The 135,946-nt window shown below is 40.2% G+C and overlaps 6 protein-coding genes and 2 long non-coding RNA genes across 12 annotated transcripts; 3 read left to right on the forward strand and 5 right to left on the reverse strand.

The window, feature by feature from the left end:
- Nucleotides 1-2,013: 2,013 nt before the first annotated feature.
- Nucleotides 2,014-17,336, reverse strand: rhot1b (ras homolog family member T1). Of its 2 annotated transcripts, none has more exons than XM_084931005.1 (20): nt 16,960-17,336; nt 15,896-15,954; nt 15,650-15,731; nt 15,504-15,547; nt 15,364-15,417; nt 15,151-15,203; nt 13,836-13,944; nt 11,394-11,495; nt 11,157-11,255; nt 10,943-11,051; nt 10,730-10,850; nt 10,448-10,532; nt 9,830-9,975; nt 9,180-9,280; nt 8,899-9,029; nt 8,459-8,542; nt 6,702-6,824; nt 6,390-6,592; nt 4,676-4,798; nt 2,014-3,211 (listed from the first exon to the last, which is right to left on the reverse strand). In XM_084931005.1, exons 1-20 carry the CDS (start codon nt 17,018-17,020, stop codon nt 3,094-3,096), a joined length of 2,007 nt encoding a protein of 668 aa, XP_084787131.1. In that variant the 5' UTR covers nt 17,021-17,336; the 3' UTR covers nt 2,014-3,093. The 2 variants fall into 2 exon arrangements, with proteins under 2 accessions (XP_084787131.1, XP_084787130.1); XM_084931004.1 differs by having other exon boundaries at nt 16,935-17,335.
- A 2,183-nt stretch (nt 17,337-19,519) lies between these two features.
- On the reverse strand, nt 19,520-24,801 carry LOC146385330 (arf-GAP with dual PH domain-containing protein 2-like). Of its 2 annotated transcripts, XM_084931007.1 has the most exons (11): nt 23,735-24,796; nt 23,042-23,172; nt 22,673-22,764; nt 22,390-22,478; nt 22,159-22,271; nt 21,895-22,041; nt 21,692-21,775; nt 20,714-20,776; nt 20,534-20,611; nt 20,084-20,312; nt 19,520-19,989 (listed from the first exon to the last, which is right to left on the reverse strand). In XM_084931007.1, exons 1-11 carry the CDS (start codon nt 23,820-23,822, stop codon nt 19,961-19,963), a joined length of 1,143 nt encoding a protein of 380 aa, XP_084787133.1. In that variant the 5' UTR covers nt 23,823-24,796; the 3' UTR covers nt 19,520-19,960. The 2 variants fall into 2 exon arrangements, with proteins under 2 accessions (XP_084787133.1, XP_084787132.1); XM_084931006.1 differs by having other exon boundaries at nt 21,895-22,271; nt 23,735-24,801.
- A 1,851-nt stretch (nt 24,802-26,652) lies between these two features.
- On the forward strand, nt 26,653-29,593 carry tefm (transcription elongation factor, mitochondrial). Its single transcript, XM_084931012.1, has 5 exons — nt 26,653-26,818; nt 27,041-27,531; nt 28,433-28,582; nt 28,716-28,894; nt 29,015-29,593. The coding sequence occupies exons 1-5, from the start codon at nt 26,776-26,778 to the stop codon at nt 29,274-29,276; spliced, it is 1,125 nt and encodes a 374-aa protein (XP_084787138.1). The 5' UTR covers nt 26,653-26,775; the 3' UTR covers nt 29,277-29,593.
- On the reverse strand, nt 29,422-36,149 carry atad5b (ATPase family AAA domain containing 5b). Its single transcript, XM_084931008.1, has 15 exons — nt 35,406-36,149; nt 35,066-35,311; nt 34,876-34,972; nt 34,691-34,773; nt 34,436-34,584; nt 33,345-33,516; nt 32,950-33,215; nt 32,763-32,856; nt 32,623-32,687; nt 32,277-32,451; nt 32,077-32,195; nt 31,202-31,989; nt 30,628-30,786; nt 29,769-29,894; nt 29,422-29,536 (listed from the first exon to the last, which is right to left on the reverse strand). Exons 1-14 carry the CDS (start codon nt 36,049-36,051, stop codon nt 29,816-29,818), a joined length of 3,138 nt encoding a protein of 1,045 aa, XP_084787134.1. The 5' UTR covers nt 36,052-36,149; the 3' UTR covers nt 29,422-29,536; nt 29,769-29,815.
- An 864-nt stretch (nt 36,150-37,013) lies between these two features.
- Nucleotides 37,014-48,047, reverse strand: suz12b (SUZ12 polycomb repressive complex 2 subunit b). Of its 2 annotated transcripts, none has more exons than XM_084931011.1 (17): nt 47,740-48,047; nt 47,354-47,498; nt 46,539-46,585; nt 46,372-46,436; nt 46,166-46,234; nt 45,911-45,960; nt 45,319-45,404; nt 45,002-45,233; nt 44,653-44,758; nt 44,447-44,552; nt 44,150-44,327; nt 42,259-42,344; nt 41,698-41,841; nt 41,188-41,345; nt 40,357-40,555; nt 39,655-39,734; nt 37,014-38,870 (listed from the first exon to the last, which is right to left on the reverse strand). In XM_084931011.1, the coding sequence occupies exons 1-17, from the start codon at nt 47,752-47,754 to the stop codon at nt 38,564-38,566; spliced, it is 2,073 nt and encodes a 690-aa protein (XP_084787137.1). In that variant the 5' UTR covers nt 47,755-48,047; the 3' UTR covers nt 37,014-38,563. The 2 variants fall into 2 exon arrangements, with proteins under 2 accessions (XP_084787137.1, XP_084787136.1); XM_084931010.1 differs by having other exon boundaries at nt 42,259-42,347; nt 47,740-48,046.
- A 3,334-nt stretch (nt 48,048-51,381) lies between these two features.
- utp6 (UTP6 small subunit processome component) lies at nt 51,382-65,230 on the forward strand. The gene is made up of 19 exons (XM_084931013.1): nt 51,382-51,636; nt 54,586-54,670; nt 54,763-54,804; nt 54,914-55,006; nt 55,296-55,343; nt 55,437-55,500; nt 55,666-55,784; nt 55,910-55,987; nt 56,082-56,163; nt 57,247-57,328; nt 57,442-57,620; nt 58,964-59,043; nt 59,155-59,232; nt 60,028-60,207; nt 62,069-62,149; nt 62,528-62,637; nt 62,802-62,868; nt 63,029-63,101; nt 64,651-65,230. The coding sequence occupies exons 1-19, from the start codon at nt 51,545-51,547 to the stop codon at nt 64,803-64,805; spliced, it is 1,788 nt and encodes a 595-aa protein (XP_084787139.1). The 5' UTR covers nt 51,382-51,544; the 3' UTR covers nt 64,806-65,230.
- Nucleotides 65,163-68,843, reverse strand: LOC146385335 (uncharacterized). The gene is made up of 2 exons (XR_014800471.1): nt 68,468-68,843; nt 65,163-66,955 (listed from the first exon to the last, which is right to left on the reverse strand). It is a non-coding gene; the product is annotated as an uncharacterized LOC146385335 (long non-coding RNA).
- Nucleotides 68,844-74,417: 5,574 nt separating this feature from the next.
- Nucleotides 74,418-111,905, forward strand: LOC146385336 (uncharacterized). 2 transcript variants are annotated; one of them, XR_014800473.1, is made up of 3 exons: nt 74,418-75,519; nt 94,379-94,409; nt 95,215-111,905. It is a non-coding gene; the product is annotated as an uncharacterized LOC146385336 (long non-coding RNA). The 2 variants fall into 2 exon arrangements; XR_014800472.1 differs by having other exon boundaries at nt 94,379-111,905.
- The last annotated feature ends 24,041 nt before the right edge of the window (nt 111,906-135,946 follow it).

A 135,946-nucleotide genomic window follows, 5' to 3' on the forward strand; every position in this document is an offset into this window, starting at 1 on the left:
TGGCCCTTTCCCTAAAACATGCAGAATATTACTTTATTTTTCTGCTTAAAAAAACTGAATTACCTGCTAATTACCTGGTAATTAAAATTATCCATCCATCCATCCATGCTTGTAGGACTTTAAATTACTTACAGTATAAATTTTTCTTCTTTCAAACTTTGTAGAAAAACAAAAAATTAGAGAAAAAAATATTGAAATTTTCTAAGCCACAGCCTGATCAGGTTTTCAGTAGGAGACATCACAGCTAGAGTGTAAGAAGTAAGGCTGTTATTCTAAGCAAAGACAGGTTTTCTCACGATTCAAGTTTCTCAGAGATTAATAACTGGCGCTCTCTGCAGAGCCGCAGCAGACAAAAAGACAGCACATCGAGCTTTGTTCACAGAGACATAGAAAAGTACCTTCCACAATGAAGATGAGACACCAACCAGAAAAAAGCAGTCAAAGGAAGGCTGCCTCAAAGTAGTCTCTAAAGACAAGTAGTGATTTCTAAGTTTCCCTTTAAATGGAGTTTAAAGTTTTCAGTGGGCTGTGATATGCCAACATTTCACAGCGGATGACTGGGGGAATAACTAATGAAGCATACAGCATGAGATATTGCTGCGTATTGTGAAATTAATCCTGTGGGGTTCAGTCATCTGCAATGGATCAAATTCACCAAGAAGCTCTACTTCATTATTTAGAAACTTCCAGCATCCTCTGGTTTCTGTCCTTATGCAGTTTATGATGCAAAACACATCTCAAAGGATTTATACATTTTCCAGAGGTCTGGAAGATAACTTCAGAAGTTCAGCGTCTCCTATTTAATAAATCTAGGATAAATTATGGTTCAGTTTGAGCCTCTTCAGGGGTGTAGAGAGATGCTACTTTAACACAGTACTGGGTCCCGCTTTAAAACATTCTGGGAGAAAAGCCCTCCACCACATTTCTCATGAAGTTATTCCAAATAGTTACAAAAAATACGCAAATTTTTTTACCAAAGCCAAAAAAAAGCCTGCAGAGATTTTTCATTATTATAATTCTGTTAAATTATAAATGAGTCAGAATGATGAGCACTAATTCTAACTTGTATTTTACTGCACAGAATGAGTTGTTCTCAATTTAGGGAGAGGACCACTTGCTGAAGAGCAAAACTGGATTTAATAAGCCAAGACATTATGTCGATAACCACAACACCGTAGTGGAACAATAATGTATAATATAATTTTATTCAGAAGTGTGTAATATTCCTTAGGCTTGGAATTTTGTGTATATATATATATATATATATATATTATATATATATTATATATATAATATATATATATATAATATATAATATATATATAATATATATATATAATATATAATATATATATATAATATATATATATAATATATAATATATAATTATATAATATATAATTATATATATTATATAATTATATATATATATAATATATAATTATATAATTATATATATATATATATATAATTATATATATTATATAATTATATATATTATATAATTATATATTATATAATTATATATTATATATATATATATATATATATATATATATATATATATATATATATATATATATATATATATATATATATATATATATATATATATATATATATATATATATATATATATAAAAATATAAAAATATAAAAATATAAAAACATGGACAGGCTTGAGTCAGAATCAGACTGTATGGCTCACAATCTGGTTTTAGCCAAGCCACTGATGGAGACTCTTTTTTAAGCAACGCTGCCCTCTTGTGGTAAGGTAAACCTTATTTCCAAATTGTTGCATACCGAATATAATCTGGAGAAAGACAGGACCAGAAGAGGACAAGAGGAAAGTTAATAGTGTAGTAAACATCCTGAATATAAAAGCATGAATAAAGTTACTGTTTTTCAATAATTTAATTAGTTGTGAATAAATAACGGAGTCTTCTGGAGATAACTTTCAAAAAAAGAAAATCTTTGACCTGAAACACAATAAAATAACTCCAGTACACCACATTGTTCAGATATATTTATTCAATGTAAACTCTTGGAAAGGCAGGGATGAATGAATACAGAAACCAAGCAGTGAAGCAAGTAGCTGCATTTGGTTGAAAATGAGCATCTAGAGAAAATTATTACACCTTTTGTAACCAGGAGAGATCGGCGAGTCCTCGATTTTGGGGACTTTACAAGCAATGAGGAGAAGCTGTGAAGATGTTGGGCTACAATAATTCTTAAAACACTGAACTGTCATCAAAAAGTTTGAAGCATGCAAACTTTATGACAAGCACTTGCATACATACAGATAAAATGTAAAGTGACCAACATAGGAAGACATGAGAGAGCGCAGCAGACCTTTCGTTTCACACATTCACTTCCACTGATATAATCTTGATCCGCTCAGGTAGCAACAAAAAAAAATAAAGCAAACATTTAAAAAATAAAATTAAAAAAAAAAAAATAATGTGCATCCAGGCATTTGGCCATTAAAGGAAATCCTAATTTCTGCCAGGTGATAATGATGAAAGATTGTGCTGTTAATAGCTCTGCAGTCAGTGCTGAAATGTAACTCAAAAGTGGCCTTTTAGACACAAATAAATGAAACGTACACACAGTCTACGCTATATACAGTATTTACATCTTCTTCTAAAGAATTACTTGCATATGGTACACATCACAAGCCTTATCGTACTGAAAGTGACACTAAATTGTTCATCATATCAGCAAGCAACCAAAAAAAATAGCTTTTTACGTAACTCAGTATGACTAACCAGCAGCTCAACCTTGTTTCTTTTCATATAAATATATTATCTTTATTTGCACAGGACAGATTGAGCAAATTAGCATTTGGTAGAAAATTAAATATTTCTTTGTATCGTCCCCAAAGAGAAACAGAAATGAAAACGCAAAAAAACCTAAATGTTTGCTTATTTGCACATAACTCTCTTATTTTTAAACGGGGCTTATTAAACAACAGAATTATGAGTGATTTTCCATAAAGTTAATTCAATGAAAACAAGAAAATCAAAACTTTCGACTGGTCAAATTAGCTTTTATGTACCCCGGGTAGTGAGGGCTGGACTGAATGCTGAAGGATCACCGCGTTTTGAGCAGCACTCTGTACATGGCGAATCCCAGCACTGCAAACACCGTGGCTCCAACGCTCGCTCTCAGCCAGAAGGTCGAGCTCTTCAGGTCCGCTTGGCTAACGTGTCTGTTAAATAGAGGGACGCAGAGTGTAGAGACATATGTAGAGTTAAAAAAAACAAAAAAAACAAAACAGATTTTCTGTATCATATAACCCTGTTTTCACTTGGCTTTAAAAGTCATTTTTGTGCGACTGGGTTAAAACAGCTAAGATGTAGTTACATTTGTCGCCATCATGTGTATTCATGGTGTCCGATTTAACTCACATCGTGTTACTGACTATATGACCGGTACGCCTGTGGTGGATGAGCATGGGAAAAACCACTGAGTTAAACTGATTTAAGTAGGAAACTACACTACAAAAGACATGCGGCTAAGTTTCTCCCAGACAACCCGGGCAGGTTGTTTGAGTGACTCGTGTGTTGTTGTTGGTTTATTACATCTGGATTTAACGCCGTCAACTTGTGACTAATCACCCAAGATGATGCATTTTAAAACTAAGTGTGAACAGGATCACAGATAATTCATTACTAGGACAGAAGTGACTCACAAACATCTCATCCTCTTTAACATCGAAACAAAAATTAAACTATTTCTCTTCCCCAATTAGCTCTCAACTTTCCAATAAAAGTGACAAACAGATCAAATAAGCAGTGACATTAGTTGTAAAGAAGGATCGCATAGAAATGAACATTAAGAAAATATTGATGAGCAGATGACAGAACAAGCAGAGAGCTGTGACATATTGAGATGCTGAAGCAAAAGCCAGTCAAACAGATGAGGGACTTAGAGGTTTATAGTTACGGATGCATGAGACAGCGAGACCAGAAATGAGTTGTGACAACTCTGTTAGATGAGACGGCTGAGGCACAGTGACATATGCAAAGCTGATACCAACAGAATGACAATGAGATTGAAGTCAAACACTGGGAAAAAAATGATGATGATGAAGTTTTTATAAAAAAGAAAGCAATATCAAGATTGAGATGAAAAAAAAAAAAAAAGCATGAGCAAAATGATGACAACTAAAAAGGACTGTAGAGGGAAAGGGAGTAAACTTAATGGCCTCTGAAAAAACAGTTCATTACAGAATAGAAATATAAATGCAGTATAGGAAATAAAGTATGAAAGGCCGGAACTTCAACAAAACCAGATTAGACAGAAGCAAGCATCATATATGCCGTGAGAAGCATTTAAACAGATCTACAGCAACACTCAAGGCTCATGTTGCTCCAAAGGAAAGTTACTAATATTGAGCAAATCGAATATTTTCTGTACATTTGTATAGGAATGAGGATATGAGGTTTTTGCATGGATGAGTTAAGGTTCACCATCCTCGAATTTGGCGATTAAGAATTAACGGGAAAGAACTGGTCCCTTTGGTGCAACCAGCCGGGTCTGCTGCTGTGTTACAAATGATGATGCCACAGAAAAAAAAAAAAAAAAGCAGCTTAAGAATGAAAACGTGAAAAACATAAAAATGATAAACGCCAACACGTCAACAAAGATAAGAGAGAAGTTTGTAAGAGACCTTCGGAGTACGACAGCGTAGAGTTTGGCCCTGACCGTCTGCAGCAGCTCAGAGTTGAGGAAGTTCTGACACAAGCAGAATGTGCACCGGTTACAAGTGCACATGCAGCGCAGCCGGGCGTGGCTGAGGAGAGACACAGGGTACGTACACGCACACACGCCAACAAACATACAGACAAACAGGACACATACGACAAACAAAAACAAAGTTAAAAGCTGAAAGCGGCCGCCACCATTAAAAGGCTCCAGTGTAGTTCAGATCACAAGAGAAGCAGCTTGATAAAAGGCTAAATGTTTCTCCTTTTGAGAGAAAAAGAAAATGTTACCTAATATGCTGATCTTTTAAATATTATTTCTACAAAAACAAAGAAAAGAAAATTCAAGGAAATTAAAGAATTTTTAAGAAACCTGAGAAAACAGAAACACTGATAAAAGCAAAAAAACAAATCTCAAATCTACCTGAAACCGTCACTAGAAAAGGCATTCGCTATGGAGGCACCTCCAGCTTAAACACTTGAATCTCAGACAATAAAGTTGACCTCCTCAAGATTAAAGTCTCTGTGCAATCATATAATAGCACAACGTGCAGCGAGGTGATTTACGTTGACAGTAAAGTGAAGCCTGACTGTTGGCATGAGTGTGATGCTCAGGGAGAGATCACTATTACAGCTCAGCAGGAGGCCCGTGTATCCACAGTGGAAAACACAGTGGCATCAGACTAAAAGCAACATGTCCAGAGGCCAGTGAAGTGCATTAATGCGTGTCGAGTGAGGCGCATGATGACAAATACTGACACTTGCAGACAGCAGGAGCCTCCCCAGAGGGGACCTGGGAAAATTACACAGAGTACAGCTATGTATTTAAACTGTCAACTGTGCTCAGACTAATCTTAACCATGTGAGGGGAAAAAAAAAAGTATTCTATGATTCATCAGATTTATTTCTACAGTTGGGTCTTAAAGGGCAGAAAATCCTCAAGGACTACAGGAAACACAATTAAAACTTTGCAAGTTGCCTCCTTTTACAGCAGCAAACGAGAACTGTGACTCAGCTACTTCATCACCTCAGACCACAACATCCTCTAAAACTTATGTTTGGAGCCAGAGCGAAGGATTTAGAGGACTATATTGTCGGTCCGCATTTCCAGACCCGAGGGAGATATAAAGAATGCTCTAAATTGTGTTAAAAACCTCATCCAGCACCAACAGCTTTAATAAAAATTACCAAACATAAATAATATAGGATTTATGCAATCATTTGCAGGAAACAAGAAAAAAAAGATTACAGCTGCAGTTAACAAATGCATATAAATCTTCCTCTTCTGGATGATGATTTATACTCATCATATCCTTATATAATAGTTAAAGGGTTAACAGTATATAAATAGAAAAAATAAAAACAGGATATCATGAACAAAAACATATTTTCCACAAATCTTCTCATTCTAATTTGTCGGCTAAGCTCATCTCAGAGCTGCGAAACTAAAGCTGCACTTCAATTAAAACTCAGACAATGCCCTCCAATAACAGACAAGACAGCTAAGTGGGATTAACTTCAGTTAGCACTAATAAATAATTGGATTTCTCTGAATTAAATACAATTCACTATGTTCTTAGTTACCTTTTTACCCTTTCGGGAATCTAATGTGAAAATGTGACTCGTAACAAAGTATTACATTTACAGTCAGGTTGATGTTTCAAATTTCTGCATACTTACGGATACATAGCCATGGTGGTAAGTTTGGTGTAGATGTCTCTGTTCGGTGCTGAGGCTGCGTTACAAGTGAAAGACTGAGGCGGGGGCATCTTGTGCCTCCGACAGAACTCCAGAGGACTGCAGCCATACATCTGCTTGACCTCTGGCAGGTCTGACTTTGCTGCAATCATCATACATGGCGTCTTGCTGTCCATGAAGTATTGCTGAAGGAGAAAGACTCGTTAATGAATGATTATGGTTGTGGTGGTCTTTTGTTTTAAGTGGACAAACATCTGTGTTTTGGTACAGTGTGAACACTAAAAACTGTTTTACCTTGAAAACCTTGGCGCAGTACTCAAAGGAGTAAGGGTTGCTGACGTCATAGACTAGGCAGACGATGTCACAGGCCAGATCAGCGTCAGACAGGTAGTCGAAGTCAGGAAACACTTCGTGAAGCTGGAGAGGTAAGGTGGTTAAAATTAAGTGGTTAAAGTGGAAATACTCTCTTTTCTAAATCTCTTAATTAAAATCCACTAAGCTAGAGGAACACAGCTGAGTTTGAACCTTAGTTCCTTTAATTTGACTTCAAGGTGGCACATCCCTAGTGGTCACAGTTGCTTAAACAGCTTGTAGAATGTGTGTGGACTTTATGTTAGATGCTGAGTTTGTGCTAATTTGACTCAGTTTAATGTGATCTCATTCGGCAGTGCTGCTGGCATTTTTCAATTGCTTCCTAAAAATTTGTGTGTCTAGGAGGTGCGTTGGAGTTCATCTAGTGTTTGGAAACAGCGACTCTTGGAATGAATTTCATTTTAGGGTAAAAGTCGCAGGGACACAAATCCGTAAACAGTGAGAAGTGTACAAGAAAATGTGTTTTCAGTGCATTGGTGAGGGACACACAAAGTGCTGGTTTCCCTTAGACCAGCAACTTTGTGTGTCCCTGTCTTACCCTGCTAGCCAAGTTCATGAGTGCAACCAAGTCCGTGTTAAAAAAAAACCAAACGAATAAAATGAGCATTCATTGTGCTCCAGATCTGATGACCAGATCACCAGAGGGCCCCATAGACCTTTGTTGTTTCTGTTTGACACAGACATTGATGTCTTGTCTCAGTGCAGGTTTGATGTCCATGATGAAATTGCAGACACACAAGAGGAATTTGTACAGGGAGCGACCTAAAAATAGCAGCTGTGCTGTAAGCAGAACCAGTGCAACCCAGAAGTGCACAAGCACATGACATTACAGAGGGAAAATGGTCAAAGTCAGATAGATAGATACTTACTTTTAGTTAACTACTGTACAGTAAGTATCTAACCAGTTTAAAAACCAACCCACAGTGATGAGAAGCACACAACCATCCAAGGACAACAGAGTGAATCACACTCATTAATTATTTGTTCTCCAGCTGTCTATAAGTGCCAAGACAAACAGGGTTGTTGTGCTTCACTATGGATGCCAGGACAGAGGGAGTGGAATCCACCCTGGAGGGTGAACCTTTTAAAGGTCCTTTAACCAGTGTCAAAACAAACAGTGCAGTCAATGTGCAAATCAATACCATTTCAACTATTGAGGTTCATCTGCTAAATGTTGCCATCTAAAAGAAGCCAGTATGCTATGGTATTCGATATTTTGCCTACAACTTTACAACAACTGTTCCTCTGTATCCCTACAGCACATGCACTGTGCTTGCACTTTGTCAAAATAGGCACAGCAGTGCTAATGCCTTTGTTAAGCAAGTACAAATGCTGGCTTGACAAAAGCATTAGGCGAGCATGATAAGAAGCTTACATAGAGCGAGCTAAGAACAGCCAACCTCAAGCTGGGCTGGCCTTCATGGATCACAGTTGACAACTTCACAGCGGTACATGCACAGTACAAAATGTATTTGTACCGTTACTGAAGGTCAGCACATACATAATGTGTAATAAAAGTATAGGAGCTACATTAAAGTGCCCAATCTGAGAAATAATTAGAGTAACTTTATGTTTAAAAAAAATCTGCCTGGAAGACAGTGTCCACACTGCAAGGATAGAAGATATATGTGCCTTCGTGTGTTTTCATTAATGATTAAAGCAGTGTGTTTGATACTCACAAGAAGGTATTTCTCCTGGCCGTAAACATAGGTTGTATTGATGGCATAGTAGGATCTGTGCTCCTCTTTAATGGTCTTCTGGCGCTGAGAAGACAGAAGAGGATCTGGCGTTAATTAAAACATGATATGAACGACATTTTCAATACATGCAGCAATGCAAAAAAATATATATTGACATAAGCCCTTTTTTTTGATACTTGCTGTGTCTCAGAGTAAACACGTCAGTCAGGTTAAAGAAAAACATGTTTATGGCAAAGCCTGAAATCCAGTTCAGGCAGCCCAATCTAAGCCTCTCACATAATACACACCACTTAAACATGCAAAACACCTTTCTGAATACCTCTTCAATATGTTACTGCATGCCTATGTGCACTGCTCATTCTATAGCTATTGCAATGCTGGTGTAGTGGATGGCTGAGCTGGTGCTTAGTTCTGCTTACCATGAGGTTTCTACCCAGAAAGGCTTGTAGGAAGCCACTCTTGCCACTGCCAATGTCTCCAAAAACATTACAGCGGAAGACGCTGCGCTGGGTCTGCTTCTTCTGCAGGTCAATCTTCTTATCCCTGGTCACTGCAGGAAGGAAACCACATACAAACACAAGTACCAGAGGATCAGTTCAGACAGCTGCTGTGCACAGTCCAACAGAGTCAACTACACCATTTAACGGTTCTTAAAACAAGGATTATTGTGATTAAATTAGGATTACATGGTAGAGTTTACCTGTAATTCCTGCAGCTTGGGACTCCTGCTCAGCAATTATTGAGTAACCAAGATACCCCAAATACTCCAAACATCTTTGGACATCCAGATAAGTTGTTAACCTGAACAAAAGGCAGCTGAAGTTAAGACACATGAACTCATATATAGTAATGTAACTAATATTGTAACTAACTGTAAAGTAACTAACTTTATATTTAAACGACAATATTAAAATCATCAGTTTATTATTTTAATAGTTCTTCGTTGTGTCCCTGAATTGTCCTGACCCATCAGGGCAAGGACACAGGACTTTCCTGTATCAGAATTTGGCTGTAGGGTTGTAAGTGCTGTGGGGTGGGACCTCCATTAATTGGGCTTTCCCGGACAGATCCTGCAGATAGCTTACTCAATTCGGATGCCACATGAAAACTTTGGACTCTTTGTTATGCTCTCTCCTGTCAGTGCTTTTTAGAGTGTGGTGAAAAGCACTGGAAGTGGGAGACCACTGCCACCGGGGAGGAACATTACTTTAGGGATATGTTTGGTTTACACTGTGTCCTTGTAAATGCTGTACAAGTGTCAGTGGTTTTACTGTTGTGGCTGATCAGTCAATCGGAGCAATCAACAAGCAGAAACATATAAACATGGACACCAGTTTAATGCCTACTTACGTCCACTGTGAGAGATACCCCTGGTAGGTGATCCAGCCTTGGTCATTAGTGCAAACTGTGTTATTGACATCTGGCCCCCAGGGCATGTAGGGAAAAACATCAAACAAGTCCTTCAGCTCCTCTGGTGACAAGGCACAGTCACGGTCCTAACAGACACAAGGATCAGTTACTGTGTACAGCTACACCTAAATAACGAACAGGGTGCTCGTGGCAGGAATAATTTCCTGTGGGATTTTGTGGGTGAATGTACACTGAACAAACTGCTCTCGTTTGATAGATTTCAGAAAAAGAATTGACTGAGCTGGCTGCCTGTCATTTCTACCTGAGAAAACAAACATGACAGACTGAAGGCACACATTCACAGCGGGACACTAATCACTATAAGAGAAAGCAGATCTTGACACAAGCTGTCACTTTCACTCTTTGACTCTTCTAACCTCATGGCTAATTCTCCCTGCCAATCCCTCCTCAGCTGCAAGGAGTTACATCACACCTCAGCAGGTGGTCACACTTGACTGTGGGAAAGTGCCTTCCTAAATGTCAATCAGCAACTTCTTGTTTGTGTCTCATCAGGGTGAAGGCCAACATAAATACAGAACCAGATATACAGGACTGTACCTTATCGTGTTTGTCAAAGACGCTCTGGAGGAAGAGGTAGGCATTATGGTTGAGCTCAGTAGTGCAGTCTGGGGGAATTTTCAACCTAGAGAGGGAGAAATAACATTTATTCATATTTAACACATAAAATAAATGCAAGCATATTTAAAAAATGTATCAAACAAGCAAATAAGGAAGGAAATGATTCAACAGAGTGCCACAAACCAACAGCCGAATGGAAATATAATGAGGTGCAAGAGCAGGAGCAGATTTTAGTTGCTTAGATGTCAAAGTAAAACTCACGGAGGGAAGAGATAGTCCTGGTTTAACTCCAGGTCATCATCATATCCGAATCGCCTGAGTACTGTCCAGGTTGTTTCATGGCGTCCTCGCTGAATGAACAGCGTGTGGAGAAACAAAAATCCTGGAGAGGAAAAATAAATAAATCTCAGGAATCCCACTGTGAGGCGAGCTTGTATATACATAAGCATCAGAAATACGTCCCATCACTCCTACCTTTAAGAGTGAGGCCGTTGTCACACACGCCATCAATTAAATTCTTCCTCACCACATTTTTTACATCCTCTAACGCCTGAGGCTCCAACGGGGTGTTGAAGCACGTCCGCTATGGGCAGACAGGCAAATGTTGTTATCTGAATTAGCTCACCGTCTCCCACCGAAAGGAGGGAACAATAAAGACCGCCTGCATATTCTATTTTAACCAGTTTACCTGAAAAAAGTTGAGCTCGTTGTCGTTGAGATTACCATCGTTATCTAGGTCTGACACTTTGAAGATTCGAGTGAGAGCTTTTACACAAAGTGGCTTCATCTGAAAAATCATGGACACACATCAAACGTTCTTTAAACAAAAGCAGGTTCTGCTAAGAGTTCAAATCCAGCCCGTAATGCGAAACAAACTCAGAACACTAAACAGCTCAAGAGTCATGTAGTGTACATTTATCCTTACATCTTTTTTCTCTGGACAGTAGAGGGGACCAGTGGGGTGGAGAACTGCCTTTTGAGCATAGTAGAAAAGCTCTGAGATGTTCTTCAGGTTCTTTGCTGAACACTATAAACAAGGAAGAAGAAAATGTGCACACACACACAGACACTCTGTTCAGTGCTGTAATGCAGTTCTGGTATCGAAGTGGTTCATTTGAAAGCCCCATTAATACGCAGTGTGAGGCTTCTTGATCTCATAAGTATTATATGTGGCACTGTGAGCAAACAGTCCAGTCAGCAAAGGGTCATCCTATGGGCTCAAAATGTGGTCATAAATATTTTGTACTTGTAAATCGGTTTTGTACTTGTAAAAAAAATTTGTGTGTGTGTAAAAAAGATTTGTGCGTGCGTAAAAAAGATTTGTGCGTGCGTAAAAAAGATTTGTGCGTGCGTAAAAAAGATTTGTGCGTGCGTAAAAAAGATTTGTGTGTGGACTTAGCCAAAAAAAAACCCTGCAAGTTACAAGTACGAATTTTGACCCTATTTTTCTTCCTTTCATCTGATTGGTCAATGTCTTGTCAATCACAAATGTAACAATCCAATCAGAGAACAGATGGGTTTGGCTGTCGGAGGGGCGCTTTTTTTTGAACTGCAGGTCTTTGAAGGGAATAAATGCCCTTTTACATGCCAACCCAGCGTTTTCCTTCATCACCACGAAGGAAAACAGTCTGTGGTCGTCCGAGTTTGGTGATTTTTGTGTCACAGGACTACGTGTTTAATACAGGGACTTCCACAGCCTTTTCAACAGCGCTGCAGACCGCAGGGGGGGCAGTGTTTTGGAAATGACAGTCTTCATTACAAAGCTTTCTTCGTTATGAATTAGCATACATGTTTTTATTGAACATTTGAAGAACTAGCAAAAAAAAACCCAGAAACTCTTGCAGAGGACATAAAGTCAGAGATAAAAACGACAAGGAGCAGGTGCATCTAGTACAGGTAGAGCTGCTGCAAAAACCCACAGAGCCCAGCAGCCAGCAACAAATTCTGGATCCTTTGCTTTTAGTTAGCAATTAGCATTAGCAGCACATCCTGCGTCCGATGTGAAAGGACTTTTATGCTGCGCACTGTGACTCACAGCAATGGTCCCGGGTCAGCCCTGACTTTGTGTTAAACTAATCCTAAAGTAATAATGGTATTTCTAACCACTGATATACCACAACTTTATCCTTTCAACAGCTGCTGAAAGTAAGGGGACCTAACTGCTATCGGATATTTATATAGAGATTACCCTTCAAGGACCTGCAGTTCAAAAAAGTGCCCCTACGACAGCCAAACCCATCTGTTCTCTGATTGGATTGTTTAATTTGTGATTGACATGACATTGACCAATCAGCTTAAAGGAAGAAAAATAGGGTCAAAATTCGTACTTGTAACTTGCAGGTTTTTTTTTGGCTAAGTCCACACACAAATCTTTTTTACACACGCACAAATCTTTTTTACACATACAAATCTTTTTTACAAGTACAAAACCGATTTACAAGTACAAAATATTTATGACCACATTTTGAGCCCATATCATCCCTGTTTACCTACCTGTGTGTGTGTGTGTGTGTGTGTGTATTTTGGTGACTAAGTAGTTGCCAGACAGGGTATTAACACACGTGATCTGTCTGAGCGGCGCACCCGGTCCAATTAACAGTCTGAAAAAAACCCCACAGGTGTCAGGAGGTAGTGCTGAACTAACTTCAACAGAAAGCAAACTTGGTAGAAACTGATGAGGGTTTTTTGGTTTTTCATATCGAGGAGTTGAATTCGTGCTGAATTCAAAGTTCTAAACAGGTTATGGCTTAAACTCGTGACCCTTTACAGTTGTTTGACTTCCTAGATTTAAATACTTATGCAGAAATACCACTATTTTCAGGAAGAATTAAAAAAGGGAACCAAAAGGCATCACTCACACAAATGCAACAGGCCAAATTAGGTCAGTGTTTACAAGCAAGACAACAATAGTCAATATACTGTAAGTGGCAAAGATTATCTTTAGGCTGTTAACCTCCCTAGTTTATACTTAAATATCAAGTTAGCCAATCACACTGCAGCAACTCTGTTTCTATATTAACATCCGCAAGACTTTAATTGTTTAATGACATGTCTGTTAAGATCCCTTAAAAGCAACAATGGCTAAAAAAGTGTGGATGTCATTATTAAGAGAAAAAAATGCCGTTCTTCTTTGTTCCTGTAAAGATGGAAGTTTCTGCACAAAGGTCATTGTAATTAATTGTTATTAACTCTGTGATTCTTCCTCTTTATGTTCAGCACAAAATAGAAGAATGTACTGATGTCCACTGTCTGAAGCAAACTATTTAAATACTTGAATCTAAGCAGATGATTGTTCTTGCAATCTGCCATTCTGTGTTTTATTGTTGAGAAATGGTGGCAGCAATAAGCAGAGTGGTGACTGTCTTACCTCAACGCAAGTCTCTATCTCACTGTACTGGTTCATAATGGGAAGTATGGTCTCCATGCTGCTGTGCTCCACCAAATCAGATTTGTTCCCCACCAGGATCAGGGGAACCCTGAAAATGTCAACACCACAAAGCAAAGTGATTAACAGACAATAACTGCTTGATATACACCAACTAGCCACTTTATTAGGTATACCTGTTCAAATTATTTTTAACACAAATGTCTAATCAGCCAATCACACGACAGGAACACCATGCATTTGGACATGTTCATGCAGACATGTTCATGCTGACATGTTCATGCTAACATGTTCATGCTAACTTGCTGAACTGAGCACCAGAATGGAGAAGAAACGTGATTTGAGTGACTCTGACAGACGGGCTGGCCTAAGCATTTTGGAAAATGTGAATCTAGTTTGTGGCATTTTCCCCACACAACCATCTCTAGGGTTTACAGAGAAAACTGGCAGATCTTTGGATGAAAAGGCCTTGTTGATGCAAGAGGTCAGAGTAGAATTACCAGTGTTTCAAACATCAGCAGAAAGGCAACAGTATAAAGCACTTAAACAACAGCAACTGCTGACCAAAGACGCTGGTGGTGATGTAAAGGTGTGAGGGTAATTTTGCTGGCAAACTTTTAGGCCCCTTAGTACCAACTGAGCATCGATTAAACACTTCAGCCACCTGGGTATTTTTCCATGTCCATCCCTTTATGACCACATCTTCTGTTGGCTGCTTCTAGTCACAAAGTTCAAATTGTCTCAAACTGATTTCTTGAACACTTGACACTGAGTTCACTGCACTCAAATAAGCTTCACAGTCACTAGATCTCAGTCTAATAGAGCACCCTTGGAATGTGGTGAAAGGGAGGAGTCACATGATGGATTTGCAGCAACTGTGTGACGCCATAATGACAAGTTGCGAATCGCTGAGGAATGTCTACACCAGGGAGAGCTATGGTAGTTCTGACTGGCTCCAACCCAGTACTAGCAATGTGTACCTAATAAAGTGACCAGTGAGTATACATATCAGTTCTTTTTTTGGTGAACCTGCTTGTGTGAAACGTGACACTTCTACTGCTGCTTTTTGCTTAGAGTGAAGACACTGTAAGGGGAAAAAAACCCATTAATCATCCCGGGAGTGTAGGTCATTACATTAACCACTACTTGAAAATTACCAGGTCTGGCTTCCTGCTACAGGACCTAATATTTTGCAGCTGCCTGTCCTGTCACACACAACTGCACAAACTGAGAATCTGATCCCACTCTCTTCTTATATTTGGTGGAAAACAAAAGCCCAGAATATTTCTGTACGTACCTGCTGTCCTTGTCTGTGTTCTCTGTAATGAGGGGGATCCAGTGGCTCGTCACCTATGAAAACACAAGTAGATACGATAAAAGATTTCCTCAGTTCACAGAGACATGATACCCAATTCTTTAGTATCATGCTGTCACACCAGAGTCTTACATATTATACAGTTCAGCTGATATACAAACTAAATATGGAAATTCTGGCAGCAGAGGAGCTCACCTTCTCTATAGACTTCTTGTTGTTGACAGCGTAGACAATGCAAATCACATTTGCCTACAGGACAGATAAACACATAAGTATTAAGCTTTTACATGAACCCGAAAACTTTTCACTGAGCAAAGCAAAATCCACAGACTCACCTTGGAAATCTCCTGAAATAACTGCTCATCTGTCTGCTCTGCCTCTGTGGAGGGAAGATGAGCTTGCTTAAGTAAAACAAGGATGCTCCAATTCTTTATTTATAAAACACACACGCACACACACAAAGTAATGTTCCTTCAAATACCAGAGTAATCCACAATGTGTGTGGGAACTCTCTCCGGTGTAACATCAGCCGGTATGGTAATTTCTTCAGCTCGATAGGGAACCTGGGACACAGAGATGTTTAGAGCTGGCTACAGGGCGTAAATAGCACAGTCAAATCAATGCAAAATAAGGTGAATAGTGGGCACGTTTAATCCCAGATGGGTACAGTAACATTAAGTTATTAAGTGATTGCAAAGTTTCTGGCAAAACAGGAATGCATTCATACCACATCTGGGAACTCCTCGCTGACCAGTGACATGATGAGAGAGGTCTTCCCCACCTTGGCTGCAGATGGAGAGAAGGAGACAGTTAAGTGACATATTTAGTGTGTTTAGCAAACCCTCATTACTCATAAGCATCATATATTATTATTACTGAGACACGTTTCTGTAGATGTTTAAGAAAATACAGGTTAGATGCGTGAACCATCAATTTTAGCCTTCATTTCTGAGGACACCAGATGTCCCACTTTATGGGAGCAACTTTGGAAGCCTGTCATTTCTTGTGCAAAGAGAAATTTACCAATCACTGGATGCACCTCTTCTGAAACTCAAAGATGACCACCAGTCAGATATCAGATAAAATAACAATAAACAGTTCTTGCAATAAAAAATGGAATACGCAGGAGTACAAAGAGTATATACCAAACTGTTAAGTACTGTATTTAGCCTGAAACTGAGAAAACGTGTGGAGACAAAGTACTTTTTTCTGCACAGACATAACCCCAACGTGTAAAACAAAGCCCATCACATTCCAATAATTGAGATGCTTGAAAGGCTGTGATGTTACCTGACAGAACCCAACTTTCAAGGAGGTTTTAACACAGAAGAGATGATAGATGGATAGATGGATAGATAGATAGACAGATAGATGCAAAGTGCAGTGAATTCACATGTATACTGTAGTGTACATGTGAAATTAGGCCAATCAGATTGCAATACCATCAAGAGTGTGCACCATCAAAGTGGTCAACTGAGGTTAGGTGAATAATAGAAAAGAAATTATCCGCCTAACTGCTCTAAAAAGCTACAGTGGGGGATAGCATGGCCAAGATAAGCTCCAATAACACATACAGACCTCTAAAGCACAAAGCAGTTGCAGAACGAGTGGCCTGAAACAAATACAGAGCTCATCGTGATGAAGACACTGCTCAGCATCACATGTCCAGCTGTCTGGCAGCAGCAGTGCAATTCAAAGTGTGCACTAAAAGGCTGACTCTGCAGTCAACACACTGCAAACACAGCTTTATCTAAAGCCTTACTTACGCTCTCCCACTAATAATATCCTCACGTCTTTGCGCATCTTCCCCGGCGTCGTCAACCACGTCGGCAGACCGGTCTGTGTGCAACATTTATGCTCCTGTCTGTCTGGATGAAGGATACAGCCAGCCACTTCTCCGCGGCCTGGCTCGCTTGCTAACAGCTACGTTCGCATTTCAGCCCCCGTCAGCTCAGCTTCAACGCAAACTCCACACGGTTAGAGAGAGCCCTACAAACCGTCAGATGCCCAGGGTGCCGAAAACGCTGTTCTTCTTTCTTACTGTACTCTACCGTGCATACTGTCACACAGCCAGCAGAGAGCTCACACGAACAGCCAGATAACCACACAAACTTGACTGTTACAACACCATCGGCTGCTAGCTGTCGGCCACGCCCCTCCTCGGGTCAGCTGAGTGCGTAAAGCCGAGATGAGCTCGCGCAACACTTAAAAAAAAAAAAGTCATGTAAAAAATAAAAATAAAACTATCCCCCATGCACTTGACCAAGAAGTGCGGCATTAATCTGCGGGTTTGAATTAAGACAGGTGTGAGCTCTGCGATATTTTTTTAGTACTGGGAAACTGGAGTGGAGTGAGAGAGCTTACTTTTTCCTCTAGCTTTGAATTTCTGTCAAAAGGCGCTATCTGGAGGAAAGGAAAAAGCAGCACGTGCAAGTCTGAGATATTAAAAGAGTGGCGGTTATGGTTTGTTTTTCTTTTTTAAGTCAAGCGGCCATACCTACGTAATACATAGACAGAATAAGATTTATGGTAAGAAGATTGAGTTATTTCTTTTCTTACACACAGACTATGAAATAGACTTCTACCTTATACTGCAGGGGGTGATTTAGTTTTCCTTTCAGGACATCGGGTGTTTATTGAGATGCTTTCGGCTATTTTGCACTTGTGTGCATTAAGGTGGATTCCACACTCCATAAGACTCCATTTCACTACTGATTTCCAGTCCAGGCTGCATAATTTGGCAAACCGCGGCCTTTTTCCCCTGTTTCTCTTCCTTAAGAATGGCTTGTTTACAGCCACCCTTCCACTGAAACCATTTCTGATGAAGCTTCAATAAAAGGTAGATTGATCAACTGAAGGCCAGGTGTATCTCTCACATCCTGTGTCAGTTCATTGCTTGATATTTCTCCTATTTCTTAAGAACATGACTTTCAGATACAGTTCATCTGCTATAGATAGCTTTTTTTTTTAGACCTGGAACTTCTTCTTTTGTTCTCCACATGTCCAGTTTTCTAAGAACACACTGAACACTATTCTGAAATATGTCATGCTTCTGCCCACTAGCTCTTTGGTAATCACCTTGTTGGTGCAAAAATACTATTTTATGTCATCTTGATGCATTCTCAATCATCCAGGTAAGTAAATCTCCAAAAGTTGATTCTGTTCATCTGGACGTAGTGTTTTCAGTGGGAGAAACGTTTCGTCGCTCATCCAAGTGACTTCTTCAGTCTCAGCTGACTGCAGGTTCCCCCACTTTTACATGAAAAGGGAAAGACCATCTCTGAATCGAGGAGGGGGTCTAAGGGTACATCTTTCGCCATCTTACAATGCTGTGATTGCAGCCATTCCCCAACTCTCTGTGAATGGTTCTCATGGCCATTGATCAGTGTTCTTTGATCAGTGGTTGTTGATCAATGGTCATGAGAATTTGCATAATCATAATCAAGAAACTGACCTCGCACCCCATTGTTCCTTCAGTGGGCTGGTTTCAGTCATAATGCAAATGTACTGTTTATAAGATTGAGGAAACCTGCAGTCAGCTGAGGCTGAAGAAGTCACTTGGATGAGTGACGAAACGTTTCTCCCACAAAACGCTACATCCAGATGAACAGAATCAACTTTTGGAGACTATTTTATGTCTTCTGTAACTTTGGCATTTTTCACAAACCCAACTAGAGAAATGGGAACAAATGGTGTGTTTTTCTTAAACGCTGCTAGTAATGAAGTGCCTAAAGATACAATTTAAAATGGTTTCTTTGCTAATTTGTCAGGTACAAGCAGCTGACTGAACATGAGTGAAAAAGCAGCCAGTGTCCAAAGAAAAACTTCAAAAAGTCTGGAGAACAATATTACTCAAGACCACAAAAAAGAAAGTCTGGGTCCTTGGGATGGGTCAGGACTTTCACACAGCACTATATATCTACTTTTGGTAGCCTATTAAAGTTTCTCTGTACTGCAAAACTGTCAAAACAGAAGATTTTCTGGTACACTTTCTTAAGCCTTTAGCATATCCTTGTGTATTGTGTATGGAAGAATCAAACTTTTAGATTGAAATGTTCACTTAAAATAATAATACTATTAAAACAGCTTTTAATAAGAGATGGAGCATAAAGTAAGTGTTTCTTTAAGGCTAGCAGCTAAATTACTGTAAACTAATTGATAAACAGTGATATGTGGTCCTGGTGGTTGTTGTGGTATTCCTATCAGCCCTGATGGAACCCGCTACTTAAAATCAAAACATCTCAACAGAGGCACATATGCCTCATAAAATGCCCAGCTGCACATATGTTACTGATGAGGAAGAAAGCGAGCATGTTCCCCAACAACTGGTTAACAAAAAAAAAGAAAGCAGTTATTTATCAAGTTTATTTAAATTATGAGTTTGAGAAATTCACAGACAGCTACAAAAACAAAAAAGTATCTAAGTACATCAAAGTTAACAAAAATATTTACAAAATAGCCATTTCAGTCTTTATTTTAATAAATACAATGTCTGTTTTCAGTGACTTTATAATGTATTACAAAAGAACGCTGACATTAATTTCAACAAAAGTGCATCAAAATCAGGAGACATTGCTTTTAATGTGCGCGGATCTTACAGAGAAACAAAGTCTCTACGGTGACAGTAGCTTCTCCACATTGTAGACAGTAAGCGCCTTAGTTGGTCTGTGGTCCTGTCTCTAATTATGTTTCTAGCCACACTGACAGGTTCGGGCGCGTCTTTGTGAGAAAAGCTTCAGGTCTGTTCTGTCCCCAAACGGTATTTTAATTTCCTTGCAAAAAAGGAAACGATTCATTTTCCTCTCCTCAGGTTGGCCTCATCTGAATATCGCAAAGAGAAAGAATTAGGAATGCTTGACAACCAAAGGAGCAAAGTTGATGCATTTTAACAACACATGGGACAACAAATTCCTACTAGAGTAGTCTTCTGGTGTCATGGGTTGAGAGATGACCTTTCTGAAAGCCATTATCCACTCGCTCTGTTCCTGATCCTGCTCACACATAAAAACAAACTGCCTCTCCGGAGTCTCCAGTGAGATCCCGCAGTGCCACCGGCTTCCCCTCGCGTTGCGGCTGCTGGTTTCTGAAACAGAGTAGCCGTGGCTCTCTGTGCCGATGAAGACAGCACCCAGCTCTGTAGCATCCTAACAGTATAAATAAACAAGGTACAACTAAATAGGATCATTATGATTATTCATTGTATTTTATGAGCATTAGAATAACTTCTTAATATCTCCAATTAAAAGAAAAAAATGACAAATTTTTATGTTTTTTATTTTCTGGAGTCATTTATTTATGTAGGTGTTTCATTTTCACAAAGATATGAGCAACACAAAGATCTCTGTTCTTCATCTCTGTTCATTACCAGTGGAGATTTAAAGTATAGAAGCTTTCTGTTCATTGAGCACAGCGTGAACCAGCGCTTCTTGAATGGCTCCCGTTGCTGAAAACACATATAAACACACCAATCCAATTAGCCAGGCAGTTAAACTAAAAATAAGTAGACCCAGTAAATCCAGTTAAAAAATTCGGATAGTTCACAGACCGTCGGACCAGTTTTCTCCATGTATCCCTCCTTCAGGCAATGTGCTGTTAGCTGATGTTTTAACTGTGCAAAGAAACACAAACAAATACTGTGAGCTGAACAACAGCAGCAGCTCACAACCAGAATGATTCAACCGTGCTGACGTTGTGCGGGTTTGCACATTAAATGTAATGTGTTTAAATGGGGAGAGAACAAACCGAAATTAATATTGAATTTAACTGCCGCGAGTAGCATCATGTTTCATCTGATATATTTGTTCATGGAATAACAAGGCCTCGCCTAGCCATGTAACTGCTCTTCAGTCAATTGCCCAATTACTTTAGAGCATTTGAAAAGACTGTGTATAAAAATGGCTGTGATTCCTAAACAGTTCATACTAATTTTTTTGTTACACCAATTAAAATAAAGCTAGGGGTCTGCACTTCTATCATATCCTGACTGTTTGGTTGAAAATCCATGGTTGTGGTGTACAGAGGCAAAAACAAATTCATTGTCCAAATATTTATGGACCTAAGTGTATAAATCCTGCCTGTGCTAGTTTTAAAGTGATATTAAGTACAATAAAGACAAAGGAGCTTTCTCAAATGCCAAGAGAAAAAAAATTATATAAACACGAGGTACTAAAAACAGAAGACTTGTGGTTCAGCAGCAACTTTCTTGGGTGTGAAAGGTCATTTTAAAACAATCACTGAGCAAAAGCTGCGGCATTAGTAACAAAGACTTGCAGATATGAGCGGAAACTTTAAAAAGAACATTAAACAAGGCTTCGGTCGAGGCCTTGAAACCTCTGCACACTTTCTTGAACAGAAAGCCATTAAATTGGAAAGTTCTATGTAGTTAATTACAGAAAACGTTTGATGTATGAGGTATGACTTTGAGGTTGTATAATGTTACTTAGCGGCTTTTTGAGGATAGACATCACTAGCCTGAAGTAAGAGGGGTTTACATAGCTGATGACCTAATGAAAGTTTGTCTCACGTCTTTTTCTTGAAGAGTGGGGTTTTTCTTCAGGAGGTATGCCAAACGTGTTGCCCGAATAGCATTGAAAAAAGACACAATCACCTATAAGAGATCATAGACATAGGTTTTGCCAGGAAGAGTAATTGTCTCAAATAAGGTATAACTCTATGAATGTGGGATGGAAAAGAGCATGCAGTGTACATCTGGGAAGATGCCCTCACCTGCCCGTCCTCGTGGTACACAAAAAGGTTCTTTGAGCGTTCATCATCCACATAGGAGATCTGCAAACCGTTAGCATGACCGATCTTCTCTGGTTGGAAGACTGCATTCAGATCCTTCATGTTGATGACAGCTTTGGGAACCTTGGACTTGGTTTTAATGAGATGATTGAGGAAGATTAGAAAAAGAGATATTTGGCCAGAGTCAACTGAAGAATGCTTATACAGCTGTAAACTAAACGGTCTTATGACTGAAGAACTGCTCACATCCTCTTTGATGAAGTATCTGAGGGTGAAGTCTTTCTGTGAGAGCAGGAAGGTGCTTTTAAGGAACTGCTTACTGTCTTTGCCTTTCTTCCATAGTGTTGCCTCAAACAGTTCTGGAGTATCAAACGGTTCAAAGAGGTGCAGCAAATAAACTGCAGGTTAGACTTGTCAATGTTTCGTTGACGGGGAAGGTTTCTTTTTTTTAATTAAAAATATTGCTAGGATAATTACCTGCACTGTACACTTTTTGAAAGTAGATGTTTTCTCCTGTGAATTCCCGTCTTTCGTACTTGGCACGGATCCACTGATCCTTAAGAACGCTGAAAACAAACAAGCCCGTGAAAATGTGTAGACCTGTCACTGAGCCTTTACACTTCTCTGCTGTTCCTCTTTCTACCTGAGAAACGTGACTACTCCACTCCCATTCACTAAACAGACCGTTTGTTGTCTTTGCTTCCCACTTCGGTTGAGTTAATGAAATGAATGGGTGCCAAATGCAGTGAAAGTCACTTACACGCAATCTTTCTGCTGTGGTTGGTAGAAAAAGACCGGGACACACTTCTCATAAATAGCTTTGGCAGCAGAATTTCCCTTCTCTTGCATGAACTGAAACCGCATAATGTGAGAGTTAAAAATAAAGGTTAGAGCAAGATAATATTGTTTACATGATGAACAGACTCAAATTAGAAGGATTTATTTTAAAATGAAGAACGAAATGAAAATCTGGAGGCAACGGTGTAGTAACAGGGGGAACTGGGGGTAGTGAAAAATCAAAGAAATCTAAAGGTATCCAATACCCTCTATATAATAAAAGGAAAATGTCTAAATTTAAGAGAACATGAATAAATAATTAATCATATGAATTCATGCTAATAATCAATACCTCTACAAGTGAATCTTCCCAATGATCCAGCCGTATGGATTTCACTTTGCTGACTGCAGGCAGATTACGATGCATCCCCGAGCAGTTCAGGCACACAAAGACGCCGAGAGTGTAAGAAGCCCAGTCAGGGTCTGCGAGCAAAAAGTGATCACAGTGTTTATTTTATAAGAAGGAACTAAGTACAGTGCAAAAAAAAAAAAAGTAGTTCTATGAACTGCCTAATGACCATAATGTACAAAGATTATAAAGCAAAAATCAGTGTTTCTTTTCTGCACAATTATAAAGTCGATAAACAGGCAAAAGAATAAGCGTATAAAGCACTGTTTGCACTACCTCTGTCTTCATTTCACATAGGTACACACTGTATTAACTGTCCTCATACAGTGAAGGTGAAAAGTGGTGGAAAAAAGGAGGAACAATAAGGTCATACCACCCTATACAGCAGTTTTCTCTTCCCCTTCTGAGAGCTTATTACAGTTTTACTTGGTTATAAAATAATATTTTGGACACAATATTGTTAACTAAATAAAGCACATGACTCAGTCAGATGGGCCGTCTATTACCACTTGTTACGTAGTGAAATAAGGTAAATAAAATGTTCTCTGGAGAGAAAGTTAAAAAAAAGTATAAATAAATAAAAATCTATCAGTGCTAATCTATAAATTAAACCTGAGTCTGTTGAGGTGTACTCACCAGGAGCTCCACAGTCAGCACACAAGTTGTTACCCGGCTGTTGCACCAAATCAAGGAGAATTTTGTTATTTCTTTCAGAAGTGGCCATCGATGAAGGACGTCTGCTTCTCTTGGGCTGACAGTCAAATCCCAACAAAACATCTACTAGGTAGTAACTCCATATTGACTCTACACACTTCACAGTACAGAGCTATTCTGCCCTGTAGCAGGTACAAACATCTCCGTGGCCAGTGGGCCAGTATTTCCTCTTAACAATGCAGCATCATGAAGTTTATTGTTCTGCACACAAACACATATATCCAGAAATAACAGAGAAAGGAAGTGAAACATACGTCACTCAGTTACTGGGTGATTGACTTACAGTATTAGGCTGCTAGGCTTGTCGCTGTTCGAAAGCTGTGAGAGCAACAGTTTTGTTTTTAAAGTTAAGGTCAGCAGCAGTAGCAAGAAAAAGGAGGGAACTTTCCAGAATAGCTCCAAGCTCATGTGCCAGTTTTACAAACTGTTGCAAACTTATAGCCAGACTTTTGTCCTACATCTAAATTTAACTGCTGCTGTTGTCACGAGTGGCATTCATTTGCTTTAAGTCCTGGGCTAGAATTAAGACCGGATAGGCAGATGTCAGTGAGACAGACAAAACCCACCTTTAAAAATGTACTTTTACACATTGGATAAAAATACCTCCTGTGGGGAGTTGCCACTATATTAATAAAATGTCTATAAGATGTATCTGGTGTGCCAAAATAAATCGTCAACTGCGTTCATACAGCAGATAAAGAAAAGGGGGAGATGCAAATTGCACTATTAATTTAAAAATTACAAAACCCACAGTGAAACAGAGGAATAAAGTGGGAAAAGTCTGTGTGTCAACTAGCCTGCTTACATTTTATGACCTTGACTCAGTACTCTTCAAACTCGACCTTCATCTTGGCCCCAGCTGCACAACTGTAAAATTTTGTGACTATATTTTGAATTGTTGAAGTGACAAATGCTTTTTGTTGCAGTTTCCGCTGCAGTACGTATCTTCAGCACTGCGTGTTGACAAGCTAACAAATGCACATAGGGACAAATGCATAAGGTAACAACTGCTCAAACAACAACAGCTACCTGAATCCACTATGAACATGAAAGTTAGAAGAACGGTGTCTCTCTTAGGAAAATTCAGTCCAAGATATGTGGTCCAAAACTCCCCTGTTGGGACCTTAAAAAGAACTATTTCCTTTAATTGTTTCCTCCACAGAGGTTGGCTGGAAAACTTAAATACAAAACAAAGAAAGCTTTATTAAACACACTTGGGAAAAATGTGTTTGTTTGGTTTATAACTCTATAGCTCCTGCATAGTTCTGCTTAAACCAGTTAAATTAAACTATAGCAAAGTAGTAACGCTGAATAGAGTTTATTTTAAGCTAACCGGAACAAAAAAAAAAACTGTTCACATAGATGCAGAACAGATGAACATTCTTACTTAGTGACTGTCTGACGACTTTTGTGTCCATTCAGATTTAGAAGCGAACGTCTACTTTCTATACTGTTTATATGCAGAGAAATGGATTAAATGGTGGAAACTGAAGAAGGAAAAATGTTGCACAGATTTCAGGGAAGAGTTGAGATGGGCTCCGGGTGGTAAGAAAAAGTTAGCAGATGACTGGGAAAATACAGCAGTAATGGAAAACGGTAAATGGACTGGTTATTATAGAGCACATTTCTACTCTACTCTTTATACAACATGCCTCATCCACCCATTCATACAAGCACTTTTTTCTATGCTGAAGTGCTTTCTAATATTCACACAAATTCACACTTTGATGGATGCATCGGAAAGCAACTTGGTGTTAGTGTCTTGCCCAAGGATATAGGGCATTCAGACTGGAGTAGGCAGGGATCAAACCACCAACCTTCAGATTTGTAGATGAATTTGGGATTGTGGAAAGAGTTGTTGAAGCTAGGTTATTGAGAGAGGTGCTGATCAGAGGGCAGCAGTATGGCTTTATGCTGAGAAAGTTTGCTTGAGAGTAATGACGGAGAAGTATGGAGGTCTGGTCTGGTACTGGATGAGGAAGTCACAAGTGGCAGAGTATGAGGGAGTATTTGCGGGTGGTGCAGGACCTATGAGAACAGTGAGGCAGTGGTGAGGTGTTTCAGCAGGAGTGACAGATGGGTAAAAGATGGGGGTGGGATTACATCAGAGATCAGCTCTGAGTCCCTTCTTGTTTGCATTGATGATGGACAGGTTGGCAGATGAGGTGAGGCAGGAGTCTCTGTGCACTACCATGTTTGGAGACAATATTGTGATCTGTAGTGAGAGCAAGAAGCAGGTGGAAGGGAGCCTGGAGAGGTGGAAGTATGCACAGGAGAGAAGAGGAATGAAAATCAGTAGCAGCAATACAGAATACATACTTGTGAATGACACGGACAGAAGTGTAACAATGAAGCTGCAAAGAGAAAAGGTATTGAAGGAAAATTAGTTTAAGTACCTGAGGTAAACCATCTAAAGCACTGGACACAAGAGGAGTAAAGAAAAGAGTGGAGGCAGGGTGGAGTGGGTGGAGATGCGTGTCAGTGGCGATTTGCAACAGAAGGATACCAGCAAGAGTGAAAGGGGAGGTTTACAAGATGGTAGCAAGACCTGCTATAATGTGTGGTTTGGAAACCTTCACCCCTAAATGCAGCAGTCGAAAAAAGATAGTTTATCATTATGTATTAAACATTAAAAAAAATAAAATGAACCCAGCTCGGGAGTGGACGAATAAGCATTCTGTTATTTATCAGTTATTATTATTATTTATGATATTATTATTTACTTATTTTGTTTAATTATCTATTTCTTTATTTTTGCCTTTATCTCTACGGCGTCCGATACATCAAGTATATGCCAGGGAGGGATTAAGCAGCATTCCGGAACCATTTAAAGTGTTGTTGTTGTGCTACACCGACCAGTTAAAACCGTTGGACACCAAACAATCAGAGGGCGAAGTTGTTCCACCTGCATTATGCCGGCGAGCAAAACCGTCAAATATTCATTTTAACTTCAAGTAACGATAATGTGGGTCGCCAGGCGAGTTTTGTCGTCGCTGGTCAAAAGAAGTAAGAATTTTTAATGCACATATGTCGTTAGCTAGTATCGCTAGTTGTAAAATGTCGTTTCATTGCAAGCCTTTAGAAGTTGCATCTTCTTTTATGGTCTTAAATGTTCATTAACAGGTATACCTTAAGTAACTTTGGCTGAGCTCCACACTCATATTGTAAAGGTTAACACCTTAAATGTTAGACTAAGATTGAACACATGTTGTCCCGTTGTGTTTCCAGGTCAGTATGCGGGACAGTCCGGTTTGTTTTGCCGCCCTCAGTACGGCTCCTTCCCTGAGCTGGAGCTGCGGTACCTTCAGTGCACATGCTGCTGGAGAAGCCGGGTTCCCGTGGCGAGCTTTGAGACCCTTAACGCTAATCTGTCCTCCAGTAATGAATCCTGCAAGGACGACGCGAGCAGAACGCTGGACACCTGCTACACCCCAGAGCAGCGAGACGCTATCCTCCAGCTCCTCAACACCGCCACGCCAGGAGAGCTGGCCGGGATAAAGCTGCTGCGAGGTCGCAAGTCCCTCAACATTGTGGAGTACAGGACTAAAAACGGACCCTTTAAAACTCTGGAAAGTGTGGTGAATGTTCCACTACTAAAGCACAAAAGTGCTGTCATTGTCTTCAACTCCATTCTCAACCCGACGGTTAAGAAGGAGAGGAAAGTGAGGATACAGCTGGCCAAGTTCATCAGGCCAGAGGTCGACAAGTCTTGGTTAGAGGTGAGCTTTTCGTGTTAACAGGTGATTTCCGGTGTGTGGTTTGTTTGTTTGTTTGTTTGTTTTTTTGGAGGGGTGGGGGTCATATGATTGTTGGGGATTTGTTTTCTTTGTATTATTTTAGGTGTTTTACCTTACAAAATAAATCACCCTGAGGCATCTTATTGTGATTTGGTGGTATATAAATAAAATTGAATTCAATCATTATTTGACAAATAACAGAAATCACTTCTTGATAGATGATCAACATTTGACACATCTGTGTTTGAAATATCTACATTGGTCTGTATGATCACGGGCAATTCTAGGATTTTTTTTTTTTCTTAATTGTTTGCACTTAATCTCGTTTTATTTGTTGATAAGCCATCGTCTGTCAACAGTGCCCATATTTTGGATGACACAGATGTTCTGTTATGTAATTACATGATCTATGAGAATTATCAACCACATAAGTGGGTTCTTCCTGACTCAAAGTAGGCTTTTTGCACATGATATGCACATAGGTTGGTACACGTGTACTGTTCAAGACTAACAATCTGCTACCCTGCTTAGAAGTCTTTCTCCCTGCTTTTTTTTTTTTTTTTTTTTTTTTTTTTTGTAACCACGTGATAAATGTTTTCATGCTTCAGTAAATTAAACCCCACGTAAACAAATGTAATCACAGCCCCATTGATTTTCCTTTGGCAGAAGTTTAAATCTTTGGGGCCAAGTTTATGCTTGGAAAAGCCTACACATGATAGTAAAAATCAAATATCACAGGATGTTGGATAGCTGGTGATGGACTTTGCTGTGATAGGGTTTACTGTCTACTTCATAACCTTGAGCTGTTAAAAGAAAATATTAACTATGAAAAGAAAGAGCAGGATAATGCTCTCTAATCATGATTCTGTATTTGCCAATGCAGGATGCCAGTTCCATAGTGTCACTCATATGTGGGACTAATAAAATTGCCTGGGCACACGTGGACCGTGGAATGACTGTACTGGACTGGCAACAGGTGGACTGTCTGAATTTCCTGAGGGGAACTTACATGGCTTCTGCTTATTTGCATGATGTAAGTACTTATGTAGAGCATATTATTTCTAGTCAAAGTCTAGCTAAATGAGAACGTTAATGTAGACTAACAGTCATTGTGTTTTGGAACTTTGTTTCTGTAACATAATTCATTAATTCTGTGATGCCAACAGGTGTCTTCAGTTGTGGCCCTCCTGCCATCAGCAGATTTCTACATAATAGAGAAATCTTCCATTTCAGTCCAAAACACAGCTCTGTTCCCCATCATGGCACACATGAGGGCTGTGGAGGCCATGCTTTTTGCTCTGCTGGAGCCCAAAAATTCCCTGCCAGAATCCAACATTCCTCCCAGGTGAAGTAAAAAGATATCAAAAGTATTTGGTTTGAACTTGTGCTGGTCACATCTGTAATCCTGCACAAGCGAGCGTGCATGCAGAAACATGACCCAGAAATTCTCTCCTTTCCTTCACAGGGTTCTCAACATGATGAGGACTGCTGTAGGGCGCCACTTTGGACTGATGGTGGGTGAGTCTCGAACAAGCGGGGCGCAGACAGTTCGACAGCTCATGACAGAGTCGGTGACGCAGAAGCTTCCCAGAATAAACTTTCCCCAGGATCTGCTGGTGAAGTACAGGAATTCCTTCCAGATGGGCAGCAGAAGAGGAGGGGAGGAACTCTGTGATGCTCTCCTTCAGGCTATAGCCTTTTATGAGCTGCTCAGCGACTGCTCCTGAGAGCCACTAGCTGGACTCGTCACCACACAACCAACAAACCTCAGAAATGGCATTCTGAGTTCTTTTGAACTTTTTTTTCCTTTGAACTTTTTGGAGATTAATGATAAGTTTGACGAATTAAATATTTTTATTGTGACTTAAAACACTCAAATGCTGTTTTCTGGGTACTGTTTGAGTATAAGGGCTGCTCCTGTGTTTATTTCTGCTACTAACCCTGACAGGGGCAGTGACGGCTGTTGTCCTAGCATTTTGTGCAAAACCTGTATGTGGATAAAACACAAAGGATGAAAAGTATAAAAATTTGTGTCAAAAACCCATGTGAGTACCTGAGTAATCAGTACTTTAAATTCTTTTAAAATGCTCAGTATAATTTACAAAAAAAAGGTAAACTTTTTATTTACTTAATGGTTGCACATATAAATAAAAAACATGATTCCTCAAATAAACCACGTTAATTTCATTTCACAGTATCTGACTAAAATAAATACTGACAGGAGTAAGCTGAGGTAGAGATGTCAGGTTCAATAGTCTTTTAGGAGTCACGTGAAACCTTCTGCCAGGAGCTGCATAGTTGACTTTGAGAGGTCCAGGTGAATGTTGTTGAGGTAGTTCATACACCTGTTGTGGGAGAAATTAGTATGTAAAGTATTAGATAAATGCACAAAATGTTAGATATATTTTAAAGGGATTATTCACTCTTAAACTAAATGTACATTCCTCCACTCCCTTCTGGGGTGTAGTGTTATTTATCAATCTAGATTTCTTATTATGTCAGGCTTATGATTTATGACAGAATCATAGCAGCAAGGGAACAAGTTGTTTTACAAAATGACTTCCTGTGCGGTTTCTCTACAGGTACCTCGGCTTCCTCCCATGGTCCAGACACGGGCTAGTTAGGTTAACTGGAGATACTAAATTGGCCATGTGAAAGTGAGAATGAAAGGTTGTCTGTCTCTGTGTGTTAGCACTAGTGTGAAGAAGCTGTGTTATTTAACTCTTGTCCCCTTGAAAGCCTACTATGAGTAAATCTTTAAGCGGTTTTCTGAAACGAGTGGTTTCTGCCATATTTTAGACCTGCTTATAAAACTAAATGACTGGGTGTGCATCAGAAGTTAGCGAGGGTGGTCTCTGCAGATATACTCCTGGACAAACTAAGAAACTGTTCTAAATGTTGTCAAACCACATCTTCACTGATCTACACTGAGGTGTTCAGGGAGGTTATCTGCCATTCTCTCTCACATGAACTTATTGTGATATTACAACCTCACTAGTAACATAAAATCCATCTCCATTTCCTGTCATTTGTGATTGTCCCCTACTTTCGGACTCTTAAACCTTGTGTCTGACTCACCTCAGTGGCTCTTGTTTCTGTTGCTGTGCTTTATGTAAGCGGCAGATGGAGCGGAGGACCGGCATGTAGTCGACACACACAGCCCGTCTGTTCCCCAGCAAAACAAAGGGTTTACTGCTGAGAACCGTCCTGTTCAGTCTGAATCTTCTTTGGGACAAACTGGAGGCACGGGAACAAAGAAATTGGTGTTCTGCTTTATAATGTGCACAATATTAGAAATGTTTAGTGAAGCACACACATGCATTCATGAGCCCCCCTCATCCTGGAGTGACATCGCAGGTAGAATGAAGTTCTATGTACTTTTCCACTAAAGATGCTTTGAGTTATTTAACTGAAATTGTTATCCTTTCATTGGTCAGTGTCTCGCTTTTTAAATGGATTTGGACAAGAATTTATCAAATGAATGTCATGTAATGGCGCTTTCCCTTATACTTACATTATAAAGCATTTAAAAGAAGTCAACATCCTTGAAACTTAAGCAATGATAACTAAGTGTATGACTGGACAACTGAAATGGAAAGATGGTAAACAACTTGAAATGGCATTCAGAAGACGAAGTGGAGAGCAGACTCACCTTGGCTCACAGAGAGGCTGAAAACTAAAGCTGAGACTGTGTCTTTTAGAAGAGGTCACTGCAAGTCTCTCCATCAGCCTCCCCCACCTTTTGTCCTCCAGCACCTGTCTGATTTTTTGCACTTCAGTCCATGCTTCAGACGCTCTGCACAAGCACCTGTGACACCCCAAACCTTCAGCAGCAGCCTGAATGTCCAACAGCCTCTCCTGACTGTAGCTGCTGTCCTCTCCCTCCCTCATCTCATCCAACAAACCAGCCTTTAGCTCCGCTCCTGTCCACACAAATGACTCAGGTGCGCAGGAGTCGGAAACACGCGTCCCTGTGGGCGGCAGGGTGGCATCGAGGTAGGACATGATGTCAAAGAAGTCAGTCAGGGCGTCTAAACACTCACTCTCCTCTTTAGCTGCAATTTGTTGAGCCGTACTGCCTGAGTGCAGAGCTTTTGAAGGAGTCCCACTGAATGAGAATGTTTTTTCAAGGCCCAAACTGTCAGATGATGTGTTGTTATACTTCCTTCTGCTAAGCTTTGACGTATGGCTTACAGATTTGCTGTTGGTCAGTGAAGCCCTTTGATAAATGCTTCTATTGTGCTGCTCGATGTGAAGCCCAACATCAGATTGCTCGCACTGTAGCCTGGAATAAGCAACTGTTTCCAAGCATCGAACCGTAGTATGCTGAGCTGCTACAGACAGCAGAAGCTCCAGGTTCAAATAGAGAAGCGGCACGCCTCGTCTCCAGCTCTCAGCGAGAAGCATCAAGAGCTCGTCCATGTGCTTTTTAGACGAGGACTGAGAATCAAAACACGATCGATCGGAAACGTTAATTTCATTTGGAGAAATGATCATGAAGATTTATGCAGAGAAACAAATACTTGCCTTTAGAAGGTTCAGCAAATGTTCTGGAGTTCCACCGCAAAGACCCAGCATGTTAGCAGAGCAGCCTATTTTGTACGGAGGAAATGAGTCTAAATGTTCTCCTTCAGCAGCATCTGAGTCTAAAACAGGAAGATTTACAGAGAATAACATAAAAAAAAAATTGTTTAATGTTATTTATGCTTTATGTTGGAGAAACTTACACTGCACACAGATGGGTTTCTTAGACCTTCCACCACTCTGCACCCAGATCTGCAGCTGCAGCAGACAGCGTCTGACATCACCACAGGTGAGTCTGAGGAGGCTGCTGACGTCACCCAAATCCAGCTGCACTCCCTCAGCCAGACACACCAGCTGCAGGTAACTGCACATATTCACCTTCGAAAAGATGCAGTTAATGACAGACTGAGTTATTTTTCTATTAACAAAGTTCTAATAACATTTTTCTTCTTCTATAGCACAAACATGCAAGAAGAGTGCGGCGCTACTGTCAAACACATGCAGTTGTCATTGAAGCTGTGTGAGGCGGTCGAGGTAACTTTGACTTACTGCTGATGGAGTTTTGAAAATTATTTCATCCAAGCTGCCGTCGAATCGATCCTTGAATAAGGGATCTGAGGAAGACACTAGTTTAGAATCAACAGCTCATCTTTAAAAGTGAAATTCAAACTCTGCGTGTGCGTCTTTACCGTTCGTAGTCAAAATGACTGGTCTTTTAGTGGTACTCATAAAAGCCTTAATGGCTGCAAGGAAACCGACGTCATCGTCAAATATAACGTCAACCTGCAAGAGCAAGCGATAACGGTGAATCTGAAGCAACCACGGTTAACGTGTGGCTTTATATGCCAAACAGTGTCGTGCTCAGTAATGGTTTACCTCTTCAAAGAGAATAAGTGAAGTGGCTGTCTTTTTCTCTGCTACATCAGAGCCTGACGATGAGTTGACCAGTTTCTTGTTCTCTGGCCTTTCAGATGGTGACAGGAAACCAGACTGTAAGTGATCTACTTTGGCCTTCATCCTAAAATAGCGAGTCAGAGTGACTGTGGCTGATTTTGCTTTTGCACTGCGACGAGAGCCTCTCAAATTCTGTGATGTTCTTCTTTTTGAGGTGGAAGTGACATTTTTAGGAAGCATCCTTTTTCCTGTTAACAGAAAATATAATTACCTGTACGGTAAAATTGTGCCTCTGTTGTTTTGTCAGTAAAAGAACTGAGGGCTCTGATTACTCGTGTTACAATGAAAACAAATGATCATCACCATTGATGTTCTACCTAGTAAAATCTCAGATTTAGAAGTGCAGGTGTTGGTGTTGAAGGTGTTGAAGTAAGCCGGTTTCAGCTGGTCTTTCCCCGACGTCTCCACTAGGTGTGACTGGGTAACCTCCTTTAGCTGGGACAGAACATTGCGCCCATTGCGCTGTGAGGAACAGTTCACCTCAAACACCTTGGTTGAGAAGAAACCAAAGCATTAAGACTAGTGGTGGAGAAAAAAAAAAAATCATACAGCACATCATTGTGATATTTTGCTTGTGCCGATACAGAGATGCCACATAGATATTTTATTAACTAAATTTAAATACTTGGGGAATACTATGAACAAGGTGGTATAGGAGGCAAGCCTTCTGCAAACAGTCACATTCTGAGTTGGACTGACTGCAGTCACTCTCAGAGAGATTGTCACAGGTTTGCAATTTATGGCAGGTTTTAGTGAGAGTGTGAGAAATTTATCTTACTGGATAAAACAGAGAATGACACAGTTTAACTCTGAGGACATAATTTGACAAAAAATTGTCACTGTGAGTGAAGTGTTGTGATAATATCATATCGTGGGGTGTCTGGTTATTACCACCTCCAGTGGAGACCTGATCAAAGTCAAAAAATGTCACATTTTACCAGTTTTAAAATTGGAGACTCAGAGCATATCAGGTGTTGATTTTTTTTATAGATACCTTCTGGGATGAGCCACAAAAATTTCAACCAGTAGAAAAGTAATATATTGTGAGAAGGATTCAATTTTAAATTTGAACTTCTGTACATTTCATATTACAGCTGTCTGTTGCCATTTTAAATGAGCTGTTTAACCACAGTTTAGTTTCATAGGGGTCAATTGTTTTTATGTAAAGTTAGTGAAATCAAACTCATGTTAAGGATCATTGTTATTAATATTACAATGAACTAAACAGGTTATCTACGGGGATTCCTTGCTTTACTTAAATGGGAAAAAGTTTTTATTGGACATGTTTGGGAGTGGTGAACTGGCATTAAGATTCATCCTAACGTGAATCCATGTTTGGTGGAACTGATTTCTGACAAGCCTTTGACAGCATCGCTTCAAAAACACCGGACCTTTTTGCAAATCCCACCTTGAAGCCCAGCTCCTGAGCACAGGCGTACACCGAAGCAGTCTTGCCCACACCCGACGGTCCTGTAATCAGCAGGGTGTTACCCAGTGGGTCCTCTCTGCCATCGTCTGATCCAGCTTCACCCTGGAAGTCTCCACAATCCCATGACTCTGCTCAAAAGGACACTTGTTACTTTTCCAAAAGTCACACGCATGGAATAAAAAAGAATAACATGTCTGACTGAGCAAAGCTTCACAGTGAAGAACCAGTTCATACCATTACTGTTTTCCTGTTGCTTCTTTTCCTCCATTTGTCTCTCCTTGTCACGGGCAGCTCTTAGTTTCCATTTCCTTAACCAACTGAACTCCAAGAAGAAAACATCCATAAAAAGTTTACACTCCTGATGCGGACTTCAAAAGACTAATTAATCAATTAGACTTGTGTAAATATCTTAAATTCACCTGTACAATTTATTCACAGATGCAGGATTACCAATGACCTCACTCGAATGCTGGGGACTGTACTTATCTGTCCACAGTGTATCCTCAAAAAATAAATCTAGACAGAAGAAAGAAGACAAAAAAGTACATTTCCTGCAATTTAAAGGGAATAAAGCACATGTCAAACTGTTCTGAATTAGACAAGCATTACTTCTTTGAAGAGGATCACAGCTTTTCATTAAGTTCGGCTCATCAAGACTTGGTTGGCTCGCCCTCTGTTGCTTCAGTCTGCGAGTGCGACTCAGCTTGCTGCACCTGGGCTGTTTCTCTGCAGGGTGAACACTACTGCTTCCCAGGACATCCTGATGTGACGAGTGACCCACACCTGCAGCACTCTCTGCAGACCTCAGACGCTTCGGTACCCTCTGCAAGAGTTCATCTACCCGTTTTCTCTTTTCTTTTAAGAGGTAATGCGGATATGAGGAGAAAAGAAAGGGGAAGAATTATATCCTCACAGAGGAGCAAATGTACAGACAGTTGTTCAGTCTAACCTGTGAGTGCATGCTCCTGCAGCCCTTCTCCTGCCTTCTTCCTCAAAGTGTTGAGCACAGCTTGGACTGGAAATGCTGGATTAGAAGTTTGGATTTCTTCCAGGCAGCTGTGCAGAACTGAGGGTGACAGCTGTCCCTGACACCTGTCCTTTATTGTCACGTGAGAAACTGCAGGTGGACGTTTTACTGGTTGCACGTTATCACCTTGAAGAGGGAGCACGGATTGCTGCGTGCTATCCAGAGGCTGGTCCAGCTCCCCGTCGCTGCTCCGCTTTCTTTGCTGTATCGCCCGTAAGAAAATCGGAGCAATTTTAGCTCCTTTTGCGCACAAAGCATCTCTTGTCTCCGGTACTGGTTGGGGCTGTGTTCCCAAAAGCCCTGTAGCTGAACTTGAGCCATTTTTATCTTTTGCATCCAGCGAGATTTCCTCTTTAGAGCAGCTCGACTCTGATAAAACTATAACCCCGGCAGTTTGCGTCACGTCTTTGCACCGGAAGTTTGAGTCTCTGACTGTTTTGACCTTTCTGAGTTTATTTCGCATCGTAAAACACGGCAAACTAATTTTTAAAAAAGGCTTTAGTTTGCAGGTTGCAGGCTGGCTATTGCCATTTTGAATTTGGCGCTTGGTTTTTACGTATGACGTCATTTGTGCGACGTTCGCGTAACACAGAAATGTCGTTTTTTTATTTCTTTCAAACGAAGCTAGCTAGTTAGGGCTGTATGTAAGAAGAAAATGGTATGAGGAATATAGGACATGGAAATACACGAGTACAGTCAGTGCTACATTCATCCGCAGAGCTGAAGTGGCGCTTTAAAAGTGCGCAGTGTTTCTCTGCAGTCAGAGATCGTGTGTGTACACAGATATCCCACACTGATACAGATTTGCCGCACTAGTTACTAAAGTTCCCAAAACCACACAAACCTTTCTCTAAAGTCATCAGACCAGCTACAGTTACAGATGTTTTTACTCAAATAGAATAAAGTGCAGTGTTAGATTTTACAGCTTTTGTCGCCTGTAGTGCATTTTTGTAGCATAGACATGTATTTATATGAAACCATCCAGTCTCAGTCTTGTGTATCTACTTCTATAGACTCACTTGCCACTTTGTTAAGTACACCTGTTCAGCTGTTTATTAAAATATCTAATGAGGCAATCACATGACAGCAACTCAGTAATTATAGACTTATAGAGGTGATTAAAAGGACCTGGTGAGTTTCAAACTGAGCACCAGAATGGTGAAAAAAGCAATTTACTTGAACGTGGCATGGTTGTTAGTGGCAAACTGTTGGTCTTCTGGGACTAACAATCATGCCACCCCTATACAATCATCTCTAGGTCCCCAAAAGTTGATTCTGTTCATCTAGACGTAGCGTTTTCAGTGGGAGAAATGTACAGAAAGTTGCAGTTTTGTCATTAATTGGCTGTAATGCACAAACTAAAGTGATCTTGACTACAATTTGATTGAAGGCCTATTAGATGTGTTCACTGTGCACAGGTTTCACTAAAATCCGTACAATATTCGAGCAGCAGTAGTGATTCTTGTGAATTCTGGAAGGGTAGTCAGTCAGTCCTGCAGCCAGTACATCTAAAAATAGTACAGGAATGGATAAGGACAAATGTGTTTTATTTCTTTAAATATAAAAATCCCCTTATCCAGAGTGTATATGCCACAATTTTCCACAGGGTGTTTTGACAACAACGTTTTTGTTTTCCACATGGACACAGAAAGCCTCCACGGATAACGGAGGGCAGAGGGAGAAATATACTGTTAATCTGGTTGTCCACAAGGGAATTCTGATGAAACTGAATGGTGATGTTCACCAATTTATGTGCACACTACTAAACACAACTACTGCTTCTTTTTTTTCCTCAAAAGAAGTGTTATGAAAAAAAAAAAAAAAAATTATACATACTTTAAATTTGTTTTTGTTTTTTTACAGAACTAAGAGAATGATGAAAACATTCCCCTTTGGCATCAACTGAAACTAAAAGAACAACTTAGTTGGACCTGAAAAATCCTCCAAACAACACCATATTGCTTTGAAAGGACAACTGCAACCTGTTCTTTACTAGATGCGAAATGGGGCACAGCTAAACATTTGATGTGATTACACTATACACATTTCTGTCAGCTACTCGTAACCCACGTTTAAAAATAGAAAATTCAAATAATGTTGTCTCCAATGTTCTCAGAGCTTGAAGTAGGGGGAAGGAAAAAAAACAAAACAAAAAAACTGCAGGTGCCTACAACAGAAAACAGCCGACATTCATTTCTCTGATGCTTTGCACGGCACACGGTGTGATGTGCTGCTGGTTGTCCACAAACAAAATACTCAGAAAACTTGACTTCCTTGGCTTTCCTTGCACCATCATCAATGTCAAACATATGATGAAATGTAATTTCGGTTTTGTTTTTTTAGCCTGGACTGAAATCTTACTTTATTCTGTAGTCCAGGATCCATGCTTACAGTACAACACTGACAACCTTGTCAGGAAACCCCACAATCCTTTAACTGTATCGCCCTTCATTTGAAATGTCATCCATAGCAGCGAATCCAGCCCTCCACAGATGATCATGAAAAAGCTGCATTCAAGTGCTGACGCAGCATGATCACATTTTTTTCCCCCCTTTCCAAATGACAATTTCAAGGTAAGCCTTCTAAATACAAACACCAAGTGCTAAAATAACCATCTAAAAAGGATACATTTTTAATCAAGGTTATTGTGTACGTGTACAAATAAACAGTGACAATGTTACCAGTACAGTTTTAACTGTAGCCGTCTATCATACCGAAGGCAGTCGTGCCACAGTAAAAGACACTCCATTTGTTTACTCTCAGTGACACAAGGATAATTCAATGGCTCCTACAAAATGCATATTAAGTAGGTTCAACTTGCATCATTCAGTCCACAAATTCCTGGTTTGTGTAGAAGTGGGCAATTCACTTTTATATTGTTCATATTTGGTTCAGTTCAAGTTCCGAAAACTTGTTTACCTTGTATACTGATCTGTGTCCAGTCAGTTCATCTGCTGCTCAGTTCTCCCACCTATCTAAGCACCAAAATGTCGGTCAAGTCCATTTAAGGGAGCAGGGGAGGGGGGAAAGAAAAATACAGAAAAATACAACAATCATAGTTCCCTCCAGCCAGCTTTACATCAGTCTGTTAGAGCGCTTTTTGTCCTCTTGCCCTGCTGTCCCCCACTTGGGGTGATGGCATTTCCATTACAGGCTCCTGCTGGATTCTGATCCTGCTGGTCCACCTCAACTTCCGGCAGCTCTTCTTGTATCTGCCGCAGTCGGGCCATTGCACGATCGATGGTGGATGTGCTTACCAGGTTGAAGTCGTGCATGCTGACTAGGTGCAAGAGGAAGTTGCGGCAGAGGTTGCGGCGGATGATGTGAGCGCCGCGGTCCTCCACGAAAAGCATGATGGCCTGATTCATCTGGTTGTCTGCAATGAAGCTGAAGGGGGGAATAATCAAATTATAGGAATCTAGCATTTCTACAGTCAGAGGCTGTAAAAACACCATCAAGCTACTTTGAAGTCACTCATTAATTTGCGGACTACCATTAGAAGCTTTGAGCTCAGCAGCTCCAGCACTGATGTTTTGGAACCAGATTTTATGAGTGCGTGTGGTAGCTACGTGTCAACCAAAGGCTGCCCTGCCCTAGAGGATACCCTGCATTACTGATTTTACTCTGGGACCACTTTACAACATAATGTACAAAGAACCTTATGCGCCTTAAAAACAAAAAACAGACTGGAAACTGACAATCAAATTCAAGGCTTTTTGACACACTCATAATGGAGACATGTTTCTCACAGACATCTATGATCTGACTCTCTTTTACAACTAAATGTGTCGCCACCTGCTGGCTACTGAAAGAATGCAGGTTTTAGAGGCTCCACACTGTGATCAAAATATGTAAAAACTACAATATAACTGCTGGATGGTTTATTAAATTGAGCATATTCTTGAAGATTTTTTTTTTATGATTTGTTTGGAATCGTCGGTGATGACATCCTGTTTAATCCCATTTATTATTTGCAAACAGTTTCCCAGAGCAAAAAGTTAAGAAATAAAATAAAGTAAATAAATAAAGTCCAATATGTTTTCCACTCACCCAGTTGAGAGAAAAAACAAAACAAAAACAAAAAAAACCCTGACACAGTTGAATATAAACTAGCTACACCGTTATAAGCATCCTGCAAAATCTCTGCTTCAAACTGATATATTCAGCATACCCATGCTTCATGACGTGCAGGTTCCACAGCTTCATCACCTCCTTCTCTCCTTCATTAACGTCCGTGAACTCATCCAGTTGCTATAGTAATTAAAGAAAATAAATAAATAAATAAATAAATGATACTCAATTAAGATACACTCCAATATGAACAACTTGCCATATAAGCCAAATGTAACAGTAAAACAGTGTGTAATGTGTGTCGAGTTTTACATCATTACAATTGTGAATAAGCAGTAATGAAAACTCATCAGGGGCTAATCTCACAGGTTTTCTGTCACTCCTGTCAGAAGTGTAACTAACAGACTTTGTTCTACAGGGTTCGGTGAGATCAATAATGAAGTGACACATGTTGTGTATCAGTTGAAGAACAAGCTGAAGAGGTGTTCAGTGTTGGCAGCAGTTTTTCTGCCCTGAGCACCTCCAAGTTATTTATGGGTGACCGGCCCGACCCAAATGATTTCTCACTCTGTTGCTATGGTAACTCTGAAATCTTTGTTTTTCCATTTCTCAGGTTTTGTTTTTTTGTTTTGTTTTTTAATGTTTCCCTCTCATCCCAATTGTGGGGTCTGGGAAATTCAAGGACACAATCGCAACTTTTCCTTGGATTTATTTCATTGGTGAATCATTTCTCCTTTACTGAAGTTGATGACAATCAGCCTTTTACTGGGTAAAAATGACTTTATGAGCACTGGTTTCTCACCGTGGCAGTTTTCTCCCTGAGCCACTCTGGATCCCTTTCATCCTCGCTGTCTACATCCATTTCCTGAGGCCGCAGGGGCATGCAGCTATCACTGTGGAAATAAAGGCGGTTATGTCCACTGACGTAGGTCCTCTGCTGCTCCAACTCTCCGTCCTCAGACTCCAGGAACTCTGAAAGACTTGGCTTGGTCCTCTTGGGCCTAGCAAGAGAAGAAGAAAATTAATTTTGTATTTAACACTGTGTAGGCTGACGTTTCAGAAATATATAATTTTACTGTCTTACATATGAAATAATATTTTCAAAGCATCCCCAGTTTGAGGTGGAATTAAGGTAACCTTGCATCCTCACCAAAATAAATATTTGCTCAATTGTTAAAACTAGGATATAAATTTATAGTTTTTTTTATACACTTGTCCAAATTTTTTGCCATAATTTGCATATGAATTTTTAATTGTTTAAGTTTTGTGACTTTTAAAGTAAAGGTTCATGATAAATATGAAGATACTCCCCTCAAAGGAATCAAGTAAAAACTCTTCACGCTATTGTCCGTGTATGCTTTCATCAGACAATTACATCTCGGCTTTCCAGACCATTATCAACCAAACTCATTTCTACCTGATACATTAGTATAAGAACATATCAGAGCTAATCCGTTTAGAGTTGCCTTCCTGCCAAGCTCCTCAGACTTTTGCTCCAAGTCTGTTTAAACCATGGTTAGTGTGCATGATCAGGTCATTAACGTTAATTCAGCTCATTACCCCTTCATTAACAGACAAATGAAGGGGAAAATGAGTCAGTTCTGTTAACTCTGAATGAAGGTCGTGTGTCTACCTGGAAACCAGTACGTGAGTCACAGCGGTCCTCTTGACTGGGCCGTTGCGGCTAAAAGCAAAGCCTGGCTGGCTGTGAATGTCCTGAGGGTTGCCAACGTATGAGCCGTCATAGCACTCGTTGATGGAAACGTCTATCCTTGCTCCTTTAGGGTGAGGCTGCAGATTAAGAAACAAATAAAAGAACTATATCAACCATTCAACTGTTAAAATAATCATTCAATGGTTAATATTTAATATGGAGCAAATGATGTGATTAAATAACAGATTAAATATTTGAGGAAAAATCAGGAATAATGACAATTAGAATAATCCCATTCTCCTTGCACTCTTTAACTGACAAGACTGAAAATACATAACACAAGTGTATAGTTTATACAAGTGTTTTAAGATACAGCTTGCAGATTACAACCCCCCCCACAGCATCTTTGAACTTTAAGACTGTGTGAGATCCCATGGTGTCTTGTGAAGACTCATGACTTGCCCAGCCACACACACACTTATCTCTTACCACATAGTTGAAGATAAAGCGGGAGTGGGAGAGTTTGAGGTGTTTGAGCAGGCTGTAGAGTTTGCTGCAGTTCAGGGTACACCAGGGACAGTGAAGATCATCTCTCGCCTCCGTCTGCTGCCGCGTATTATTGTTGTACAGAAACTGAGGAAGAACAAACCATCGATTTACTACAAGATAAACCAGAGATGGTGAACCTACAGTAGATGTAAAGCAGGGTCATAAAAATCAGAGTTACTGTCACTTATGACACGCTAAGGGCAAGCACCCAACAACTAAAAATTGTCGTTACATTAAGTTTTAAAAAGGTGAATGATTACTAGTGGTGCAATGGATCACGGTTGATCCGTAATCCGAACCGTGAGATTTTTGATCCGTTGCACCACTAATGATTACAAAAAAAAAAAAAAAAAAAAGGGGGTCAAAACATGACAGTAATTCTAAAACGGCTCCAAAAAAAACATACCACAAAGACACTGCACATTTTTATCAACCTAAACAAATGGTTCTTATAATAAGTGTGCCAGGCTCAAATGTATTCCTTACTGTTGTGTGGTGTACCTGATAAAATATACGTAGCTTCTGTCGCGGCTCACATGGGACCTGCTCTTTCTTCGTCTGAATGTCTGTGCTGACTGACTCTTTCACTGCTGGCAGGAACAGATGGAGAAGTTAATTCTTGGAGAGTCACCAAATGACAAATTATGTGGACTTTTTTGTAAACACACTGAAGGGCTTCTTCGAGAAGGAGAAATTGCATTTCCCCCCTCCCCGCCCAGTAACAAAAGATACACAATCTAAGTGCAAATATATCTGTTGATAAAGCCCATTTCAGACATGGAATACGTAACATTGTTGTAGCTTCACCTACATGTTTATGTAATGACCTGATGACATTAAAAACACACGGTCACTGAAGAATTTCACCTTTGTTACAACACAGAGCACAAAAAGAGTTTCCTTCCCACCACAAGAGTAGAAGCACACCTAATGAGCAAATAAAGGAGGATGAGTGCTTACATTTCTGAAATGGAGAGCATAAGTGACAGGATTTAAAACTTGATGTGCAGATGAAAGGTTAAGCCACAGAGAAACAATCACAAGTGCTTAAGGTGAAAGAGATGAGAGAGGTACTAACCCACCCCCTCACTAGGCAGGCCAAGTGTTCCTTTAACTACATCGTTAGTTATATTTAGTTGCATATAAGAACCCATATTGAATACTGACATTCATTCGCAAAACAAAGACTTTAGACACTCCTACTCTGTGCGCAGAAGTCCGAGAGATCTTCCAAGAAAGGTGTTGCCATGTTCCAGAAAAAAATAATAATAATAATAAAAAATTATTGCTCAATAGTCAGCGATTTCATACCTGTTGATCTCTAATCTGGAACATAACCTGTCCTGGAGCGGGTTATATACGCAGCATAAGTTACCATGGCGAGCTACTCCTGTAAGAAGTAATCCACCTTTGTAGTACTGAAAACCCAAGGTTAACCCTCAAGTTGCTGAGATAAGCCAAAATCCAGCTTCACAGCAGAGACCTCTGGTCCCCTGTTCCAAAACCAACCTAAACGCAAACAGATCATTTATGACATGGTTACACTATTTTAGCATTAAATAAATTGAGCCATTAGGGGCTCTGACTAATGCTAGGGGACACTTTGGCTGAGGAGCACCACTGCAAAATGGTAACATTAGTAAGTAAAGTATATCAGTTAGCACTGGAGTCAATGTAAATAATGTTACATCCAAACAGATGGCTAGCACTCACCATATCAAAACAACCCGAGCTTTTAGAGATAATTAATAGGACCAACTCATAACTGTGTGTGCACACATGTCAGTCCACACACAGTTACTAATGATCAGACGTCAGGCAGTGACTCATAACTGCTTTTTGCTCATTTGGAAGCATTATGCCAAATACTGATACATATAAAATACTCCCCCAAAAAATAAATAAATAATTAAGTAGCGACATTGTGCCTTTTACAGAAGGATTCACGGGATTGTTCCAACATGATGGTGACGTGCAGAGGTGCCTGCACATTTATGGGATGAAAAGCATGTCTGAAAGGGACTCAACAGCTATTTACACAGCGCCTTTTGCCAGATTCAGTTACAAATAGATCATCCCACACCAATATCATAGTGGGCGAATAATCCAAAAGCATGACCCACTCGGGTTTGTCAGAGAATCTGTTCAGGAAATCTCTTTATTTGGTGTTTTGTCTGAACCCTTTTGCAGTGCTTTTAATTAATCAGAAGATCTGGCCTTCTCTTGTCATCTGTGGACATTTTCTGGTCCTCCTCTTGAATGTAATATAAGATAAAAATGTAATCCAGGGATTTTGAAAAACCGATAGCATCACACTGATAGAATTTTTCCACGTCATTGCATTGCTCTAAATTTCTAAGTTCAAGCTACCGTGAATTGTTTTTGTACTTACTCATGAGGGCAGTTCGGTGGTTGCTGGTTCTGGTCTCCATAGGGCTGGAGCTATCCGAGTTGCGCGTAGAGAGGGGTTTAGCCACAGGAGCAGTGGACTTTCCACTGCCATCACCTGTCCAACGCAGCGTGAACTGCAATGTGGGTCCCTGAGAAAATGTCTCAAATGGTGGCAGTCTCTGTGGGACAGTCATGGTCAGTGAAGCAGTGAGGTGGACAAGAAGGAAATTAGCATTCAAGTTCAATATGACAAACACAATTACACCTTCCTTTCAGAGACCTAATCCAGCCAGCCTACCTTCCCATCAAGAATGGTTTCCCATGTGGCTCGCTTCTTGCTCACAGGGCTGTCGTCCATCCCTTGCATTGACACCTCATACTCCCCATCCAGCAGCTGCAGTCTCCTGTGGACAAAGTAGTGCGTGTTTTGAGGAGTACAGGCAAAATCGACTGCAAGAGGGACATATTTAGAACTTAAAAAGGAAAGAAAGTACAAATCCTTACCTATTCTTATCAAAGACGGTCATCTGTGCAACATAGGTCTCTGTGGTCTCTCCTTCATCCCTATGGGATGAACTTCGCTTCTTTCTAGTAGGAGTATCTGTTACATCTTCATGTTTAAAAATAAATAAATAAACAAATAAATAAACAAATAACAACTGAGACCAAGAATGTAATATCTAGCCAGCAACTATTTCAGTTACAGCTGGTATCATTTTCAGATGAGATGCTCACAGAAAGAATATTCAATCCCTTATGCTACTCTCCCAACAAACTGCACTGTTAAATTATTCATCTAAATGGTGCACAGTCAAAAACAGAGCATAAAAAGGTTTTACTGTGGGATTCCTACCAATGTTTTCATTGGCCTCTCCATTCACTAGACCACTGGCATCCCTTCTCCCTGTGCGCGATACCCTGAACAGAAGCGAGTAGGACTTCACCATGTGGCTGTTGCTGGGCTCAAATTCATTGCTGGGAACCAGTAAGGAAGGGTAGGAGCCGGGCTTGGTTTGGTTACTGTCGGGATTCAAAGGCACCTGCTTTTTACCTGTAGGCACTTGCTTTATCGGGCAGCTGACATCCTGAAATACAAAAACAACCACGAGTGAGCAACGGCAGATGCATTGACATGTTGCCAAAAGTGACAGACCCAGTGTTTTACTTTACCTTGCGTTTTTTATGGCAGACTTTGACAAGTAGCACCTCTAAGGACACAGAATTTTGTTCATTTTCTGAATTCTGAGATGGCTTTTCTAGAGGGAAACAAGAAGAGTTTGTGTCAATCACAAACAACTGTATATTCTCCTTCTTTCTTATATACATAAGAAGCATCTCTTAACATCTAAGGAGCTTGGAAAGAAAAGCGTCTGGACTTCTTTAAGTTGCTTGAAGACATTTCACCTCTCATCCGAGAAGCTTCTTCAGTTCTAGGGTCAAATGGTTGACCTTGGACTGAGAACCTTCACAGACATATCTCTTAACATCGATTAATGTTATCCTACATGCAACTGTAAGACTGCATAGCAGTATGTTGGTACAAAAAAAAAAAAAAAAAAAAAAGGTTCTTCTGCCTTGCTTCTGAGTGACTACTTTTGTCATTTCTATCAATGTGGTTGTTTAACATGTGTCAAAGCAAAACCAAATTTCAAACAGCTGAATATTGTGGAAATTTCTGACACACCTAAGCATTTCCGAGTCATTTCTTTCATAGGGAAATACACAAAACACAGGTACTTGGTGAAGATTAACATGTGCTTACCATCCTTATGGAAGAACCCAGTGAATGTTAACTGTAGATGTGAGGACAAGCTAAAAAAAAAAAAAAAATGCACAGGTGAAACTAGGTCATATCAAGTGCTACAACTGTTATTATGAATAGTAAAAAAAATAAAATTAAAAAAAAAACCCTGCAAGGTACATATAACTGTATCAACAACGCCACAGGGTCAGAAAAATTAGCTTTGTTCAATACAAAATACAGAAAACAGATGCAACACTTGTAAAGCTGTGTTACCTTGGAGAATCCTGCTCCCCCTTCATCTTCACCACTGTCTGCAACATATCATCCACTTTGAATGTTTTCCTGGAAAGAAGTCAGAGAACGTTTGTTCACAAACATCGTCAGGAACAAATCATCTTTAACTAACTATGACAGTGCATCGTTATGACAAAAAAAAAAAAAAAAAAAAAAAAGGATTCATGTTTCTCCAGAATCCATACCTTCTGGCATTTGTTCGACCATTTCTGTGAGACATGAAGGTGAGTGTCCTGTGCAAAAATATGGGCTAAGAAAAAGAAAAAAAAAAGGGTGGGTGGATATCAGTCATTTTCCATCAGCAGTTTAAAGCAGTTAAATTAAGATATAAATGTGTAGAGTATTCACTTACTGCAATCAAATTCCTTGTGCGTAGAAATCTGTATATCTGAGTTGGTTCTAGAAATACAACAAGTCTTGTTTTAGACAGTATCACACCCCTCTCATATCATCATCATCTAAAGAAAGCTACTTTTGGCTGCTCCCTCATTTTATTCACAAGCGGCCACCACAGCAGGGAGCTCCACGTGTTTGATTTGGTAGAGTGGTACGCCAGATCCCCTTCTTGTATGTCTACCAAGGGAATTGGGGATCTTCTGCTTGTTAAGCAAAGTGTAAACCAATACACTAGGGAAACACTGACAGCAAGTTTGTAGAAAGAGAACAATATTAAAAGCCTGAATAGGATCTTGGGGGGTGGGGTGGGGTCATTAAGGCCAGGTGATCTGCAATACCACATGTGGCCCCTTTGTCAATCAGCTCATTATTTTTGACTTGATCTGAAAAACCCATCCATATTACTGTAGTGCATTTCTCATATGCCAACACTTCTTCTGGTATGTGGTGACTAATTTGGCATGACACCCCCCCCCCCCCCCCCCCAAAAAAAAGAAAGAAAAAAGTATTGGGAGTGTGTTTTAGCCTGATTTCAGTCTGATAGTTGTTACCTTACTACAGCAGTCATTACGTTAAGTTAAAAACAATATTTAGGACTCCATTTGGAATTAAACCAAATGCCAGCCAGTCAAAAAGGCAACTAAAAAACCCCACAATAAATCACAGTAAAAATGATCAGAGTAGCGGAACAATCACGGAAAGCACAGGAAAGTCTCTCGTGAACCCAAACCGTAAACTTGTATTATAATGTAACAAGTAGTGAAGTCTCACTTTCAAAGGCCTGTAGGAACAGCTCATGGTCGGCCTGAATCTGCTCCATCTTCGGCTTTTTTACAGAGTTCATCATTGCTGATGAGGCAGGGTAGACGGCGCCGTTAGCTTTGCAACTGGCCCCGCTCATAATATGACCTGAGTTCTGCGGAGTGAGACAACACCACACGTTAGAAGAAAAAAGATTAAGGCATAGGTGCGGGAAACACAACAAGTTAGCTTAGCAAAACACTAGCATTAGCACGCGAGCTAACGGCTAGAAGCACAGCGCTAACACGCTAGCCTGCCTTTTACCGCACTATTTATTCGGTTAATCAAACCGCCGTTAACAAAGCTTCCAAAATTTGTAACGTGGCAAATATGGGGTATATAAAAAAGTAACGTACCCTGGCTGATGGCATTAATTTGCTGGCCTCGCTGCCTCTAGCACAAGCCTGGCAGACTCAACAGCAGAAACCTGTGAAGAGGAGGCGACAAGACGCTGGCTAGTTAGCTAGCAGTGCTAGCATAGTTTACTTCAAAACAAACCTCCGGACACTCGAAGCTGTTCTGCATTCATCCGTCCGAAATACTACCAGTAGTTCTGGGTATATTGGACCCGATTATTGATATTCTATCTGTAACTTGTTCTCAATGCGGTATCCCTTCAATTTGTACTGAACAACAGAGCACTGGTCAGTTGTCAGCCAATAGGACATGAGCGGTGCCAATGCAGAACTTTGATTGGCTACTCAGCTTCAGTGACGTCAGACAACGCGCTCTCGCTTTCTACGATTTTGCGGGAAATCGAGTCCATCTGCATTCATCATATCCAGACGAGCACACAGCAGCCAGAGCTCTGTCATTCACAAAATGTACTCAAGAATTCACAATATAAACCCTACGAACCCAAATATATTCAGTCTGACTATTTATTCAATGAAAAATCAATAGCAAATCAAAGATCGGAATTAATATTTATATTTTCTGTTTTATTGCATTGACCGCATTGTTGTTGAGAGGTACTTCACATTTGTACGAATATTTTCAGTAGAACATAACGATACAGGTGCTGTAGGTTAAATTGTGCTGTAAAAGTAGAAAAGTGTGGCTAAAATCTATGTTAGTAATAAAATGTGGACGCTAAGAACATTAAACAAATAACCTAAAAACCTAACATTTACTTTTTAGTTTTTAATAATGTCGACATTATTCAAACAGATTGTACTCTGCCAGCAGGTTACAATAACTGTAATATTTACATACGTGGTATAAATGCTACGATTACTGTAATTTTTAAAAGACCATATTCTAATCCATGGAAGACTTTAGAAAAAATATTACTTTATATCACGGGCGTTTCTAGGTTTTTTTTTTTTGTTTTTTTTTTTTTATTAATGGGGTGGCACAGGGAGGAATAAGAACACAAAGGAGACTAATGTGTGAACCCTTGTGTCCTATTATAGATTTATTACATGAAAAGTGCTGCTGTACTCCTTCTTTTTCCTCTCTTTCTTTCTTTCAGATACTCCCTTTTGGGGCCACCACAGTAGATCATCTGTCTAAATCTCACCTTTTCCATCTCACCTGTCACGCCAAACTTCTGCAAGTCTTCCTTCACTACATCCACAAACCTCTTCTGAGGTCTTTCTCTTTTGCTCCTGCCTGGCAGCTCAATATTCAACATCCTCTGTCCAGTTTATCCACTACCTCTTCTCTGCACATGTCCAAACTACGTCATCTTTGTCGCTCTAATTTTGTATCCAAAGCGTTCAACCAGGGGCGGATCTAGAGAAATTTTCTTGGGGTGGCATGAGGGTAGCATGGAAATCAAATAGGGTGGCAAAATCAAAGCCTTTTTTGAAAAACACACATGCAAGTGTTACATATGGGTAAAATGATTCAAATGCAGTAAGTATACACGTTTCATACAAATATAGTCTATCACTTAATTATTTTCTGTAGCCCACATAATTAAAAATTTCAGTGACATAAAACATGTGAATTTACATTTTTATGTACTTTTGATTTACATTTGTATTTCACCTTCAAATTGTTTTAAATTATTTTTTCCCTTGCGTTGCTTGGTATCATTCTTTTTAGCTCAAACTTGTGTATCTGAATTTACAGTTATTTTTTCATTGACATATTAACACAACTGATCTGAAATCAAACACAGATTGGGGGGGGGGGGGTAACTGTAAAAACCACAGACACGTTTAGCAAATTATTTTCATAACTTCAAATACAAATATAAATTGTAAATTTTGAAAACTTATGCACAAATTTTGTAAATTATAAAGTTATATACAACTATTTATCTAAAAATGTAGCCAATGCATCTGGCGTTTTTTGTTTGTTTGTACAACCATTTAAAAATACTACTATAACTAAAATGAGAGAGAGAACAATCAGTTGTCACAGTAAGATGCCCGATAAAATTATTTGTGCCAGTAAAAAAATTGTTTGTCTGACACAAGACAGAGGAGAACACCACAGGGATAAACTCTGCAGGCCTGACAACAGGAGATGTATCACTCCTCTGGTTTTCCACCTGGAGATGGTGTTTACATTGAAATCTACCTTTGTGGCCTTCATTTGTACCCACTGACACACAAAACAAAACAATGACTACACAAGACACTAACTACACAATACAACATAACACACAAACTATAAACTCCATGCTAAACGTCATAAATCTCTCGCATCTCAAAACTCTCTCTCTCTCTCTCTCACTGGCTTTTTTCCCCTTTTGCACTGTAATTAGAAAATGCTTTTTTGTTTTACCGTTTATGCCACGCTAAACGTGACGATAGTATTTAAAAATATATATATATTCAGTTTAACCTGAGTTTTTCTTTTAATATATTCGTTTCTAATCGTGTCCATCCTGATCACTCCCAATGAAATTCTGAACATCTTCAGCTCTTCCACCTGTCTTTTCATAAAATGGGGCTCCACAAGATTTTTAATATATATTTTTTTTGTTGGATAAACCTTTTGCAACAAAAAGAAAGTATGTAGACTTTTCATTAAGTAAAATGTATAAATTATCCTACCCAAGTAGTGTAGAGTAGTAAGTAGTGCATTCTTTAACTATATTTAAAGTACCTAAAGTAAGCAGTTTTTAGAATTATATACAATACTATGTACATATGTACTATGTACATTGGATCATAATTACTGATGCATTGATGTGCGTACATATATACACATCAATGGTCCAGCTATTGATTATTTTATTATATATATTGGAGGGTAGCTTGATATATTGCATTATTATGATGCAATTAATGTGAGGGGGCTTGTGCCAGCTCATTTCCCCCCTCGTTCATATAGTACTACATTGTGGAGAGAACTTGAAAATTATATATTGTGCAAAACAACATACGAAGTCAAAATTGAAGGGGAGGACATTATCAGTTATTTTGAAACCAAAGAAAAAAAAAATTATGTACCATTGTCAATCTTTATATCTTACTAGGGAAATCCCACATACATAAATGTAAATTTTTAAACTCAACCCCATTATTTAATTTGTTTTTTACTTGAAATTGAATATTACTTAAACTCTCTTAAATTAACTTCAAATAAAAGAGGTTCATCATTGATTGAAATTCATTCAGAAATTTTCAACAAATGAGCTGTCACAGATATAATTTTCAAGTACAAAGCTATTATGAAGTCTGTCACATCCCTCTTTTTTCCCTTTATTTATTTATTTACCCTTCTTATTTTAATTGTAATACTTATTGTTACTCTTATTTGCCCTGTATGTCTACTGTACAAACTGAGCTGGAATGACTGACTGTTCACGTTACAATTTCAAATAAAGTTCTGAACAAAAAGCTTTCCCCACTCTATATGTTCCCCTGGTGTATATCAAAATTAATCTGAGGTGAGAAAACATACACCAAACCGTTTTCGAATATAAAAGGACAGGTAAACTTTCGTTTCATCTTTAATACGTTGTGAAACAGCGAGTTTGGGAGTTTAAAACTCTGAGTTAACAAAGGTTTCCTCCAGCTCAGATTTCCTGTCGGACCTATTTGCAGACGGAACCGGAAGCTCCGCTAGTCACAACTTCCACACATGTGTAATTGGGGATAGAGTTGGCCTCTCGTGGTGTTCTGTGTACAGTTGTTATACCATTATTAAGTGTTACCAAACAGCAGCTGAACACGAGCGTTTAACGGCTGCTTCGACGAGATGGCGGAGATCGTTCAGCAGCGGATCGAGGACAGAATCCCTGAGCTGGAGCAGCTGGAGAGAGTGGGACTGTTCACCAAGAAAGAAGTCAAGTAAGGCAGCACCGAGCCTTTACACGCTGTGTCTTCCAGGAAAATAGCAAAAGAGGTGATGGGTGAGCCCATCACGTACTCTCGGACGCACTCTCAGAGAGGGCCTCGAACCTGTGAAATATTTAGTTCTTTACATTACAGGGCCGAGAAACTGCGAGAGATGAAGCTGAGAAAGTCTATTGATCATCTTCTTGTTCTCCAAAAAACCCCCAACAAAAAACGGTTTTTACTACTGATTAAATTTTGGATGATTTAGAAAAAAAATATTCCCCAAAATAAAGAGCAAATATAGTTAAGTGCTTTTATTAATCTGGGCAGCTGAACTTAACTTTTTGACATCTATAGTTAGCAGAAATACATGGAAGATATTTGTGTCCTGAAGATTTAAGGAGGAAATATTGAAGATCCCTTGTGCAGATAGTTGCACATTTACATCCTTAATTAAAATCAGTGTTAGGGTTGTGAATCTCAAAGTAACTGGTGATGATACATCACCATATTTGTGTAACATCAGAATAGAAATCAGCACTTGTCAGTAGAATTCATTCTGTCTTAAACACCCCAACAACTCATCACTTTCCAACACTTGACCTCTTCTTCAGAAGTCTCTTTGACACAGCTCTATTTTCTTTACTGGGTGTATTTATTACAGAAGCTGTAGTAGTCGGGCAAGAAGTTCGATACAGGAATGGCATAGAGAATGAAAGATCTGGTGCATACTACGTGTTGTGCTTCTGTAGTACTCCCAGGGTGATTTGAAGCCAGGCAAAGGAAAGAAAATTAACTCAGGAAGTCCAGCGTCACAGAATATGCTACCTTGATACCACTTTTCTACTCTAGTTAGGCATCAAAGCACTTTCTAGTATAACTTTCATTCACAAAATCACGCATGTTCGTTTGAGTGCTTTTTTTCTGCCATGCATGTATGGCACACTGTCTTGCCCAAGGATACATGCAGACTGAAGGAGCCAGGACTCCAACCACGGATCTTCTGACTGCTGGACAACCAGCTCTACCTCCTGAGCCACAGCTGTTGTGGCGGTTAAACTTTTATCTACTAGGAGTTATTCCCTTTACTAATAATGAGGCTAATGTTTAAATAATCTCTTTAAGCATAAAACTAAATGGTAAATGGTCTGTATTTGTATAGCGCTTTACTTGGTCCTAAGGGCCCCAAAGCGCTTTACACTATACACAATCATCCACCCATTCACACACACATTCACACACTGGTGATGGCAAGCTACATTGTAGCCACAGCCGCCCTGGGGCGCACTGACAGAGGCGAGGATGCCGTACACTGGCGCCATCGGGCCCTCTGACCACCACCAGTAGGCAACGGGTGAAGTGTCTTGCCCAAGGACACAACGACCGAGACTGTCGGAGCCGGGCCTCGAACCGGCAACCTTCCGATTACAAGACGAACGCCCAACTCTCGAGCCACGATCGCACTGAACCTAGGCTCCAGATTGCTTTAAATACAGTTTTTCTACTGTTGGATCTTTATGATGTCAGAGAGAGCAAATACCCAGCCCTGTACCCTCTTTCACCTGCTGTTCAATCGTCCTGTTTGCAATGAGCAGCCAATGAGCAGAAAGCTGACCTAATGGAAAGGTCTGCTTTAAATTCAGTTGATCAGTCCTATAATTTGATTTCCTGTGTGGTTTGCTGTCGTCCACTTATAGTGTTACCTTCTCACCTTTAAATTCTATCATCATTTAGTTGATAAGCTGCACCAAAAGGAGTATGAAGTAGCGTCTCCGGCAAAAGATTCAGAGCACCTGTGTATCAAACACTTATATGATATTGTCTTATAGATATTTCTGTCTGCTGATAATACTCAGCCATATAGGCCCACTGAAGTTCAAACTGAGCATCTGAATATGGAACAAAGGTGATATAAATGACGTAGCATGGTAGCTGGTCTAAGTATTTCAGAAACTGGTAATTTACCTTGATTTTCTTATGCAGCTATCTGTAGAGATTGTTCTGAATAAGAGAAGCTATTGAGTGAGTGACAGTTCTCTGGGTGAAAATGCTCAAATAACCACTTGTTTCAACCAAGGTATGCAGAAGAGCATCTCTGAACGCACAATATGTTGAATCTCGAAGCAGCAGAAGACCACACCAGGTGTCACTGTCAGCTAAGAACACTAAACTGAGGCTACAGTCTGCTCAAGCTCGCCATAATTGAACAATAGAAATTCAAAGAAGTGTTTGCGGGTCTGTTGACCCAGTTTGATGTAACACCATGAAAGCGCTATTCCGTCCTGCCCTGTATTAACGTTTCAAGATGGCGGTGATGTAATGGTGAAACTGAGGCTACAATTCACACGGGGTCATTTTCTTAGCACACTTTAGCACCAACTGAGCATCGTTTAAATGCTACAGCCTGCTGACCATGTAGGTTCCTTTGGGACCATAGTGTACCCATTGTTTTGGCTGCTTCCAGAAGAATAATATATACTGTGTCTCAAAGTTCAGATCTTTCCAAACCAGCTTCTTGAACATGACGGTGAGTTTACTGTATTCAAATGGTCTCCACAGTCACCAAATGTACGGGTCATGGATGTTCTCTGACAAACTGCAGCAACTATGTGATGCTATCATGTCAGTACGGGCTAAAATCTCTGAGGACTGTCTCCAGCATCTTGTTAAATCTATGCCCCAAAGACGTAAAGCAGTTCTGAGGATAAAAGGGGTCCAGTGTTAGCAAGGTGCACCTAAAATTGCCTGTGAGTGTAAATTCAGTGTACAAAAAATGCATTTTATGCTGTATTTCCTAAAATTGACTTCGAAATGTCCCATTCTTCTTTTGTGCTTTCTTTTCTCCTAATACAAAAACTGTTGGTCAGTATTAAAATTTCCATGTGAAAATATTCCCGTGTGTGTTTATGCAAGTCCTTCTCACTGATTCAGCGTTCTTCTTCTGTTCTGTTTTTCATTTAGATCAATAATCAAGAGAGTAACAGCCCTGGAGTACAAGCTTCACAGGCTGATCGTAAATAAGGAGGACTTCATTGCATACATTCAGGTAGGGGCCTGTGATGATACATCATGTTTCTTTCTTTCAATAAATAAGTAAAGATCGTGAATCATGTTCAGAGACTCTCCTTTTGTTTATAGTATGAAATCAACGTTTTAGAGCTGATCAAGAAGAGAAGAGCAGTAAGTATCCTACATACCGAATCTGGTATTTTAAGCTCATGTGATTAAAAACTATATTTGTCAGGAAACCACACTCTGATAGTGACTCTACTATCCTTTTCATTTTCAGCACATACACTACCAGTTCAAGCGAGAGGAGATTGAGTACCCCATCATCCACAGAATAAATAGCATCTTTAAAAGAGCAACAAATAAGTGGAAGGTAGTGTAAATAGAGCATTTGTAATCTGTAATTATTATTCTGTATGGTTGTAATAATTAATTTATAACATCAGATTATTAAATTCAGCCATGTGTATCGAATATTTGTAACATTTTTAGACATTTTTTCCTCTAAATTTGTATGATATTATCTAATGTGTAACTGAGGCATTGCTGGAAAGTAATATGATGCTTTTTGCTAACAAACATGGCAAAAAAAGTTAAAATTGTAGATTTTTACATTGGGTTTAAATTTACAAAAGGAGTCACACGTCTTCTTTCCCCCACAGGATGATGTGCAGCTATGGCTCTCACACGTTGCTTTCTGTAAGAAATGGGTATGTAAAGATCTCATCACTTGCCTTCAAGTCCGATAAGTCTGCTCTACACTGTGTTTTCTCATTCTTATAATGATCCCTTTCACTCATCAGGCCACCAAGAGCCAAATCAGCAAGGTGTTCTCAGCCATGCTTGCCATCCATCCTGACAAACCAGGTACAGAAGAAAGGGGGCATTACAAACACACTGCAATTTGCCAATGTTTAGTGGCTGGAAATGTGCGTTAAAGTAAATTAAACCAAGGCAGGAAATCTGTGATTGCAATCTTGGAGATGACCAAGACGAATGCTGTTAATATACACTGTTTCCGCCCCGCTTTAGCTCTGTGGATCATGGCTGCCAAGAGCGAGCTGGAGGATAGAAATTCTTCTGAGAGCGCCAGACACCTGTTTCTGAGGGCGCTGCGATTCCACCCAAATGATAAGAAAGTCTACCAGGAGGTAAAATATGCCAAATATCTTCTTTTTATTATTGTTATTTAAGGTAACCCAGACGTAAAACTTTAAGCAACAGTTTATTAATTTAAAACATGCTCGTCTAAAATCCTCCAACCACTCTGTGTTAGTATTTCCGTATGGAGCTGCTGCATTGTGAGAAACTGAGGAAGCAGAAGATTCAGCTGGAGCAGGCTCAGATGGACCTGGTGAGCGTGAAACAAAGAAAACACAAAACAGTAGGAAGTAAGCGCGCGCATATGCTGCTCGTTGTATTTAAAACCCACTGTTCACACCTTCCAGGGTGAATATGAATTTTCTCCAGAGATCCTGAGTGGTAAACTGGCTGAGGTTGTATACAAAGATGCTACAGGGAAAATCAAAGGTAAGCTTGTCAATGGTTATTCACAGGCCTGTGCAAATATTAGAAAATATAAAATAACTCAAGTGTTTATGCTGCAAATACATTTGAATATTAAGAGCAGCATAATGCTGTCGCACTCTCTCCTGTAGGCTCTCCTCTCAAAACATTATCCACAGTGGCATATCCACATCACAGAGAACCTCTCTTTCTTGGCAACGCACATAGGGTCTTAACTGCTCCTCAACACCCAGATGTTGGAAAATTCCAGGTGTAACAGAAGAGAGAATATTAAAAAAACAAAATCTTAATGCTAAAGTGCAGTTGTGTTGTGTGTTAAGAAAACAGCTCAGCTTTTATAAATCGCCGTAAAACTAAGCACACCTGTGTACACTATATAGGGATTGTGCTTGCATGATCTTTAGGCCTGTTTAGTAAATCTGGGCTTTAAAAATAACACATTTATTATTTAAATAAAATGCACATAATTTGTAGAGCCGTAGATTTAAACTCTTTCTGCATCTTCTTTTCATTTGCCAAAAAAAGATTGAAAACTGTTATTTATTTAGTTTTTATTTCAGTTCAAGACCACCTATATTGTCATTAAAGTGAATTCCTTTAGCAGTGGGATATGTAAAGACTAAATGGGGATAAGAATTGGCAATTGAAATCAACCCTGAGCACAGGATAACTATTAAAAAACGCTGAAATCACAGACTCACATATGTGGAAGGACTTTTCATGGAAAAACTGTGTAAGATTTTTATTTTTAATAATAACTCCGAACCAAAAGTCCAGACACACCAGTGCACAACTTGAATGCTTTCGGGGATGTGATCATTGTTTGGCAGATCGCTTTCATGTATTCTGGCGCAGTCACATTCTTAAAACTGTTCTGGGACGGCGTTCCCACTACGGCGAAGGAGGTTTTGTCTCATAATATTGAATTTATATGTCTGACCTGCTACCTGGGGAAAATTGGACCTTAGTTTAGCTAAATGTGATAACTGTCTATTAAAAATCTTTATGGTGGTGAGTAAGAACAAGCCATTGGCTTTGGAAACAACCTAGCGTGTGTCTCTACTTGTGTATCTTTTCATCCTACAGAAGCAGAGTTTGTCATCTCACTTCTGAACATAGCGGCTATTTTTGACTTCACCAAAGACCTCCAGGACTCCATCCTGCAAGAGTAATTTACTTCCAAAAGGCTTTCATTTAACTCTCTTTTACATGAACTCTGAATTCCTCTACTTCCATAGTGTTACCTTTAAGCAGTACCCTCATCTCACCTCTTGTTTCCAGCTTACAGACTAACTACACAGATGACAGCTCCACGTGGGATTTCATGGCTAAGAGGGAGCTGGAGGCCCCAGGAGCAGGAGAGGAGCTCCAGACTGCCAAAGGCAGGGCCTCAGATATAAACCGCAGAGAGGAGCGCTGCTGCCAGGTCTATGAGGAGGGCGTCAAGAGTCTAAACACTGGTAGGAGCTTCCTGATACACAGAGAGAACATATATATTTCAATTTTAAAATGAATTGTTGAGACATGATTTAGACTTTGGTGATTAATTATTAATTGTAACAATCTTCATCTGCAAATGAAGTTGGTGGGTAAACTAAGAAGTACGAGAAAGATGCCACTTTGTTAGGTACATCTTACCCCTTTTAGGCTCAAACCTCCTTCATTTTTCATGGCACAGATTCAACAAGGTGCTGGAAACATTCTTCAGAGATTTTAGTTCATGTTGACTTGATAGCATCACACAGCTGCTGCAGATTTGTTGGCTGCACGTCCATGAAGTTAATCTCGTGTTCACCCCCACATCCCAAAGCTGCGGTGACTGCGGAGGCCGTTTGAGTACAGCGAACTCGTCATGTTCAAGAAACCAGTTTGAGATGATTTAAGCTTTGTGTCACGTGCCTTGTCTTGCTGGAAGCAGCCATCAGAAGATGGATACACTGTGGTCATAAAGGGTGGTCAGCAACAATAGATACGGGTGGGCTGTGGCATTTAAACAATGCTCTGTTGGTATTCAAGGGGCCAAAGTGTGCCTAGAAAACATCTCCCACACCATTATGCCAGCAGCCATAAGTGTTTGTGCATCCATGCTTTCATGTTGTTTATGTGAAATCCTCACCCTGCCATCCAAATGTCACAACAGAAATTGTGACTCAACATTTTTCCAGTCTTCTGTTGTCCAATTATAGTGAGCCTGTGTGAACTGTAGCCTCAGCTCCCTGCTGATGGGAGTGTCATCTGTGCATCAGAGATGCTCTTCTGCATCCCACGTCTGTAATGACTTACTGTTGCCTTCCTGTCAGCTTAAAGAAGTCTGGTGTAGTCTCCTCTGATGTCAGAAAGACATTTTTGCCCAGAGACGTGAAGCTTACTGGATATTTTCTCTTTTTCTGGCCTTTCTCTGTAAATCCTAGAGATCACTTAAATCACCTTCCTCATTCTTATGCGCAGTTTGAACTTCAGCAGGCCCTCCTGACCATGTCTGCGTGCCTACATGCATTGAATTGCTGCCATATGATTGGCTGATTAGGTATTTTCTTTAATGTGCAGTTGAGCGTGTGTGTAGCTTTTTTAAGTGTCAATGCACCCATATTACCAAAACAAGAATGATCTTTTTTTGTTCTCTTCTTGTTCTTTTATTTAATTTGCACATGCTGGCAGTGGGTTAAAAGCTTTAATGGAAGAATTTTATTTTGGTCAAAACCTCCAAGAAGGAGCCCAGAAAGTTGTAAAATGTTATCGTTGTTCCTGCATGTATTCAGTCACTGCTTCCGTTAGTATAAGAAACCGCTGCTTTGCCTCCCAGAGCCAATGTGGACCTGCTACGTGGCCTTCTTGTTGGAAAGGATGAAAAGGAAGACCAACGTCCAAGAGCTGAAGGAAAAAGTAAGTGAAAAGTCCTTAAGTTTGGCCTGAAGTTATTTCCTCCTCAGGTACGCTGAGAAATGTCAATGGCTTCAGTGTTTTCTGGAGTAAAAACAAGTGTTTGTATCACAGAGGCAGGAGAGGCTGCTGGGAGTGCTGCAGCGTGCCCATGACTGCTCGCTGTTGAAGGAGAATTACTACAAGAACTGGGTGAGATAAAGCCTCTTTTCAATGTGCGAATGGAATTTTAGGCACCCGTAAGCCTGTCTTCTCTTTATTTGAATGATGACCTGTCGGCTCTCATTTCACTCAAACCACGTTTCGTTTTGGCCGGGTAAGAGCAGCGCCAGGAAAAGTCTGACTGGAACAGCAAACGTCTTTAAAACCTTGCAAGTCGTCTCTTCTTTCAGATATACACTAGCAGAGGTAACACAGAATGAAAATGTAATTGTACTGCACCGAAAACACAACATGTTATTGGAAAAGCAGAAACAACTGAGGCTGACAGCCAGAAGTTACTAACACACTGATGTTCAGGCAAATGAAACCAGTTCTATGATGATGATGAGAATCTTAATTAGAATAAAAATGTGGTAATTGTTGGCCTAGTGGTTAGAGGCTAATACCAAGCACTCTGAGTAATTTATGGGTTTGTGTGACTGTTATTTAATAGCTGTATTTATTTGTTAATTTATTTGGTGGTGCGACAAACACACATTGTCCAGCAATAATGAATAACAAAGTAAACAAAGTGCACATTTAGACCCAGCACATGGTGGCTTTATGGATATCCTGGTGGTTGTAAGCCTGTATTTTTTAAATCAATTGCTAATCCTGTGTAGGATTATTAGTTTGTCTGGTAATGGGACTGAAATTGTTTAAAAAAACTGAAAATGGTGATAGTCGAAAAACTCCTTTAACATCAGGTTATATTCAAAAAGGAAACGATACCTTGTATTTTACTGATATATGAATCAACCAACCTGATGTTGTCCACGTGACCAGCTCCAAATCTTGTTCTCATCGGGAGATGCTGAGGGAGCAGCAAGTGTTGCCATGACAGCCACGCAGCGCTACAGCCAATCAGTGACCATGTGGAGTTTGAGCCTGCAGACGCTGATGGAGCTAGGGAGCCGAGACATAGGCCGGTGTTTCCAGGACGCTCTCAAACACGTTAATCCCAAGGTACACACACACTGGATCGGGAGAGCCACGTTTGCTTTTCTGAAATCACATAATGGGGTTCAGTAATTTTCTCATCTTACACTATCACATAAACACTGTTCAGCACACTGAGTGGCAGCACCGCTTTAATTGTTGTCCTTGGAGAAAAGAGACATATGGATTCACTCACACACATACACACACTAGCCACCAGCAGTGCTGTATAAGTGGGCCATCTCCTTGGCCTAATTAGTCTCTGTTCAGTCATATTAATTTCCTCAACTGTCTTCATCTGCCTGTATGTGAGCGCACATGAAGGCAGGTGAAAAACTAAATTTAATCGTGCAGATATTTGTGTATCAATTCACCTTTTTTAAAGGTAAAAGCTACCCCAATGATGAAGCTGGGGGCTTTATGGTTTAGGGCAGGAATCTGTCACAAGTGTCAAATGCAGAGAGAATATAGAGAAACGGTAGACATGCATGTGTATATATTAAAAAGACATTTTGCAGGTTGATGGGGCCAATAAATACGGACCAGGAACAGCAGCTCCAGAATTAGAAACACATGCAGACGGGTACAAGGAAAGAGGGGACAGAGAAGAAGGTGCCAACTACAGAAGAGAGCAGATAGAAATTAATATCAGTTAATCAGTTCAGTGCAGACAGGAAAAAAAGGGAGAATATTTAGGGAGGCCACGCAGCAGCCTGAGTCTGACCATTAATAATTTGAAGCCCGATTTCCATCTCGGCTCAGTTTGACCTTATAAATTAGCGTTTAGAATTTCTTATGTACTCTTCTGGTCAGTGGTGAATTAAACCTTATCTTACAATCTCTCCTATATTTCAGAGTAGTCGTTCTTCTTGCACAGTTTTGTACAACTATGAATACGCATGCCTCGACTGAGCCGCGGGCCTTTGTAGCAGTGAATAGAATAGCTGATTATTGTTGTGGTGGGGGTTTCATAAGTCCACGGCCCTGAGAGGGAGGATTAGTACAGCTGCTTATTATGCAAGTCTTTTCTTTTGAACAAAACACCCTGTTTGAGCGTGGAGAAATGGCACACACCTCCAGGGTTGGAGGCCTGTGTATCCAACAATGTTAAGTTTCCACATTGAAAAGCACAGAAGTGCAGATAAATCAATGATGAAAATGTAAGCACGCTCTTTATCCTGTCATTCTGTACTCATGCCGATTCCAAAAGGTATATTGATCCTTCCCTCCTGGCTGAGAACAGATGCTGCCTGAGTGATTATTAATTTTTAAAATCTCTGCATATAATGGCAAAACCTGGTAACTAATTCTGATCTGAGCTTTGCATGCTCTGACACGTTCACTGGAGACTGAGAAGGCCAAATACTTTCTGGTTCCTGCTGCTTCTCAAATGTGAATATCAGCTGTAGTGTCATACCGGGCTTTTGGATGATGCGTAGTGTCCCTCACTTGCTATATTTACTTTAAATGATACTAATCCCTCTTACTAGAAAAGATCAGAACTGACCACCCAATTGGTAGCTGTGTTTCTCACAAGCTAGCAATGATGTGCCAGTTTAAAATTGACATTAGTGTTTAATAGAAACACTCAGTCTGATGACAGATATCTCAGGTTGGACTGTCAACACTGCTTAAGTGTTTTAACAGTGAGGCACCTCTAATACAAACTCACGATAATCCAGAAGTTCTTTTATTGACAGACACGTGTTTTACGTTGTTGTTATTCATCAGTGTTAAGTCGTGAAAGTTGTGCAAGTTTTGTGTCTGAACAAAATGCGTGCGCCTAATGGTTGCTTATTAATGAACAGGCGTAATATTAATGTAAGGTACATTCACATTTTTTAAGGTGGGTGAAGCTCATTCATGTAACCGTGTCTTGTCTTGACAGGAGAGTCTACCACTGTGGCAGCTGCAGTTTGAGTGGAGCAAGGCCAGCCAGAGTGCCGAGGAGACAGAAGCCATCCTCAAGGTAGTGCATGTGAATCCAGCCGTTTGAACAGCTGCAGTGTGATCTTGCTATAGCCTGCAGCATTTAGAGCCATTTATCTGCTTCATTTTTTGTGGATTTGTTTACACAGATATTTTATCGATAAGAGTTACGCTGGAAACACAGTTTTGAATTGTTAGAAATGAAATGCGCAACATAAGAAGTTAATGACAGGATAAAATATGATCCTGCACTGTAATATAAAGTACAGCAGACAGACTGTGATCAGAAAAGGCTGAGTAAGCTAGAGATGAGATAAAGAGTAAACAATAAAAGCTAAAGCAGGCAAGATTAATAGTGTTTTTGCCTCTGAAATGAGGATATGCCTTGCAGACAGTTTGTTCTCTTGCTTGTTCTCAGAGAGGTCTGCTGTCTGCAGTCCCGGCTGTTGCCATGGAGATGAAAGAGTGCTACCTCGATTGGTCCTACTCCACTGGAGGCTACAAGAAGGCGAGGAAGACCTTTACAAGGTGAAAATCAGATAACTCTGTCTGCTCATGTAGTTTTTAATTTAGGTGATGAATGCAGCAGGAACATATAAGTTTAACGGGTCTCAAAGCACTGACTTGCAGGTGCAAAATAAACTTTCAGGATCTTTAATACCTTTTAATTAAATTGCATTTTTCTTATGTAGCTTACAGGAAAACCGCCCATTGTCCAAGGACTTTTTCACCAGAATGATTCAAATCGAGAAGGAACAAGTACGTATATGAAGCCCAGTGACATCCTCATTCTGCTGCCTGCCACCAACTATAATGTTTATGTTGTACTGACTTCATTGATAGTTTGACACTGGAAAGATGCCTTTGATGTTGCTGATAAGTGAAAACAATTAATGTGATTACAATGTTGTTTTTTCAGGAAAATCCAAAGATGAACTATCTGAGGGACTACTATGAGAGGGTGCTGCAGGAGTTCGGCACCTCCAATGAAGGTGAATTTAAATCAGTTTAAGGAGCTGGAATGAACCGGAAAGCTGGTGTTATTTATGCTTTCAGCTCAGCCAGCAAGCTCAAGTTTTAAGAAGAATATTAAAGTTTGTGAGCTCATTGCTCTCCATTAATACATACAGAAGTTGGGGAGTCATGAGTAAGTATCCCCCCGACCCCCAGAAGGCCCAGGTGGATGCTGGGGTGGTGGAGGGTGTTGGGTTTATCTAGGCACAAACCCCACTGGAACACGAGACACTCAATAACTGCACGAAAAAACAAGGCAAGACAGAGCTCTTTGTCTTTGTGGCTCGCGAGAGAAGTCAGCCCAGGCCTTCACCTGTCCTTAGCCAACTTCAACTGATTCCTTCGCTACAGCCCTTTTTTTATTGTCAGCAAGCAATCATTCATGAATATGCAATTACAAATACATGTGACATTCTTAAGCAGGCATATCTGAACAACATCAGTGTCTATATTCTGGGTGTGTGTGTAGATGCATGTGTGTGTGTGTTTACAGCTGTACCATACATAGACATACGACCTTTCAATGAACTTAAACTGTGTGTATGAGGTATGCAGAAAAGCAGAAGTAAGCGTCTAGCTAAATGATAAGAACAGGAACTTGCAACAGGTCATGTCTCAGACGAACATTTAAAGGTGTGAAGTCTCGGACTTATAAGAAACAGAACAATTCTGGTTTCTAAAGCTATAATGGAAATTATAACGTCGAGGCTGCTTCCTCTCAACTCATGGTACACACGCGCACATAGAATCTTATCAGACCTAATAAGGATATGATTTTTATCAGCATACAAATAATTATATATTTCTAAGCATAAATGATTATATGTTCCTAAGCACAAATGACAGTGTAAAAAATATAAATTCCAACAGAGGGGTTGAACGGCAGGAACAGTATTTACAAATTAGAGGAAGAGATTAAAAAAGAGATCGCCAAAACGAGAGGATGTGTCTTTGTATGTTATGTGAGCACAAATCAAATACAGGTTTGGACTGAACAGCTAATCAACAGTTAGAGTTATTTGATCAGACTGAGTCAGAGGACAAGAGTCAAACACGTTCAAGAGAAAGTTAGACGAGATGGAAAATACCGGGCCACCTCCATATTACACTTACAGGAGCTGCTCAGCCATGGAAACCCATGGCATGAAGGTCTCGGTGCATTATGTGTCCCAGCACTTGGTGACCCAACTCATAACAATCACCTCAACGCGCTTTATATTAAAGGAAAAAATAAATAGTACTATGGTAGAAAACAACAACAATCAAATGATCCCCTTTGAGCAAGCACTTGGCAACAGTGGGGAGGAAAAACTCCCTTGTGACAGGAAGAAACCGCTGGCAGAGCCAGGCTCAGGGAGGAAGACAGTGAGTGGCATGTTACAGTACCACACTTGTAATGCTATAAGCTCTATAGAGATGTGGCTCAATACTTCTGTCCTTGTAGTGTAAAAGTATGGATAGATACAATTAGATTAAGAACCTTTAGTTTTTTTTAACATAACTGTTTCCTGTTTCGTTTTTCTACAGATCTGTGGCTGCAGTACATCCGCGAGGAACTCGGACCCCTCGGCCAGCCAGAGAACTGTGGAAAGATCCACTGGAGAGCCATGAAGTTTCTGGAAGGAGAGAGTGTAGAAAGATTCATTTCCAAACATGCACTCCTTCAGACTGGACACTTATAAGTAGCAGAAAAACAAGGCTGTGAGTTCAGACAACAAATACCTTGTGGAGGTTTGTCAGCTGACGAACAAGCACACGTTTCTGAGTGATTCTTCCTCCCAGTCTAATTGAAGACTGGTGCCATGCTGAATTTCTTTCGTTCCCAGCATTGCAGTTTCTGTTGTTTGCGGTTCATTCAAAATAAACCTGCTCGTTCCTCTTTAAAGGTTCCAGCCATGTTACAAGAACAATTCTCATTTTCACAGACTTGTTTTTTTCTTATCGATTGCAGCGGTAATTTACAACAGGTGTTCGTTTTCGTTTTAAGGTCTGTGCTGCGTTTGTTAACCCCACAGACGCCCGGAGTCAGTAAATACACGTTTGTCATTTTGAGAAGATACATTTTAATGCTGTTATGAAGATGATATTAAAACAGTCTTTCATTCTTGGGTGTTTTCTCGGGTTATGGTCTGTCTGACACAGTAAAATTACACAACCACTTTTTTCTTAACAAAGCAGTCATGTAACAGTAGCTCTCACTGTTCCAACACTTATAGATTGCAGCGGTTATTTTGATAAAAACATCCTTTTATCCTCTGAAGCATACTTTACATCACACATTGTTTGCTGTCAGTATCAAGTATCACTTAATTCTCACCTTTTATGGTACAAAATGTTGACTTTAAAGGTCAAACCATAAATACGAAGCAGCAGCAGCAGTACTCTGTGAGGGAATAGCACATGTATGATGAGTTCAAGGCCAACTAAAAGGGAAAAAACCTACACCTGCCAACATCAAAACATATTTACAGTGTATAAGGACACTTTAAATTGTTACAGTTTATACAGCAATGTAGGAAAGTTATGAGGTATAACAATATTAATGGAAAAAGCTTATAAATAGATCATGTTACACATTAAAATCTAGTAGAAAATACACATGTAGACCTACAGTATCGAATTGTATCACTAGACAAAAGCATGTTTAACTGAAAATGATAAATACAGAGAGTGTGCGGGTGTTTACTCTTAACACCCTGCAGGTTGTTAACATGAGGTCCATGTGGCAGTTTTGGGGGGAGCTTGAGATAAATTAATGACAGTCCTCTGTAGAAGATCTTTGAGACAAAACTACATCATCTCTGTCCTGAACTGAATTTTCATTGAATGAAAATATTAATTAAGGCAGAAAGTGGTATGTTTAATGATCCCACTACAAAAACAAGCAGAGCTGCAAATTTCTCTGTAAGTGGAGTTGAGCTACTTGGGTTTCCTGTTTCTAAAATTTGGGTGGGGTGGGGGGAAGCTAACCTGAGAAATATTAATGCAGTGAGGGGTACATTTTACTCTGCAGCTTCAGTCTGCAAAATCTGCAATAGAGTGCAAGGGGAGCCATATCAGCTCACGATGGTCTTTAAGGATTTATAACCCTTAAATTTGTGGAAACTGTTACAATTTCAGTATTTTAGCTATTAAAAGAAAAAAAAAGTTAACATTTTATGAATATCAGCAGATGAATTTCAACTTCAATCTATTCTAGCCTTTTAAAAATAGTTGGACGCTTATTAGAAGGCGTGTACTTCAGTGCGTTTTAACCTCCAAACATGTTTAGGAAAAAAAGTTGGACCGCATTTTAAAACAGTTAAAAATGAACTTAATATCTTGATGATCTTTAGTGTTTTCCACATTTCTACCACTTTTCTTATTTTAGGAATAAATACAGTATATGCTTGTATGTGTTCCCCCTCCAAAAAACACAAAGAAAACCCTGAAACTATACTAACGTACCTTCCATGAACACCAAAACCAAGAACCACGACTCCCGTGAGCATTTCTAATGTACCCAAAATTCTGGTTACATCACCTCCCACATGCCAACCCCAGCCCTCCACATCACACATCTTCAGAGCTTTTTAAAGAAGATGTAGGTGAAGAGTACCAACACGCCAGCAGACAACAGCCCAATCACAAACTGGTGGATGGTGATGACGTTCTCCAAGGCGTGGATGCGCTCCTCCATCGCACTGGTGTGGATGTAGTCATAGATGGAGACCCCGATGCTCCACACCGCCCATACGGCATCCACCAGCGCCTTCATGGTGGGAGAAACCATTGAGAGGGCCGCCTGCAGCTGGACGCCCACCGCATCCGCTGCTTATTGGCCCCTGCTGCACTAAAGAGAGAGCAAGAGAAGAGGGTGACACATGGTGCAGCGAGGAGATGGCGATGTGTGGGCATAATGACTGCCTGTGAAACGGCAAATACAGTTAAAGCCACGAACAGAAAATATCATACAAATCAGATTTTAAATAAACCAAACTATTGAAAAATCTGAGGGTTTCTGTGTGGAGTTTGCATTTTCTCCACGTACCTGTGTGGGATCTTTCTGGCTACTTGGACTTCCTCCCACAGTCCACAGACATAAAGGTGAAAGAAAGGTGTAAATGCTAGTCTATGTTTTAGCCTGCGACACACAGGTTACCTGTCCACCCTACCTGTGGAGTGAGCTCCAGCCACACCAAGACCCTGAATTTTGTTTTGTTTAATTTATTCAGAACACCTTCAGATTTAGTTTGTGTATCTGAAAAGGAGTGGGAAGACATGCACATCCACTTGGATAAGACAAGGAAAATGGATGGATGGATAGCTGTCTGCAAGTGAAACTCTTCTGTTTAAGCGATTGAGGTACGTTAATAATTATCATGCAATTACTGTATTTTTTATTAATTTAATAATGATAAAGACAATTTGCTTTTTAACTTCAGAATAAACATAATTGAATAATATTAATGATAATTTGTTTTTCGATATTATTGCATTCTATTGTATCCAACAGAGAACTTTAATATATTCTCCTGAGAACCAGCCTATTCATTTATGTCCTCTGTAATGGACATTTCGTCCTGGTCTCTACCTTTTGACTTATTTGAGATATCTTACTACCTCCTGGACATCCTTGCTTTCCACTGATATCGCATCTCTATTACCTCCAAAAAGGAAGAAAATCACAAAAAAAGTTCAATGGGAATATTCCCTTTTCCTCGGTTCTCGGGAGGATATGCCCAACATGAAGTCTAAAATGAAATTGGAAAAATAAATAAATAAATAAATAAAATAAAAACAAAAATAAAACAAAACTCCAAAATTTAAGCATTAAGTCGGAACCATCAACATGTTTTATACTGATAGATAAATACCCCCTGTGCTCAAGTACACACTTTCATAATTTACTCTACCAACTCACAGCTAAAAAGTAAACATTTACTGCGTGATTTTTATTTCACTGAAACAAAAGCGATGACTTTAAATTATATTTTTTTTTTATTTTGCTAATGAAATAACCCGATAACGACTTTTTTTAACGGATGAAACTAACCCAATTTTTAACTCTTGACACGAAAACGACCAACTACTGATATATTCCTTTTTAAACTTTCGTATCTTTTCCGCACTTTTTACTGAAAACTCAACGCGAACCTTACTCCAACGCGCGATGACGTCACGCACCCACTGGATTCTTGGCATTACGAGCATGACAGCGTTTGGCCTTGTGGGATCAGTAACCTCGCAAACCTCACGCCTAATCCACAGTTTGAGGGGGGACGTGTTGTTGTGTTGCGCACAAACCGCTCAGGCTGTAACACTAACGCGACGAAGACGTTTCCGAAACGGAGCCAAAACTCACCGACAAGTGTCAGATGCTACAGCGATGATGAGGCCGATGATGAACATCCGTCCTGCTGTTTCTGGAGTAATGAATTATCTTGTTTATGTGGCAAACCTGCGTGTTCTTGTCAGGAACCAAATCGGTCATTGCTGGTTGGCGAGAAGTCCACCTCGATCGGAGGCATCGCTTCCGGACCGAACCTTTAAAATTAAATAGTTATCTATTTAAATCGATAATAGCATAACTCAATGAGGGAATGAGGCCACGGCAACAGATATATTTATTGGAGAAAGGCTCTAACACCTGAATACACCGGGTTAAAGTTATCATTGATTTTCTTATTAATAATAGCTTCTTTAGTACCGAGCGTCAGGTCATACGTTTATTTTGATAAGAAATCCTCCAATTTCCGGTGTTATTACTATGGGCTTTTGATGTGAGGTGAAGCAGCTGACTTATGCCTTGTGAGGGCGTCACACAGGAGCGTCAGCAGCAAGACTAAAATTGGAGCATGAGCTCAGGACCGAGTTGAACTCAACAGAACTGAATAAATGATCAGAACAGAGAGAACAATCACGCACAAACATTGAAAACTTTCACACAAGATTCAAACTCATCATTAAACACGACACAGGGGCAAAAAGGACAAATCAGATGTACAAAGCGAGCATGAGAACAGCTGCAGCTGTACTTAAAGGGAAGTCCTCCATCAGGGCTGCAGCCTATTTGATCCCACTTCCTGCCCTTTAATTACCGTTTCCTCTAATACACATCTCACCAAAAATCTGGAGCCATCTGTAGTAACGGATAGACAGACAGACACTTCCACAAGGAAATTCGCTGTGTTACAGCAGCAGCACCATAAATAATAATAATGATAACAGTGAAATCAACAATAAAAACACTATTATTGAAAGTACCACAGGCGCACGTCGAAGGCCTTATGATGCAAGGGAGTGGGAATGGGATTAAATAAATAAAAAAAAATAACACTGAAAATGTGCAAGAGACAATTCCAGCAAAGAGCAGTGCAAATGGCATTACCATGCACACTATAAGTCTGACAAACAACAGGAAGGAGGTTTGATATAGAGGTATGTGTGTGTGGACAGGTGTGATCACCTGTCACCACAAAAAGGAGAGCTGCTGTAAAGTTTAAAAGGGAAGGGTAGGAATGACTTCCCAGAACATTCATTATGGTAGTGGGATTGAAGAAGTTTGAGGGAGAAGTGTGTCCCGCTACGTCTGTATTGTGCAGTAGGAGAGGGGGAGGTAGTTTGTCTGTGATGGAGAGCTGGTTGTCCAGTGACCTCCTGACCCTCACCGAGCTGCTCCAACATCTTATTAACACTTTTCCTCACGTCCTGTCCTCTTCTCATGCAATCCATGGCACTAATGAAACCATATTTCAACTAAAAATAAACATTTTAGCACTGGATTATAATTTAATGCTTTAGTGTTCATGTATTCTGATCAGGCACCAATGATAATACCAAACCTTAACCTCTGAACCTCAGAAACTAGATTCAGTATTCTTTACTGTCATCAAAACAAAATGAAGACAGTACTCCTTCACATTATGCAAAAAACTTGAATGTAATAGAAAATACAATATTTTTATACAATTTATTGAAAATATAATAGATGTCAGAGATATAGAATATAGTAGGCCTATCACACGTCAAATAGATGTGATATGTAATATAGACTATTATGTGTAAGTAATGTAGAACAAAATGTAAAAGATCAAAGGAGAATGAAATGTTGCTGAGAGAATAATCAAACAATATAGTAAAAATATAACTTTATTGATATATTGAATCGATGTGCAACTTTGCTAAAACAATGTCGGACTCTGTAGTTTTCTCTGGTCCCCTCCCCAATCAGACCAGGAGTGACATGTTTAGCCGCATGTTCTCCTTAAATTGCTGGCTGTCTGAGTGGTGTCCCAGAAACGATGTGGGCTTCATAGATAATTGGCAAACCTTCTGGAGGAAACCTGGTCTTGTTAGGAGAGACGGCATCCATCCCACTTTGGATGGAGCAGCTCTCATTTCTAGAAATATGGACAAATTTATTAAACCCCCCAAAATATGACTATCCAGAGTTGGGACCAGGAAGCAGAGTTGCAGTCTTACACGCCTCTCTGCAGCTTCTCTCCTCCTGCTACCCCCCCAAAAACCCATCTCCATAGAGACTGTGTCAGCTTCCAAAAAGACAAAAAACAAACTAAAAACCAGCAACAAACAACTTAAACATAAACAATCAAAAAGAAAGAACAATACAGTATCCACATCTGAACCAAAGAGTAAAACAGTGAAATGTGGATTATTAAATATTAGGTCTCTCTCCTCCAAGTCTCTGTTAGTACATGACTTAATAATTGATCAACAAATTGATTTACTCTGCCTTACAGAAACCTGGTTGCAGCAGGATGATTATGTTAGTTTAAATGAATCAACACCCCCGAGTCATTCTAACTACCAGAAACCTCGAAGCACAGGCCGAGGGGGCGGTGTGGCAGCAATTTTTCACACCAGCCTATTAATTAATGAAAGACCAAGACAGACTTTTAATTCATTTGAAAGCCTGATGCTTAACATTGTCCACCCCAGCTGTGAAACTCAGAAACCAGTCTTACTTGTTATCATCTATCGTCCACCTGGGCCTTACACAGAGTTTCTGTCTGATTTCTCAGACTTTATATCTAATTTAGTTCTGAGCTCAAATAAAATAATTATTGTGGGTGATTTTAACATCCATGTAGATGCTAAAAATGACAGCCTCAACATGGCATTTAGTCTGTTATTAGACTCAATTGGCTTCTCTCAAAATGTAAAAGAACCCACCCACCACTTTAATCACACTCTAGATCTTGTTTTAACATATGGCATAGAAACTGAACATTTAACAGTGTTTCCTGAAAACCCTCTCCTGTCTGATCATTTCCTGATAACATTTACATTTACAATAATTGATTACACAGCGGTGGAGAGTAGATTTTATCAAAGTAGATGTCTTTCTGAAAGCGCTGTAACTAAGTTTAAGAATATAATCCACCCACTGTTATCATCTTCAATGCCCTGTACCAACACAGAGCAGAGCAGCTATCTGAACGCTACCCCAACAGAGGTTGATTATCTTGTTAATAATTTCACCTCCTCACTACGTACGACTCTGGATACTGTAGCTCCAGTGAAAACTAAGGTCTCTAATCAGAAGTACCTGACTCCGTGGTATAATTCTCAAACACGTACCCTAAAGCAGATGACTCGTAATCTGGAGAGGAAATGGCGTGTCACAAATTTAGAGGATCATCATTTAGCCTGGAGAAATAGTTTGCTGCTTTATAAGAAAGCCCTCCGCAAAGCCAGAACATCTTACTATTCATCACTGATTGAAGAAAATAAGAACAACCCCAGGTTTCTCTTCAGCACTGTAGCCAGGCTGACAAAGAGTCAGAGCTCTGTTGAGCCAACCATCCCTTTAACGTTAACTAGTAATGACTTCATGAACTTCTTCACAAATAAAATTTTTATCATTAGAGAAAAAATTACCAGTAATCATCCCACAGATGTAATATTATCTACAGCTACTCTTAGTACCATTGATGTTAAGTTAGACTCTTTTTCTCCAATTGATCTTTCTGAGTTAACTTCAATAATTACTTCCTCCAAACCATCAACGTGTCTTTTAGACCCCATTCCTACAAAACTGCTCAAAGAAGTCCTGCCATTGATTAATTCTTCGATCTTAAATATGATCAACCTATCTCTAATGGTCGGCTATGTACCACAGGCCTTCAAGCTGGCTGTGGTTAAACCTTTACTCAAAAAGCCATCTCTAGACCCAGCAGTCTTAGCTAATTATAGGCCAATCTCCAACCTTCCTTTCATATCAAAAATCCTTGAAAGAGTAGTTGTCAAACAGCTAACAGATCATCTGCAGAGGAATGGTTTATTTGAAGAGTTTCAGTCAGGTTTCAGAGCTCATCACAGCACAGAAACAGCTTTAGTGAAGGTTACAAATGATCTTCTTATGGCCTCTGACAGTGGACTCATCTCTGTGCTTGTCCTGCTAGACCTCAGTGCAGCGTTCGATACTGTCGACCATAATATCCTATTAGAGCGATTAGAACATGCTGTAGGTATTACAGGTACTGCGCTGCAGTGGTTTGTATCATATCTATCTAATAGACTCCAATTTGTGCATGTAAATGGAGAGTCCTCTTCACACACTGAGGTTAATTATGGAGTTCCACAGGGTTCAGTGCTAGGACCAATTCTGTTTACATTATACATGCTTCCCTTAGGCAGCATCATTAGAAGACATAGCATACATTTTCACTGCTATGCAGATGACACCCAGCTCTATCTGTCCATGAAGCCAGATAACACACACCAATTAGTTAAACTGCAGGAATGTCTTAAAGACATAAAGACCTGGATGGCCGCTAACTTTCTGCTTCTTAATTCAGATAAAACTGAGGTTATTGTACTCGGCCCTGAAAATCTTAGAAATATGGTATCTAACCAGATTCATACTCTGGATGGCATTACCTTGGCCTCCAGTAACGCTGTGAGGAACCTTGGAGTCATTTTTGACCAGGACATGTCCTTCAACGCACATATTAAACAAATATGTAAGACTGCTTTCTTCCATTTGCGCAACATCTCTAAAATTAGAAATATCCTGTCTCAGAGTGACGCTGAAAAACTAGTTCATGCATTTATTACTTCCAGGCTGGACTACTGTAATTCATTATTATTAGGATGTCCAAAAAACTCACTGAAAAGCCTTCAGCTAATCCAAAATGCTGCAGCAAGAGTACTGACAGGGACTAGAAGGAGAGAGCATATTTCTCCTGTTTTGGCTTCCCTTCATTGGCTTCCTGTTAAATCCAGAATTGAATTCAAAATCCTGCTCCTCACATACAAGGTCTTAAATAATCAGGCCCCATCTTATCTTAATGACCTTGTAGTACCATATCACCCTATTAGAGCACTTCGCTCTCGCTCTGCAGGCCTACTTGTTGTTCCTAGAGTATTTAAAAGTAGAATGGGAGGCAGAGCCTTCAGTTTTCAGGCCCCTCTTCTGTGGAACCAGCTTCCAGTTTGGATTCGGGAGACAGAAACTATCTCTACTTTTAAGATTAGGCTTAAAACTTTCCTTTTTGCTAAAGCATATAGTTAGGGCTGGACCAGGTGACCCTGAATCCTCCCTTAGTTATGCTGCAATAGACGTAGGCTGCCGGGGGATTCCCAAGATGCATTGAGTTTTTCCTTTCCAGTCACCTTTCTCACTCACTATGTATTAATAGACCTCTCTGCATTGAATCATATCTGTTATTAACCTCTGTCTCTCTTCCACAGCATGTCTTTTATCCTGTCTTCCTTCTCTCACCCCAACCGGTCGCAGCAGATGGCCGCCCCTCCCTGAGCCTGGTTCTGCCGGAGGTTTCTTCCTGTTAAAAGGGAGTTTTTCCTTCCCACTGTCGCCAAAGTGCTTGCTCATAGGGGGTCATATGATTGTTGGGTTTTTCTCTGTATCTATGAAGCGCCTTGAGGCGACTTTTGTTGTGATTTGGCGCTATATAAATAAAATTGAATTGAATTGAATTGAATTGAATAACGAAATAAACGAATATAACTAACTGCAAAAGAGCTGAAAACGAAAGAACAATCAGAAGCAAGTGACGCAAAGAACATGAGATGAACTGAAGTGAATACCAACAGATATTTGACCAGAGTGAGTAAATGAAGTCAGAGAGGCTGGAATAATGGCCCACAGAGCACTATAACTAAACACACACCCGTCATGATCTCACTGAAAATACTTAACGGAGCCACGGACTGAATCCAACTGTCACGCTGTAATTACCACCTGCTGTGGAGCGACACGTGATCGGTGATCTGCGTGAAACAATACAGGTTACATTTGAAACATGCACAGAACGATGAAGTGTCACGTCGCGCTGCAGCCAGCAGGTGTCGCGGCACACTAACGCGTTGCCGGTCGGGGAGGTAACGGGAGAGGTGTGATGAACCTGGGATGTATATAGCCTCCCGCACAGCATCGGTAAAAGGGGAACACCTTGAGAGAGGCGCAGACGAGCCGCCGCGGAGCCGCCGGACACCGCAGCTGAGCGCGGGGGCCTCTGTGGCGCATGTGGACGGGCAAGCCAACGCACCGCAGGAATGTGTGCAGTTCAGAAGCAAACGCACATGCTCGGGTTTTTACTCTGTATGTGGTGCTCGATCGTTTTCAAGTCCTCGGGCAGTGTAGTAGAGACTACGGGGTCACTTTGCTGTGCCGCTGTCGGAAACCTATAATTGGAAACGAGCCAGTGACGCGCTGAAAATAACCAGGTTAGCACTTAGTACCGGTCCATTTTGGGGAGGGCCCAACACGAGGGCGCAGCACCATATATCAGCTCTTTCCAGCTGTTTGGGAATATCCTGCTCTAGAAAAGCTGCAGCACGGCGGCAGCAGCAGCGGCGCAAGCAGGGTGCCTTTTTCTCCCGCCCCCCCTTCCAGAATGGATATTGGGTGAGTGGCTGGGTGCGCACGGGGGGATCTCTCGTTGGGAAACGCAAAAGCTCTCTCTCCCTCTCTCTCTCTCTTTTTTTTCTTGAAGGAAGGCAGGGAGGGCGGGAGGTGGGAGACTGGCACAAGGCTCGACACTGTTGCGTCTGTATGTTTTTTCTCTTTGGACAGACAGGAAAAAAGATGGACCAGGGGGACTGTCCGACTTATTCCATAAGACAGTTCCCGGCCCCCACCCCCCCAAAAGGATAATCTTGCTCAATTTGGGATGCGTGCAACACCAAGTGATCACATATTACTTGGGCGGCGGTGGTGCTGGTGGTGGATGGACAGTGAAGTTCAACTTCGCATGCAGACGCGATCTCCTCCAGTCAGCCAGACAAACCCACCAGACAGTCGGCGCGTATTACGTGAAGAGGTCTCCATATGGGCTACGGGATGCGAACACCTGCCCGGTACACAGGTAACCACAATCCGACGGTGTCGCCTACTTCTTCGAACACCGACAGGCAGCAGATTAGAGGGTATGTATGAACAGGCGCAGATGAAATCTTCTCTTATTTGCTCTGAAAGTGAAATCGCGCAGTCGAGAGATATTTCAGTATGTAAACCTCTGGAGTTTCCTCCTCATGCAGTCCCCGGCGACGGGACTGATGATAGTGTGTCAGAGGCTGGGTCTTTGCGGGCAAGGTGAGTCCTCATTTCATTCAACTGGCCTACAAAGTCCCAGTTTCTGGCTCATGTGACCCCTCAAGTCATAGACAATACACCTCGGCTATGTATCTATTATTAAAGAAAAGAAAAAACCTTAGGGAACAGACAGCATTTTAAAGCAGAGGTAAACCCTTTGTGTTGCAAGCAGATACATAGCTTAAAGTTATCCAGAATAATTAGTGCAAATGTTATGGCGAAACTGAGGGAAAAAAATACACTAACATAACGTGACCATAAAGTCATTTAATGAAATCCCTACACATATAAAATGCAGGCAAAATTACGCGAACATTAGTTAAATTTTAAAAGTTTATGGACAAGAAAACTACACGAATGTATTTTAAAAAGTAAAGAAAAAACCCATAAGAGTCATGTTATGTGAAAATAACCATTTGAATATATCTATAGATCAAACAGTGAACGTCACTGTTTAATTATTGGTGTTTGACTAGTCAAGCTTAAACTTTTTACATACAGCCCCGGAAAAGAAGAGTGCGTGTCAAGTGTACCCAGAAACCGAGAGCAGATGTTGTTTCCGATTTATACAATGAATAATTTGGAGTAAAAAACAAGACAAAAAAAACTCTAATATCTCCCCCACTGTTCTCATGTAGCTGTACAATTCGTGAGTAATTATTTTGAAAACAAATTACATTTCCCATCGTTTTTTCTTCCAAAATGGGCCAAATTAGTTTTTGTTTACCCCCCCCCCCCCCCCCCCTTAAAAGAAAAGAAAGTAGGTGTACAGCAACAATCAAAGCACTAATAAATGCAGATGAGCACTCAAGTCAGAATTTACTGTTGAAACTTGAAGCTCAAGCTCTACATAAATGCATCTCAATAAAACAGGCAGAGCTGTCAAAAAATCTTAAAGTGGCCTCTTCTATTATGTCGAACAAGTGTGTCAAGTGGTGAAGAAGTTGTTTTGGAGGCCTGTTTCTATATCTGTCCTGACCCTAGCATGCCGTACATACCTCACTAATGAATTTAGCATCCTGACACTAGATGCTTTATGTAATTAATAGAGCCCAGGGCAGCGGTGGCATCTCTGTGCTGCAAGCGACAAGTAGGTAAGACATTTGCTGAATAATGGGATATTTAGTTTTTTTTAAAAAACAAGACCTCCATGATTATTAACACACACTTAAAAGTGTCCTGTAAATGGAGCAAACTCTGCTGACATCACAGTAGGTGGGATGTCATTACGCTGATCTTTTTTGTCACTGTTATTTATTAAACTCTTAATACTTGAACCTGAGTTGTTTTGTAGGCTGTGTATAACAGATCAGTGGCAGGCCATTTGTTTTTACAAGCCTGCCATTACTCGTTGCGTCTATAATAAGTAGCTGTGGACTGAAGTTACTGGAAAGTTGACACCTTGCAAACCTCTGGGCGTTCTAATGAAATTCATTGTGGCATCCTAATGCTAATTGGCAGCGTTACATATAGAACTATTTCTCGCTCTTATCAGATAGCTATAAAGTACATTTAAAATCCAATCGGGAGAACACATTAAATGTGTCTAGTCCACCTAAGATTCGCTGAGATGCGCTCAACTATCATCACAGATTCCCTCCAACGTAGCACACTACAGTGCAATGACACATCACAGAAAACAGATAAAACCACTCCAGCCAAGAGCTCTCCATATATGCTGCAGGAGAGTACAAGCCAGTGCGAGTATGAGAGCCGAGGGCCTAGTAAGGGAGGCTTGGTGGAACGAGCCTGGTTTGAATAAGCAGCATGGCTACGGAGAGCTCTGGGATAGTCACCAAGTGTGCTGATTAAAATTGTGATATTAAACAGTGCTGGCTGCTGCCGCCTGCCAAGCCTCTCTCAGTGGCATTTCATATTGTTTAAAAGGTCCAATCGGACTCATCTCACCACTTGCTGCACAGTGTTGCTTACATCTTTTTTTTTTTTCTTTTTTTTTTTCCACCACGGCTGTCTCATATTCTCTCCTCACCATTTGTTGGCAGGGTTGTAGACTTACTTTAAATAGACTTTTCCTACAATTCCCAGGTTGTTTTCTGCGCTGGGTCACTGGGTTCACTGCTCTCCGAACATAAGTCAGCGCGTGTGTATGTTATCGTGTGCATCATATAGAAAACTCTGTGTAAGGTGACGGCCTCGGATTGTGTTTATGCTTTCTGTGAAAGCTGAACTTGTAATGAACACAGGGAGGCCTCCTTCTCGGAAATTCTGCTCTGAACTCATTCAACTCCCTTTTAAAAACGTCACTGCAAATCCCAATAAAACTCTGCCATTATAAATATACAATTCATAAATACTGGAAAGCATGCTCAGTTTCGTGAAATATATGACCCAGCCCCTTTAAAAGGTCAAACTCCAGACACGGTGGTCACTTCAGGTTGTTTCATTTCTTTAGCCAGGGCTGAACAGATACCGGAGTCATGCACCAAATCGCATTTGAAAAAGCCAGCGAATGTACTAGTAGTTTGATCTCAAAAGTTTGGAATGAGACACAAAGATAGGGAGGGAGGGAGGGAGGGAGAGAGAAAGAAAAGGCAGCAAGAAAAGTGAGGGACTTTTAGGGGCAGCTGTGTTTTATTAACCCAGTCATAATGCCCCTAAAAATCCTTATTGCTCTTGCAATGGTCAACAAATCTCCTGTTGCAGCATGTAGAGGATCTTTGAACAGCTTCCCGTGAGCAACTTGTCGCACTGCAGGGCCGAGGCGCAATTCAGTGCATGCGAACGGGTCACATTCAGAGATTTTTCATCTCAGTTCAAACAGCCATAGAAATCACAATATGTTTTGAAGTGCAGAACGCGTGAAATCAAGGATACCATCTGCAGTTGTGCAGTAACCTTTGTCAAAAGCATGTCTGTGGATGCACAACTGTCTGAGAACTGCACAAGCAAAATCAAAAGCATCTATTTACTAACAAATCCAACGCTTCTCTTCGGCAGACTTCAATAATATTGCCATTACAGTCGTGCCAGTCTTTATAGTTTAATATGCAGACGGGAAGTCGACGCTGGGTGTCCTTCTGTGTTTTGACATTGCATTGGAGTATCAGGGGACATACTAAGATATAGAGACTGAGCGGCAGGCAGGCAGGTAGTCTGACAAATACGTCAAGCTGACAAGCATGAAGCCATATCAAAAACAATTTCAGAATATGACGATGTACAGTACAGGCTGGTAGAAATACAGGCAGACAGATGGGAGTGTAAAGACAGGTAAACAATGAAGCATCTTGACAAGACAGCAGCTATGCAGAGAGACACAGAAAATGGCTACCAGGCAGACAGAAAAACAGAAAAGGACAGGCAAGAAGACACGCACTGATAGAGGCAAGCGGGCCGTGGAGGACATGGGATCCAGGCCTGGGTGTGGTGTGGTGGGCTGTCATGGCTGGAGAGCGGATGGTGTGGAGCTCTCGATGTTGGCGAGTGAGTCATCTGAGGGAGGCTATTCTGTTGAGTTTCCCTGTGGGACGGTCGCTGAAGGAAGAGACCTCTTCACGTCGAGAGAGAGAGACAGACAAGAGGATAGGGAGTGAGGGAAAGTGTGGACGATGACTCAGGGCCACGAACCACATGGCGATGGAGAGGGGAGGGAGGAATTACTCATCAGAGCATGTGGAATCTCATACGGCTATCACAGGACTGACAGTGTGCTTCCCTCATGGCTGCTGCTCAGCCGCCATCAGTCCCTGAGGCACCAGCTCAACACCAGGCAGCGTTTCTTTTACCAGCCGAGAACAGAGGAAAGGTGGGGGGGGGATCCGGGTGAGCCTGAGGTCAAATTCACAAGGGATAGGCTTTTTAGATTCTGTCATCAAAGCCAGGTTCGTTCCAGTTTGGTATAATTTGACACGTCATAAGGCACAAATTATGATAAATGAATTATTTACCAAAGCTGAACCTACTCCAGTTGTGTTGAGTCACACAAATTTTTCCCAAATGTCTCAGCTCTCGAGTGACTGATGAGCGTATGTTGGAAATACTGCATCATTATCTACCAAAGGCATTTGAATTTCAGCAGTGGCCATAATGACCCTTCTGATAACCACGTTTTGTACTCTTAAAGGTCGTTCTGGGTATCCGAGAACACGTCCGCTTACAGAGCTTGCGTTTGACCTGACATGTCGGAGTAGCTACGGTAGCTCTTAGAAACATTGTTGGAGACCAGACAGATTCGGGCGTAAAGTCTAGAATGAGAAGTACGATCGATGTTAAATATTGAGTTATTTTGAAATGGAAGATTTACTTCAGTAACTATCGGCTTGTATTTGGGTTTTAAATTACAGCAAGTCAGTGCAGGCCTCTGCTCTTGCTCCAAATTAGGCAACACTTTCAAAATATTTTATCAAAGAAACTTTACAAAAGGAGAAGAACTGCTTTATGAATATGTATCAGTAGTGCACAGTGAACAGAGGGAGACGTTTTAAGTCTCGTTGCTTCTTTTCTTTCTGTCCAGCTCGGCTTACAAAAAAATAGCTCTTTCATGGTTATGTGAACCCATCTTTACAGAGATAAATGTGCCACAACAGCAAGCCTGTGGACGACAGAGTTGTACAGAGTGATGACGAGACAGAGAATAAATATAGGTAACGGGGTAGCGGCGCAACATGCACCGTGGCTTCTCTTCATCTGCCTGCGATTCAGCAGCTTAAGTCCTCGGATATGAGTGTTGGTGAACTGGGTATTAACAGACTACTGCATGATGGAGGGGGGAGGGAGTCAGCAGAAAGTCTGAATGACTGTGAGCAAATGCACCCACATCTGTTTTATACATGCATATGTGATGCCTGCACCTGCCACACCAAACCGTTTGGTGTGCAAAAACTACGAGCAATTAATTTTTGCACACGCAGCAAATAGGCTGGCGATGAATATACGATAGTGGCATGACTCAACAGGTGAAATTGGCACGCCCATAACACTAGCATAGGCCTCATCTTACCGGTGGTGGCACAGACCCAGATCTTTCTCTAACAGAGGTTGGCATTATAGGGCGTGGGCCGACAGCACTCCAACGCCAGAAGAACCACTCAAATCCAGAGCAAACACTGCAGACAAAACGGAGACAGGGAGAAAAAACTGGAGCAGGCCTTCTCTTTGTAGATGCCTGCAGCACTGCCATAGCCAGAGCTTGTGACACTGGCTATGGTTGGACAACACAGAGATGAATATAATCATCTATCACATATCTCTTACGGTCATTTCTTACTTGAAAGAGTAAAGCAGACCTATTATGGTCTTTTCCAGCTTTAAATTTTTTATTCTTGGACTTCACTGAAGTACAGTACAATACAGGAACAGTGTACACATAATTAATGTCATCTATGCTAAGCATTTTCCTCTAATAAACATAAAAATGTTCTTTTCTTAGAGGAACTGTTCAGCACTTTGTTAGAAAACCACCTAAAAGGGGACCTTTACTCATTTCTAAGTACATTTTTCTATGTGGGAGTCTGCTAGAGTAGCTTTGCAAGATTCACAGTTCAAAATAATCCTTATTTATGTTATACTGGGCCTCTGTGCAGCCTCTCCGTCACTCTGACTGAAATAAGCCATTTTAGTGCACTTCCCCGTTCTTTAAGCCAGATGTTCCGAAACTTTTTCTGGCACGCCCCATTTCAGAAGGCAAAAAATGTTCACACCCACACTCAATCATTAACAGTGCAAAGAAGGATTCAAGCTGACTTTTACTTAAAGGTCAGGAGATTAACATAAGCCAACCCTTTATTTTCTCTAAAAATAACCCTTATTTTAACCCATATTTTTCACCTGGTTGTTTGAGTCCCACCTGCAGTGATTCTACACCCCACCATTTGAGAACCACTGCTTTAAGCCAGCTTTCTTCTGATTGGCTTCTGCTTGCAAACAAAAATTCTGAACAGCAGGTAAGTTTTTAGCTGCCTTTTAAAAGATACCCCAATGTTCACAGATTTCAGGCTCAGATGGAGAGATTGCTGGAGAGGGGCCTGCTGGGGATGTATGGGTAAAAACTTCCACTGATGTACGCCAGTCCTTGTCCTTGCCAACTTAAGTGATTAAAAACAAGAGCAAGCCAGAGATTTAACGTGAGCAACCAAAGTGAAAGCGGAGTCAAAAGTTACACAAACATTCCTGATAGAAAATTTGGCAAAAGTGGCAAGGCGACCTGAGTTTCCATAACCGTAGGCACAAATCTCTTAGGCTACGTTCACACTGCAGGCCTTAATGCTCAATTCCGATTTTGTTTATCAAATCCGATTTTTTTGTCTGCTTGTTCACACTACAAATAAAATGTGACAGCAAACGCGCTCTGGTGTGAACCCTCAAAGTGGCCCGCATGCGCAAAAGAAGACGTCACACACAACGTGCTCTGTTTAGACTCAGACCAACCAGTATTGTTTGACTGATGGCCTTAATATAAAGACTTGTTTCAGACTTTACGTTTCCCAATTTTGCTTTAAGTTATAAAGTTATTTTGTTATTTACATATGGCCTAATAATGATCCTTATTGCTGTTTTAGAGGGGAGCGGTGCTTCAAAGGATAGTTGCAGATTTCTGTCAGAATCTGCAGATTATACAGTACAAATAAAATGTTCACGTTTCTCCAACGTTGTCTTCCCAGCTGTTTCACTGACATCTACACGGGATGGCCAGGAAGCATTCATGTCTTCTCAGGCGCTTCTGTCTTGTGTCAGTGATGTAAAAGACGGATTTAATGCGACATGACCATTCAAACAGCAGTCGCTTTCTAAAACATCAGCTATGTATCGGATTCAGACCCAGATCGGATTTGAAAATATCGGATTTGTGCTGTTCACACTGTCATACCATGATCGGATATGGGTCGCATAGGGTCGAAAAAGTCGGATTTGATGCGCTTTCGCCTGCAGTGTGAACGTAGCCTTAGAGGCACAAACAGGAACTTCTGTTTTCTCTGCATTAAGTTGGCAAAAATTGTCAGCTAAACAACTTTTAATAGAATCTATTCGCATAAGTTTGATGTGCAACAGAAATATCTTGGGGCTTAAAATAGATATATAACTGAATGTCATCTGCATAGCCATGGTAAGAAATGTCCTTTTGAGTGCTCAAAATGTGTTAAAGAACGAACAGATATAAGAGAAACAGTAAGGGCCCTAAAAGAGAACGCCGATAGAGACCGACCAGTATCTCAGCCTATCACAAATAACGTGATTGTCATCAGTGTCAAGGGCAGAGGTCAGAACAACATCAGCAAAACAGAACATTTCCCTGAACCACTTCGGATCGAGAGGTTGTTTGAGACTCTAAGAAGAGCTGTTTTGATGGAATGAGGTCTATGAAAGCCAGACTGAAATCTATCAAGATGCTTTTTTTTGTCCAAACCACTTAGCTATGACATTCTCCAAAATGTTAGCAATAAAAGGTCATTTTAAGATTAACCTGTAACTACTGAGAAGAGAGGCGACAAGCTGTTTTTCTGTTTTTAATGGGTGGATGATAGCGTTCTGGTCTTGATCGATGAAAGCAAACTGATAAGACTGAAAGACAGTTTTGAACAGAGATACATGTAAAATTTTGTGATAGCAGGAGGATGTTTTTATTGAATCAACTAATTTGACCAGTTCACAAAAAGAAAAACGTAACGTAAACGTAAAAAAATGTAAAAAAACGTAAAAACAAAATGAAAAATCTTTGTAAAATAACAGGTTGAGCTGGGGTAGGAACAGGCAGCGAAGATGCTGAAGAAAAAGTATTATTTCTCACACTACTCATTTTTTCTACAAAGAAAGTAAGAACATATTCACGATGTTCACTGGGGAAAAATTGGGACAACGGGTCAAACACAAGTAAAAATGTCACTAATTGTGTAACACCCACCTCTGCTCTTTGAAACCAGGTTTTAAGACAGCACAAAAGTTTTGGTAGCTGACCCTTTTTGGATTCCATTGGTTGACTTGTGATGTTTGAGTGGGCTTCGCTTGCTTGCAGGGAAGCAAAACGGGGAACACACTAGCCAAAATGCAATTTTGAACCTGTCATCTGCTGCCTGACAACAGTTTCTCTTTTTAAAAATGCATCTGCTTTCATGACCAGTGATTGGCACATTGAACAGGAACTCTTGGCCTGCTATCCGCTGGGTATACCGGAGGCCCCGAAACATCAGCTGTCCACTAATCCAGTTTAAATCATTTGAATACTGTTCACTCTGAGACCCACACGAAATATCCCTCTGTCAATGTACATATAAAAAGTATTACAGTCACACATAAAATTGGCGGCTACTTTTAATGCATACCATGGAAATGTTTCATGGTTATGCTGGTACTACAGTGACCTCCTGTTGGCACCAATGATTGCTTTTTATTAGATGGAGCCACAAATGTTTCCCAGTAACTGATTTACACATTATTACCGTCTCTACTAGCTAAGACATTCCTTACGTTTTGAGTGGTGGAAGTAAATCACTGGCTCGATTTATGAATAGCTTCTATGACTCAGTTCGCAGTGACTGAGTGATGTGAAAGATCCACTTATGAATTCCAGCATCGATAAATAAACTCTTGAAGAAATACATTTCAGTTGCCACTTTTTGAAGAGATCTGGAAACGGCATGCTGCAGTGGTAAATGAAACAAACAAACAAACAAACAAACAAACAAAAAAAACCCAAGGCTTTGCTGCACACAGCAGTCAGATCATGCTGTAGGAAGACAGAAAGGTCAAAATAAACTCTGCACATGCCTCCCAGGCTTTAGCGATAAGAGAAATAAGAGAAGGAGGTGTGTCTTTTGTACACATAGCCATATGAGATCTTTAGACTTGCTGGATTATAACTGTAAACACAAATGTGGCACACAAATACACCCGGCCATATTATTCCCTTCTATTAGTCTTCTATAGGGTATGCGTAACTGCTTGCAGGTACTGAGCCATGACTTCAATCAGCAGCCATGCTTCATCGTCAGCTGTTTATCTTTGTCATTCTGTTTGAATATGCAAGTGCAGATACAGTGCCGATGTTTGTGTAGTATGCAGAGGAATGCAGTCCTTGTAGCTGAGAGGTGCTTTGCTGCCTGAGCTGAGTTCAAGTTCAGCCTCCTTTCCTTTTCTCTTGTCTTCTCTCTGTCTTACCCACCACAGTCCGGGGGCACATCAGGTTCCAGTTGTTTTCTGGCTATTCGGGGTCAGCGATGCACGTTGGCAGATCTCATTGGCAACTTTCTCGTTGCAGTGCAAAAATCTGTTGGAGACTGAACTCGGCTCAGCGTTTGTGTGCCCCGGTGTTGAGTAACAATGAGCTCCGCAGGGCGATTGGCAGATGTCTGTTTGGTGCTGCAGATACAGTCATGCCATTGTGTGGAGTCAGCAAGTAAAATGTGTGTGTTTGTGTGCGTATGTGGATAAGGGGTGAAGAAAAGCGGCTGTTTGTTTTGGCAGGAAGATCATTTGCCAAAGAAGTGGCTCCGCAGCCAATTCTCACCAAACAAACCCGCAGCAGTGAGTGTTTTATCAGTCCAAGCACTTCAGCGGGCGAAATGAGAAGGTGGCCATTTTACTCCTCGCACTCTGTGCTGCTCTTCACAGCTAAGAGGGTTAATGGTGAGCTGCCGCTCGGCCACTTTTAGCACGGTGTTCCATTAAATTCAAAAGCTTGCGATCCCTAAAACTCCCCTGTAACATTTGTTGTTAACAAGAGAATGAAATTAACAGTTCCAGCTAATCAGCAGCATGACAAAGCTTTATGGTTTCTCTGATCTTTTCTTCTACTTGCTGTGACTCACTTGAAGCCCCATTGTCTGCTCCGAGCCAAGATCCTCCAGTCCAGAGGGCGTCGGTGCCAAGCATGGCTCTGAGGATATTACAAAAAAGGGAAAACCCATCTTCCCCCAAAACCTTCTTCCATTACAGAAAAGAGGTTTTCCGCTTCAATCGAAACTGTCAGTGGAAGTTTTTCAAGCCACTTGGAAAACATCAATTGCTGCTTTTTCAGTCTTTATGTTGGCAAAATCATCAGTCACAGGAGCAGCATGATCCTTTCATAGTAGTTTTTCAGAAGAAAAGGCAGATTGTGCATGTGTTTTTATGTCCTTTATGCTCTCTTTTGTTGTATGCACGTATTGTTGAGCTGCACAGCTGACACGTCTGTGAAATATCAGCACCTGCATTGTTTTTTCTCACAGTAATCTTTGCAACTGATGTGGACATGAATATGCCGCCTGTGTGTGTGGAGCACATCTTTTTAGTTTTAAACGACGAGCTGTTTCATGTTGGCGCAGGAGTAATAGGAGCCGTGGCGTGACAGCCAGGCCTGAGGCGACCCAGAAATGTGCCTTCTTGGAACTTCCTTCTCATTCCTTGGGCATAAGAACAGCGGTGCAGTGCAGGCTAGATTCCAAAACCAACAGTTTTGGAAATATCTGTTACATTTGCATCCCAAATATTCAGAAGAGCTTGCATGATGTTCTTATTTGGGTTGACAGGGTTTCATTTTTCATTCTTCGTGCCTCTTGTGTTTTCTTGTCGTACTTGGCTGTTTTTGTGTTGACTTATCTCGTTGACACACAGGATGGGTAATTTTGGGCAGCGTAGATGTCTGACTGCAAACAACATGTACAACTTAGAGTACGCGCAGGAACGGCGTAAACATGGTTTCCGATTGAGGCAAATTCCTGTGGTCATGTCGCCACTTTTAACGTTGACTTTTTTCTCCAATACACCTTCTTCTTCTTCTTTCATCGGTGTGTGGAAAAAACACTTAAAGAGAACCTATTATGCTCATTTCCAACACTTATTTTTATTCTTGGACTCTACTAGAGTAGCCCTGCATGATTCAGAGTTCAAAATAATCCCTTGTTTTAATACTGTTCAGGCTCTCAGTTCAACTAGTGGAATAAGCTATTTTAACTCCCTTTACGTTAACTTTCTGCTGATTGGTAGCCCCTCACAAGCAAATGATTTGGACGGTGGGTGGATGGGTGGGGCTTCGGTGTTCACAGCCAGAGCTGTGTTATTCATATGACCAGGACATCCAAATTTATTCACATTATAAAGAGCCATGACTAGAAAATAACGGAGCTTGTGGCTCATTGGCTCATCACTCTAACATATTATAATATTAAAGAAAGGAAGAGTGTCACACACCTCTTTAATTGCTCTCTTATATAAATTTAATGTTGTCTGCAAACGTCTTTGACAGAAAAGTCTAATATGTTTGAGTAAATTAAATCTTAAACAGTTAAACCACAAGTTTCCTTTTACTCTGAATCGCATCTCCTTGTGAGGGACCAAAAATCTGTGGGCATCCTCTTTGTGGGATAATGCCTAATACAAAAATGGGAAAGAAGCCATGCTGTCTCTGTTATAAGTTAATAAAAATTCCACCTACAAGCACCTCATATAAGTGATAAAAGACTAGTTTGTTAGTTTCAAAGGGCTAATGTGTGATTTCTTGGCAACCTCAAGTCTTCTTGTTATCGTCCAGTTTCTAGCAAGGTATGAGTCTGACACAAAATACCTTTGTTTACCTAATCCTTTCTGTACAGCTGTAATTGATAAAACGAGGTAATTACTGAGCTGACAGGCCGAGTCATATTAGCCACGTTCGCGTTTCCAATCTTTATGCAAAGAGACTTTAACCATTAGGGTGTGTGCCGGCAGGATCTGAAAGCCACTCAAATCTAGAGCAAACACTGCAAACAAAAGTGTCGAGGCGATCAAAAGCAGAGCAGGCATTTCTTGTGTGCCCCTCTTTAAAAGAAAATAAATAAATAAATAGAGAGACAGAACCTTCTTGACCTGCTTTCAGCCAATCAGCCCTTGACAACAGGCTCAACCTGAGCAAACAGTGAGGAAAGTAATCAGCTTTCACATAACCCTGATAGTAACTATCTCCTCAGAGTTATACATCAGCTGGTATTGATTAATGTGATGATGTTGTTGCCGTCCAGCACCGTGGTGTAGAGATGACTGCACTGGTGTTTTCCAGCTTTTAAACTTTGCTTGTAACTTAAGTGCATAAGTGCTTAATTAGCAGTTTTCCTCCTCAGTTAATAATTATATCTATAACATGTAAGAAAACTGCAAGGAAAATCATCACAATCTGGCATTTTAGAAGTGTGCACTGGCAGTATTTTCACATTTTTGCTTTCGAAATGACTGCAGAGATAATTGCATTAACACAGACAAGTCTGATTAATTTTCCGTCGATCTACTAACCGATCAATCACCTAATCATTTCATCCCTAAACTGAATTAAAACAAGTTGCGTCACAGCTCCTGGCTCCAGCTGCACGCTCACCCTACAGACACAGGAATGGTATCAATCTTCTCATCTAACTCTTGGCCAGAAAGAAAGTGCGCGTGCTTCTCAAAAATGCCGAGCTATTTCTTTGAAAGCTCAGGGTGCTCAAAACAAACCAGTTCATTCAAACATGCGTGCGCCAACGCATATAATGAATATAAATGGAGGCCTTGAGAGATACAGTATATGCTCATCGCCAACAATTCTCAGTTTCCTTTTCCCACCACCTACATTTGGAAAGGTGTGTACGCCTGTATGGCTCCATTAAAAGGTATCGGTTTTAATCATACTTAAAAGTGATTACGTGGAGCTACAGCACAGTGAGCCTGTTCTTATTTGGAAATATTGACACAACAATGAATCACAGACTCATATCCTCTCAGTTTTCTCACGTCTGCTGACATTTCAAACTGTGCGAATAATTGCCAAATTGTCTCGGGCTGTATTAAGCCAGGGGAGGATACAAATGCCTTTAAGCAACATCAGCTGAGGAGATGTAGAGGCCGGAATAAATGCAACACTGTTTATCCTGCCAACAAAGCCTTAGAAACAGTTACACTTGTTTCATAAATCAACTTGTTAAAAAGCACATGCACATAACAGAATAAGCACTCCCATTTTCCTAAAAGCTGTACGGGAGGATGGTGGTGGAAGGGGGTGGGTCAGGAGGTGATGGAGTTTGTAAGATAAACTTGGCTAAACTTTGTCAGTGTACGAAATCCCCCTCATCAGACCCCAGCCTGCCATCCTCCCCTCTCTACCCATCCGTATCCAACAGTGTGCAAAGCTAACAAAGCCAGTATTTAAAAAGCTATTAAAGAACTACACAACTTCTTTCATCATTTAAAATGTCAAAAGCTTGAATAAGCATCCCGTTTATACAATGAGCAATCCCTCCAGGAATAATTCTCACAATTTCAGCCACTCTTCACATCATTTGTGCGCGTTTGCAGTTTTGCCTGCAGGGTGCTTGTAGATTATATCAGCTACTGCATCTCAAATACAAATAATCCAATTCAGAATCACTGCTATAAGCTGAGCTCAAACTAAAACGGAAGGTAAGTTCATGCCTAAGGGTCTTGCTGTCTGTTGGATTTTGGAAATCTAAGTCATGCGTCAACTCCAGCAAACACTACCATTTAAATGTTTAGATTATATGTAACTTTTAAATTAAACGGGGACCTATTTAGGAGACTTCCTCGCTTTCTATCAGATATATGCACTCACAAGACACTTCATTAGTTATTCTTTGCTAGTAGTTGGTTGGAGCCCCTTTTGCCTTCAGAACTGCTTTCATTCTTCATGCTACAGATTCAAAAAGCTGCTGGAAACATTCCTCAGAGATTTTGGTTCATATTGACTTGATAGAATCACACACTTGCTGCAGATTTGTTGACTGTACATCCGAGAGGTGCACTGTTGGATAGAGATCTGGTGATTGTGGAGGCAATTTGAGGATAGGGAACTCATTTAAAGAAATAGCCTGAGATGATTTGAGCTTTGTGATATGGTGTGTTATCCTCCTGGAAGCAGCCAGAAGAAGATGGGTACACTATGGTCAGCAACAGTACTCAGGTAGACTGGTTTTTAAAAAATGCTCAGCTGGTACTTGAGGGGCCCAAAATATGAAAATGTCTGCCACACAGATACACCACCACCATGAGGCTGAACTGTTGATATGAGGCAGGATGAATCCATGCTTTCATGTTGTTTGCACCAACTACTGACCTCACCTTCCAAATAAAGACTCATCAGACCAGGCAACATTTTTCCAATTTTCCGTTGTCCAATTGTGGTGAGCCTGTGTAAACTGTAACCCAAGTTTCCTGTTCTAAGCTGACAGCTAAACAGTGGAAAAGGTATCATGACTCCTACTTGACCAAGCATAATGTTACTGGCTTGTATTTTTCCAAGGTGGTATAATGAAACAGATTACACCGTATTTTGCTAGCACACTGGCCGAGATTCAGTGATCAGGGACAATGACTTTATTGCTTTCCATCGCCACAACCGACAGAACCAATATCATCTTTCTGTTGGCTCACTTGTGTGTGTGTGTGTGTGCGCTCCAAAATGTTGTGTGTTACATTCATAAAACTACTAGAGAGAATGCAAAAAAGCCCAAACAAAAACTGGGCATACTGCAGTCTTTTTGACAGGATGCTGTCTGACGTCCAAAATATTGTGACGTCTGCCTGGGTTTCTATTATTCAGCTGACATAATGTTGTCTGATTGTGTCAGAAACACCAGCTGTAATATTTTAATAGCATTTATACTCTTCTCCCTGCTGTAGTTTTTGTTAAATCACTGTAAAATAACAAGAAATAAAAGGTCAGACTTTGCACAACTTTCAAGTGATCTTGACAGGATCCTTGTGGGACTAAATACGGCATGTGGGAAAATCACAGTCTTGATCATTTTCTTAAAATCTGGTAAAGCTTAAATCTTCATTGTGTTTTCAGTTTCCTTCTGAGGTTCTCTCGTCAGTCTTGTCATATAGTTAGATTAGTAATGAAGCTTTGGGCATTCTTTGTTGGCAAAATAGCAGCTCTTAAAGAGCAGGCCACATTTCCAGTGTTGATACCGTTTCACAGAGTTATGATCTCAGATCACACACATGAGAACGTATATTAGTCTTTTGCTCATGGACATTTTCATACTAATCCACACACAGACTCCGGTAGTGTCTTCAGAAATGCTGATATAGTTAATTTTGACAGGTAATGCACAACGATCCCTGAAAAATCCTAACTAAAACAGTCATTCATTAAGGTTTTGGAATTGTGATTCGGTTGTATGGCAGTTTTTCCACCCAGTCTCATGCTGGAGGGAATTAGGTAGGTAAACATTAAAATTTGGAAGTTGGCTCTAAAACTAGAAGCCAAGAATTGTTTACTCTGTTACATTAGGAGGACTCATTTGGAAAGACTTTGCTAGGGAAACGCAACGCCCCTGCAGATATTATACCTTTAGTGTCATTTTGACAAACATTTCAGTTGTAGTTTGGTGAAAAGCGGTGGGACCTGCATTAAAAACCTCTAGCTGGCCGTCACCAAATTTTGTTCTTTTCTAACAGCTCCCACGGCATTGAATTCGGGCTTAGACAGACATGTTGTGTGTTAGGCATCAAGATAATTAACTGGTCACAGTCAGGTTTTCCTGGAAATTGACTGTATTAGTGAGTCTCTTCTCTTATTCTCGCCTTTTCCCTTTCATTTTTTTCCCCCGCTTGGCAACTGTCACACAGAAAGCTTTGAAGTGGGTGTAAATAAGAAGACATGCATGCTTAATGAGCACGAGTAAAAATGGCTTAATACTTGTTTTCGCGATGTAGCTCTGCTTACCGAACTGAACGTCGAGGCAGCGTGACTGCTTAATTAAGCTGCCTGTTAACACAAAGAGGCCAACAGTGACATTTGCTGTGGTGACGGTCACATCATATCTGATTAACTTCAAGTTGTCGTTTGAAAAAGTCCCAAACATCTGCAACTAAACGCTTATTTTCACCTCCCGATCTCACTTGTAAAACTAAATATCCTACTGTGACTTGCCGAGCAGATGTAATGAGCCGAGATCAAATACTGAAAGTCATTCACAGACGCTGATATGTGAAAGGGCCAGAGAGTGAAAAGGAGAAAGGAAAAAACAAGAAGTGAGGAATGGTCTTGTGCTTTCAGATTTACAGCGCTGGGGTCACCAGTAGAGTCGGAGCTGGAGCAGAGTGGTGCAGAACTCTCCTCCTCCTCCTTCCCTGCCTCCCTCCCTCCTGGCCTCCTTAGCCTCCAATGCTCACACCCAATTTTTTGGCTCTTTGTTACTGTATATAGGTCACACTGTGATCGTGTGTATATACAGGTGAATTTATTCTCCTTCCCAGCAAGCATATGGAAAGAGGTACTCAAAACATTTCCTAGAAGTAACCGAACAGAAGAACAATGCTGCATTTGAAGCAAAGGTCATGCCTTCGTGTGTTTTAGAGGAGAACTCATTCTGAACAGATCCTCACTGTAAAAAATCTAAATAATGCATTCATTGTGTCATGTATAGATTTTTATTTTAGTGTTTACGTTAAAGTAAAACGTGTTTTATGAGCTACTTTTATGTTTTTTTTTATGTAAAACTCTTTATTTTAACTTCTCGCCACACACCTACAGCACTAGGAACATTTCTAGAATTCTAACGACATCTGTGTGCATGTATGCATGCGAGTGTCAACTCGGCTAAGCTCAGCTATGTTGTCATCATTTAAAGAATTTATACAGTACATTTAAGGAATTATCCCAAGCGGTGCATGTCTTTTATTTGCAGAGAAAGAGCGACGGTTATAAAGCAATATTACATTTTTTCCATGTCTTTGTTCTTGGCACAACAAACAGCAACGCTGCAGCGAGTCAATTTTATCATCGCAAATATGTGATAAGAATAATATGAGCAATAGCGCTTATTTTTTTTAAAATATTAAACAGGACAGTTTTCCATCGCTTCTCACAGCCTCTGTAACAAAATGTAATGCTTGAGCGTGCGTGTGAATAAAAGTGTGTTTGCCCCCACTAGCTTACCTGAGCTCCCCGTGAAAAGCGAACACAATCTCAGCCTGAGCAGAAAGGCAGGATGTTTTTGATGAAGCAGTGGGCTTAATTTAGGCCCAGGCATTCTCAGTATCTGTCACCTAACTCCCAGTGATCTCAACACACAGTGTAGTTGTGCGCATGTGTGTGTGTGTCGGTTTATGTTTATCCACAGAGGCAGGCTATAAATTCAAGAAATGTACACCGACATTCGGCCCCCCTATAAACTGTAATACCTCCCAAATATAAAGACAACGTCATACCCATTCCCCGTTTTATTTTGCTAGTAATAATGAAGCAAATAAAAACCGCAGCTTTACAACAGACACTACTATGATAGTGTCTCTCTGATAGGATTTTATTATGAATTATTAATACTGGCTATTAAAAAATAATCCCATTAACTCTGCCAAATGCCCCAAAATCTTGATTTCTTCTTCTAAAGAAGCTGGCTTGGTTATAGCTCCTGCTTGGCCATTAAGTAACCAAACAGGCGTAGGCATTGCCAGCAAACCAGCAAAAGCAAAAAGCGAGTGCCAGCAACCTCTGCCAAAGACTTCAGCTTGCACCCAGTGTTCTTCTCTTACTGGTACACAGAGAAATGATCTGCCTACTTCTTCGAATTGTACATTTTTCTATCCCTGTATGGATTTTTTTAAAAATTAAAAAATATTTTAAGAATGACAACCTTTTGTTGCAAGCAGAAAGATTTAAGAGAAATTATGTAGATTCTTGGTTTTTTGAGCATGTACGTTTGCTGATATGAGCACGTGCATTTGCTCCTTCTTGGCCATTAAGTAACCAAGCAGGCGTAGGCATTGTCAGCAAACCAGCAAAACTAAAAGCCGAGCTCCTACAAACTGCCAGTGACTTTGTTTTGCACAGAGTGTTCTTCTCTTTGCTGATACATAAATAAATTTTCTACCCTTTGAGTTTAAGACTTTTTCCAGTCTGCATGGAAAATGTTCTTATTCATAATACTGACAAACCTCTGTTTTTAAGCAGCTGCATAAAGTAATTATATGGATCTCCATTTTCTAGCTCTCTCTCCATCGTTGCTGGATGAGCATGTACATTTTTGAAAATCACAAAAGAGGACCTTGCGACGTCTGACCTCGAGCTTGGCGTCACTTTAATGTGGCATTAAACGAACGTGCTCCAACTCGTCAAACGACTGCATGGAGAGCTAGGAGGAGATCTCTGTGGTCGTCATGCACCCATAACGAATGGAAAGACAGGAAGACCACACAGCAGCATGGTCAGATCAGGTTGTCAGAGACCATATTTAAAATCTGGGTCAGGGTCCAGGCCGTAACCTCGCTCTCACTATGGCTCCGCTCTCCTTCCTCTGTACCCGATTCCACCTTCGTCCCACGACTCTATCTTTGTGTTTTCTCCCTCTTTTAGTTGAATCGCTTCACCCACTTTCCACATCCACGTCTTTATGCATTTCATTCCCTGTCTCAACCTTCTTAATACTCGGCCCGAGCAATCCAGGCAGGCAGGCTGCTTGTGCTGAGCTACATGGCATCTTTAGATTATATTAAATTTATTGTGAATTCATGGCAATGAACGATGCATTTAAATACAATAATGCCAAAAATCTAAATGTGTGAATTGTTGAGATAATAGTGAAACTAATATATATATATATATATATATATATATATATATATATATATATATAGGGAACTGGCTTAGTATTTCTCCTCTTTCTTTCTTTTTTTTGGGACATTTTTGATTGTAACATCTGAAAGAAAAACCACAATGGTCCCTTTGTTGGAGATGAAAGTGTTTCCAGTGTTTTTAACTCTTAATGATGTCTCTGTGTTGTTTGCTTTTAGGAAGTGAAGAAGCATTTGAACCAGAAAACGGGTAATTACATCAAACTTGTTCTATTTTACAATAAATAAATAAAAAATAAAAAAAAAGTTATTTGCTGTTTTACCCACACACGAGTTATGTTCAGAAACCACTTTTAGTACTTTGAAAAAGATACTTGAGAACAGCACCCATATTTTAAAGACATACTCTGTATTCTGAGATAAGCCTCGTGACCTTTGATATGTGATTGATGTGTTTGGACTTGTTTTGTTTACCGTAGCACACAGAAATTATACTTTGCTGCCTAGCAGGCATTTTCATCTAAGAGCTACGTGAGTTCCTCTTACTTCATATTGCTACTGGGTCCAGTTTCTGTTTATCGGGGAACATTTCCTCACATAAATCACCTGCTCTTTAAAAATAAATCCCAAAAAACATACCCTTTCTTCTATTTTGACTGTATGTGCATTAAACATATGGGATATACATTTTAAAAATATACATTTTTGACTTTGTCTAATACATATTTTACAGAGCTAAGCTGGCTGCTAACCCTTGTTTTATAATACTGCTACTTAAACTAAATATATCAATTTCAGAATTAAGTATAGCAACTTTTAAGTCAATTCCTTGTCAGATATTATTATTAATCTTTTAATTTGTTTTATGTACTTTTAGAAAGTTGAATAGAAAGAGCCAGAGATAAAATTTAAGAGGTGCCACATAGTTGCCTATTCTCTAAGGCAGACCTGGCAGGCCTGCAGCAGCTCTAACAGTGGCCTTGCTGCCATTAATAATGGGAAAATGGCAAACACTGTACAAATCAACTGGCATGAATCTCTGTGCTTCTCTACAGCACAGTCTCTCTGAACCTATTGTGGAGCTAACATGGCTGCCAGCAATAAGACATGATGACATTATCCTGCTTTCTTGCTGGAGGCCTCCCAGTAAGGAGTTCTTGTGAACACATCTTCCAAGTGACATGGAGACGGGCCTGCAGCCACCAGCGGAGCTGAGCTGAGCCGCTTTAGAGCCCTGCTGAGACCTGCCAGGCCCACAGCTTTCCCTGCCAGGGGCCTCGCTCGAAGTCAAAGTGAGTTACAACCCATGCTCTTGACACACACATGCTAATGCAGAAGCAAGCACCCACTATGTAGGCATGCAGGCACACGCACAGGTGAAATACATAGAGGAATATATGTGTGCAACCATAAACCAGTACAGAGGCAAAGAAATAACACTGTACGTGCAAATATATGCACACTCATACATAATGATACCCCTCTAAAAGAGATTGTAGCTCCACTGGACCACTAGATAGACTACATTTACATACAATCACACACAATCATAAATTTGGTATTTGCAGCCTAAGTAAATGATATCCCTGCTTCTACCCATGCAGTAAAGTGAGCATGTCGTCCAACAGGGGCTCTATCTGTCAGGGGTAGTTTGAGATCAAGGTCCAGCAGCTGCTGGATCAGCTGGATTGATCTGTCTGGGTAAACACGAGGACTGAAAATGAGCATGTTTGTGATTAAAGGCTTAACAGGAAGTGCGTGTGACAGTGAGAGAGAGGGAGCTTCAGTATGCTGTTTATACCCTGTACAAAAGAGAGCACTGTGTATTACCTCCATATATAAATGTGTGTGTTATATTGTGCTTATATCCAGCTCCATTTTTAAAAAAATGTTTGGATACTGCTGGAGTCAATTTATAGCAACATCATCCTTATCTTATACTGGGCATTACTGGTGCAGCCCCTTAGTTCATCCTCCTTTCTTCTGATTGGCTGCCCCTCGTTAATAGAAGTCAGTGGGCGGGCGTTCTGTGCTCACAAGCCAGAACTATGTACCATTAACTGGATTGCTGCCCCTCATCGAGCCTGGTTCTGACAGAGGTTTGTTCCTGTTAAATGGGAGTTTTTCCTTCCCACTGTTGCCAAGTGCTTGTTCAAAGTTTAATGTTTGAATATTGGGATTTTCTCTGTTTTCTGGTCTTTACTTTACAATACATCGTGCTTCGAGGCGACGAATGTAATTTGGCAAGTTAATTCACACAACTGAAGTGAATTAAGAAAACCTCTCAAGCCATTGTAACACATTTTTGACAGAAAATCAGGAAAATCATATTGGGGCTGGTTAATGTTTTTCATCGTGACTCACCTAAAAAGAGACAGTCTTCCAGGAAATGGTTACCAAAAATATTTTCCTAACCATAATCACGCAGTTTTGGTGCCTAAACGTAACAATACTGCAAAAGTGAAATTAAAAAACAACTTAAAGTTGTGACTCAACCTTTTCTGAGTTGTCACCAGATATCCAAAATTATACTGCGAATTACTGGAGACATCAACGCCCCCCCCCTCCCCCCGGGTGGAATACTCAAGGCCATTTTTTAGATACTGAGCAAATGAAGGAGAATTTACTTAAATGTGGTTGTAGCCACCTTAATTATCTTGCAAAGTGCCTTTAGATACAGAATAAATGTGTCAGTCCCTCTGCTCATTACAGCCAAGCCGTATCTGAAAAGACCGTATTAAGCTCTCACATGAGGGCTGACCAACAGTTTCATGCTGGCTATATATGAATGTATCTCACAGCGATAATATATCGCGAGTGCATGTGTAGCTATATGGTTTGTGTCTAATCCCAGGAATGTTGATGTGGTCCAGAGTTTAATAAATGGAGGCGTGGGTGTGGAGTAAGAGTCCCCTGGAGCAGAGTTAAGGTCTTAATGTACTAAAAAGCCTTGACCCAGACCATATACACCCACTCACAGGGACACAGCACCTTCTCTCCAGTCCAGCACATTCTTTCATACTTTGGCTACGCAGCAAAGAAATATGCACTTGGACATACACGGAGATATGCAAGCACAACAGGACGATATGACCTTAAACAACAAACATGCGCAAAATGTACCGAGTGGCTCAAACACACACACACACACACACAAACACATCCTTGTTGACTTGTGTTGGTCGTCATTCAATGAGGAGCACATGACTTAAATCGGGTGTGGTGCATGACATCTTATCGAACAAAAGCGTCCCACAGAGAGAGCTGATGGGGAAGACGATCCCTCCCCGCTTGTCCTGTCTGTTGGGAGTCATGAGGTCTCCATCTCGTTTGCCACGCTGTGTCTCGTGGTTCAAAGTCCATAAAATGTTCAAGTTAAAAAAAAAAAAAAATCCCCTGCTTTTAAAACTTTCAGCTGCGGTGGTGTGTTGTCAATAAATCAGCTGCTTTCCCCGAGGATAGCAACGTTATCTCCGGGAGGGAGAGGAAGTGCAAAACACTGCATGTTTTTCAAGAATGAAGCCTTTGAATTTCTTGTTGCGTCCTATAAATGTCTCACCTTGAGGGTCTGATGTCTCGCAGTGAGAATGGAGGGCTTGTATTCTACACATTCAACCCATCGCTTCTACATGCTTCTGCAGTCATGCAGAAATAAACTCAAGTATGTTGATCACAGAAGCTTTATTGTGTTTTGTCTCATTAACGATCTCTTTTAAGTGTCTTGCTGATAAACTTGTCATTTAACTGTCAAAATCATGACGGCTACCTCCATGTCAGATCTTACAGGGAATATTTCTTCATTTTCTCAAATGCATTGTAGCTCCGAACTTTTCTAACATTAACCAGCGGAGCTGAATATTAGAATGTAAATATCTATATCAGTTGGACCAGACATTACCCAGGCAGCCTCCTTGTAGAAAGTAAAGTCCAAATGAGCACATGTGTGAAAGGTTCAGGTAATTCACAGAGTGAGTTTGCATCACGTCCCGCCTCCTGCGCAGACTATCCAGTCGCCTCTCTTTGCCTAAACCTAAACTGCACAATGCATTTCAAGTGTCACTATGCATCTATCACATGTGAGAAAAGCCAACTCTGGACAATGTGCAGACCTAATTCTCTCAACATTATCTGGAATTTATGTGTAAAACTTGCTATAGTCTCATCAACCAACGCTGCACGTCACCATTGAGTCACCAGCTTCAGTGATAAGATTGTTTATCACAACAAATCTTTGCAACTGTTGCAACTGTTTTGGAGTCCTGTAAGTCCTGTTAATACAGGGGAAATAATGTGAGTTGCAATTGCTCAAGTGCTTCTGTGAGAGTTAAAATGGCTAAAAAAAAAAAAATCTGAATTCCACAAAGACAAGAGAAGTGAAAAGAGGATTCTCAAGCTTACTCCTGAACATTCCCCTTCTCTTTCTACCTAGCTGGAAAAAGCTTGAAAAGTGTGAGCAAACTGGTGAAATCAAGCTGAGCAGGAAGGGGTAAACAGGACATTTGTGTGCATGTGTCTGTATAATCCCATCACAAGATAGTGTCGTCGAGAGCCATTGCCCCGAGGCAGCTGGCCATAGTCCATCAAGGGAACTTTAAATTAGAGTAATGCTCACTAACACAAGGTTAGACAGTTCATCTGCTGGAGAGATATGAAAAGGGGGGATTGTCTGGTGCTGTGCTGATGGCCCAGAGAAAATAGAGTGAAGAAGTTTTGAATCCCAGGCCTATATGTGGACATGGCTATTTGTAGATTGAACTGAGGCAGATGCAGACAGGGTTGGAGAGACTGAGTCCTTTGATAATCGATAATGGCCTTGACAAATGTAAGACAATGTAATATAAAAAAAAGTGAAATAAAATAAAGTTTGTCAAATGATTTGTTCCTGGTTGAGTAAAATGCTGAATAAAGTTTGTTTAAAACTAAAATTAACTGTCTTCTTGTCCATGTGCACAGAATATTTACTGTATAACGTTTAATTTAAATGATCAACAGTGTTTGAACTTTTTTGTCCTCCAATCTTTAAAACGAGCCCACAAATGTATCAAATGTCCCGACACAGCTGGGCACAGTTGCTTTTGGCAAACGATGCCCAAACAGGAGTGAACAGTGTGTTGCTTATGGACTACTTTAACCTGTGGAATAATACGAATTTGGTGCTCTGACACTGTACATGTGGGACCAATTAAAGATAAACTACAGTGAACTGCACTGAACATCGTCAACCTTACAAGTATAAAAATGCAAAAGGCACATCTGAGGGAACACGTGTGCATTTTCACGTGCTGAATCCTTCCAATAAAATTCAGATGCGTACAAGTATGATTCATTTGGCTGCTTCAAGTTCTCCATTTAAAAAAAAATGGTTACAAAATATTGTCGTTTCCGTTTACGATGAGTAATCTGCTACGATTGAAAGTGCTGAAGAACTCGTGAATGGTTTACAGCATAAAACACATGAGCTTATTTAAAGCAGGAAGCTTATCCAAGAAAGTGTGCTATCAGGCTTCAACTGCTATGTAAAACTGGGTAGTTAGGCCTCCGTTGTCTATGCAAAGTGACAGCTAAAAAAACAGTCCCCTGAGCTCTGCGGGGAGAAGAGACGTGTAAATGATCTAAATAATCTTGTTTAGATCAGCTTTTCTGAAGATATAACTGACAAGCGCACACAAACAGGAAAAATGAGTCAGACATTCCTTGCATATGAAATGCACTCCTCTCACAAATGTTATGATAAGCTATGGTAAATGCTGCTCTTTGCTGCACTTTCACTTTACAAAAAAAAGTTCTCCTTTTTATTCCGAGAAAGAGGAATGACACAAATGCTGCAGCCGGAGATGTTCTAAAATATACCCTCTTTAACTGCAGCACTATACAGTACCTTATCTGGTGTGTGTTGATATCACTATTAGTCATGTGTAAAGAATCTGTGAGTGTTTGTGAGAGTTTTGTTTCCCTAGGCAAAGTTTGGCAAACCACAAAATTCCTTTAAATCTCCCCCAACTCCACCAAATTATTAACAGCTCCAAACACAGCATATTTAAAAATGCTTTGAAATTCGAGCTTGAATAAAAGAATGAGCTCGGAAATACAAGCAGAGCGTTGGCAGGAGCTCTGCCAATCATTCTGATTTTGCAGAATTTTAATAAATTCTCTCTATATTTTTATTACAGCTAATATTTTTGAGCAATAATTCACTCTCATTTGTTTAATCTTCTCATGAGCTCTCATGCCCGAACTGAGCTTTGGGAAAACACCTATCTAATGAGTTCATAGGCAAAAGTGAGGAGGGAAAAAAGCCCTTTTTACCTGCCAGTGATCCAGCACATCATATTTAAAACAAAGCAAAACAAAACAAAAACTTAAACAGTTTAAGTGTGGGAGGCCAGTGATGTGCCCCACCCAAGTAACTACCCTTTCATAGAGTCAATGAGCCCAGCCCTGAAGCTGCATCTCCAGACTTACCACTAATTCCTAAAGGCCTGACCCAGAAGCTGCATCAGGAGGCGCCGTCGCACAGCCTGTGATCCACACCCCGGAGCTGCACTGGAGGAACAGCTCACACAGCCCAGTGGGACCAGTCTTGGATGTGCAAACATGCAGGAACGCCTTATCTGTGCTGTTTTCTGACAGATACTGAACAGATACAAAGACAGCTGCAGAAAAAAAAAAAAGAAAAACAGCAAAAGCGCACCTACAGACTTTTAATATTGCTCTTCAATTCCTATATTAAAAAAACAAATAAATAAAAAATAAAGGTTACCAGTTACTAAACACAGTTACAGGGCTAAAATGTCTGCAGCAACTTGTGTGTTTATCATCGGTAAATACACACAGCTGTTAGAGTCCAGCGTAGCCAGTGAACAATGCTGGCAGCTACACACCTCCAGCACAAGGGACACATTAAGAGAAATAGTAGGAGGAACTGGCCCATACTTTGTGTGTGTGAGGGAGTGTTTAATGTATAATGTCCTCACCATGAGAGTAGGATGAAAATCTTATTGCAGGCGAATGGATTGCAAAATGTTAGTGTGAAGTGGAACAGGATCTATTTAAAGCCATGTAAGTAAATACACGCTTCTTTTATGGAATTTTCTTCTACATGAATCAATCATTGGAAAGCAGAAAATGTCACACTATTCTGATTTCATTTCTGCTTCACATATGCTCAATTCTGCTTAAAGTTCATGTCAAGTTTCAAATATCCTTTAGAATGAGGCCATTTTGCAACATCTGTAAAGTTTTATAAGTTTTCGGTATCTGGCTAAATGTGTAAGTTAATTTCAGTGCCAAGCATGGTGGCTTCTGCTCACTGTTCCCAAACAGATGAGAAGATTTAAACCAATCTTAGGGGTTAAACTGGGCCTGTGCGATTACAAACAGCATTCCAGCACCTTCAATTATTAATGAAATCAAAAAGAAAGTTTCATACATAATATCAACCAAGTTCATTTCTCATGTCCCAAAGCCTGGAGTTCTTTCCAGCTGATGACAGATGATACTCAATCAACACATCATAAAGTAATTTCAGCCAACCAGCCGGCCTGCAGACGCTACTCACACCTTTTTTCCCCTGCATTATCCCTGTCATGCATGTAGATGACATAAAGTTGCAGTCGCAGTACTAGTAGGTGCTACAGAAGGAGAAGAGCAAAAATGAACTTGGTTTTCTTTGTTTGAAGTGGCAGGTAATTTCAAATGCAACGCTTCAAATAACTCAGCAAATATCACCAAACACAAGCTGTTTCTCTATAATTTGGCACACAATCTGTCTTCTTAGTTAACTGCACATCTGCTGCAGCTGGGGAAGAAAATGGTCATGTGTGATAACTTCACTTCAGAGATTGTGAAAGGTGTAAAAAGTGGAAGAGAGAAGGGAAAAATTAGAAATTTAAGTCAAAACTGCATCAATTTTTTTTAATTTAAAGCGTCTATGAAGTATCCTTTTTTCCCTATTTTTTATTTATTTAAATTAGATACTTTTATTTATTTAAATCAGATATTCTCCTGCGAGAATCATCCAATTTCTTGTTGTGAAATGTCTTAAAAAACTACAAAAAGAATAATTTGGTATTATCAAGCCCTTTTCTTTATCCCAGACCACAGGACATCCACGATCGGTCAGACCACAGGACAGTTTTCCGCTTCGTCTCAGTGCATCTTTAATTAGCTTCCACCCAGAGACGGCAGCAGCATTTCTGCATCTTGTTTACGTATGACTTTTCTTCATTGAATGGTTACGTTTTGACTTGGACTTGTGAATGCAGGGAAAAAATGTGCACACTGACAATGGTTTTTAGAAGTTTTCTTTTGCTCCTGCAGAGATTTTCACTACAGACTTGTGTCTGTTTTCAGTGTGGAGATCACAGCCAGCGTTCAGTACTGATATTCAGCCTGTTCCCTTAGGTACAGAGATTTTCCAGGTCTCTGAATCCTAATGATACATGCACTGTAGATGATGAAATTCTGTATTTCTCTGGAAGTTTATCTTGAGAAATAAAAAGTATTTTATTATTGGGCTACCGTCTCAGTAATGCTGTTTTTAGAGAAGTTACACAACTTTCCAGTCTTTCACTGCAACGTTGCTGCCATCAACTGAAAAAAAGTATCAGTATTTAATATGTTGTACTCTTTCCATCATTTTCTTCAGCTTTTCTTCTTTATTTAAGTTTTTTCTTTATAGGTTTATGTTTAATGTTTTAGCTGCTGTTACAGCAACTTCCCTCTTTTTTTTTAAAAAAAAAACCAAAACTTTAAATATAGGGAGCAAATCAATGCTTTCTATTTTTATTTATATTTTACTCAGCCTAACTACTTCATGGAAACAGTGTTGTGCTTGTCAAGTCCCACAGAGCGAGATGATTTTACAGAAGCAATAGAGAGGCATGTTCACCTACTGGCATGTTCCACTGCTCAACCTGTTGATCAGGCTCTTTCCAAAAGGGCCTGAATGCTTATATTACTATGAGGTGTTTCCTTTTAAAAGTGGCACAATTGCCATGTGGTTTATCTGTCTAAAGGAAGAAATTTATTTTAAAATTTGCGTAGGATGGACATTTTTGAGGTAATGAACATGTACACACTGGCAGCACCTCAGAGGGTGAAGAAATAAAACGCCCTCATAAAACCAAGATAATGATGTGGGCAAAAGGCTAAATTGACAAGATGTACTTGCCGGAGAATTAATTTCAGAGTCTTAGTTTTGCAAGAGTAAGATATCTCATGTTTCAACAGCAATCCCAATGGCCTACAGCGACACATGACCCCAACATGGAACTTAGTCACTGGTATGGCTGGCTGTGAACACACACACATACACAGCAGAACCTCCCTCTTAGCAAACCGTATTTTTTTCACAGCGGCCGTTGTGAGTAGCAGACGGTTTTGCCATCCCTCTCCCAAAATGTCCATTAGCACAGGCAGGTCAGATGGATTTGAAACATCCATGGCAAACGGCGCTGGAGTGAAGGGTGGAGGGGGCAACAAGTGTGTGACCGCCTCTTGGAGGGCTCCACAGAGGTGGTTGTGGGTGGGCGTCAAATAGAGGCTTTTTTCACACTTTGGTGACAATGAGTGCTTAACAACAAATAGGAGTGTCTAAGAAAAACTGGTAATATGTGTGTGTGTATGAATGTGTAAACAAAAGGTGGCGCATGGTTAATTTCCAATATTTGAGCATATTTATATGGAGTATTGATGTCACTTCCCTGGCGTGTACAACTTTTTGCTCATAACGCAACACAACTTTTTTCTTTTTCAAAAAGACAAAACAGAAACTAACTGGCAAAAACAGAAGTGCTGTGAGTCTGACTAAAGGATTACAGAAAATAAAACTACTGCTCCAATCAAATTTTAAAAGTGTATCAGCACAATTATTCAGAGTCATAACTGTAACCTGTTTTTTTTCCCTTAAAAAAGCAACACCATTTGATCTTTTTCACGGTGCTGCTTAACTTGGCCACTTTCTATATTCACTGACATGTTTTTACCTTTGCTGGTCTGGAGATTAAAGGAAATGGTGCTCTTTAAAATCTGACTGCATGTAGTGAGCGGTACAGTGATAAATTACAGTATCTTTGGACAGCCTATATAAATGGCGGATAGACTCGTACTTAAAGCATTTTTTCTTTATTACAAACCATTGTCTAAGGAGCTTGGAAAGTAGTCCTTAGACTACGATGACCTGGATGACTGAGAACCTTCACAGACATATTACAAACCATATTCACCTCGTCACCAAGCACTTTCTAACTATCAAGGACACACTGGCACACAGATGGATGCAACATGGGTATTATGGCGTTGAGTGCATTGCCCATGGACACTTCAGTACTGTACCTCCACCTTTTGCCACGGGTTCTGGGTAGTGACCGAAACAATTAGATCACAAATACAAGCAGGGGAAATGAGCTTACTCTGAAGGATGGCTGTCATTTGTCATTTGGGAAGGGCTTATAGTAGAGCTGCTACTTCTCCACATCAAAGGATTGCTAGCATGCCTCCTGGACATCTCTTAGGCAAGGTGTTTCAGGTTGTCCCAACGGGAGAAGGCCCAAGGGCAGACACTGGGCACGCTGGAGAGATTTATGTCTCTCAGCTGACCTGGGAATGCCACCATGTTTCCCTGGATGAGCTGGAGGGGTAGCTGGGGAAAGGGAGGTCCGGTCTCTCTTTACACTGCCTATCCCACGACCTGTACATCACAAAATGGACGACTGGCACTTTAGTGCACATTCCCACGTGTGGGACTAATAAAGGTTATCTTATCTTATATTGCAGGGGCCAGGGATCAAACCAACAACTTTCTGATTAGCAGACTATATGGTCTTATCCTCTGAGACACAATATGTGTGTAAATATGTGTGCGCAAAAACTTTCAAGTGGTCAATCTGCTGATTAAGTGATGACATGTTAAACTGCTACTTCTTCCCTGTGGTAATTTGTTTATATTAGCATAACCGAGGCTTTATAGTTAGCCACCAGGTAACACTCATTATATGTCAACTAGCCCAACATCACTAACCCTCCAAATGTCATTGTTAATTAGTTTTCTGTCATTGCTTATGTCCAAAGTGATATCACAGCTATTTATGCTTTAGTTTTTTAGAGATATTTAAGTCAGTACACGGTGTTATCATCTTCAGCCAGAAACTAGCAAGCTAACTTCCTGCCAACTTTGAACTTAGCCAAATCTTATTTTCTTTGATGTCTGGATGTTAACCTTTATTGCACCAACTGGGAGATCAGCCACACTGGAGCCAAGAGAATATGCACCATTGTTAACTCTTACTGTTTAATTTAATTTTAGGAAGGTGACTTTGGACCCTAGAAACGGCTAATTATATCAGATTTAACAAGTGTATACAACTATGAAAGCAGTATGTAAACGCCAGCTCATTTACAATACTGTGGTGAAACTCTTCTTTTAAAGTTGTACATGCAGTTACAAATGTCAGTTGAAGAAGGCTTTCGTACTTCTGAAACAGAATCCAGAAGTTTGGGTTTCACTTCGGCTCTATGAAAATAGCACAAGCAAATGACCCTGTGCAGGATGTTGGATTATTTTCCACTCACACAGCTCTAGATGGGAATCATCTGACAATAAGAGTTTTCAACAAAAACCCTATATCTATGTCGAGAGCAGGGTAGTGAAGTAAAGCTCCAAAATATGTTAAACAAACAAATAAACAAACAGTGGCTTCTAAGAATCTATGAAATCATTTCCTGTTGACTTCCTTTATGTTTTCACACAACAATCAGAACCATGACAAAAGTTATTTGTGTACATCAGCTTAATAAAATTTTGCTAACAAATTTATAGTCAGTAAGCGAGCAATCACATGCCCCATCTGCTTTGATCAAGTCCCGTCGAAGTTACTTTTAGCCATACTAGCACGCCCAGTCTGCCAAAGAGTTGGCTAAAAGTTTAGATGACCTCAAGCCAGCGACAGCAGAGGATAGATCCCTCTTCAACTCTCTGTACGTCCCATTCACAGGCAAGAATTTGGCGTATTGATTCATCATATAAGAAGGCCGAAGCTTGACAGGCCAACTGAACATGCAGTTTCCTAATGACTTAACCACATCAACTATTTCTCTTGTGTGCCATTCACCCCCCCTTCTTCTCTCCCTTTAGGCACCAACCGTAGCTAGAACATGGTGAGTCACGTTGGAACAAAAAGCCCCATTCAAAACACACATGTGTATACACACACACACACACACACACACACACACACACACACACACACAAACTCCTGATCAACTCTAGCCAGCCTGCCTTTTAATAAAAACTCCTTCTATTATTGAGTAACCCCCCCTCAATCTCCAGGCAGAACTGGTTTGCCACCGCCAGATCAGGCCAATCCAATTGCCGAGCAGGGATCAAGTCACCATGCTGGTGCTGCTCCCAGAAATCATCAGGAGCCAAACCTCCTGAGGTCCTCCTACCACATCACAAAGCCCGCTGCTTGGGCACATGAGTGTGTGTGTGACACAGAAAAGGCAGGATTAAAAGATAAAAACCATACGAGCAAACCAAATCTATTTTGAAGTACTATGACTTCCTTCCTCAAACAAGTCCTCAGCTGCCTCATTCGTCCCACATGACACACCATCATGATCACTCACTGGCCTTTAAACAAGCCTACGCTCTGTACAGGGGTGCTTTATTCATTTTATTGGGTTATTTTCACAATGTTGAGAAATATTCAATCATCAGTCCTATCTGGTTTGCTCATTTTTTTCTCTTGCTGGCAAGATTTACAATATTTATAATCCAAAGATGAGGTTGCAAAATGCTAGTGTGTTCTCACCCCAGAGAAACAAAAATTGCTTTCTGGCCACTGCAGCTGGTGTCTTCAAATGTCTGGTTTGATATACCAGCCACAACAATTTTTGAACAATTTGATGTTTAGAGCCATGAAGTCCAACAGTTGGAGGGTGGACGTGTGTCAGCTAGGAGATCAACTGTCTTTGAGTTTTTGAATTTTGCTTCAGTAATTTTTTCTCACTTTCTAATGTTGCATTTACATGCTGGTTAGGGTTAAGTTAATGTATGCCCCATCACAATATTAACCCTGCATGTTTAAAAGAAATAATTTCTTACCAAGTGCATTTAAATTTGATGCCAAGGGGTTCTTCAGAAGTATGCTGATGTGATTGATTAGGAGTGACAGATCTGTATAACTCATGCCTAAAAAGGCATAGATGCCAAAGGTCAACTTGAAGAATTCAGGAACTTAGACAAGACAGCATTTAAAAAATATATGTGCATTATTCTAAGATGAAAATATAAATCTCATTATAAAATCAAAGTCTTGCACATAAGTTAATATAAAGTCTTGGAAAAAGATTTTATATTAAGTAGCAACGGTAGATGGTAAACATACTTAATTACTTAAGAAAGTTTAACCTTTATCTGAAGCTCTGTGAGGATCCAGCAGTCTGAAAAACCAAGTGAAGATCTTTCAATACAAATTCCGTGGACAGAAACTAAAATCTAGAACTTTGCATTAAAAACATATACACTTAGAGATATCCATTTCCATATCCGTGTTACTATAATATACAAAATCTGTGTTTGTCTGCCTTGGTTTGTTTACGTCTTTGTCTGCAAACCCCTCCTCGATTATCAGGAGCAACCAAACGTGGCACACGGGTATGTGTTAAGCTTTGTACACACTGGAAGTTATTTGCTGTAACATGGTAACAACGGAAGAAATAAATATCCATTGGCGATGGGAAGTTGGGAAGATAAACTTCTCAACTTCCACTGAGGAAACTACCAATGAGAGTGAAGAATACCAATGATTGACTTATGACCTGGTAGTAAGGACTTTAGAAGGTTACCAGGACAACCAGAGCCTGGAATGTATAAAAGCCACCAGCTGTGAGCATCAAAGCAACGCGCAACGAGCGACTCACTTCCAGTGTGTATGTAGCTTTAGGCCACCCAAGGTTTCAGTCATTTTAGCAAATGGATAAAATAATCTTATCACTCTGTAAGCTCTTATTAAGGCATCCTGTGGTTTCACGTTCACAACAATACCATCAAATTTAAATTCACAGAAGTTGAATTATTCACGACATGTTATAATGTGATCAGTTTTCCAACGGCAAGAACACACCAGTCAATACTATAGTGTGGACACGTAATAGTAAATAGTATAAAGCACTACAATGCAAAACACAATGAATACAATTACATGAAAACAATACATAAATAAGTCAGTAATTGTGATTACTACTGTATCATCTTATGAAAGTATAAGTACAAAAATAGGTAATGAGAGTAATTATAGTGTTTAGTGAGAAGAAGGTAATGATAGTATTCAAATGATTTAGTAAATTACTTCTGTTTGACAACTAAATCCAACCCAACAATAGAATCAACTCATAAATAAATAATTTCTTTTCTGAACTTCACTCGGTGAGGTTTTGGTTTGAAGAACTCTCTAAAGATCTCCAGTGTATTTACACTTGTTTATCATAAATGTATGAAACATGTTTTCTCCAGGCATTGTGCCACTAACTAACACTAACAAGAGGAATCCCTGTGTAGGTAACAAAGTATAAGTTATATGCTAGTATGTGTGTGCCTCGTTTAGAATAAGTTCATAGAGAGGTGCTTCACACAGTTTTTTGATCTCACGATCATTTGTAGTGTGACCTTTGGTAACCTGTGGTTCAAAGATTTCAGAAACCTGAAGCCTTTCTTCAGAAATTTGCCAGGTAACCTGGCAAATAAGAACAAGTGAAAGATGTTTGCAGACTTGATTTTTGAGATTATTACATACTATGTATTTTACACTAGAAAGTCCATGAATGTAAGCACGAAATGAGCAAAGTTGGAAATGTGTTTTCTTTTATCTAACAGTTGAGTTAATTTGACTGGAAAAACGTCTTTCTGTCATGACTGTTCGCTTGGGAGCATGGGAGTCAAGTTCCCAGTTGAAAAGCATATAGAGTACTCAGCGCATTTGCGTTGATATTGTGCTTATGGTGGTGGGGCGTGGAAGGCCGGAGTTATCCCCGGGGGGAAATGTCTACCTGTGAAATATGAGGCAATTATCCAAACACACACAGACCCTCCCTTACTGACATCCAGTTCAGGAGTTTAACTGTCTCTGCATGTTCCCTAGCTGCATGCTGCTTAGAATACATGTATACTCCTAAAGAAAACTTGTACATGTACCAAATGCTTCCCATAAACATGCTCAAAAAGTGTCCTTAAAGTTTAAAAATGCTTCTGATCAAATTCTCATGACATGCTTTAGTGATTTAGTTGTGACTCAGAGTTATTTCAGGTATTTCACTCAGTTCAATGAGCTGTGGCAGCACAGCCAAATATATGTTTACTCTGGCTAACTCCCAGCGTATGCAAAGTGGCACAATCATGATCAAGGTTATAAAGTTATGGATATGAGTGGCACGTCAGTACAGTTTACTTCATGATGTTTCCTGCCTGCGGTGACTAACCTCTGCTTTTTGGCTTACATTTAATTGCAAGAAATCACAGTCAGTAAAATCTCATTTTAGTGTGTTTTTTAGCAATATAGTTGGCAGGAGAGTAAATTCTGATATGAAACACAACAGATCAAATTTTGTCTTCAACTTGGTGGGAAAAGTGTGTTAAACATGATAGTGCCAACAAGCCTTGTTTACCATCTTAATCCAATGTATCAACATGCTAACATTTACTTATTACAACTGAACAAAGTACAGCTGTGGCTGATGGAAAGGTGTATTTGCTTTGCCAGTATTTAGTCATCCAATAGCCAAGCCAGTAGACAAATTTAAATTTTAAACTGGTGACTGGTTTAGAGGCTAAAGTTAGAGTTGCTGAGACATCTTCTTTAGAACCACAAATATGAACCTCATGTCGTGCCAGAAAATTTCTCAGAAATCAGTCTTGATGTGTTTTAATTTGGACCGAAGTTGTTCACCGACAATAGGAAGACTCACACACCAACACTGCTGTTCATTAATCTGCTAACACTGCTAAAAAGCCAAAAGTTGTTAAGCCGGCGTATCGCTATTACCTCGGGATCCCATGTCTCTAAACTGTACTAAGGCAGACTAGCACAGAATTAAAAAAAGAAAAAGGAACTGTCGGCTGCGTGGTTGATAGTTCATATTTTCAACATGTTTTTCTTTGTGAGCCCAGATTTTTCAGACTATTATGTTTGCCTATCTGCAGCATGGGTTGCATCATGTGGAGAACTGATGCAATTCCCTCACTTAGCATGTAAAAGGACATATCTACAGGCAATGGTGTATTTTGTCCTTACATAGCATGAATACAGGAAGACTTTGAGTCTCTGTTAAAAAAGAAAAGGCAATAGTAATAATAGACATTGTTGAGAGGCATTTTTTCATATTCGCATAACTCTCATTTGGCTCCTGACCCAGATTTAAAAAAAAAAAAAAAAAAAAACCTCCAACAAAAACACCTAATGGGGATTGTGTAGACCTGCAGCACACTTTGTGGCATGTGCATCGCTGGGTGTGGTGAGAACAGAAGCCATGACGGAGGTTACTAAGAGGAAAGAGGAGAGCTTGGAAAGCAAGGATGAGTCAGTGTCATCAGCCAGACTGTATCTCAATATAAAGGGCAGGGGTGACAACCTGTCTTCCCCACACCCAAGCCCACTCTCCATCCCTCTCATCCACCCCTCCCGCCTTGCCCAGAAATCTAATACCAACTAAGGAGACCAGAGGGTGGTATTTTACCAAACCAATTTATAATAAACCGAAACCAACTCAGTGTGAGTCACAAAGGAATTTCCCTGACACATATTTTAACCAAAGACAGTCTTTCTTACTTTCAACATCCTGTTTGAGATCTATGGCATCAAGTAAACTAGGTCATATGCACCAAGGCCTTCAGTTCAGACACACCTCATACATTAGCAATCGTCTAAATATGCATGAGTCTGTTTTTACTTGTGTTTGTTTAATTATAGGATGTTTACTCAGGCAATTATTGCATTTTATTTTTACTTTGTCTAGACTAACTACTTAATGGTAGTTCTTTGGTCTTATTATACTAAATGTTTTAATCTACAGTGAGGGAAATAATTATTTAATCCCCTGCTGAGTTAAGTTTTTTTTAACACATTACATTAAAAGTTATAAATGGAAGTACTTGATCTGCAAGAAAAACATGACTTAGTACTTGGTGGAGAAACTCTAGCTGGCAAGCACAGCGGTAAGAAGTTTCTTGTAGTTGGATACCAGGTTTGCACACATCTCAGGCACCATTTTGGTGATTTTTTATAGGATTGAGGTCTGTAGCTTAATGTGCTTCTAGCCACTCCTTTGTTGCCTTGATTACATGTTTTGGGTTATTGTGATGCTGAAAGACCCACCCACCACCCAGAAAGGAAGTTCTTTTCCAAGATTTTATGTTGTCATATTGGCTCAATGTGGTGAGGTTGTCCTGTACAATCTTAAATGGATCTCCAGATTGAGGGTGATTGATGGGTGTTTTATATTTCTTCCATTTCCAAATAATCGCACCAATGGCTGTCACCATCTGGCCAAGCTGCTTTCTGATGATCTTGTATCCCATTCAAACCTTGTGCAGGTCTACGGCTTTGTCCCTGACGTCCTTTGACCACTCTTTGGCCTTGCCCATGGTGGTGGAGAAGTTGGACGGGAAGAAACTGAATCTGATCCAGAGTCTTTGTTGGTTTGTAGGAGATCAAATATATTTTCACACAATAAAATGCACATCAATTTCTAACTTTTATGTAACTGTGTGCTTCTTTGTTGGTATTCTGTCTCTCTCCATTAAAATGCAAATACCTTACAAATTAGAGACTGTTCATTCTTTCTAATTGAGCAAACTTACAAATGATCAAATAATTATTGCCCAACATTGTACAACAGATTACATCAGATAAGTGACAAACCACCCTCTGTGTGTGTGTGTGTGTGTGTGTGTGTGTGCGCGTGTCTCCTTTGTTGAACAGATGCATCAGACAGATGAACTGACTGCTGTGAAGAGAGAGTAAAATACCTGCAGAAGGAGTGTCGGATCTTTTTTTTGTTGATATTTTTATTCTTGTATTTAAAAGATCTCAGTCTAGCTCTCAGGGACGTAAAAGGGAGTCTGAGCTGTAACAGGAGAGTGTGTGTGTGTGTGTGTGTGTGAGATCACATCATGTGTGAGTTTGAGCACACTGTGTGTATGTGTGTGAGATTAGAGAAGGGCAAAGAGTTGAGGTGGTGTTTGATGCTAGTCTCAGTGGCAGGCTTCAAAAAAAACAAAAACCTGTCACTCAGCTTCTCTCCACGCAATGCATACACACACAAACACACATGTGACCACCCGCATACACTACACTCACACAATCTGGCTCTCCAGCACAGCCGTAGACTTCTAGCAGCAACACCTCTGACCATGTAAAACCTCTCTCCCTGTGCAGGCACACACATGCATTAATACTTGCACACACATGCAACTTTATAGGCACACATACAGAACAGTTCTAAGCATACAAATAACAAATAAACCAAGTCAATTCAGCGTATAATCGGTGTATCGTAAAGGATCAATTCCTGCAGAACATGCACATGTACTGGAGTACACATTCACAGACATACAGACTTACTGTATGGATGCTGTACTCTTGTGTGTAATCGTAAAGTAAATAGGGTGCTAAGTAAACACCTAACTCAGCAAGTTATTCTCTTTGTCACGTACACACATTTATCCAGCACCCTAGCTGGGAGATCTCGCTCTTTCCTTTACAGTAGGCCATTTCTTTCAACAGATTTATCACCGGTGTTGCACAACCTATTTGATTATCTGTGTCTGTGTGCCCTTCGTGAGAGAGTGACCAACTGAGCTTCTGTGATAGTGTCTCTGCGGGTGTTTGTGTGTATCAGAGGGCCGTAGGCTCAAGCTATTAAGATCAGTATAGTGGTGAGATATGTGATCTGAGGGATGCTACTTCAGAGAAGTGAACAAAGCAGATGCTGTTCCAGAGAAGAAACTGCACAAGGCCAACATACAAACCCTGGGGGACCCCTCTACAGTGCTAGCTTTGGAGCAACTATTGTATTTGGCCGAATGTATGAGCGCCAACAGTTTAATCTAACACAGTATAAAGGACTGCCAAGAAAATCTGATGTGTTATTATTTTCACGTTTAACCATCTGTCTTGGGGTTTTGGTCCAAATTTCTTATTCACAAAGTTGAATAATATCAGGCCCTCCCAACAGGGATGTTTGTGACAACGCATTGATATTCCTGACAGGAACTGTCGGGGGACTTTGGATGTGTTGTGTGAGATCTCTTCCTCACAGAGGTGAGTGACAAATAAAGAAAGAAATATTAACTATAAAGAAAAACAGATTTAAAGATAAAGAAGGACAAAGACAGACAAAACAGAAATAATCTACAAATTACTTTCGTGAAAGGCAAATGTGTGCTGAATTTTCAAATGGAGAATAACAGTGGAGAAATTTAAGAAGGAAGGAGGAAAATAATAGAGGTCAGTGACAAATACTTCTGCAAAAAGTAAATAAAAATTAAACAAATCGAGAAAAAAGCTACGCACAGCCAAGTGTTCAATATATATACCTTCACACTAGTTTCAGCACACTGTTGTTGAGCTCCATTGGCACGGAAAGATAAATCTGGAAGGCCGACTGGACAGAAATCCCAAAGCTCCCATTTTAAGGATGAGAACTGCAGATTAGCCATGGCATGTAAAACTTCAGTGAAGAAGCAAAGTGGTCGGACAAGAAACAACAAGAATAAAAAGTCATCCAGAAAACTATTTGTGAGTCATTTGCTGAAAAAAAAAAGTCTTCAAATTATTTGTTTAACCTCCTAAGACTCGAACTCTTCCACGGCATGCATTTTTAATTTCTCTTTGATATTTGGGCATATTGGGGCCTGATGAATGTAAAAACAAAGAATTACCAGATTTTTTTGTTTTACCTTATTTTTGTTTTTATGAAAAATCAGAGCCACATATGAGGATATTCGTTTAAAATTTTGATAGAACAGTAGCAGTATAATGTCCTCGTAAGTGGATATCAGGCCCTTGTAGAACAAAATTGAGTATTTTGGTCTAAATAACCCAAAATGTGATGTCCACATATGTGGACGCCAGGTCCTAGGAGGTTAAATACTTACCAGCCTGACAGACACTTTTTTTCTTTAACTATTATGATTTGAAATATGAATATTCTTCCTACATAATAGTCTAAGAACATACATTTATTATCTGTAGTTGTTTGTAAAAATATTACAATATAATATATGTAATATATTTAAAACAAACACATTATTTGTTGTAAAATGCCTAAATATAGGCAGCTGAGATAAGCTAAGATTTCACATTGATGAGAACTGATGAGAAAGGGTCTGCTTTACATATGTATAAATACAATTTTTTAAATATATTAAAAAGTTGACACTGATAATCAGCATTCTAGCTGTTACTATACATTTTATTTGTAATATAAATAATATAATAATTTTGTACAAACAGACAAAAAGGAATAAATAATAATAAATAAGTTATATTGCTAATGTGAGAATTTGATGTTGTTAGTTATGAACCTGTGATGTGAACATCGTGTCAGATCAGGTTTATAAAAAACACTTTAATAATATATAAATGTATTTTACAGGAGAAAAGAAGACCCATAAAAACCTCCCTGTAATGATTCAAATGTTATTTTGCTGTAATTTTAAAATGTAATTTTACAGTAGACCTTAATATATTACAAAATGAACACAAATTTCTATTTCTATTTCAAAATCATTCCCCGAATACCAGATCGTTAATTTAACCAGTCTAAATAATCCTGCTTACAATTTTTTAGTCAGCAATGAATTTTTTTAAGAGAATAAAATGTGTGAGGGAAATTCTGCACTCTGTTATTTGGTTTCTGCAACCTTTTAATAGCTTCAACAGAATCCCGGCTTTTAAACACACACACACACAAATGTCATATGAGGGTGACTGTTTGAAACAGCCTTCTTCCACGTGTCCTGCAAACCACTCAGATGATAAAACTGGAAATCAAAATGATTTAAAATAAGGATAAAGTCAAGAAAGCGTACAGAAAAATAAGATAACAGCTCTTTTAAAAAAATACCACCTATTTTAGTAACACTTACTATCCTATAGTCAATCATAATTGATCTGAAATCACTTTCCTCGGTGTGTTTTTTCAAGCCAAAGGTCCTTTTACAAAAGGAAAAGAAAACAGATATTTTAAAAACATCAGTGTCAGAAAGGATTTCAGTTTCGGTCTGTTACAGTAAAAACTGACAGAATACATTAGCCTGACTTAAATTATATCAGTATTTTTTTGTCTCCCGGAGAACTCACAGGATTAAAAGTGCTATGATTTTTCTAACTGTGCTTGGCAGCAACTGGATGCCTGCAGCCGCTTCCAGCACAACAGCACAGCACACAAACATGTATGAATAAGTTATGAAACATGAATCCATTTGGTCTGCATTCAACAGATCTTTCTCCTTTTATTGCACTTATCGAACTCGATACATCTGACAAAGCTTAAGGCCGCAGTGCAGCCAAATTCTTGTAAAGGAATCCTCTGTCGATTTCACTCCATTTTCATCGAACCTTGGTTTGCACTCTGGCAACGGGAGCAAAGCCAAGCACATTTCTCTGAGTCATCACAGAGGGGGAGAGAGGGAGGGGAAACAGGAGGAGGAGGAGAAGAAGGAGAAGGAGACGAAGAAGAAGAAGGGGGAGGAGGAGAAGCAGGAGGTGGCAAGTCTGGAGTTTCCCTCTTGCTCTTGCAGTCGGAGGCCTACACCGAGCAGCAACAAGCTGAGAAAACCGTGCTCTATTGTTTCAGGCCTGCTGGCAAAGTGAGCCTTCCTGAAACTCAGCAAACAACTATCACACAAATGGGAGACGAGCCAAAACTCTGCTCACTGAGAGACCTGCCAAAGTGGTAGAAAGCTGTTGTGTGGGAAGTTTAGAAGGACTTTTGTAGAAATTGTTGTTTTCTTTGCCTGGCAGTAAGACAAAAAATACTTTCAATGTAACCTTAAAAGCGATGAGAAAACGTGGAATAAAACCTTCATCTATGGGAAAAAAAGAGGTTATAATCAAGTTGCTTCAGTCTTGCAGTGAGAGGAGAGGTGATTGGGTGTGTTAATTAATTATCAATCCCTAAAATATATAGTTTTGTGTTGCGGTTATGACAGTTGTCTTTTTAAAATGCTGGACAATGTTGGTAAAGTACGTCATTTAAGTGCCGTAAATGTGTTTACTGCATGCTGCTTACAGCTATTGTGGGTCAGGAGTGCAGCTATTTGTAAGAAAGGAAGAGGAAATCGACAAAACTGCCACATGATTGATGGTTTCTATGAAGCAAATAGCCACGCCTCTCCTTCTAGGAATCCTTACAAGCTTCATTTAAAAAAAAGAAAAGAAAAAAGAAACAGTTTACAACATGAGGAGCAAATGGAAATGTTGAAAAATAACTAAACCATCAGAGAGTTTTGCATCTCCGGACCAGCTGCAAGTGGAAGCTTGTCAGAGTGGCAAGCTTATTGTTATTTTTCTGGCGACAAGCAACAAGTTGAAGAAATGATAAATGAATGAAAACAGCGAGAGAAGGTCAACCGCGAGAAATGCAGCGGCGCTTCAAATGCGTAACCCTTTATTTCTCATCTTGGGCTCTGTTAAAATAACCGGCAGGTTCGCATGTCCCCTTGGACCTTTCAGGCAGCTCTACTGTTTGTTTTCCACTCCAACGTGGGGACAGATTTGGACAAGGGCGACTGCAGAGTCTATTTTCTCCACCTGGAAGCTTGGAACGGTGGGGAGGGAAACTCAAGACTGGTTTTACCCGCTTCCTGGAAACGGTAAAGCAAGCGGGAGGCCCCGCTGTCAGGGAAAGGGGTAGCGAAAGAGAGGGAGAGAGAGACTCTGTGACAGTGTGCACAGAGAGAGCGACTAAAGCCTCTGTCCAGCAGATAAGAAATATGTGTGAATGCATGAGTGGGCGTGTTTATTTGCCTGCCTGCCTTGTATGTGTTTGTGTGTATGTGAAATAGAAAATTACAGAATGGTAAAGAGCACACGCTCCAGCCAGGGGATTTGCTGATGCCCACGAAGATCTGTTTACAGTAAGTGACCCTGATGACCCCCCCAGATGATACAGGGCTCAGTTCCAGCACACATACATATACGCACACATCATCCCAGCCTTGCATCTCACCAGACTCTGATACAAAGTGTCGAAGGCCACCTGTTAGAAACATCCGGAAGTCTCAATTCCAGACAAAGCATGCACACCTATCGTGGCACTAAAAACACAGCCTGGAGTGAGGTGTTGTGTGGATGTGTGATAGAGGGGAAAAGAGCGAGAAATGTTCCTTGTATCCAGCAGGCGACTAAAGCCCTGCACAGACCAATTTGCAGCTGAATGAAAATGGGAAGCCGTGCATGAGGAGAGAAAACACGCAAAACACATTTAAATGGTATTGGAGGCCGTTGAGGAGCACGGGGAATTTTAAAAAGCTTATTCTACAGACTGAAGGAACAAACACTGGAGAAAACGGTGGAAAAAGGGAATGGACGGAAGAGACACATACCTGAGCAAAGGCACAAAGACAGACAACTAAGGATTCAAATGTTAAATGAAGAAAGAATCCGGGAGGTTGGGGGGGTGTAAAGAACTTAACGCAAAAACAAAAAAACATTGTGAACAACTGCGGCTCTGTTTAAGGAAAAACTTGGGGAGATATGCCAATTTGCTTTACTGCCATGGAACAAACGGTAGCTTTGATGCTACTGACGTCTTTAAACCCAATAAGAAGCTTCAACCATGAGATGATGATCACTTAGATCTAGTCTCATTTTCACAGTGAGGTTTCAGGGAAACTGGTGAAATTTAACTGCACCACAGCCAAGAATATGTTACTTTCAGACAAGTTGTTTCAGGTCTTTAAAGGGGACCTACTATGCTTCAGCACCATATTCATATTCTTGGACTCTTCTAGAGTAGTTTTGCATGATTTACTGGGCCTCAGTGCAGCTCCAAAGTGTACACACTGTCTAAAACAAGACATTTTAGCTCCACTCCCCCTTCCCCTCTAAGTCAGCATTCTTATCATTGGCTGCCCCTCGGAAACACAAGGTTGAACTGCAGGTGAATGCAGCTCTGTACACAGTAAGAGGTGTATTCCTGATATATTAAGTTTATCCCATCCCACTCAAAAAAACTGTCCAAAAAGGAGTGTTTAGAGCAGTCTGAAGCCTAAGCTTTTGGCTCACGGCAATTACCTGTACATACTCTAACCTCAATATTTAAAACTTTGGCCATATTTAATAAGAGCACCACCATTATATCAATATATACAGAGGTGTAGCTGAGCTAATTGGCTGCAACCTGTTTCTTTATATTTACCCTACAGGTGTAGCTGTAGGGGCCAATTAGCATATCTCCTAAACTATTACTTTAAATCTCCATCTTCCACCTCCACTTCCTCTCTGCTCTAGACTTCTCAGCCCCGCTGTGCTTTTCAGGTTTGCATATGACGGCCAGGTTTTAAGCCTGTCTGTTACATTTCAGTGGCAGATCCACTTGACACACACAGACCTGCGTGCATGCCCACTGACTCACTAACCTGCTCGTCTGTCAAAGCGATTGTCAAATGATCAATGCTGTGTGCCAACCACGGCTGCGCTAATGCACAATAATATGGCTTTTATAAAAGCTGCAGTTGGCTGCATTGAATGCAGTGGCACACACAAAGAGAAAGTAAGAGATTAACTTAACATAAGCTCTAAATTATAGGGCGTCGCTTCGATGCTATGCAATGAACACGGTCAAGGTCCAGTGTGTTTATATGTGGTGTGGCAGACACACCAAAGTACAACAAGCATGAACGATGTATGTGTGAATGCCTTGAAAAGTATGTATGGGAGTATAGTCCGTTGTAGTGTGTAAATATGTAAGTGTATGGGACTAAAGAGTGTGTCTGTGTGACAACAGGGACAGAGATGGTGAGAGAAAGAGAGAGTGTGAGAGAGGGGAGGGTGAAAGTGGGACAGACAGCAGCAATACAAAATCTTAGCTCCCTCCTCTCCTCTCCTGCTTCATCCTCCCCTCATTCTCCTGTCTTCTGCCACTAAGGGGAAGCGAAGGAGGTCACCTACGCCTACAAGCACTCAATCAACCTGGCGGCGACCTTGCTTGTCCTGGATACAGTGCCCGCTCCCTCTGTTTGTCTGCCTGCTACAGTGCCATCCTGCTGCCATCTCTCTGCAGCTGGTGCCAGGTTACAATGCCACAGGCACAGAGGTGTCGTTCCACAAGATGCCCACTTTTCTGCTCACGCTGTGCCAAAAATTCAGAGGCAGACAGCTCTGTTTTCCATCAGTGTTAAGAGAGATCTTTGACAGGGGTTTATGTCAAACCATATCCATGTTAATTATTATGTGGGGGATCCTATTCCTCTTTGTATACTCTGCTGACAGACGGCTACAAAGTGATTTATACAGCACATAATCAAAGAATGGTTTTGATTAACCAAAGTGAGCCTTTAGAGAGTTGTGCATGTATGTTAACCCTTTAAGACCTACTTTTAGGTACTTTTAGAGCCGGATATAATGCGAGCACTTTTTAATGTGCCTCAGAACTTGAAAAAGATGACATCATGCATCTGGAGCTAAAGGAAGAAACATGGAAACTTTGGGGCTTGTCTTAAGGAGATATATAAACGTCATACATAAGCCTCACTTGACAACGTTAATGGACACCAAGCCGAAACTACAAGTAATTTCTTGAGAGCGCACAATAATATATGTTGCTAAAATGACATATGAATCCATATTAGGACTTTAACTTCAAAATTACTTTCCTGATTGCTTCATAAAGAGACATAAGTGACAGACTTGATAAACCATAAAACCGTGATCACATCTTTACACTCCTATGTGTATGATCCTGAAAGAAGTGACCAAGTCAGACTTAAAACTTGCATGCATGGCGTGCCAACAGCCACTGTTTTAATTCACAGTAGTAGCAAAAGTAGCAAGCACTATACATCCGTCCACCCATTTTTCTACTGCTTATCCAGAGCTGGGTCACAAGGGCAGCAGCCTAAGCAGAGAAGCCCACTCCTCCCTTCCCCAGTCACCTCCTCCACCTCCCCAGGCAGGCCGAGAGAGAGAGACGTGCTCAGAACACTTCGCCCAGGAGGCATCCTAATCAGATGCCCAGACCACCTCAACAACCGGCTGCTTTCAATATGTGTTATATACTTTTTTCAAAAATTTAATCTAATCATTTAAAGACTAAAACTAAGAACAACTATTACTTTACAACAGACAAACAATTTCAGACCTAATGCATTGTCTTTTAGCTCTGTCACAGGGAAAGTCTTACATGTTCTAAGGCAGGAAACATTGCCTTGAAAAGTGTGTGAAGGATGCCTGTTGACTTGTGCAGACTTATCATTTGCAGAACCACCAATACTTCAGTCCTCAGTGTAGCAGTCAGTGAAAAGCCCACGTTCTTTTGGCACATCTTGGAAGTTGTCTCGAGCTGTTCCTGGTATATTACATCTTGGAGTCATGTGCCATTAGGTTTGTATTTCCCATTCTTGCAAGCTTCCTTTGCTCTCTTTTGTTTATGACAGTGCACATCCATAAGGATGATCTGATATCGTCGTGTTGGTGTTGTTCCCAGATCATCATGAAAATGTTGTTCCAGGATCAACATTGCAAGTGACCAATCACATTGTTGTGACGTTATTCTTTTGTGCGCCAAGCCATTCGTGCATTTATGAAATTCCAATGTTGCAAGGACAATATCAGTTCTGCTTACCATTTATTAAAGGGTTACGGTTAGGGTTAGGGTCCGTTGATCGGCGGACAGAAGCGGTTTCTCGCAGCTTAAGTACAGTTTTTTGTTTTACAGAGGTTTTTCCCAAAGTCGCAAAAGTATGACGTCACAACATTCTGATTGGTCACTTGCAATGTTGATCCTGGAACAACATTTAGTATGATGATCTGGGAACAACACCAACATAACATGCTATGTGAAATCAAATGCAACCCAAAATCCATAAAGCAACAAACTATTTAAGACAATCGATTTGCTTCAGTTGGGCCACTAAAGACAAAAAACATGATTAATTTCCATTTGCAGTCATTTATATTTGAGGAGTCTCTCATACCTTTCCATACTTTCATGTGGATACATGGATTGGCAGAGGCAGAGAGCACAGCAGCAAGACCCCAGCAAAGAATTCAGATAGCAAATCATCTGATAGCAAAGAGAGGAGGAGCTGGGCCTCAAAGCAGCTTGCAGATGGAGAGCAATTGCCGGCAGGCTGAAGCATGTTAAATAGTGTGCACTGCATAATATTTGCCAAATGGGTGTATAAAAGGGCATCAGCTGATCCATCACCTGGCACTGAGATAGTTGATTTTAAGGGACTGTGACTGACTTTACAGCCTGTCTGCACTAATGTTATACTCAATTTTAGTTTTGTTTTTTCTAAAGAAATAAACTTTAATACTTCTTAAAACTTCAAAGGGATCCATGGGAATCCTGTAGCTCCTGCACAAATGAAGGATGTGGCCTCTCATATCAATATAAAAGCATTTTTGTAGCCATCATGACACTGCCACACAGTATTTGACTTTAGCCCAAGAGTAAAGAAATATATTACACTGTAGGTCATGGGGAGGGATCACTCAATGCGAGAACCTCCACAGTATACCAAGCTTGTATTGAAAGACTACCTGAAATCTAATAAAGTCGCAAACAGCTGAAATTCACCACCAGCCACTGCAACACACAAGGCCACAGATAACTCTATCAGCTGTGACAGTGAGGTCACATTCCTTTGTTATGTGCTGTCTGATGGGCCTTCCCCTTCGGAAAGTTGGTTATGACTGTGGATACAGCTGCAAAGATGGCTCCAATGACCACAGCTACAAAAGGCATGGAAAGAGAACACATGGCCTGAGACAGACGAGGGAGTAAGATGGGTGGAACAAAAAAAAAGGGGTTATTTTTCTGAATGGATGGCAGAAAAGTTGAAGAACCTTGGCCCTGATCATGTATTAGCCTGTTCCTGTGAGTGTGCGCATTAGAAGAAGGGAGAGGCAGAGACAGGAAAGTGGATGTAATTCATCTTTAAAAGGGCAGATTCCTGTGTGATGTATGATGCACAGAGTCTGTGTATTGTAGAAATGGGTGTGGGAGGTGCAAGCTAGCTAGTTGCAACTCCTCTTACTGCTTCACAGAGCAATGTAGAAAATGAAGACTTTGGGTTCTTCCCTGATGATCAAAGACACGTAGACGGTGATACAAAATCCCCCTGCTGCTCCCCTCCTTTCCAGTTCACTCGTCAATGCACGCACACACATAAAATTACAAGCTCAGCAAATAGCATGTAGGCTAAGACTTTGAGTGATCACTCCACTGAAAGGCAGAGGGAGTTCAGTTTAAATATCTGTGAGAAATTTCAATGAAAAACACCACCTGTTTTTGTACATACACCTACTGTACACTCAGATATAAAAGACTCTGATTTTTAAGTTAATTAGGCAAATTCACTGGCATAACATGCTAAATAAAATAACATAATTTAACATCATGAAATTACTAGCTTAGGGCCCAGTCCCACAGGTCTAGACATCAGCTGGTGACCACCAAGCAACAGCCAGCAACTCATGAGAAATGAGTAATCCCTGACTAGTAGAGGAAAATTGCTGGCAGTCATTGTGCAACTGATCCGAAAGACCGGTCAGTGACCCGCAGCTAACCTCTTTTCCTTAGTCACAAGCAAAGCCTGACCGATATAGAATTTTAAAGGCCAACATCGATATTTGGTGAAGTAAAAAGCTTCTGTATCAGTGGATCTGTATTTTTTAAATCACAAAAGATAAAAACATATGCCACACATTTTTTGTGTGCTCTGAAAGTCTAAAAATAATAATTTTTCTGTTGTCGTGGATTACTCGTTTATGTTCTGGCAAAATCTGTTTTGGATCACGTTTTCATGTTTGTGGCATTACAAATACGCTGCCAACATGAAAGTTGTAGAGTGCTTTCTAGTGGACAAAGTATTTAACATTAACACTCATAAGATGGTTGAAGGGTGTTTCTTCACAAATGAAATTTTATTTTTAAGAGTTTCAGTCAGGTTTCAGAGCTCATCACAGCACAGAAACAGCTTTAGTGAAGGTTACAAATGATCTTATGGCCTCTGACAGTGGACTCATCTCTGTGCTTGTCCTGATAGACCTCAGTGCAGCGTTTGATACTGTTGACCATAATATTCTATTAGAACGATTAGAGCATGCTGTGTGCATTACAGGTACTGTGCTGCAGTGGTTTGTATTAGAGATGGCACGATACCACTTTTTTATGTCCGATACCGATATCATAAATTTGGATATCTGCCGATACCGATATGAATCCGATATAATGTGTTTTTTAATCAATAAAACTGTTTTGTTTTGTTTTAAATATCTTGCTGCATTTTGTATAAGTTCATACTCAAGTTTAAATAAACAACAACACTAAAGCTATTCTGCTATACCTGTATGTAAAAAATACACTGCACCCAAAATATTTCATAGTTCAGCAATACTGATCAATCTAATAAACTTAAACCTACTCAGTCCTTCCTATTCTGGTATTTTAAAGAGTACTTAGCAGAAATATTAAGTAACCTAACTAATAGGGTTGCAAACTCCCAGCAAAAAGAAATAGGGAACCACCCCCCACCTCATGATGCTTAATCAACGTAATCAACTTTAATTTGATGTAGGTTGGGGGAAAAAAAATGCATAGAAAAAAATTATTTTTCAAGAATAATTAAATAGATTCAACATCTTTCTTCAACAGAATTGCAGACTGCACAGATGGTATCTTCCCAAAGGAAAGTACTATAGCTTACTAGGGTATATTAGACTTAACAGTTACTATATACAGTAATGGACTTCTATACATCTTACATCAGATTAAAACTTTGGGTGTAAGATTCAGATAATTATTTATTAAAAGCTAGACATTTTAAATGAGAATAAGAAAGAAAAGTATGTCTTTGTGCCCCCTTTTCCCCGTTAATGCCCTATTGGCCCCCCTGGCTAAACTTTGCTAGATCCGCCCCTGCACAGTTACCAGCCGTCAGCTACGTAGAAAAGGATCCTGGTGTACAAAGTAATATTAAATAAATTCTGGTTTCCTCTTTCTGGTGCAAAGTGGGCCAAAAACAAAGACGAGAGACGGACTCGTGACAGAAAAGCCGATCAGCTGATCATTAAGCAGTTTCATGACTGAAGTAGCAACAGGAGAGGGAGGGAGGGAGAGAGAAGAGGCACTCGCTCCATATATCGGTTGTTAAGCTTAACGTGGGAATGCTTTACAAACATTCAGAGATGAACTTACACACTTGCTTTACTTCTCTCTGGGATAACTTCCTCAGAGATGAAATGCGGGTTTGGTAGCGAGGCTACAAATACACACAGCCGCTCTATCACGTGAGCACACTGCTCCAACGTGCTACGGTCATGAGCCGAGTTACGCCATGTCGCAAGTTTTGTGAGGTGCTTTTTTTGATACTTAATGGATCGGATTACATTTATTTCTCTCCAATATTCGATCCAGTAATTTACGTCAGTATCATATCGGATCGGTCCATCTCTAGTTTGTATCATATCCATCTAATAGAGTCCAATTTGTCCAGTTTGTAAATGGAGAGTCATCTTCACATGCTGAAGTTAATTATGGAGTTCCACAGGGTTCAGTGCTAGGACCAATTCTGTTTATATTATACATGCTTCCCTTAGGCAGTATCATCAGAAGGCATAGTATACATTTTCACTGCTATGCAGATGACACCCAGCTCTATCTATCCATGAAACCAGATAACACACACCAATTAGTTAAACTGCAGGAATGTCTTAAAACCATAAAGACCTGGATGATCTCTAACCTTATGCTTCTCAATTCAGATAAAAATGAGGTTATTGTACTTGGCCCAGAAAATCTTAGAAATATGGTATCTAACCAGACTCTTACTCTGGATGGCATTACCTTTGCCTCCGGTAACACTGTGAGGAACCTTGGAGTCATTTTTGACCTGGATATGTCTGTCAATGCACATATTAAGCAAATATGTAGAACTGCTTTCTTCCACTGCGCAATCTCTCTAAAATTAGAAGCATCCTGTCCCAGAGTGATGCTGAAATACTAGTTCATGTATTATTTATTACTTCTAGGCTGGACTACTGTAATTCATTATTATCAGGATGTCCTAAAAACTCACTGAAAAGCCTTCAGTTAATCCAAAATGCTACAGCAAAAGTACTGACAGGGACTAGAAAGAGGGAGCATATTTCTCCTATATTGGCTTCTCTTCATCAGCTCCCTGTTAAATCCAGAATTGGGTTGCATTCAAAATCCTGCTCCTCCTACTCGTTTTATCCTATCTTCCTTCAGCCCAACCGGTCGCAGCAGATGGCTGCTCTTCCCTGAGCCTGGTTCTGCCGGAGGTTTCTTCCTGTTAAAAGGGAGTTTTTCTTTCCCACTTTCGCCAAAGTGCTTGCACATAGGGGGTCATATGATTGTTGGGTTTTTCTCTGTATTGTAGGATCTATTGTACAATACAAAGCACCTTGAGGCGACAGTTGTTGTGATTTGGTGCTGTATAAATAACATTGACTTGTCTCATCTCTACTTTATTTTTTAAATAGTAATTTATAGAATAGAATAGAATTCAACTTTATTGTCATTGCACATGCCACAGGTACAAGGCAACGAAATGCAGTTTGCATCCATCCAGAAGTGCTTTAGCCATGATATAGATATATTACAAATATATATTAGCAATAATATAGATATGTGAGTATATTACAGAAATGGGTCTATTATGGTATGTTATAATGTACACGGTATGAAGTATGTTATGAATATGCTATAACTATAAGTATGTACAGTTGTCCATTGTGTGTGTAGGTGGCTGTGGGTGTGTGTGGGTCAGATGTCAGGAGGCGGAGTTCAGGAGTCTGACAGCTGTGGGGAAGAAGCTGTTCCGGTACCTGGTGGTCTTAGTCCGGAGGCTCCTGTAGCGCCTCCCAGAGGGCAGGAGGGTGAAGAGTCCATGTGATGGGTGACTGGGGTCTTTGATGATTTTCCCAGCCCTTTTCAGACACCGCTTCCTGTAGATGTCCTTTGTGGCAGGAAGTGGTGTTCCGGCGATGCGTTGGGCAGTTTTCACAACCCTCTGCAACGCCTTCCGGTCCGAGGCAGAGCAGTTCCCGTACCAGACTGTTATACAGTTGGTCAGGATGCTCTCGATGGTGCAGCGATAGAAGTTCACCAGGATGTCTGAGGACAGGTGGTTCTTCCTCAGAGTCCTCAAGAAGAAGAGGTGCTGGTGAGCCTTCTTGACCAGCTTGGAGCAGTTGGTCGTCCAGATGAGATCCCCGGAGATGTGAACTTCCAGGAACTTGAAGCTGCTCACACGCTCCACAGCCGTCCCCTTAATGTAGATGGGTGGATGTGGGTCAGCATTCCTCCTGTAGTCCACGATGAGCTCCTTGGTCTTCTCAGTGTTAAGCAGCAGGTTGTTTGTGTCGCACCATTCAGCTAGATGATCCACCTCCTCCCTGTAGGCGGCCTCATCGTTGTCACTGATGAGGCCATTCACCGTGGTGTAATCTGCAAACGTAATGATGGTGTTAGAACCACCGGCAGGTCTGCAGTCGTGGGTGAAGAGGGAGTAGAGGAAAGGGCTCATCACACAGTCTTGTGGTACACCGGTGTTCATTGTGATTGTAGATGAGCAGTGGTTATCCAGCCGGACATGTTGGGGGCGGTTGGTTAGGAAGTCCAGTAACCATTTGCACATGAGGGAACTGATGGCCAGGTCTGTCAGTTTCCTGATGAGTTGTGAGGGGTGGATTGTATTGAATGCTGAACTGAAGTCTATAAACAGCATTCTGACGTAGGTGTTGTTGTCCAGGTGTGAGAGGACAGAGTGCAGTGCGATGGAGACTGCATCCTCTGTGCTCCTGTTCTGGCGGTATGTGAATTGGTGGGGGTCCAGGGTGGGGGGGAGACAGGATTTGAAGTGTGCTAGGACCAGCTGCTCTAAGTACTTTGTGATGATGAGGGTGAGTGCTGCTGGGCGGTAGTCATTTATCTGCCAAAAAACAAAATAACCAAAAAAAGGTGGGTTTTTTTTGATAAACAACCAGAATGTCAATGAAGCAGTAGCTCATCTGGGTCAAGACTTAACGCAATTTGCAGGTTATTATAAGACATGGGGGTCGAACATAAGACAAAGTTGACAGAATAGGCCCAGCAAGGCTCTAATCTGCCCCACTGCAAGGGCATAGATTGTTGGAGTTTTAGCTGTAAGTTTTTCAACTTTTTCTACTGATAAAGACTTCCCCCATGGCCATTGAGACTACACCAAAGTAATTAAGTAATCGGTAAACAATTAAATGGAGAAAAAGAGGAACCTATCAACTAGAGAGATGTCTGGTTTTTTTTTTTAAACTACAGGACAGTGTGGGCTTCTTTACATTGACAGACAAGGAAAATTTCACTGGTCCAATGCACTTAAGATTAAGGACAAGCAATTCTTGTAAACTGTGTAGGAACAGATGGATGGAGGAATGGACAATGGACACCCTGCTATTGCATAAGCTCACTGGTCCTTTGGCCAGATGGCCTGAAGTAAATGAAACCTCAGTAAACAAAAACTGAGGACCTTCATTGAAGACGGTCCAAAAATTCCTCTGTAAAAGGTATATTTCTATAAAATGTAGGAAAACAGAATTTTTTGGGCATTTTTGCTTGTTGAATACATTTTCTTGACAGAAAAAATGTTATTGATTAATTGAATCCTACACAGATTCATATCTAATTTTTAAATTTCAGAGTACAGCTTCAGATGATGCCCTGTATCCCTGTTTACTTGTTCAGAGGGTTAAAGCAGGGCATTTGACCACAGCATTATATAGAAAGACAGGCCCAGGGTGTCTTGATGGGATTAACTAGAGTCAAAGTTATGTATACAAATGAGTCTCTGACTACAGCACTTTACATTAGATGGTCTCATCTGTAATTCAGATGCAAGCCTCATCACAACGCCTGTGTGCAGAGGCACAGGAGTCTGACACTAGATAACTGCCTGTGTGGGTGTGCATGTGTAAAAGAGAGTGTGAGAGAAAATGTGAGAGACATGGAGTGAGAGGATGTGTGTTTTTGTGCATGTAAAATCCCCATAGAGTCACAGTGCTGCTCTTCAGACTAACAGTACATCTCGTACACTAATTCAATAACAGAACAGCCGTGGTGTGTAAGCCTCTTAATAAGCAGCATGCCTTGTCTGCCTGTCCCGATCCCTCGACTCACTACTGCTTTCACTCACTGCGCTCTGCTTTCCCACCTATCCATCTGCTTCACCCTGCCTTCGTCGTCTACCTCTGTTCCTCCTTAACGCTTGTCTATCTTAATGTGCTCGCTCATTCTCTGCCTCTCAGGATTGCTCTCCACACCCTCTTTAACTCTATGTGCTCCCTCCCTACTCATCTCCTCCTTTTTCTCCATTTATCCCTCCTTTCATCTGTCACAGCCACCTCCTACCCCCTCTCTTTCTCTCACCCTCCCTCCACGCCTCTGTTCTAGTGAGTGGTCGGTCTGCAGGGTGCTTGTTATCCAGCACCTTTCCAGACATCCCCTGGTTGGGAAGCCAGACAACCAGACAGGCGGCAGGGCAGATAGACAGACAAAAGAAGAGCAGCAAGGAGGAAAGAGTGACAGCCGGGCAGCCTCTGCAGCAATACTGACAGGCAGGAGGAAAGGCAAAAAAATTGCAACTGGACGGCAGACGTCCATGGAGACAGCTAAGAGAGTAGTCTGTCAAAAAGACAAGACAGGCTGTCAGTAAGAGGTTACCAAACAGGTAAGAAGACAGATAAAGGCAGACAAGTAGGAGAGAAACAGGTAGGCAGAGTAGCCAGACAGGTCGCCACAGGCCGGTATGTAGCAGCCAGCCAAACTACGAGCCCAGCATCCCAACATGCCAGAGGGCCAGTGGGTGCACGGCTGACAAACACTGCCGCTGTCTGGGCCTGGCACGGTACTGCAGGCAATCAATGATGCCCGCATAGTGATGAATAACAGTCTAATTACAGGCTGTTCAGTTACCTCATCCTAAAACCGGTAGCAAGGGTCAGAGGAATGGAGTGAACATTTAGGTCAGCGTCATTTGGCGTTTAAATAAAACTTCAGCTTTCCAGCACCTTGAAAGCAAACCTCCACTAGCTGCTGAAGAGATAATTAACGTGCACGTTTTCATCCACAGTTTGCGTAGACTGTTACTCAAACAACAGTATTCACTTATTTTTACAGTTTTAGTATAAGGTGACTATTGAAGCAACAACTACAATGCGGTGAATTTAAGATTAAATACTGCTATGTAGCAGAGCAGGCCATGACAAGAATACGAATAGTGTATTATAAACAGAGACCATTTCAAAGCACAAAGCTAATATTGTTTGTGAATGGCACTGACAAATTTTCCTTTTGTCTTACGAATTCTTTGTGGAAAAGTGTTGCTGTGTGATGTTAAACAGACTTTTTTGATAACTCTGAAGCAAACTGGATCTCATCATAACCATCAAATGCTGCCTTAATTCATGTCAGGAGGGATTAATGTTAAAACATACGTATTTCCTCAACTGTACTCCAATAAAAGTCATCATGTTACCGCAAGAATGGACTACAAAAGCATTACTTTCACACTCAGGAAGTGATTTTACCAGACGCAGGCTTGCAGCACTTGTGCAGTGCTCCAGTTTCACCATATGGTGAAGATTTCAGTCCAGGCAAATTCCAATCACTCTGACTCAGCAAAATCCATTAGCCTTTCCTCTGCTCACCAGATGTGACAATGGCTCCTTTCAGAGCAATCCACCAAAAAAATAAACATTAACATGCTAAGACTTTAATTGCAGAGCCCGTGTTCTGAAATATAAACATCAATAACCTTGGTCAGAGTTAAAGCTTTGAAATTATTTAGTGTGTAATAAGCTCACCTAGTTGGAAGGACTGCCTGGAGCATTGCAGAACCTTTTTATTTCATCACAAAGTTAAGAAACAGAGTGCTTTGTCATCAGGCTATTGCAATCTTTACAGTCACTAATGCCAGCTATTTCCACAGGCTGTGTGTGAGTTTTTTTCTTGATGGTCTGTCACCCAGATCTCTGCACTCTGGCTGTCTTCCTACTGGGTCAAGTCACAATGACAGGAAATTATGAGCCTTCTTCTTTGGGAGTGATACAAGTGGCTTTGCAGAAACTAACAACAGGGAAACTCAACAGAGTCTTCTCATCCTCACAGTCAAAAACAAGCCATAAAAGCCATCCACCATTTCCTTAAAGTTGAGGTTTAAAAATGCCAACAAGTCATTATGTTTAATCCTGCCAAAATAATAAAAATCCCAAATTAAATTAAACTGGCACAGATCACAAGTAACTGAGGATATTTTTCCAACAGGTCTTGAAATTTCCATCTTAAAGAAATTTAACTAGTTGACTGATGGTAACTGTTCAAATTTACTGGAATCTCTGCACCCCGAATACTGCCGATTTATGTTTTTGTAGTGGTTAGTTCTGGCGGTACTTCATCGTTCTCTACTTGCCAACACATCATTACAAGATCAGTCAAGAGAAGGCACAGAAAATGACCGGACACACTGAAGCGAGATGAAAAAGCAATGACTGGAGGTGAGTCACAAAAGAAGAATACAGCGTTAGATGCCTTTCTGAACTGGCTGTACAATTTATCATGCATGGTGGGTGGTCATTTAGAGGTAGAGGAAAGCGGGTCTGCATCCTATTGATAGAACAAATAGTACAGATTGTTTATATGGGAGCATATATACCGGAACAGAATAATTTGTGTCAGCTGGTGGAACAACAATATTTGGATTAGGAAGAAAGATGTGCAAGCTGAAAAACTTATTCTAATGTTGTTATAAAATGCTGCACATTTAATATTTGGTTCCATTTCTTAGTTAAAAGTTCTTCTGTCTAGGAATAAAACTTTTCAGTGAAATTTCTTTCTATTCTGTAGACTAATGTTTAAAAAACGTTTTAAGGGTCAAGCTCATTTGTGGTGATGCAATGTTTTCCATCACTTTGATTCAACTACAAAATATTCAGGGTTAACAAGCAAATTCTAACTTACCTCACAAATACAATGCAATATACTGTAAAATATTGATACTCCATTTTCATCCAAGCCTAAATTAACAAACATTAGTACATCCATGAATATTTTTGACTGGCAGATTTGTTGCTTAAATTGATTCAATATGCTCTTCCTTATTTTCTGTCATTTACAGATGTTGCTAATGTGCTGGATGCTTGCATTAACATGGACAATAATAGAGTACAATTAGGTTAGATGATGTGCAAATAAATAATGTCAATAATGTCTGATTTTGGCTAAATAATGTTAGCCAAAATCAGCATGTTTCAGACACACACACACGAAAATGTTACTTACAAACAGGAATACATCTGTATTTGTTAAGGACTATTAAAAAAACAAAAAAATCAACTTCCTTATTCAAACACTCCTTAGATGAGTGAGCTCTACACAATAATGTGTGCAAGGTTTTGTACTAGAAGACACGTGTATTTTATGAAATCTGAATGCTCCTTTGTATTCAGCTGAAATACTAGTTTAAGACATTTAACTGTGAATATCAGTTAAAGAGGCAGATTATATCTGATTATTGGTATATGAAAACAAAAAAGACAGCATATAAAACTTTTATGAGATGGAACAAGGAATAAATGTACTTTTGAGAATTTTTAAACAAATTATTATATGTTATTATTATGATGATATGTCTATAGCAATCTTATGATATAATTTACATTTGTTTTTATTTATGAAAATATTTTTCTTTTATTTCTTTGATTGATTATAATTACATTGGGAAGACCATATAGTAAATAACTGAAAAATATAAATACACAAGGTTATCAAAGTCAGACCCCTGACTTAGTATTATGGTCAGTACTGTGACAAACATCCATCCACTACCGCAGTGTGTTTGCTTTAGTTAGCTGCAGGGGATTGAACTGACCACATTCTTGCTTCCTGTCTCCTCCTGGGTCTCTTCATGTGCCAGCCTAACAAACCATTATGTTGCCAGATCAATAAAGACGATGAATGCTAAATTACTGGTCACACCGGATCCAGATGAAATAACTGGGGGGTGATTCACATCTGAGAAATGTAGCTGTTAAGACCTCAGGCTGATTTCCCAGAGTCATGTCAGCATGAGAACATTTTTACAACAATTAGAGGATATCTGGCAAGAATTCATCATTATCCCATATCGTGAGCTGGCTAGTGAACTGCGAGTGCAGTGTTTGAACGTCAAACTAATTTGTTTCAATTGAAAGATGAACTCTAGGAAGGAAAACAATGAAAACAGATGAATTATGAACAACAATAAGGACGTAGGAGGGCAAGCAGGGCAGGGCTGGTTCTTTGTATCTACTTATTTGTCCAAATACAGGATGTGGTAAAGGGTCCACTGGGACATATAGAAGTATTAATCCCTCATAGAGATTACAACATGTTATCAGACATGCCATTTCTTAACATTAGAGCTCCCATCGCCACCCCCTCAAAATGGTAATGCAAAACTATTACAGCTTAATTCAGCATTCAGGGAAATCCCTTGAAAGCCAAATGGTGGTTACAAATGTGAAGCAGCACCTCAGAGCTAAAAGTGAGCACCACGACTATGAGTAACAGATGTCTTAGGGTACAGACCCAGCACGTTTAGGGTGACTTTGAATGTAGAAACACATTTTTAGAAAAGAAGATCATATGTAAAGTCAGTGAAAGTGACATATTTCATGTCAAAAGGAGCATCTTGTCAAAGTGACACCAAGTTCGTTTTGGGATTTTCTGGATTCTTTTCACAGAAGGCAGCTATTCATGACCACAAGTGTTTATCAACTGTCTATGATCAAACAAATAACATATGTGAATTCTGCTTCGCAGGGGATTTTCACTGTAGGGTTAGCCAAGTTTACAAAGAGTGATGAACGCTACAGTAAATTAAAAATGACTTTCAGAATGGGTCAGCTTCCTGGAAACGAATGCTTCAAACAGATGGAGACAAGCACAGATTAAAATGAACAATCAGGAAATCACCCATCCAGTTTCTTTCACTTAATCCTGTTCAGGTGTGTGCAGGCTACAAGCTATTCGAGCAGTTTTGTAGGGCTATTATGAGGCCATCATAGGGACGCGGTGAGAAAAACATCTGCATTAGCTCACAGATTTACAAAATAAAATAAATAATATATCTATAATAAAAACTAAAAAAACTTAAAACTAAAAATATCTATGATAAAACTAAATAATTTAAAGTAAATAATCTAACCTATGCCACAAACCCTGGGTAGCAAACAAACAGTCCTCAGTAGACCTACACAGACACGGAGACAACGTGCAAATTTTTCCGTTCTGTTGGGACATGGAACACAATAACCTTTGAAACAGTGACACATCCAGACTGAATCATCTCTATATTTTGAAGAACTTGAGGCCACCTTTCTCCCATTTTCAACACTGTCTGAAACTTTTATGACCATTTCATTGGTATTTAGGTTGTGCTCAATGACTGGTTAGTCTCCGTCAGCAATAACATGCTGTAAAGTATTGAAATGTTTGGGCAGAACTTGGCATGATGTTACTGAACTATGGACTTTGAGCTTTAATTCAAGGGGTTAAAAAAGATTATATTATTATATTTTTTTAATATTTACTTCATTAGTGTTCTATTTTAAGTGGTCAAATGTACAATTTATCATGCATGGTGGGTGGTCATTTAGAGGTAGAGGAAAGCGGGTCTGCATCCTATTGATAGAACAAATAGTACAGATTGTTTATATGGGAGCATATATACCGGAACAGAATAATTTGTGTCAGCTGGTGGAACAACAATATTTGGATTAGGAAGAAAGATGTGCAAGCTGAAAAACTTATTCTAATGTTGTTATAAAATGCTGCACATTTAATATTTGGTTCCATTTCTTAGTTAAAAGTTCTTCTGTCTAGGAATAAAACTTTTCAGTGAAATTTCTTTCTATTCTGTAGACTAATGTTTAAAAAACGTTTTAAGGGTCAAGCTCATTTGTGGTGATGCAATGTTTTCCATCACTTTGATTCAACTACAAAATATTCAGGGTTAACAAGCAAATTCTAACTTACCTCACAAATACAATGCAATATACTGTAAAATATTGATACTCCATTTTCATCCAAGCCTAAATTAACAAACATTAGTACATCCATGAATATTTTTGACTGGCAGATTTGTTGCTTAAATTGATTCAATATGCTCTTCCTTATTTTCTGTCATTTACAGATGTTGCTAATGTGCTGGATGCTTGCATTAACATGGACAATAATAGAGTACAATTAGGTTAGATGATGTGCAAATAAATAATGTCAATAATGTCTGATTTTGGCTAAATAATGTTAGCCAAAATCAGCATGTTTCAGACACACACACGAAAATGTTACTTACAAACAGGAATACATCTGTATTTGTTAAGGACTATTTGGGCTATTTATTCAAAAGCTGTTTATCAACAGGCAAGGAGATTTTTATTGTATTTTTTAATCAATTAGGCAGGTAAAAGGCAAGTGGAATAGCCATCCTCAGAATGTAAAAAAAGAAAAGAAAAACAAAAGAACTCAAAACCACCAAAAAGATAATGGAGAAAATGTGGAGAAACAATAGAAATAATTCAGGTACAAAAATTAAGAGCTCACATGAGCTTCGCAACATAATAAAGTCTGATTGTTTATGGAAGACAACAATGAGGATGATCGCAGGATCCTTTCCATGGGAAAAAAAAATTCACAAGTTTCATCTTCTGCTGAACAACATAACACAAAGAGATAAAGGGAAGGCTTCAAACACTACAAGATTTAAACCACTCCTCAGGTTTTTGAACAGCAATGCCAGATCTGCAATTTTGCAGAACAACCAACCAAAAAATGAAAAGCCATTTATCCAACAATATCTGTAAGAGAGGAAGCTAAGATCTGCCCGTACCAGAGTAAAGTATGGAGTATGCTTTTAACAGCTCATGATCTGACACATACTCTGTAACACACAATAGAGGCAGTGTGATGCATGGTCATGTATGCCTTTCACTGGGTCACTAAAACACAGAAGACACAGGATGAATTCTGTGTTTAGGGATATAACTGCTGGTAAAATTCAGAAAAATGTAGCAAAGTTTACTAGACAGACAATGTACAATGAAACTAAATATACAGTGAAAGCAACCCAGGACATTTTAAACTTCAGGAAGTGGAATATTCTGCAATCAATTACCTGATCTGTACCTGACAGAATGCTTTGAGTGGAAACATAAAGAGCCTAAAGCTCCTCAAACAACATCTGAACACAGTCACTGTATAGGTCTGGCAAAGCATCACAAAGGAGGAAACCTGTTATTTGGTCTGATCTGAACCTGACAGAACAGCATTCCACTCGCTTAAAGCAAACATAATGGCCTAAAATCCTTCAAACAAACACTGAAGACAGCCTCAGTATAGGTTTGGCAAAGGATCACAAAGGAGGAAACCTATTACTTGGTCATGTTTATGAATTCCAAATTTCAGGCAGTCACTGCTTGTGAAGGATCCTCAACAAAGAAATCTAAAATATTTGTTAAGTTAATT

Source organism: Perissodus microlepis, chromosome 6, assembly GCF_051167445.1.
Source record: "Perissodus microlepis isolate ML-2025 ecotype Zambia chromosome 6, ASM5116744v1, whole genome shotgun sequence".
Classification (NCBI taxonomy): domain Eukaryota; kingdom Metazoa; phylum Chordata; class Actinopteri; order Cichliformes; family Cichlidae; genus Perissodus; species Perissodus microlepis.

What these genes read in the sequence shown, in the direction of transcription:
- tefm (XM_084931012.1), top strand. Translation starts at nt 26,776, where the DNA reads ATGTGGGTCGCCAGGCGAGTTTTGTCGTCGCTGGTCAAAAGAA. An exon ending in TCGACAAGTCTTGGTTAGAG is followed by an intron (nt 27,532 to 28,432) that starts GTGAGCTTTTCG and finishes TTGCCAATGCAG; the next exon opens with GATGCCAGTTCCATAGTGTC. An exon ending in GAATCCAACATTCCTCCCAG is followed by an intron (nt 28,895 to 29,014) that starts GTGAAGTAAAAA and finishes TTTCCTTCACAG; the next exon opens with GGTTCTCAACATGATGAGGA.
- suz12b (XM_084931010.1), bottom strand. An exon ending in GCACAAGGAATTTGATTGCA is followed by an intron (nt 46,437 to 46,538) that starts GTAAGTGAATAC and finishes TCTTTTTCTTAG; the next exon opens with CCCATATTTTTGCACAGGAC. An exon ending in TGGGTTCTTCCATAAGGATG is followed by an intron (nt 45,405 to 45,910) that starts GTAAGCACATGT and finishes GTTTCCCTCTAG; the next exon opens with AAAAGCCATCTCAGAATTCA.
- utp6 (XM_084931013.1), top strand. Translation starts at nt 51,545, where the DNA reads ATGGCGGAGATCGTTCAGCAGCGGATCGAGGACAGAATCCCTGAGCTG. An exon ending in CAGGACTCCATCCTGCAAGA is followed by an intron (nt 57,329 to 57,441) that starts GTAATTTACTTC and finishes TCTTGTTTCCAG; the next exon opens with CTTACAGACTAACTACACAG. An exon ending in CGTCAAGAGTCTAAACACTG is followed by an intron (nt 57,621 to 58,963) that starts GTAGGAGCTTCC and finishes TTTGCCTCCCAG; the next exon opens with AGCCAATGTGGACCTGCTAC.
- rhot1b (XM_084931005.1), bottom strand. Translation starts at nt 17,020, where the DNA reads ATGTTGCACACAGACCGGTCTGCCGACGTGGTTGACGACGCCGGGGAA. An exon ending in AGATAGAGACTTGCGTTGAG is followed by an intron (nt 11,496 to 13,835) that starts GTAAGACAGTCA and finishes CCTTGTTTATAG; the next exon opens with TGTTCAGCAAAGAACCTGAA. An exon ending in ACTGTCCAGAGAAAAAAGAT is followed by an intron (nt 11,256 to 11,393) that starts GTAAGGATAAAT and finishes ATGATTTTTCAG; the next exon opens with ATGAAGCCACTTTGTGTAAA.
- LOC146385330 (XM_084931006.1), bottom strand. Translation starts at nt 23,822, where the DNA reads ATGGCCACTTCTGAAAGAAATAACAAAATTCTCCTTGATTTGGTGCAA. An exon ending in TGCTGACTGTGGAGCTCCTG is followed by an intron (nt 23,173 to 23,734) that starts GTGAGTACACCT and finishes TTTTGCTCGCAG; the next exon opens with ACCCTGACTGGGCTTCTTAC. An exon ending in TATACTTTAAATCTCCACTG is followed by an intron (nt 20,313 to 20,533) that starts GTAATGAACAGA and finishes TTATACTGTTAG; the next exon opens with GATGCTACAGAGCTGGGTGC.
- atad5b (XM_084931008.1), bottom strand. Translation starts at nt 36,051, where the DNA reads ATGACGTCATACGTAAAAACCAAGCGCCAAATTCAAAATGGCAATAGC. An exon ending in GCAGGAGCATGCACTCACAG is followed by an intron (nt 35,312 to 35,405) that starts GTTAGACTGAAC and finishes ACCTCTTAAAAG; the next exon opens with AAAAGAGAAAACGGGTAGAT. An exon ending in CTCAGGAGCTGGGCTTCAAG is followed by an intron (nt 33,517 to 34,435) that starts GTGGGATTTGCA and finishes TTCTCAACCAAG; the next exon opens with GTGTTTGAGGTGAACTGTTC.